Source organism: Patella vulgata, chromosome 1, assembly GCF_932274485.2.
Source record: "Patella vulgata chromosome 1, xgPatVulg1.2, whole genome shotgun sequence".
Classification (NCBI taxonomy): Eukaryota; Metazoa; Mollusca; class Gastropoda; family Patellidae; genus Patella; species Patella vulgata.
The window spans coordinates 71,460,828-71,574,101 of NC_065879.2; the positions used below are offsets into that span (position 1 = coordinate 71,460,828).

General features: G+C 37.4%; 4 protein-coding genes across 10 annotated transcripts; 1 reads left to right on the plus strand and 3 right to left on the minus strand.

Annotated features, from left to right (window-relative positions):
- Positions 1 to 17,646: 17,646 nt before the first annotated feature.
- On the minus strand, positions 17,647 to 39,771 carry LOC130010318 (luciferin 4-monooxygenase-like). Of its 3 annotated transcripts, XM_050541678.2 has the most exons (10): positions 39,637 to 39,771; positions 29,587 to 29,794; positions 28,307 to 28,407; positions 27,927 to 28,138; positions 26,733 to 26,898; positions 25,675 to 25,846; positions 24,354 to 24,451; positions 23,632 to 23,776; positions 22,606 to 22,854; positions 17,647 to 21,126 (listed from the first exon to the last, which is right to left on the minus strand). In XM_050541678.2, exons 1-10 carry the CDS (start codon positions 39,718 to 39,720, stop codon positions 21,002 to 21,004), a joined length of 1,560 nt encoding a protein of 519 aa, XP_050397635.1. In that variant the 5' UTR covers positions 39,721 to 39,771; the 3' UTR covers positions 17,647 to 21,001. The 3 variants fall into 3 exon arrangements, with proteins under 3 accessions (XP_050397635.1, XP_055956710.1, XP_050397710.1); XM_056100735.1 differs by lacking the exon at positions 26,733 to 26,898; XM_050541753.2 differs by lacking the exon at positions 17,647 to 21,126 and having other exon boundaries at positions 22,713 to 23,776.
- Positions 39,629 to 79,555, minus strand: LOC126815811 (uncharacterized). Of its 5 annotated transcripts, none has more exons than XM_050541806.1 (17): positions 79,469 to 79,555; positions 77,112 to 77,324; positions 75,912 to 76,139; positions 73,467 to 73,679; positions 72,188 to 72,415; positions 66,357 to 69,748; positions 65,216 to 65,275; positions 64,634 to 64,730; positions 63,706 to 63,911; positions 62,980 to 63,082; positions 62,115 to 62,326; positions 60,997 to 61,165; positions 60,326 to 60,497; positions 59,050 to 59,147; positions 58,112 to 58,256; positions 56,816 to 57,064; positions 55,114 to 55,407 (listed from the first exon to the last, which is right to left on the minus strand). In XM_050541806.1, exons 8-17 carry the CDS (start codon positions 64,715 to 64,717, stop codon positions 55,289 to 55,291), a joined length of 1,557 nt encoding a protein of 518 aa, XP_050397763.1. In that variant the 5' UTR covers positions 64,718 to 64,730; positions 65,216 to 65,275; positions 66,357 to 69,748; positions 72,188 to 72,415; positions 73,467 to 73,679; positions 75,912 to 76,139; positions 77,112 to 77,324; positions 79,469 to 79,555; the 3' UTR covers positions 55,114 to 55,288. The 5 variants fall into 5 exon arrangements, with proteins under 5 accessions (XP_055956732.1, XP_050397763.1, XP_050397736.1 ...); XM_050541779.1 differs by having other exon boundaries at positions 66,010 to 69,748; XM_056100757.1 differs by lacking the exons at positions 55,114 to 55,407; positions 56,816 to 57,064; positions 58,112 to 58,256; ... (2 more) ...; positions 60,997 to 61,165; positions 62,115 to 62,326 and adding exons at positions 39,629 to 40,364; positions 40,900 to 41,148; positions 41,539 to 41,683; ... (2 more) ...; positions 44,947 to 45,112; positions 45,728 to 45,939 and having other exon boundaries at positions 65,216 to 69,748.
- Positions 79,556 to 84,864: 5,309 nt separating this feature from the next.
- On the plus strand, positions 84,865 to 101,168 carry LOC126815900 (CD82 antigen). Its single transcript, XM_050541992.2, has 8 exons — positions 84,865 to 85,001; positions 89,841 to 89,914; positions 91,024 to 91,242; positions 95,518 to 95,592; positions 96,126 to 96,233; positions 96,645 to 96,821; positions 97,746 to 97,829; positions 99,246 to 101,168. Exons 2-8 carry the CDS (start codon positions 89,852 to 89,854, stop codon positions 99,312 to 99,314), a joined length of 795 nt encoding a protein of 264 aa, XP_050397949.1. The 5' UTR covers positions 84,865 to 85,001; positions 89,841 to 89,851; the 3' UTR covers positions 99,315 to 101,168.
- Positions 101,153 to 112,759, minus strand: LOC126815747 (neural cell adhesion molecule 1). Its single transcript, XM_050541659.1, has 6 exons — positions 112,625 to 112,759; positions 108,051 to 108,377; positions 106,511 to 106,816; positions 105,089 to 105,388; positions 104,005 to 104,265; positions 101,153 to 102,870 (listed from the first exon to the last, which is right to left on the minus strand). The coding sequence occupies exons 1-6, from the start codon at positions 112,686 to 112,688 to the stop codon at positions 102,551 to 102,553; spliced, it is 1,578 nt and encodes a 525-aa protein (XP_050397616.1). The 5' UTR covers positions 112,689 to 112,759; the 3' UTR covers positions 101,153 to 102,550.
- Between the last annotated feature and the right edge of the window lie 515 nt (positions 112,760 to 113,274).

The following is a 113,274-nucleotide window of genomic DNA, read 5'->3' on the forward strand; positions in this document are numbered from 1 at the left end:
TTTAACACCTGATGCCCTTTTTTAGGTAAATTATCTGTATTAAAATTACCTGGTACAGGGCACAACGGGAGTGGCTTAGGAGGGTATGGGATTTTATTTTATTTGTAAACTTTATTATCTCATTAAAAGTACCATACTGAATACTAGCTGCAATTTTTAGCCGTGATAATTCTTATCTACGGCTGCAATTGATATAATTAGGTTCAATTGCAACATTTTCAACACATATCTTCACAGTTTGCATGGGAATAAGTAATTATGTTACAAATAGTGAAGAGTGGAACACTGAAATCATAATCTTATCTCACCGAACAGTTTTCGAGGGACATGACACCGCGTGATTCTGGTTCGGCAGCCATTTTAAACTGAACAGAAATTTCGCATAGCAGTTGGGTTTAATCAAATCATATAATTATACGATTAAGCAGTGGACACATTAGCCGAATCATTCGGCCCTATGAATCGGCGCCAAATTTTATTCGGCCGAATGGGTGGACACACTTGCCGACTGCTTCGCCCGATTCACCAGTCGATTACATCGCCTTTCACGTCACATGATTAAACATCGCGGTGTCTATGTCTTCAAACTATCACGTGACTTCTCGATATGAGTGATGATTGGCTAATGAATTCTACATTCGGCCGAATGCCTCGGCGAAGCGGAAACACCAGGCGAATATAATTCGGCCGAATATATCAAACCTGTTTGATTTGGGCGAATCATTTGGCCGAATAGAAATTCGGCCGAATGACAGTGGACACACTAGGCGAATTTCGACGCCGGTTGATTCGGCTAGTGTGTCCACCGCTTAAGGTTTCACCTTTATTTCAATGGTAATAGGTTTATAATATATGTTAATCTATGCACAGTACAATTTGGGGTCAGTGTTAATGGGCATTAATGGAGTTAAGGGTCACTAACGTTTTTTAGTCAATTGACTACAAAACTTGCTCAAAGGAAGGCCTTAGTACGGTCCACTACTGTGGCTGGGGCAAGACGGAAGACATCAGTAGTGGAACCATTTCTAACTAAACACTAACCTCATTTGTATCATATTAGCGACTATATTATAATGCGATAACATAACAGCTTTAGGCAAACCAGTTGTTCCACTAGAAAATACGTAACAAGCTACAGTCTTCTTAGGGTTAAAGGTCGCCTTCTTCAAACCAATGCCTTCACCAAGGGAGATAACTTTCTCCAGTGAAATACAATTATCAATGTTTGAATCACCGCCTATAACAATAATATCCTGTAAAACACAACAGCCAACAGTAGCAAATAAAAATATAACCACAAGACTATTTTAAAATGTCCATTATTTGTTACAAGTTAATCTTCACAACGCATCACGAAGTATATGATGTGTTTGTACCGACACCATTTAGTAATTAATAGAAACTTACCTTAATAGATTTAATTCTACTTTCTTTTATCGTGTTTAAGAGATTGGGTACTGTTATAACCCACTGTGTATTACACTGTTTAAACTGGTTTATTAACTCTTCTGTAAATAATTCAAATTTAATCCAACGAATACTGCAACTTAAGAATAATATCAGACACACCACAGTGTCACCGTGTTTAATTAAACACCACAGTGTCGCCGTGTTTAATTTGATAACACAGTGTCGCCATGGTTAATTAGATGACACAGTGTCGCCGTGGTTAATTTGATAACACAGTGTCACCGTGGTTAATTAGATAACACGGTGTCACCATGGTTAATTAGATAACACAGTGTCGCCGTGGTTAGATACCAGTGTCGACGTGGTTAATTAGATACCACTGTGTTTTCATGATTTATTACATACCACAGTGTCGACATGGTATAATAGATAGCACAATGTCTACGTGGTAAATCAGATACCATAGAGTCAAAGTGGCAAATAGCATACCACAGTATTGACGTGGTTAAATAGATAATAATGAATGAAATCTTTTCGAATATCGGGTGGCAATGTGAAGAAAACGCTGTAAATTTGGCAGACTAACATTTCAACACCAGAGAAAAACTCATCGGCACAGCCCTCAAAGACAATTGTCCAAGGATTTCGAGTATATTTAGTTTTTTGACTCACCTTTCGTATATTGTGGATTGGATGCTTGCATAATGGCACCAAACAACACCAGTGCGAAGAAAACCACAGCATAATCAATACTGTTTGGTGAACACACACAAACAACATCTCCTTCTTTTACTCCTAAAGATTGTAAACCATTCGACGCTTTTATAATCAGCAATTTTAATTCTTTATATGTCAGACTTCTCCCTGTTTCCAAATCAACCTAGAAAGTACGAACAATAACCTAATATAATAAAACAAACGGAATGAAATGAAATAGGTTGGGGTTTAATGTCCTACTGTTCTGCTCCGACTTGGATAATGAAGACGGGCATACGCCATACAATGTGCTAGGAGGGAAATTTTTCTCGGACAGCGGCATTACGCTCTACAACATGTATTATATCGAATTTCAACTGCCAAGGGCTATTTTACCGATTATCGTTTAGAACTCCAGAAAACAAAGTACGTTTATGTCGAATATCTCTATAAGAAGATCAGAAGCACCTGACGGTTCAGGAGATTAAGATTATTGGTTAGGTAATCAACTTTAGTTTGTGGATTATCAAATAAGCAACCACCGTTTGTTTCCTTTCTTTCCCGTGTAGCTTACGTTTGTCTTCGTTCGTAGTGTGATGCCGTGCCGCTGTTATTCTAGAGGCGCATGTCGGGTTAGTTGGCACCACAAAGATACAAGCTATTCTAGCCGAGACAGCGGCGAGTAGAGGAGCAGAAATAACAAGACGTCTGTTCTCGTTGAAATCTTTACTTCTACTAATCAAATTACAGGCAATTAGTTACGGATCGGTAAGAGCATAGGAATTGAAAGTAACCTACGGATTAGTAGGGGAACATGAAGTACTGTGACACTACAGTAGTAATCCATTATTCGCTCTATGAAGGACATTATGATTTATTTCGATTAAGATTATGTTAAAAAGATTAAATGGTAGTCTGTGTATTTACGAATATTGGTTACATTACTAGTTTACCATGTCGAAAATTAAAAAATCAATCGGCTCTACCAAAAGGACGTACAATTTTCAACGAAAACAATGAAATCTGCAATTTTAATTTTAACCCAGATTCAAAAAGACATACCAGGAAAACACCAACAGTGGCGCCAGTTTGTTTATTTACAGGGGAGGGGGGCGCGAATGGTTAGCATGTGCACGCTGTATCATAAGGTCTGTCATTGAGTCAACTGGCGTGGTTTCGAGTACCCGGTTGTACGTGACAAGGAGTAGGGGGGCCTTCCAGCCTCGTGGGTTTTCTCCGGGTCCCCCGGTTTCCTCCCACTGCTAAAGACCCCTACGCGCAAGCGAATTATTGAAATGAAATTAAAAACCATATGTTAGTCCCGAAATTACCTAGTTTGTGTCGAGTGGACGTTAAACCCCAGCTCTCTCTCTCCCTCTCTCTCTCCAGTGAGAGGCATTTTCCCTCCTAATGCGGCAGTCGGCGTATTAATTTGTTAATTAAACACCAAGCGATTTTCCAATAAATTTTTTAACAGCGGAACTGTCCCTTTAAATTTGCTCAAATCAATTCGCATTTAAAAGGATGGTCTGGTTATCTTAAGTTGTCGATGGTGGTGGAGAGCAGGGCACGGTGCTGCAGTACATATTTTATGTTCATAAAAGTATAATTCAACTGAGGAGTGCATCGCACTACAAAACCAATCGAAGTACGCATGTCAAGTTTCATATCGCTGTTACTTGAATTTACGAACCTTGACCTTTTTACGAAGAGCGTCGCTCCCAAGAACAAAAAGAAAACAATTATGTTGCCTAATTCCTGGCCTAAAATTTTTGTTATCTATTGAAACCATTGGCCTGGATGATTATGTTGGTGGCCTTTGGACACGAGTTTATTTATTTAGAATATATTAGAAATGTAACTCCAAATAGTGATCTCATATTTGGCTCTTGATAATGACGAGTGTCGTAAGTGGACTAGCGTGTGCTCGCTCTTTTTAGACCACGTGATGCTAGAGTCAACAATTTTTTTGTTGTACTTTGTTCTTAAAGTACGCGATTTAGTCCAGTGAATATTTCTTTTAGCATACTTTAGGCAATATTATGTACAAACATGTGTGATCTATTTTTATATCTAACAATATATGATAACCTAGTTTTAAATATATAATATATTCACTATATATATATATATATATATATATATATAGCTACTAACATGCATACATTTACAACTTAAAGATGCATTATCACACTCACCAAGAAGATGAATGTGATTAATCTTGAAAAATCATATTTAAAACAATCTTAAAGACCCCTGCAAACTAGATAAATTGTGAAAGTTGAAACACCAATGAAAATATCAGTTGAAAAACGGTTCAATTCCGTTGAGTATTTACGAAGATATGAGGAATTAAAAATTCCATTGACGTATACTGTGTCCTACATAAGAAACTACGCTATCTTTATATTCCGTGAACCATACTGGTGATCCTGTTTTTAATCTGACTGAACCCAAGTCGGGAGTTTATTTGACACTGGCATTTTGATTTCTTCATTAAATGATAAATAAACAAGTATGAGCGTGGATTGAGCAGTGAGAAATTTTCCGAACAATGCAAATCACGCATCATTACTTTAAGCTCTCCTATTTACTGAACACCCAACCACTGACTGACTTACCTTGTGTAAGGCAATATGCGTGCGCATTCAGTAAACTCATCTAAATGCAAAACTCAATTATTGACAGTTTATCCGATTTGTTTCTAATTTTGCATACGATAAATGTCACTACCAAATTAAAACCATTCGAGACTACTAAGAGCTAAGGGTTGATATATTTTTTTAAATCAAAAAAATTCTAATTAATACTCTTTTGTCGGAAGAGAAAATAATAAAGGAGATTATAGACCATTAAACAAAGAAATTATACAGAATGTTTAAGAGTGTATTTTTCGTGCATGTGTATTCTTTATTTGACACCGATTTAGAGTTCATAAGTGTAGACTAGTTGGTTTGAATTGTCGATTAGATGCGGAATATCCATTTAAAAATCGACTTTGTTCAATGTAATACAGCATGAATGTATTTGGTTTATCAATGTAATGTATGCTCATAGGAAAGACGATATTAGCCAAACGTTTAAAGATACATTCCCGCGTACAATTGTAATTGACAAGGAATATCCTGCTATAAAAATCGACCAAAAGAGGTCATGTTTGTGTCACGTGACTTACCTCCCTCGGTACATATAGCAACCCTTGCGAGGTCGGAGGAGAATTCATTGCATACACAAGACGATGTTGTCTTTAATCGCTAACTGTTTATTACAAATATCGAATCCTAATTAAATTCTCGGATTATCCACTGCCCGCGTCTTTTTCCGTGATTTTTATCTCAGAAAGTGTTGTACGTCTAACTCTTCATAAAGTTTATCAACATGTACACTTAAATTTTTGTCCTGTATACGCTCCATGAGTGTTTTTCAGGGAATCCAGTATTTTTCTAGTAAGATTGGATATCTTTACTTTCCATATATACAAAAATTGCCATAGTTTTATTGGAAACAACCACGCGATAAATACTTTTCTGGGAACCTATCTTTAAAAAGTATTGTGGTCAATGGCTATTGTCTTAATAGTCCCGAAATGACCTAGTTGTGTCGAGTGGACGTTAAACCCCATTTCTCACGCCCTCTATGATCTTAAACGCTACCATCAGCAATAATACTAGAAGAATCGGTACACACGAGATTTAATATAATACTGTTTATATCCCATTTTAAGGTAAACCAAACCCGGGGCGTCATCTGAAAGTTCATAAAAAACACCAGATGCAAACGTTTTAAATTAATTTTAAGAATTAGGTTGCATTATTAAGTCATTAATAAGGTCAGCCACCCGGGGACATGTAATAACACACCTTGACATGTCAACAGCCATAATTACAAACTAGATCTGCATAGCAGATATCAAAGCTTTCATATAAACTTCAAAAGGGGTTATTAGAATCTATGAATCATCAACCACTCTGACGGATGTAGAAAGGAATATATTGTTACTAAATCTGTTGTACTGTTTCTTGTTATGGTAAAGAAAACATGAATACAACTATGAGATTTGTATAGAATTGGCATTAATCAATATATTTATTGTTTAATACTACATGTATATTATAGATACAAAGTGAATTAAATCAACCCAATTACATGTACTTTATATAAGCAATGTTTTTTTATTCATCGTTACTTTGAAATCACATTATTTTCATTGATGATAAAAAGGTTGTATTTGTACCGAATCCAAAAAGTATGTTGTATGACATTGCATTATCTGTACCAATTATTTATTTACAAACCAATATACAATGTTTATTTCTACTCCAATATATTTGTTTCAACCCATGATAGTTTATTCACTCTTCTCACTTAAATACAAGAATAACACACGATTAAATTACTGAAACAAGTAATGCTGGTAGATTATAATTTGATATTGTATACCATTTACTCTCTGTTAGATAAGACGACGTGGTAATCTGTTAGATAAACATACATGGAAGTATATGTTAGATAACTACAATTTATGATATATTTTAAACCAAGGAAGTGGCCTTTCTAAAAATAAAAAAAAATAAAGGAAAATATATTTCATACAATTGTTATACTGTTACTGTTATCGTGAAGAAACATGATTGTTTATTTAATGTTGTTTATGACAAACATGTAATCATGTACATTTTTTAAATAAGAACAATTATGCTACATGTATGAATAACTCTCAAAAATTATGTTTTCATCAATCCAAGTATTTTTTTATTTGTATTACTTGATTTATACTGAATAAAGATTACACAAACATACAAAATGGTGTTGGCTGTGTGACTGAATTCCTCGTTGAGAAGTGGTATCGGGTGTCCCATAGAGAAGAAGCAAACCCTCCTTGTGATACACTTGTGAACATTTTAAAAGACCCATTTCGCTGTGTTCCAGAAAAATCCCCATTATAGCTAGTGCATTACATGGTTGTTGTTGGGGGAAAGGTGGGTCTTTTCTATTGACAATGATTTACTTTTTATAGGCCCACATTGAAATGTGGTCGTATATTGTCGTCGCCCCCCTTTTGCTGTTAATATCCGATTGACTTTAAATTTATACGCAGTGTTTAAGGTCATAAGACGAAGAAGCCTTTGATTTGCTCTGCCCAGGCAACGTTCCTGTGCTCCGATTGCCTTCAAATATGCACAGAATGTACCTTGGGATTCTAGCTATCACATATTAAAAATAGAAGAGTGTTGGATTCCGAGAACGTTCAAAATAAATTCAAAACCCGCCCCCAACAATCAAAGGTTTTTTGCTTAAAAAATTGCCGTATTTTATCGAATTTTTATTGTTCTTGATATCTGAGGATTTTTCTCAATTTAGTATGTGATAAATATCATCGCGGCGCAGCCAACCGCTAGAAATTCCAGAGATTTGGACCACCGGAATGATGCCTCAGCAGTCAAAAAAGGTCAAAATAGGCGATTTCGGTTTCTAGTGTCGATACATCGTTACGGTCATTTTAAAAAATTGTCTTTTAAGGATAATGTGTATAGTACCAGTACCTATCACATACGGAAGAGGCGATAAAATCTCTTTGCATTTGCAATTTCAAAATTAATTAAAACCAATATTAAATTCCGAAAATCGTTTTTTTGCTAAAACTTTTTTTTTTTTAATCGGATCAAAATGGGAGTAAGGCACAGAGTCCGGGGTGGTATTGGGCGTATTGTGTCCAAATTTCATGGTTTTCGGACAATCGGTGCCGGTGTCACGGCGAAATTCCACTTTTTTCCCCTCATGGAAGCCGTAAATTGACTTGAAGCCAGGGTCCTTGAAGTTGTACAGCTGCACCCGGTGACCGATATTTATTTAACGGGGAATAAGTGATAATTCATATTATAGCAGTAAATAATTAAAATATTTCATAGGGATTATAATAATATCTATATCTTGTCTGGGTACAGGGTTAAAACCAATATTAAATTCCGAAAATCGTTTTTTTGCTAAAACTCTTTTTTTTCAATGGGATCAAAATGGGGGTAAGGCACAGAGTCCGGGGTGGTAATGGGCGTATTGTGTCCAAATTTCATGGTTTTCGGACAATCGGTGCCGGTGTCACGGCGAAATTCCACTTTTTTCCCCTCATGGAAGCCGTAAATTGACTTGGAAAAAAAACGACGAAAGGCAGGTGACAAGAACAAACGACTTGAACGAATGCAGGTATCACCTTGAAATTTTCAGGGTACCTAGGTACCAACGTGAAAAGTTGCTCGCCGGAATTTAGTACTCATGGTACCTTTGGTTCCAGCGTAGCGCATGCGCGAAGTCAAATCCAGCTAAACTCGAAAACAACCTTGTCGGCACGGAAAACATCAAAGGAGAAATTCGAATAAAAAATGATACAATGATTTCACACAACAGGCCAGCTATTAGCCTCTCGATTGACAAGAGTTTCATCGCCCTCCATTCATTATAACCAATGTCATCGTGCCCTAAAGAATCAACAAATCAGCTTGCTTATCTCTGCTTACCCTAGGCAAAAAATGCTCATCTTTGAACTCAATCATGACATTGACCTAGTGAACGCCTACACCAAGTTTGAACATTCTAGCTTAATTAGAAGGAGAGTTCTTGTGTTCCAAAGTCCCGGCCCTTCAAATTGCTTCTATTTTTCATTTTCAATTCAAAATGGTGACCATCACGTGACCGCAATCAAAATTCTGATCCGATAGATTTTTAGGTATTCCTTCCAGAATTCCGAAAATATGACGCCCGAGTCTGTAAGTAAAATAGCAAAAAAGCCTTTTTGATTTTTCACGTTTAAAGATGGTGGCACTTCCGGTTCGATCGACAAACTCCATATTTTGTGTACGAATCAGTAATTACTTGTCTAGTATCGAATTTTTTTTTTAGGTCATTCTGACCTATATTTCGACGATTTTTTTGAAAACTTTGATCCTTAATTTCACCAAGGGGAGATAATTTAGAAAATTTCCAAGGACATCATTGAAGTCGCATTGGCAAGATCTACTAACATTCTAAATTTCACGAAAATCGCACAACTATTAAAGAAGTTGTCAAATTGGTAATAACTTCCGGTTCGAAATGACAGCGACGAATTTTCGAAATGTCAAAATCCGAAATTGCAGATTTGAAGTAAATGTTTCAAGATACTCAAAGAAAAAAGAATTAGTAAAATAGGTCAAATAGTCACAAAGTTACAGCATTGTAGGTCAAATGCATTCCTTCGTAAAATTCGGTGATTTCGGATTCGTAAAACGTTTTGAAAATATATTTAATCAACAGCCACCACCCATTTTTGGGGGGATAGGTAAAAGTTTCAGAACGATCCTATGGTTAGATTCTGAGAAATCCGATTTGTGGACAAAACACAAAAAAAAAATAACAATAATAATCTTAACAGAAACAATAAGCTTTCATATGTAATATGAAAGCTTAATTAGTGATTGGCTATATTTCAGCACTGTTTACCAGATAATAAAATACAAATCCCAGGACCGAGATCCCGTTGAATGGACGTATGCTGTTCAGGAGATATACAACTTACCAGAGCCACATTATCTGGAAATTTATCAAACCATGTAAACATAAATTCCGTAAGAGAAACAACGGGAATTTCTATATCCGTCATTATTGTTGATTAATATCCACGTAATGAAGTCGGGCGTCTCAATATGTCATTCATATTTTGTTTTACTAGTATAAAAGGGTATCACATGACCGATAGATAAGTGGTCACTGATCAGTGTACTTAAGAAGAGAATAATGTTGGTTTGACCCGAATGACCGATTGTTATCAATTTAATTAACATGAAAGGTGCGACATTGGAACAAGGTGTAAAATGTAGGGAATGATCATACGATTCACAACAACTAACTTAAGTATGTAAAAAAATCTGTGAGTAGGCGAACAGCCCTTCCAGATTTCACACAGCTACTAGTTTCGTTCTTATTTGAACTCTTCAGGCTTAAATGAGGATGTGCGGTGGCCCTTTCCAGAATACACGGTAGGAAAGAAATCACCGAAAAAGTCCTTACAGGGCTCACCCCCACAGACGCCCAACCAGGTCGTTTTTACCTACTTCCAAAAATTCACAAATGCCTAGTTCCGGGTAAAGTACCAGGTAGACCCATAATCAGCGGGAACGGTACACCAACAGAACGCATTAGCGCTTTTGTCGATGAGCACATAAAAGAGCTTGTGCCCCACTATCCGAGCTATGTTAAAGACACAACTCACTTTATACAAAAGGTTGAAAACTTCGTACCTAGAAGCTCGAATACCTTACTTGTTACTATGGATGTTACGTCCCTATACACTAACATACCGAATAGACAGGGCATACTACATGTTGCCAGGGCAATTAGAAAACATAAACCGGAGTGGAGTATTTCACCTACCTACTTGCTTACTCTTAGAATTCGTTCTACAGAATAATGTGTTCACCTTTAATGATGAAATCTACCATCAAATCTCCGGCACGGCTATGGGCTCCCCCGTAGCTTGTTCATTTGTCATAATTTTTCTAGGAGAATAAGAAGAAATATTACTCAAACAAACGAGTGATAAACCGGACTTAGATTAGCTGAAATCTGTACCACTTAAAACTGCTTGGAAGTTGTTCAGCATCACCACGGGAATCAAGAATGATCACTGCCAGACAATTTGTGCGGTGGGTTACCCCTAACAGAACAGAAACACCCAATATGCCACGCCTCCAAGCTAGTCTAGATTAGCTTAAATCCGTACCGCCTAAAACTGCTTGGAAGTCATTCAGCACCACAGGAATAATGAGTGATCACTGCCAGACAGTTTGTGCGGTGGGCTACCCCTAACGCACATCCCCAAAATGCCAGCCCCGCCCCTCCCCACCTAGGCTAGATTGGCTGAAGCCCGTACCACCTAAAACTGCTTGGAAGTTGTTCAGCACCACAGGAATCATGAATGATCACTGCCAGGCAGTTTGTGCGGTGGGTTACCCCTAACACTAACAGACACGCCAAAAATACCACGCCCCCAACTAGGCTAGTCTAGCTGAAGCCCGTACTACCTAAAACTACCTAAAACCCAAAATACCACGACCCCCCTCCCCCAACTAGGCTAGATTAGTTGAAGTCCGTACGATCTACAATTAATTGGACGTTGTTCGGCAAAACCTCAGGAATTATGGATTACCACTGCCAGACAGATTGTGCGGTAGGGTAACCTTGACGACCGGCCAATTCCCACGCCCCGCAACTAGGCTGGATTAGCTGAAGTCGGTACCACCTAAAACTGGAGGTTATTTAGCGCCACCACAGGAATCAAGAATGACCACTACAAGACAGTTTGTTCGTGGGGTACCAATGATAAAAAGCCCAAAATGTCACGCCCCGCAACAAGGCTACATAAGCTGAAGGATGATGCCACTCTGGGGAAATTTTAATATTCAAGATGGCCGTCATGAGACATTTTCTGGTTATTTACTTTAATTTAGTGGGGTAAAATTCGGGAGAGATTCTCTCGAACCTTGGTATGAAGGTAATTTCTATAAGAATTTGACCCATTGAATCCGACGAGCTTGGATGTTCCTCCTTAAAGTGACTGCTAATTCCAGTAGGAAGCCAAATTCACCATGGGGGCTCATTTTTGAAGGAAACTCATAATTTTCCCTAAAACGGCGTGTAATATATTGAAATATAGGTTTTCGTTGTCAATTACTTCAAATATAAACATAAAAAACATGTTTCGACCAAAAGGTATTCCAATCCGATGATATTCTGTCCCTTGTATTCTTATAAGGACACAAATTATACAGAATCAACCATCGGGCCATCGTGAGTCGAAAGCAAATGTTTATAAAAAGCTAACTGGGGTTTTGTCGAACCTCATGTAAAAGTCTAACTTAAGCTCGCTTGAATCACTGGAATACTTGAATCAGTATAACAGTCTGATTCTTCCGCTTTCATCATTATCATGCAACGGGGGTGAACCTTGTCTTGACAGTTATTAGGCCACTCATACGCGCCGGTAAAGCTGAGGTTGGCAAACATTTTCCATCCCTTCTTCCCCTCTGTTTTTTTTGGTAGAGAGGGTGTCATAGTGAATCATAATGTATGCTTGACAATTCGCTCTATGAATTCGACGAATCAGAAAACTTATAGTTTAAAACATTACTAACATCGTTATGTCTCGCGAAAATTGGCCGCCACTTTGAATATGACCTCAACCTGGAATACCTTTTGGTCGGAATATGTTTTAATGTTTATATCTGAAGTAACTGACACTGAAAACCTATATTTTAATATACTGCACACCTTTGTTAGGGGACGATATGGGTTTCCCTCCAAAATAAGCCTCCATTTTGAATTTGGCCCCCTAGCGGAATTAGCCATCACATTTAGGAGGAATAGCAAAATTCATTGGATTCAGCGGGTCAAATTACGATAGAAACCAGCTTCATACCGAGGTCCGAGAGAATCTGTCCCGACTTTTACCCAACTAAATTAAAGTAAATAACCAGAAAATGTCTCATGTCGGCCATCTTGAATATTTAAATTTTCCGAAGGGTGCCAGGGTGGCATTACCCAGATTCTGAATCTACACAAATTAAAGACATATAATCCACTCAAAACCTACATTTCAATATATTGCACATCTTTTTAGTGAACTTTATGAGTTTCCCTCTAAAATGAGCCTCCATTTTGAATTTGGCCCTCTAGCGGAATTAGCCATCACTTTCAGGAGGAATACCCTAGCTCATTGGATTCAGCGGGTCGAATTATTCTAGAAACATATTCAAACCGAAGTCCGAGAGCAGCTGCAACATATTTTACCCCACTAAATAACCAGAAACCGCCTCATGTCGGCCATCTTGAATATATAAATTTCCCCAATTCTGAATCTACACATATAGAAGATATATAATACACCAATAAACATTAGGTGGGCTATATTTCCATGTCAAGGCTTAAAATGGGGTTTGGCAACTGGACCTTATGGTTCGTATGTCAGTGGTCACTGAGTTGAACCACTACTTATTATTCTTCATACGATTACTTAATCTTTAATAGATATTACATACTCATGAAAATATGTAATACCTAGAATTTTCAATAAGTCTGACCCAGCTGATAAAGCCAGATTTTTGGGAGAGGGCGCTTGGCTATCGTGTCTCTTGGGAGAACCCCACCAAACAAACTCTCTAGCAATGGGCAGTGTGATCCTTGGGGTGCTGAACAATTTCCAAGCAGTTTTAAGTGGTACACACTTCAGCCACTCTAGCCTAATTGCGAGGCGTGTCATTTTGGGCGTGTCTGTTAGGGGTTACCCACCGTACAATCTGTTTGGCTGTGATCATTCATGATTCCTTTGGTGGTGCTGAACAACACCAAAGCAGTAAAAGTGGTACATATTTCAGCTAAACTAGCCTAGTTGCGGGGCGGGGCATTTTGGGCGTTTCTTTCAGGGTACCCCACCGCAATATCTGTCTGGCAGTGGTAGTTCATGATCCCTGTGGTGGTGCTGAACAACTTCCAAGCACTTTTAGGTGGTACGGACTTCAGCTGATCTAGTCTAGTTGGGGGGGGGGGCGTGGTATTTTCGTCGTGTCTGTCGGGGTAACCCACCGCACAAATTGTGGTGATGCTGAACAACTTCCAAGCAGTTTTAAGTGGTTCAGATTTCAGCTAATCTAGCCTAGCTGTGGTCTGGCAATTACATAACTCTGTCGGGGGTACGCCACAACTAGAAATGTCTGTCAGACTGTTTTTGTAATACTTGTAGATGTACGGTACACTGCTGTACCATTTTCATGTGGTATACTTTTGAGCTAACCTAGCTCAAGAATACATACCCAGTATCGAAGCCCTCACAGCCACACCCACCACCAGATACCCGGCAGACTTATATTTTGATGATACCAGATATGCATGCTTTGATACCATATATGCGAAAATTGGTACAATTTTCAGCTAGGTTGACCCCCTGGGCTCCTGCTCTATTAAGTTCACTACAGAATACTCTAGAGAAAGAGTATCCTTTCTAGACACATGGGTAAATTTCAACCAAATTTCCAAAAAGTTACATATCGATTAGTACAACAAACTCACTGACTCACACTCCTATCTTCTATATATACTATTCAAAAAAAGTAGGGGATATTTGATTTTGGGGGCATAATACTAAAATATGCAAATGACTACGAAAAAAGTCACTATAGAACCTAACAGAAGAAACATTTCCAGTTACATGTGACGCCCAAACGCACCAATAGCTACCGCATGGAATGCAGGTGATGCTTGGGATCATCATGGGGGTCCAACCCAAGATTTGCACGACTCTGATTTTGAATGTTACAGTCATTGTGGCATTGAATTCCAGGGTGGAAACATCAGTTTAATTGTTTTAGTGACCAGAAAACAAATTTTGATATGCGTCGGCTTACCCAAAATGAAAGGTTACGTGCCCTTGGCATGCTACAGATCGGCACAACACAGGCGGTTGTGGCGCGGACGATGAATGTTTCTCAGTCTGTCATAAGCAGGCTATGGTCCAGATACCGTGATACACAATCTGTACAGGACAGACCACGCTCAGGTCGACCAAGGGCGACAACTCAAGCCCAGGATCGATTTATCCGTACCTTGGCCTTGAGAAATCGTGTCATCACAGCAAATCAGATCAGCGCTCGTCTTCAAACAGACACTGGTGTGAGAGTGAGTGGCCAGACGATTCGGAATCGACTGCATAGGGGTCACCTTCGCGCCCGACGTCCTCGCGTGATCCCTTGTTTGAGAGATCATCACATTCAGGCAAGACGTCGTTGGTGTAGGGATCGTCAACACTGGGATAATCGACGCTGGAGCAATGTGATGTTTTCAGATGAGTCAAGGTTCACTGTTGATTTTTTGGACAGACGTAGGAGGGTGTGGCGTCGTCGAAACGAGCGCTTCCAAGACGTTAACGTCATCAGACATGATCGATTTGGGGGTGGTTCTGTTATGGTGTGGGGAGGCATCACTGTTGCTGGAAGAACGGCTTTACATGTTGTTGCAGGGCGTGTTACAGGCCAGTACTACCGGGACAACATCTTGGCAGTCCATGTTGTGCCGTTCGCACGAAGTCATGGCCGCCGTTTCATCTCCCAGGATGACAACGCAAGATGTCACAGGGCCAGGATCGTTACAGGTTACCTCCAACAACAGAACATCACCACATTACCTTGGCCAGCACTGAGTCCCGACCTCTCCCCCATCGAGCATGTCTGGGACATGCTTGGACAGAGGTTACGTCAACGTCAACAACGTCCTGCCAATGTCCAAGAACTTGCTGCTGCGTTGCAACAGGAATGGGACAATCTGGACCAAAATGACCTTAGACGTCTCATTAGGAGTATGCCACGTCGGATCAATGCTTGTTTGGCAAACAGAGGAGGATTTACCCGTTACTGACTTGGTTGTGATGCTGTGGTAACTTTGCTGTTTGACCCCGGGTATCATTTTACCCTTATAATGGTCAGTCTGTGCCTTACTTAGTCTAACGATCATTTGGAATAAATCGATGAATGTGAACTTCATTTCATTTTGTCATTTGTTTCTTCGTCAGTTTCATTAGGTGACTTTAATAACACTTAAAAATCAAATATCCCCTACTTTTTTTGAATAGTATATATCGTGCCACCCAGCCCATATCAAGACGAAAGGACCTTTCAGTCAATTTTTACGTCTTAAACGTATCTGTAGCTTAGAAATAGACTATGAAAGACATAGCCAAAATCTTCTCGATTTTTATCTTAATAGAGTCTACCCACACAAAGTAGTGTCGGAAAATATGAACAGGACAAAATCTCTAGCCAGAAAAGACCTGTTAAGCCCGACTACGACTACCATTTTGAAAAAACGAAAGTCGCTGGTTTTTATCACGGATTATAATCCAACAGCTGTTGAAGTTAGCATGCTCATAAAAGAGAAATGGCACTTATTAACCGGATCGGACTTGTGCCGCTCCATCTCAAACATTAGACCAATCACGGCATTTAGGAGGAATCCTAATTTGAAGGGTACGCTTATGAAAGCAAGACTAATCTATCCACCACGGGACCCGCAAATCAGCGGAGTCACGGTTCAAAATTTATTCGAAAAATGTATCAAGAAGGATTGTGATATCTGCCACCAAATTAGACCAAAATAACTACTTCATTAGTGGTAAAACTGGTTATAAATATTCCTGCCGCACGGGCTATAATTATTTAAGTAAAAATATAGTCTACCTATTAACATGCTCCCTCTGCAAAAATATCAATACGTAGGAGAAAGCAAACGTGCCTTTTCAAAACGGATAAAGGAACACTATGCAGATATACTGAGCGCCATGAAAAACGCATCACTTAGTTTTTCGTATAACAAAAAGATCCTGTAAACAGATCTTATTTATTTTGCTTCTTATTGTGAACAATATTCAAATGGGAACACATCAATAACAACACATTTGTACACTTATGGATGTTTAATCTGTAATCAACGGTACAAAGTACGACACAGATGTCAGTAGCGTGTGTGTCCTCCACGGGCTCTTACGCACGCTGTGCAGCAACGTCGCATGGAATTTACCAATGTTTGAAAGAAGGCCTGGGGCAAATTGTTCCATTCTTTTGACAAGAGCAGCTTCTAAAGCAGCAATGGTGTGCATCTGTGGTCTCTGATACAGACGGCGTCCAATCTCATCCCAGATATGTTCTATTGGTGTCATGTCCGGAGACATGGCTGGCCAGTCCAAGACATTGATGTTGTTAGCAGCCAGATAGTCCATACTTCCTGTTGGAAGTGCTGAAGTTGTGGGTGCGCTCGAAACATCGGAACAACAATTAGTTGCAAGACATCATCACGGTAGGCTACAGCATTAACGCGATCCCTGCAAATGTGTAGGGTGGTCCGGTGATGAAATGTGAAGCCTCCCCACACCATTACACTTCCCCCACCCCATCGATTCGTTTCGAAGACGCAGCAGTCTGCAAGACGTTCCCCAAGACGTTTCCGCACACGTTGACGGCACACAATGCTGCACGTGAATATTGGGTTTTTCATGTGCATCTCGTGCATTTTTTTTTGTGCACACGGGCCGATATTTTTTGCGTTTGGGAGTATTGTGTGAAACAATAGTTCATAGTATTGCATAATATTATACATACAAAACCACCTAGTAATAAAATATTTGGGAAAAAAAGTGATGCGTTTTCCATGGCGCTCAGTATATTAGACACAGCAGGCCAAAGCCGGTTTCTTTACACTTCAACTTAGATAAACATACGAGTAGGAATGTTATGATTAAAATAATAGAGCTCTTTAAGACTGACCCAGATAACGGCAAAAACGATGCCGTAAGGAAAGCCAATGAATTCAAATGGATTCACACTTTAAGAACATTCGCACCGGATGGCATTAACGAAAAGATGTAGTCCCGAGGGGTCCCCCACTTTATTGTTAACTTAAGTATGACTATTGTTGTGATAGAATACATAACTCTTATTTATTAAAAAGATATTTTAATACTGGTTAACATATTTACAGGTACATATGAACATCATTTGGTTGGGTACGTTAACGTATCGTCTAGCTATAGCTGCTTCTCCTCGGCCTCACAGGACCACTCTGCCCGGTGTCGAGGGCAGACCCTCTCCCGAGGTCCGGGAGGCCTCTCAGCCTCTACGGGCCTCTCTTGTCCCTCCTCTGTACTTTTTCGACCTGCTTGTAAACTAGGCTTTTTATATCGGTTAAGGCACGCCACAGTTAATACCATTAGTAATCAGAACAATGAAAAGTAATTATTAAGATTCACACATCTTAGCTCAAGACAAAAGGTGTCAATACGTGATAAGCCTAAATCTTATATCATATAGACACTCCGAGTATACATGTTTGACAAACCCATTACATCTTACATAATACTATGTCAACACCCCACACCTGATATAGATTAAATCTTACAATTAATCTGTCACTTAATATATGTCCAAAATGAGTTACAAATAAAATATGAATTCAGAATACAATATTAAAATTTAGATCCCAAATGATATTGTATTACATTCCTCCCTGAACCACAATTTTAAAATAGTGGAATATATAAAATAATATATGAAACGATTTTAAAACAATAAAAGATTAAAGCACAATACAATAATTGAAGTATCCAAAAGCAGATATTGTCAATGGTAAAAAAATGTTCAGTAGTCTACGGAGTAACGCCGTGGTAAATATAGTGTCGCAAAAGTTATATACAAGAAGCACAACATCGAAACTAAAAAATTCACAAATGTATAAGAGTCACTGGTCACAGTATGTGTAAGTCCTAGATCAGTATATTCTATGAATAAAGGCACATCGACGTGGGAACACAGTACGCGGAAAAATCGTCACACAAATGAATGTCATATAAATGATAAATGAAATACACGAACATAATCACATTCACACGCGATCCAAATTAGGGAATCCACCATTTAAACATATATTTTCTACCATGTATGCATCACCATGTATGCACCTATTCTCCTTTATGTCAGCATAATTATATTTTCCACCATGTATGCATCACCATGGATGCATATTCTTCTTTATGTCGGCATAATTATATTTTCCACCATGTATGCATCACCATGTATGCATATATTCTTCATCATGTCAGCATATATTTCGTATGCTCTGCTTTGTCGAGGTATGGTGAATGGATAATTTCTCCATTCTCAAGCTCACTGCGGCTTGTGGCTTTTAGCCGTCACCATCTTCTTCAACACTCTATACTCGGTATCGTCACCTTCTTTGTTTATTTATTGGCCGCTATTATTCTTGTCGGTTAGTCTTTTTCCTTTCCATACCGCCTGGCCAACGGTGCTTAATGACATGTCGTGTCATGAGAAATATTTTAACTGCCATTCGTGCCCAAGTTTTATCATCTGCTTATTATATCATGGAGTGAACTCAATTAACTTTTAATCAAATTAGTAAGTGGAACAGACTTGATAGATAATGATCTATTTTAAAATATTTACATGAGAATTTTAAATTAGATATTTTGGAAAGAACCTATCAAAATTAACAGTGGTTTTATCTCTATATTTTCTTTTAAACAAAACACAAAACAATACATCACATTCGCTCTTAATTCCGAGCAAGACCCTCGCTGAGGTGAAACAAATTCCGCCTTATAGGAATTTCAATCGATGCAAGTTTGCTTAAACTGAACACGCACACGTAACTTGAACTGGAAAAACAAATAAAAATTGTTATTTTCATCTTTGTTAGAAAATGCCGCGCCTTTCAAATGTAGAACGTCTATGCTTGTCAGTCTGTGGTTACTGTTGCAAGAGCCTTGAATTGTTCACGCCAGACAATAATAAATCTTAGAATGAGAGTGCTTCAAACTGGAACTATTGCCGACCGCCCAAGGGCGGGAGCGACATGTGTGACGTCACTCCAGGAAGATCAAGCAATATGATTACGTCATCTTAGAAACAGATTTGTCACTGCAACCTCCACAAGTAGAGAGATGTTTGGTGGAAGGGTAACTGCACAAACTGTTCGAAATCGCTTGCAGGCTGTTGGTCTTCGAGCTCGGAGGCCCTATAATGGACCAATATTGACACCTCTTCATCGCCGTAACCGACTTGTGTGGGCCACAAGACACATAAGATTTACTCAAAGACAGTGGAATTCGGATGTCTTTAGTGACGAATCACGATTCACTTTGAGATTTGCCGATGGCAGGGTCCGAGTGTACCGCAGGCGAACTGGGTCGACGTGTTCGTCAGCAAGTGAATCCACCACTGACGTTGCAGGACCTTCAACATGCTCTTGCTGAGCAGTGGCGACGTCTTCCTCGGGTAGTGTTTACTAATGTTCTGAGATACATGAGAAGACGTTGTGTGGCAGTACGAGACGCTAGAGGAGGCCACAACCGTTACTAAACACTGTATTCCGATTGTTCTCCAAGTCTGTGAATTTCATTTTGGGGGGTACTGTGACATCACGAACGTTATCAATGTAAAGGACTTTCGGCGACACGTATTCTTGCTTTCTGCTGATGTCAACATAACACTAAAATAGTTGCCTTAAACCAAATATTAAAAATCTAGTCCCCAAAATCCCGAGTGTCAAGTTTTTAATTTGGCTGAGTATACTATGTCAACACCCCACACCTGATATAGATTAAATCTTACAATTAATCTGTCACTTAATATATGTCCAAAATGAGTTACAAATAAAATATGAATTCAGAATACAATATTAAAATTTAGATCCCAAATGATATTGTATTACATTATGGTGTTTAATGAACTTAGGAACAGAAGATGTGACCAATGATGATACAAAATGAGTGACAAGAGGTACAGTATGCCCGGAATGCTAAGTTTCCTCTTGAACTCTGTCTATCACCTTCCATAAAAGATAGCAAGCGGTTTTGAAGCTTTAATTATTAAATCTATGTCTACATTATGTAATCTTTTTCATATTTTTTTTATAACCTTAAATGTAATTATAATATACATGTATATCTAAACATTACACTCCAAGAAATGTATATATGTTTGTAACTCACTACCTATACATGTGTCCACCACTGTTTATTGTAAACATAAGATTAAACTATTTTATATGTTTGGAGAGAACTTATATAGGCATTTGCCTGTTGTTCAATCCATTCCAGTTTATTGAATAAAATATTGTTTAAACTAATCACCTTCCATGTTAAAGTGCAACTTAAGAATTGGGGTTCTAGGGTCTCCTATCCCAGCCACACACCACTAGCATCCCAAATCTTCCGCACCTTTGATGTTGAACAAAACCCACCTAGCCCCCGGACAAATAAGGATAATATTATGTGTATTTTAATTTTTAATTTAACAAACTTATTAAATCATAATTTGCTACGTATTGTTCTATTCCTTAAAACACGTCTTAAAATCTTTCCACTAGCACTCTTGGGAATTTCTTCTAGAAACTCAATACCACCTCTAAGTCTCTTGTGAAATGCTGCATTTTCTAGAAAAGAACAAGATAATAATACAAATGTCTGACAGCAGCTCAGTCGTCCGTATTGTTTATAAATAGTTGAAGCCACGGTGGCTAAGTCGGTAAGTCGGTAAGAAGCTGCCTCGCTAGCCTGGAGGTCGCATATTCGATCTCTGCATTGGGCGAGACAGTTGACAGTGTTGCAGGATGAAGGGTCTGACAAGGACAGCTGTCTAATCGTTCAGATGGGACGAACCGAGGTTTGCATGCACGCAAAAGATCCATTGGCAGTTTGAATTCGTGCCACTGCCTGGGCAAAATTTCCGTCATAGCAAACTAGCCTATGCCCGTCGTAATAGCCCAGTCGAAGCAGAACAGTAGGACGATAAACTCCATTTCATTTCATTTTTATTTCATCTCACTTTATAAATAGTGCCGCCATTTTAATGTTTTGAAATGAATTACTATAGAATCCCAGCTGAGTAAATTTCACAAAGTATCTGAAAGATTACAAGTGCTGCCTACAGTTCCATAAATAATCAATGACTTTGACTTTCGGTATGGTTTATAATCTTGACGAGTTCTAGAAAATGCTTGTGAACACCGGCCTGTTGAGCGATTACAGGGGTTAGGGGTAATACGAAATGAGAATAAATGATGCTATCAGGTCTATCCCTGTGGGTAGACGAATAGAAGTTTATGAAATTTCAAAACAAATTTTACAAATGAAATGGGGTTTAACGTCGTATTTTTCTGGGGAGCCACGGTGGCTAAGCGGGTAAAACACTGACTCGGTAGTCTGAAGGTGCCACGTTCGCTCCCGGTGTTGGCCGAGAAAATTCATCGGGATATTCCGGCATGGTTTTCCTTTGTCAGTGGTGCAGGACGCAGGGTCCGACAAGGACAGCTGTCTAGTCGTTCGGATGGGACGAAAAGCAGAGGTCCAGTGCGCACGTAAAAGATCCCTTGATAGTTGGAATTCGATATAAGAGTAGGCCGTAGCGCCGCTGTCCGGGCAAAATTTCACCCTCATGGGACACTGTATGGCAGTCGGAGCAGTACAGTAGGACGTTATACCCCATTTCATTTCATTTTTTACGCCCGTCTTCATGAGCCCAGTCGGAGCAGGACAGTAGGACGTTATACCCATTTCATTGCCTATTTTTCTACATCGACAGTGCTTATAAAGACAGACATACAGCATGTGGGCAATTTTGCCCAGAGTGTGGCGCTACGGCGTACTCAATTTTCGAATTTCAACTATCAAGGGTCCTTTTTCGTGCACGCCAGTGTGTACACGAGACTTCGGCGTTTATCCCATCCGTAGTACTAGACACTGAATGGACTGATAAAAAGGCGTTGGACCAACAGCGGCGATGATCCGCCATTACTGATATCATATTAATTCTTATCATCGTCCAAATACTTTGCTGGTGATATATATCAAAAAAGAAAAATGTTATTTTAGCACAGAATCTAAAAAATGTGGGTGTATAAAACTATCCATACCTTGGACATAGTTATGAATATCACTAGAAGTTACTTTTGAATGATTTTTAAGAACCACAAAGGCTTTCGGGAGTTCTCCAGCCTCGTCATCTGGTACACCAATAACACCTACGTCAGCAATAGCGGGGTGTTTTAGTAGTAAAGCCTCTAATTCTGCTGGCGCCACCTGGTGACCTTTATATTTAATCAATTCTTTAAATCTGTCAACTATATACAGAAAACCATCTTCGTCTAGATGACCTACATCACCTGTAAAATACAAAGATAGGTTTGCCATGTAAGGTATATACGTCCACGGCAACGGTATCACCTTGGTCATGATAAACTCGACAAGGAAATCATCTAATAAAGTCTTTTTATAGTATGTGATAAATACTCAACAGAATATCGGTCATATTACATTTATGGCCTTATGTGAAGGCTTCCCAGATATAATCCCACTGTTATATAGTTATTGCCTATTTAATTGTCTTTTCTTCAGGGGTGGAGGGAGTTGTGAGGCGTAGGGCTTCCTGTTAACAGCTTATAGTTTTGTTATCTTTGGTTCAAATCGTAGAAAATATAATCTTATGGTGATGGACAATAATAATCATATGTTGTCAGGCAACGCCCCTCCCATATCCCTAACTTCAAGACGACAAATACCAACACAATTTTCAGGTCTGCTATGAATATATAAATAAAGGAGACCAGATTCGATGTGGGCATATCAAACACGTCCTCAATCACATGTATTAAGCTGTATTGTACGCACGTTTATAGAAATGAGCATTTCTCTAGAATGTTGAATTTCCTTCGCAATGTACAGTACGATGTCTAGAATACAACTAAGACACACATTCCTAAAACAACTAAGACACTACATATCTTTAAATGCTCACGGAAGAAACTGCGCTCTCTCGGTCATTAAGGAATTGTGAGCGAGATCGAGGGTGGGTCCCGGTTGACACGGACAACGTTAATATATGGTCATAAGTTTTAATTAGTCCTATAAAATGGGTCTTGCTATGCACATGCAGTTCTAACCCGTTTTAACCCATCCATCACGTCCAATCATGGCCGATGTTGCTTCCGGTTCGTTCAAATATCCCATCATAACTTGCGGTCCTCGGATATAAACTTCGCCATCTTCGTTTACACCAAGAGTTTTACCAGTATCTGTATCAATTATCTGAAGACAAAAATACAATAGTAGTATCTTATTTAATAATCTACGATTTAATACCAATATAGACAATCTATATAGAGAGAAATGGGGTTTAACGTCCATTCGACACAAACTAGGTCATTTCGGGACTAACATGGTTCAATTCAACGAGGTTGTACAAGCGGGCAATCAAAAAACGCTACTTGACTCAATGACAGACCTCGTGATCCAATGCGGACGCGTTATGCATTCGGCCACCAAAGCCCCTTAGCCAGCAATTAAAGGGTGCATTCCGGGGGCCGTTAAAAAAAGTGGACTCTTTTTTTTATTCACATATATTAAGAAATATACCTATTTAATTATTTAAATATAGCAAAATTAAGTTCATAGCAATCGGTGAAAAATGATTTTAAAACAATAAAGATGGTGGCGGTATAGATAAAAACTCAAATTGATTGTCATAACTCAAGATAGGATTAATCGAATACATGTATGATTATTTAGGTAAGACTACGGTATGTGTATAGTCTGGAAGTCTATATTTGCCTTTTAGTCTGGAATATTGTCTTAAACCTCGAAAAATACATTAGTACCCTAATACCTTTGTCTGTATGCCTGCGAAATTTCTGCCTACAGACCCTTCTTTGTGATGTGTTTCTGTATTTATATTTGTATTTAAACACTCGGACAATCCATAGGCTGTAATAAATTAACAATACATTTAATACTCATCGAGCCTGAACCTGAAAATTACCAATAAATAACCTAATTGTTTCTCCAAATTTCATGATTGTCGAATGTAGTGTGTTTAGATATAGCCCCCAACCACCCCCTTACCCACTTTTTGCATGGCCATTGTCGTTGAATTGTTTTGGTCTAGAAGCGAAGATGAGTTTGGGTGTACGTAATTTTGCCAGATTTTGATTACTATTAAGAATTTTGAGGCGGAAGGATATGGAAGTAAACAGACGTGAATTTGGGGAAGTAAGGGCATGGATTTAACACTGAAGTTAATGATAACCTATTGTGGGCGCTGACTCGCGAACCAGAAGGATATCCTGGGTTTGATCTCGGTGTTGGCATAGACAATTCCTTGGGTTGTCTAACACGGTTGGTTTCCTTTGTCTGTAGTGAAGGACGGTGGGTCTGCCAAGGAACAGTGCCAAGTTGTTCGGATAGGAGGAAAAACCGAGGTCCTTGGTACGCCAACGCCGATAACAATTGGAATTTAAAATAAAGACTTGGATGTAGCACCGCTAATCGAGCAAAATTTCATAACACATTGCAAGGTGTGTGCCCGTCTTTATTAACCCGGGTGGTACAGAAAAGTAGGACGTTAAAACCTATTTCATTTCATTTTGAAGTTAATGGAGAGAGAGGATTTCGAGTTTCAGTTAATATCAATGGGCTCAATTTGAAATCGCGTGAAAAGGGAGGTAACTCTGCTCGATTCGTAACTTGGTAGATAAGTCTCGATACTCCGGGGTGTTTATCTAAATGGGAGCTGGGTGGCTCAGTGAGTGGGACGTTCGATCGTTATCATGGAGATACCGTGTTCGATCCCTGCGTTGGCCGAGAAAATTCATCTGGATTTTACGGCGTGTACCACTAACAAGGGACAACGTATAGTCTTTCGGAAGGGACGAAAAACCGGGATACCGTGGAAACATTGGCGTGAACGTAAAACTCCCTTGGCAGTTGGAATGCGATAGAACAGTAGGCCATCACTCTATGTCCTGGCAAAATACAACCATAACACATAGTATGACCAATGCCTATCTCCATTAGTCTAGTCAGAGGAGAACAGTAGAACGTTAAACCCAATTTCATTTCATTTCATTTATTTAAATGATCGAGACTAGTAACTCACAGTAGGGCTATTACGTTTGATATCCCCTCCCAGTCACAGCGAGCGACCCTACCTTGAGATATGAAGTCAATCTGTAATATATCTCTGACCTTCAACTCTATGTCTTTACTTAAAGGGGCAGCTCCACACATGACCTTTCTAACACACGTCAGGTCATACTTTTTAACTTCTGGTGATTTAGCTACTAACACCATTACCGGTGGCACAACATGTATGAGTTTGATCTGAAACAAACAAATAAATAAACAGCTGAATATAACTCATATTACACCACTGATTGATGTGAGATATTCGGGTAGGGTTACATTTAGAGACCTGTTAATCAAGAGTAATTGTAGAGATACGAATTATGGCCATAATAATGTTATTGAGTTCTGAATAATAGAAATGATTCTTGTTCGGATGCATTAATAAAATCACTGGGAAATCGTTAAGTGTATTACGAAAAAAACACGAGTCAAACACTGAGTAAGGGGACAGGCTTAAAAGGATATTGTCTTTTTATAAGTATGTGAAAATGTGTCAATTTCATTGCATTTTAGGTATTATTTTGGAAATAAATGTTTAAATTTACGAATCCACTCAATATCCACTCAATAGAGACCTGTTAATCAAGAGTAATTGTAGAGATACGAATTATGGCCATAATAATGTTATTGAGTTCTGAATAATAGAAATGATTCTTGTTCGGATGCATTAATAAAATCACTGGGAAATCGTTAAGTGTATTACGAAAAAAACACGAGTCAAACACTGAGTAAGGGGACAGGCTTAAAAGGATATTGTCTTTTTATAAGTATGTGAAAATGTGTCAATTTCATTGCATTTTAGGTATTATTTTGGAAATAAATGTTTAAATTTACGAATCCACTCAATATCCAAACCATCTAATGGTTTTTATGGTCTTGCCGTGTGAATAAATAATTACATATTAATTTATATAACATCTGAAGCCAGAAGAACTCCAGGCAATGGGCAGGTTTGGCTCTCGCATACTGCTTCATTAACACTGCATTTGCTCAATTGTACTGTTGAACGTTTTCACCTGTTATTAAATATTTTATTCACTAGTTAATTTGCTAAGTATCCGATATTTTATTTGCTAAGCACCTGATATTTTTCAATAGCTGCAAAGTATGGTATTGGTCTAAATTTGGACATGATAACTAGCTTAACACCAAATGTTGTAGCACAACACAAGATGGCGATTAAACCATAGATATGATAAAATGGTAGAAATTCTAGGACATCATCACCCGGTTGTAAATTCATAGCCCTGTAACAATAAAAGGGTTAAATTTTAAAACCACAAATTGAATGATGGAGTTGGATGTTCAATGTTTAATTTCTAATGGTAGAAATTCTAGGTTATCATCACCCGGTTGTAAATTCATCGTTCTGTAACAAAAAAAAATCGCATGACGGAATATGATGTCCAATGTTCAGAATCCATTGCTTAAATACATAATAGTTCGAACTCTTGCCACTGTTTTGGAATCTCATAAATGACTGCTCCTTACGGCTAAAATATGACGCCATTTTGGAAATTTATACCCCCTTTTCAGAGATTGGTGCTCACTCTTTCGTTGGAATTATTGTGTGGTAAATATTTTTACACCTGATGCCCTTTTTTATGTAAATTATCTGTATTAAAATTACCTTGTACAGGACACAACGGGTGTTGCTTAGGAGGGTATGGGATTTTATTTTATTTGTAAACATTATTATCTCATTAAATGTAGAAATGAATTACACCATATACTAGCTGCAATTTTTAGCCGTGATAATTCTTATCTACGGCTGCAATTGATACACTATTTGCGACTTTCAGCATGTAAAATTAGGTTCAATTGCAACATTTTTCAACACATATCTTCACAGTCTGCATGGAAATAAGTAATTATGTTACAAATAGTGAAGAGTGGAACACTGAAATCATAATCTTATCTTACCGAACAGTTTTTCGAATGACATGACATCCCGTGATTCTGGTTCGGCAGCCATTTTAAACTGAACAGAAATTTCGCATAGCAGTTGGGTTTAATCAAATCATATAATTATACGGTAAGGTTTCACCTTTATTTCAATTGGAATAGGTTTATAATATGATAAACTATGTACAGTACAGTTTGGGGTCAGTGTTATTAGACATTAAGGGAGTTATAGGCCAATAACGTTTTTTTTTAGTTTTTAGTCAATTGACTACAAAACTTGCTCAAAGGAAGGCCTTTGTACGGTCCACTACTGTGGCTTGGACAAGACGGTATACATCAGTAGTGAGACCATTTCTAACTAAATACTAACCTCATTTGTACCATATTAGCGACTATATTATAATGCGATAACATAACAGCTTTAGGCAAACCAGTTGTTCCACTAGAAAATACGTAACACGCTACAGTCTTCTTAGGGTTAAAGGTCGCCTTCTTCAGACCCATGCCTTCACCAAGGGAGATAACTTTCTCCAATGAAATAAAATCATCAATGTTTGAATCACCGCCTATAACAATAATATCCTGTAAAACACAACAGCCAACAGTAGCAAATAAAAATATAACCACAAGACCATTTTAAAATGTCCATTATTTGTTACATTGTTGGTCGTTTAAGTTTATCTTCACAACGCATCACCAAGTATATGATGTGTTTGTACCGACACCATTCAATAATTAATAGAAACTCACCTTTATAGATTTAATTCTACTTGCTTTTATCGTGTTTAAGAGACTGGGTACTGTTATAACCCACTGTGTATTACACTGTTTAAACTGGTTTATCAACTCATCTGTAAATAATTCAAATTTCATTCTAAAATCAAAGACTATGGCGACTTCAGCGCAATACAAAACAAGACTAAATTCATTGTCAAAAGATGGCGAGTTAGCAAATAAAATATCGCATAGTGTGTATCGGGCTTACAGGACTCATCCAGTTTCACACGAAACAAAGAAGTACCAGAATGCTCAACCATTTCAATCAAATCCATAAGAATAAATATTTGTGTGAGTATTATATAACATACTTTATTCAAGAGCTAAATCTGACTATTGCAGGTCTTTCCTTAGGCCTGAAATGTTATCTAAATTATTAATTGGACATTAATTAATTTATCCAGACCATAAAGAATTCTCGATGTCATCGCTAGCCTGTGATATTTGGCGAATTGGAATACATTTTTTGAAAAATAATTAAACGTAAAAATGGATAATCTAAACTTTGCTTTTTTATCGTGGTGACTTTAGTAATGATGATCGAAGCTAGACTAAAATTAAAAAGCTAATATCTCGGTTCAGAGAGGAGCAATTTGACTGAAATTTTTAGCGTATTCTATTTATCTATTTTTTAACTATTATAGCGAGAACTGTCAACTCTTTATTTAAGCACCCATAATGCCCCTTTAAACCAAAATATTTCATACGGTCCACGCTACATAACTGGGTCATTTCGGGACAACCATTGTATGTCATGAACCCCTTGAAAACCCAGGTAGATTTACAAACGATTCATGCCATGAAAAATCGTAGTAAGGATCCAACAATCATATTGGTAACAGATCCAAGGTCTTTGAGACAACTTTCGAGCACGTATCGGTAGGTGCAACTATCTGTGATACGTTTTCGAAGAAATGCATACGGTACGTTATGTGGTTTTGGCGACAAGTAACCAAATTCCAAGATATATAAGTGCCGAGAAAACTATGCATATTAACAATTCATTCGTAAAACGAAACAATTCCTTAAACGAGTTAGGTAACCTCCCAAAAAAATCAATATTATGTTTTGAAAAATTTTGTAATAGGTAATTATTTTTACATTAATGTTTGATTTGAAATCTTATCAACATATACCGTGTGAAATCTAGCAAGCAAGGAAGGGAGCACATTCGGGTAAAGTGTCCGTGATGGTGAAACCGTTTTTATTTAATATAATCTAGGGCATAGTTTTGGGAGATTTGCTTGGCTCACCTTTCATATATTGTGGATTGGTTGCTTGCATAATGGCACCAAAGGAAATCAGCGCCCAGAAAACAACAGCATAGTCAATCTTATTTGGTGAATACACACAAACAACATCTCCTTCTTTTACTCCTAAAGATTGTAAACCATTCGATGCTTTAATAATCAGCAATTTTAATTCTTTATACGTCACACTTCTCCCTGTTTCCAAATCAACCTAGAATGTATTAACAATGGCGTAAGCTTTTAAAGCAATAGATTTAACACGCAGTATTACAGGGTGTTCGATTTGAGGAGTTCAGATAAATAACAGATGAAATGAAATGGTGTTTAACCTCCTACTGTTCTCCTCCGACTAGTCTAATGAAGACGGACATGCGCCTTAGAGTGTACTATGAGAGAAATTTGCCCGGACACGAGACCAGGGTTTTTCATCCTAACAAAGTTTTATTGTATTTGTCCTTAAACCTCTGGACCGTTGACTGTTGTATACCTTTGGCCCTCAGACTATTTGACGTCTGATATCCTGGTTCGAATCATTATTTAAATATTGACGGGTACTGTGCTGACTCGTTTAGAATACCTGATATCACTTCACATTTAATGTCATCCGCGTTATTCTATTGCATTATGTCACAGTGATAGATTTCTAGACGTAATAACAGCCATTAAAGATTGGAAGCAGTGACAAGTCACACAACGATTGGAAGTATTTTATACTATTTGCAGCGCAAAAGTGAGGGCAAAATTCATTGCATGACTATTTTTTGTCTACAATGATCTTAACCTCCAAGTTATATTTATAGCTTGGCTCTCGTGAGTTAACAGATTTAACCAGAAGCCCAAGGCTTAAACCTGTTAACGAATGAAGCGTACTATAAATGACTTGTAACATTGACAACTGCTCAATATGCTTATTGTTATTGCACAGAAAACCCACCCAACTTATCTATATGATTTCTACTAAAACTAGTGTAAACCAGCAAAAGTGTGCATTAGCATTGAACATGTCTAGTTATTACGCGGTTAAACACCGCCCAATCTGCTAGAGGGAAAACAATCTGCTTATTCAATGAAAAGAACAAAGGAAGATTTCCCATCCATGTTACAATATCAGATTTTGACCTAGGCTTCATGTACACACATTATTTATAATGCAGTATCATTTAACTATATAATGTCATCGGGATTTTCCGGCGTGGTTTCCCCTTGTCATTTGGTGCAGGACGGAGGGCCTGACCGGGACAGCTGCCTAGTCGCTCGGATAGCGTGCACATAGCACGATGTATGGCGTATTCCCGACTTCGTTAGTCCAGTCGCAGCAAAACAGTAGGACGCTAAACCCCATTTCATTTCAATTAACTAATAATTTAACTACTGAGCTGGTGACTATGTTGGAGGCGTTTCAAACCAGACACCAGCTGTGGCGAGTGTAGTGTGCAAAACGGGTGTGTGTGTGTGGGGGGGCTTGTCTCCCGAAACGAATTATTAAATAAGACGTTCGTATGAATAGCCAGTCTAGTGTGGTATATTTTTATTATTCCAGCACACGTATAATTTGTCAGTTTACTTTAACCAGTATTGTAATTTTTACATTGTGTGGCGCGCTTTTTTACTTCTTCTGTCTTTGGCCACGAAATGGTGTAGCGGTTTGGTAGTATGGGGAATTCTGCTGCAATTATTGCTCAGGACCCACACCCCGGTAATATCTCTGCCACCAGTGATCTATTGGCCGATCACAAGCCGTTTAAAGTAGAGCCTCTTCAGAGGAGAAGGCGGACTAGCTAAAAAGTAGTTGTGCTATGTTCGGCTCTCTCCCTCTTCGAACAAACGGAACAAACCTGTATAAAACTATAAAGTTTTATTATGTATTATAACATATATATAGGTTAATTTTAATGGACTGGGAAAACTCTTTTATACTATTTATAAAGAGGCGAACTGTTCCAGTTCAAGCCGTTCTGTGAACTGTTTTGTGTAATAGCTAAAAGCTATACTGTTCATTAACTGCAAGCAGTTAAAAGCTGTATCTTTTCATGAAACGCAAGCGTTTAATGTTTGTATCTGTTCATTAGATGCAAGCATCTAAAGGCTGTATCTGTTTTTAAACTGGAAGCAGTTTTATGTCTAGGCTCAAAGAGCACTTCTCAAGAACTATAAGTGTATTAACTAAAGCTTCGCTTCGACCCTGGAGACGGATATCCCAGACCGAACAACTGAACCAGGGTAGTAGTGCTTGGTAACACGTTCGCCTGGCCGGTTCGACAGGATGGCGTCGTAACTGAGAATTCATTCCCAGCTCATGCAAAATTATAAACTATACACTCCTTATGTAAACAAAGTATACATTGTGTTACATAATCAGATCATCTGATGTTAAAGACGCTTCCTGCCAACTTGACACCTGTTCGTTATCGACATGCCTGGAGTCCTTGGTCTATGTGATTATGTAATGATTATGTAAACGTTAACTTGCTGGCATGTTTTATTTAAACTTTCTTTGTCTGATTAGCATGTATCGAATGTTAAACTATATATGATACATTAGCCAGATGTCTAATAAGATTCCTTTGTCTGGAATGGTTTATAAACCCAGATTAACAAACGAAAAGGGCAGAGAGGTCCAGGCAGGACATGAGAGCAGTCGGAGGCTAGGCGACGTCTGGTAGTTAACTCCAGGCCACGCTGGTTTGGAGTTAAGACCGGACAACGGCCAACTAATGTAAGCTAGTTATGGAGCCTTTAAGTTTTGTATATAATATGTTAGAAGAAGCCGAGAATAAAAGTATTTTAAGATGTTAAACTAGTCTTGTTATCCAGAACTTGATATAAAGAACCAATACTGTCACATATAAATTGATGCCGTAGACCAGACCAACGTTTTGAAGTCATAACCACTAGGCGATCAAAGAATTATTTCTAAGGTAAGTCTTTTTCTAATCCTACCATGGCCGGTTAATAATGACATTGTGCTATAATGTATTATAATTTAACTGGGAAATCAGCAGTTTATCATCACGCTTTATTAAATATCATGGTGTAGTTACTTAATTTAATATAATTTTCAAGCTAGTAGTGGAACAGTCCTTAACTATTTGTAGGAAAATGACTAAAACAAAATTGTATATATATTGTTTGTTTTACAATAGGTCATGTTGTTTTTAAAAGATTATAAATGATAATTGTTTGTTTTTGAACACATATTTTGGCATTTAAAAGTAGTAGTAACAGGTTAATATCGAAAAGTAAAATGTTTTGTGATTGTTTAACTAGAATTGGGTTAACAGTATCGTAATTTGGAATTTAACCCAATAACATTCACAAAGTATTAACGCGTTTATCTCTAAGGTTTTTTTTGTTGTTGTTTTGTCTATATGTGTCTATTACCCCAAATGTTAATGGGATGCCCCGATATTTACGGGAGAGAATTTTATTTGTGATACCCCTAATGTTAATATGGGATCAGTAAAATTATCTGCGACATATTATGTGATTTCAATGTCGCGCGTGTATGAACACTGTAGTATATATGTATGAACTTTTCAACCAGTATCTTATTACTTTTCAACCAGTGTTTTATTCTTTTGCCATTTGCATTTTTTCTTTTTGTTTATATAACTTTTAATCAGCTTATAGTTATTTTTCGTATTTTTGTTTATATATTAATTAGGGTAGTTACCATCGACTCCATTTATATTTAATTTTGTAATAGTCTTTAAAAGTTATTTCATATAATTCATAACTTTATTCAAAGAAAAGGGAAGGTATGTTACATAATCAGATCATCTGATGTTAAAGACGCTTCCTGCCAACTTGACACCTGTTCGTTATCGACATGCCTGGAGTCCTTGGTCTATGTGATTATGTAATGATTATGTAAACGTTAACTTGCTGGCATGTTTTATTTAAACTTTCTTTGTCTGATTAGCATGTATCGAATGTTAAACTATATATGATACATTAGCCAGATGTCTAATAAGATTCCTTTGTCTGGAATGGTTTATAAACCCAGATTAACAAACGAAAAGGGCAGAGAGGTCCAGGCAGGACATGAGAGCAGTCGGAGGCTAGGCGACGTCTGGTAGTTAACTCCAGGCCACGCTGGTTTGGAGTTAAGACCGGACAACGGCCAACTAATGTAAGCTAGTTATGGAGCCTTTAAGTTTTGTATATAATATGTTAGAAGAAGCCGAGAATAAAAGTATTTTAAGATGTTAAACTAGTCTTGTCATCCAGAACTTGATATAAAGAACCAATACTGTCACAATTGTCAACAATATAAATGCAACATTATTAAAAAGATGGACATAATGTGATTTATGATTAAGTTGATATACAAAAGTATTATTTAGTTACACTTAATAAGTTATAGGATATGCATAAAAATTATAATTGCATGCTATATATTTCAAATTCAGCTATTTACGTAAAGGGGAGATAATAATACCCAATCTATACTAATATTTGTGACTGTCGTTTGTCTGTCTGTCTGTCTGTCTGTTCGGGGTTGGCGGCTACACTAGGTCTGCCCCGAGTCTGAAATTTGGGGTATAGGGGTAGCTCGGACCGGTGAGTAACATAGGCCAGGTGGCGTTACTCTACCACTTCCGGTTTTGGACTTATGACCCCCGAGCGAAGCCGATCTGTTCGGGGTTGGCGGCTACACTAGGTCTGCCCCGAGTCTGAAATTTGGGGTATATGGGTAGCTCGGAACGGGGAGTAACATAGGCCAGGTGGCGTTAGTCTACCACTTCCGGTTTCGGAGTTATGACCCCCGAGCGAAGCCGGTCTGTTCGGGGTTGGCGGCTACACTAGGTCTGCCCCGAGTCTGAAATTTGGGGTATATGGGTAGCTCGGACCGGGGAGTAACATAGGCCAGGTGGCGTTAGTCTACAACTTCCGGTTTCGGAGTTATGACCCCCGAGCGAAGTCAGTCTGTTCGGGGTTGGCTGCTACATCTGCCCCGAGTCTGAAATTTGAGGTATAGGGGTAGCTGGGACCGGGGAGTAACATAGGCCAGGTGGCGTTAGTCTACCACTTCCGGTTTCGGAGTTATGACCCCCGAGCGAAGCCGGTCTGTTCGGGGTTGGCGGCTACACTAGGTCTTCCCCGAGTCTGAAATTTGGGGTATATGGGTAGCTCGGACCGGGGAGTAACATAGGCCAGGTGGCGTTAGTCTACAACTTCCGGTTTCGGAGTTATGACCCCCGAGCGAAGTCAGTCTGTTCGGGGTTGGCTGCTACATCTGCCCCGAGTCTGAAATTTGAGGTATAGGGGTAGCTCGGACCGGGGAGTAACATAGGCCAGGTGGCGTTAGTCTACCTCTTCCGGTTTCGGCGTTATAACCTCCGAGCGAAGCCGGTCTGTTCGGGGTTGGCGGCTACACTAGGTCTGCCCCGTGTCTGAAATTTGGGGTATAGGGGTAGCTCGGACCGGGGAGTAATATAGGCCAGGTGGCGTTAGTCTACCACTTCCGGTTTCGGAGTTATGACCCCCGAGCGAAGTCTGTCTGTTCGGGGTTGGCGGCTACACTAGGTCTACCCCGAGTCTGAAATTTGGGGTATAGGGGTAGCTCGGACCGGGGAGTAATATAGGCCAGGTGGCGTTAGTCTACCACTTCCGGTTTCGGAGTTATGACCCCCGAGCGAAGTCAGGGTTGGCGGCTACGCTAGGTCTGCTCCGAGTCTGAAATTTGGGGTATAGGGGTAGCTCGGACCGGGGAGTAACATAGGCCAGGTGGCGTTTGTCTACCACTTCCGGTTTCGGAGTTATGACCCCCGAGCGAAGCCGGGTATCCTGCTAGTAATATTTATTATGGACTCAGACTAGTAATTATTTGCCCATTGACTTCAATGTTAAATGGGTGTAACATCACAGGCTGTAGCTTTTTGCTCAACATTCCGTTGGTTCCAATCTCTATAGGCACAATGGGGACCCACATTTGGCAATCTCCTCAGCATAAATTTGTAGGGGGTTGATCGTTTAGATTTTTTGCTTCGGGGATTTGAAGTTGACAGGGGTGAAAATCTCACTTCCGATACAATAATTGCTCCGCAGAAAGACATTTTACACACCTATCCCTCCGCTGTAACATCACCAGTATTACCCAAAACTGCTATAAAATTGCAAATTTGATCCCTTTTCTCCTATTCTAGACCAAAAAGTCAACCCAAAAATGCAGGAAAAGGGGAGAAAAAAATTAAGGGAAAAATTGTCTATTTATAACTCGCACTACATTCGTCCATCATGAAATAAGGGGAAATAATTACTAGTCTTAGTCCTTATGGTACATTTGGACACAGATCACTAAAGATTTCCCCATTGACTCCAATGTTAATTCTCGTATCTTAGACCGGCTCTAACTTTTTCCCAAATTTTCGTTGGGTAGAACGCTTTCTACCACAGATGGAGCAACATGTGGCAACCACTTGCCCACTTGAGATACACAAGCTGGAAGTAGAGATAAGTAAACATGCAATTTCAGGCCCTACATTTCAACCTAACCAACCTCTCAACTCTTGTATCCTTCCGCATCAAAATTATGAATATTCACCAAAACCTGGCAGAAAATGTATTTTCAAACCCTTTTCCTCGATTCTACACCAAAAAGTCAACAAAAATCGCCATGCAAAAGGGGGAAAAAGGAAAAGGGAGAGGAAGACTAAAAATAGCTTTGGCCCTTGTTTCGTGGATGACGGCGTAGGAATATTTGGTGATCTGTGTCCATTTCCAACAAAATAGATTATATAATAGGGATATAGTATGCTAAATAACAAGACATAGGTTTCTATTAAATTATAAAATTAAACATAATATATGGCAGATAGCAATATTATTATAAAACTTAGAAAGAGTCTGTCAACATACTATTCACACAGTTATCAAATATCCTTTCCCTCACTATATATAACTACAGTGACCTATATCTAAATATAGCTGTTATTAGTCTCGACTATTTAGGCGTCTACAGACTATAAATAAAACAATACTAACAAAATGAAACTAGCTTTGCCACACTTGCATATACAAATGAAGCCTATCTATAGCTATCTTATATCTAATATGAAACGAGATATCTATATGACAACTTTTTATCTTTCAAACCGTCCTCATGTTCTTCATAAAACAACTGCACAATATCTGCAGTCAACAACAAAACAAATAGTTAATGAGTAAAAAAAGGGGACACGTGTTAATCCTTACAATAAGAGTGATTAAAAGCCTCTGTCTTCCCTTTTCCTACTCTACACCTTGCTGTACTGAGAGTGGAATCTTGGGGTTTCGACGGAGTGTGGTCCAATGCCCCCCCCCCCTCGCGAGTACTAACGATAGAAGCCGTAGTTCTATCCAGTTTGTCGAAAAAAAAATAATTCACACGTTTATTTTAGAAAGTAAACAGTGTTCATCTTTACTTGGGAGCCCTGATGGCCCAGTGAGTGATGAAATGAAATTGGGTTTAACGCCCTACCGTTCTGCTCCGACTGGGCTATTGAAGACAGAATAAATAGACGCTAGAGATTGCCATTCGATTGAGACTTCTGACGTATTTAGCAGAACATACCTGATTAGAAATTACAATAAAACAGGGACGATTGAATATAAATCAGTTTATATGCATTCATAATACATTATTATATGCGTTGGGACCCATTTGAGTCTATTTCTAGGTCCCAAATATTAGCGATTTAGCTCCTTTAACATATCATAAACCAATTCTCAATGAAATGAAGGTGAAACCATGATTTGATTTAACGAAACTGCTATGCGAAATTTTTGTTCAGTTAAAATGTCCGCGTACCAGAATCACGTGATAATTATATCACTCGAAAATACAGAAAAACTGTTCGGTATGATAAGATTAAGATTTATGTGTTCCACTCTTCACTATTTGTAACATAATCACTTATTTCCATGCAAACTGTGATATGTGTTGAAAATTTTGCAACTGAACCTAATTTTACTTACTCAAAGAGTCGAATAATGTATCAATTGCAGCCGTAGATAAGAATTATCTCTGCTAAAAATTGCAGCTAGGCGTTAGTCCGACTTTATTGCCACAGTTGGTGCAGACAAGTAGGATGATAAACCCCATTTCAGGTCATTGCGTTTTTCCTAGTTCCTTATCTTACCTATGTTCAGAATATTATAAATTCATTACTTTAGTTTATCATTAAAGTAGCTAAGTCTCTAACTCAATATCATCCAAAGTCTTACACGTTAAAGGCGCGAATTATTTGTCAATTCAAATCAACATTGATGTTGTGATCTTACCGGCAAAAGGTAGCCTTCTGATATCCAATATTTAAGACAAAATAAACATTTACCTTTGGTACACGAATCGTGTACCATAATGCGTTTCAGCGCCATTTGTAACAAGTGACCAGAAAGAACGAGGCTAGACATATTCCACAACTCCTGTCAAACGGTGACGCCATATGTTATCTGGAGCGCATGAGCAATAGACTGGAACAACCAGATGCTAGAAATTGACATTCGGTTGAGACTCATTTCGTATTTCGCTGGACATAACAGATTTGAAATTAGAGTCAAAACGGAAACAATTCAATGTAAATCAGTTTATAAACAATGAGATTTCGCTGGACATAGCACGGAAACATTATTATATGTGTTGTGACCCATTTGGGTCAATTTCTAGGTCACAAATATTAGCGATTTAGCTCCTTTAAATCTCGTTGCTCAGTCCTTTAATTGGCGGTCACAATCGGTGAAGCCATAATATTGTTTAACGTATATATGGCGGCCGTTGTCTAATTCACCTGAGGGTTGATTATGGGTTTAGCATGTGAATAGATCTCTAAATAGCCTGGAGGCTCAGTGGGGGGGGGGGGGGGTTCCATCTAATGGGCACAAAACCAGACCCAACTTTTCTAGAGTAAAATTTTGCGTAGAATACGATGCCGAGTGGTAATAAGTCCGCCGTTGGGGCGTTTTCGAGATATTCGGGGTCAAAGGTCAAATGGGTTCATTTGCACTGAAAGTGAATGCACAGTCATTCTTATATCATGAAAATAAGCTGAAAATGGTCGAAAGTAATCACACTTTCAATAAAAATGTAAACTTGCTAAATTCACCTTTGTTCTTTATGACCCCAGATGTCAAAAGGTGTCATTTTCCGTTTTAGCACTAGGAAGATTTAAAGTAATAAATTAAAGACCCCCTAAAGATAAATTTTAAATGTTCCTATTATTAATAAGAACAGGTTTCGCTTTAGTTTTTATATTTTACATTGACATTTTATTGCTTTAAATCGTCCTAGTGCAAAAACGGTAACTTTCACCTTTTGACCTCCAGGGTCACTAAGACTAAAGATGAATTTAGCAAGTTTACATTTTTATTGAAAGTGTGATTACTTTCGATCATTTTCAGCTTCTTTTCATAATACAAGAATGACTGCGCATTCACTTTCAGCGCAAATGAACTCATTTGACCCCGAATATCTCGAAAACGCCCCAACGGCGGACTGATTACCACTCGGCATCGTATTCTACGCAAAATTTTACTCTATAAAAGTTGAGTCTGGTTTTGTGCCCATTTGATGCCCCCCCCCCCCCCTCCGCGCTCAGCCTCCGGTCTAAAATAATAATCTATATAACAATTGATTGAAGCCATTTAATACTTGCAATAGGCAAATTTACCCCTTTAGGTATTAACAAGATTTTAAACTGTCTGAAATGAAATAGGGTCTAACGTCCTATATTTCTGCAACAAACGGCATAATGCAGACGTATAAACCTATTGCCACAGAATTACTGCAAAATATGTATGCAATGCATGTATGGTACTGGCCATATAAAATAAGCACTATCATCAATTCAAAAGTTTATTTAGAATTGTAGAAGGTAAACCAGCCCTTTTAAATATACAACCATGAGATAGTCTGTCAGGTTAACAGGACCTAAGTTAACATCTAGTGGATTTTATTTGATAAACATATTATAAAGACATTACCCCCACTTGTTTTAAAAATCTGCCAACAATAATGAGTGTAATCGGCTTTATACCGTATTCAGGTGTTCAAAGTGTCAAGTTACAACTTACCAGAGCCACATTATCTGGAAATTTATCAAACCAAGAAAACATATATTCCGTAAGAGATACAATAGGGACTTGTATTTCCGCCATTTTAACCAACACTTATAAACTGTTATGCTCTCATAAGATTACATGTCCCAGTTACACAGTTAAGCCACGGCAACCTTGACTGCATTTATCATATCCTAAACAAGCAGCCGACCATACTACAAATAGCGAGTCAGCGTCTTCCTCAGCCATTGTGGCTCCCACCGTAGATCAGGCATTTCGGTATCAAATCGGTATTGTATAGAGAGGCATGACAATAGTTTGGCAAACTATGGAGAATTTGTGAAAACACCTTAAATAGTTTGTATATGTATATTATTACCAGAAAATATGTATTAAGTAAATAAACAATAAACAAATAACTGAGCGCATATGTATATATGTATATTATTACCAGTAAATATAAATTACGATATTAATTACATACGTATTAAGTAAATAAACAAGTAACTTAGCGATTTATATTATAATTTTCGGTAATCTTCATTTCTCAAAAACCGAGCAAAGAAAATAAACAATAAATGAGCACAATATATTAATGTTTTGAGTACTAAATATATAATTATCAATTAAATGTTATGATCTGTCTCTCAAAATACGTCTAAGAATTTTCCCGCTAGCACTTTTTGGAATTTGTTCCAGGAATTCAACACCGCCTCTAAGTTTCTTGTGAGGAGCCACTTGTTCTGAAAACAAAAATAGAATTATTTTTAGTAATCAATGCTGCAGAGTCGCTCAACAATACTGACAAAAGGATGTATGTGATTATTTTCATAAAATAATTATGCTCATTCAGTTCCTTTAGTCTTGTATATTATTTGATAGATATCATTCTTCAGATACAAAAATCAGTGGTTGCATCCAATGCTGATTTTACTATTTGAAAGTCATTATACTATTCAAATATTCGATTTAATTTAAATCAATAATATGTAGAGTTTTTTTAATGGTCTTTCCGGTTTCTAGACATTTTAAATCTTTAAGTCCAATTTATCATAATGTTCTTGTGTTGGCGGAGAAAGTTAATCAAGATTTTCCGGCGTGTTCCCCGCTGTCAGTGGTGCAGGACGGAGGGCCTGTCATGGGACAGCGTTGGTCGTTCGCGAGGGACGAAAAACCCGCGGTCGCGTGGATTCATTGGCGTGGATGTAAATTAACCATTGGAAGTTGGCATTCGATATAAGAGTAGGTCGTATTTAGAATTTTAGAAAATACACTTACTGTGAACAAAATCTTGTATTTCTTCGGCAGTTAACTGTACACCCTTCTTCAAAACCACAAAGGCTTTCGGGAGTTCCCCAGCCTCAATATCAGGTACACCAATAACACCTACGTCAGCAATATCGGGGTGTTTTAGTAGTAAAGCTTCTAATTCCGCTGGTGCCACCTGGAAACCTTTATATTTAATCAATTCTTTTATTCTATCAATTATAAATAGATAACCATCTTCGTCTACGTGGCCCACATCACCTGTCAAACATCAAATGCATTTAAATAAATATTGACTTATTATAAGTAACAAAATCATAACGTAGCACGATTAATTTAAAGGTGTCATCCCAGACGTAAATCAGCTTTTCATGGGCAGTTGGCGACCATATCAATATGGCACGAGTCGCCTTTTGGCAGTTCACACGAAGGTAAATGATTCAATTTCGAAGAGATGGAACCCATGTCAAATTACTGGAAAACCGAAGCAGTTTCTAGAAACAAAAAATAAAAACCAGGCCTTATCACGTGTGATTGATATTTATGTGTATTATATAATATTGTTCTTTAGTAAAAGCCACAAACACACAGGATTGAATTGCGAAGAACTGCATATTATTGAAGCCATTTATGATCATGACGTAATATTACCTGTTTTTATCCACCCATCACTATCAATAATAGCTGCTGTTGCGTCTGGTTGATCCAAATATCCCAGCATTATCTGTGGTCCTTGGATACAAACTTCTCCATCTTGATTTACACCAAGTGGTTCTCCTGTCTTTGTATCAATAATCTGAAGAGAAGAAATATAATAAATATAAAATTTCACGCCATTTTAGTTATACGTTAATAATAATGTTCGCGTTCCTACATATGCATATCACCTTCGACAGACTAAACACACTTCCCGGAAGGCGCTGTGGCTCAATGAGCAAGGCACTGGCTTACTAACCACGAGTCCGGGGTTCGAGCCTTGTGAGAAAGTTCTCTCGGATTTTCCAGCCTGCCTCCTCCTGGTCAGAGGTGTAGGACGGATGGACAAGCAAGCCATTCGGATGGGAGGAATCCCATTAAGTCGTTGACACAGGAAATTAGATATAAGAGTAGGTGGTAGCGCCGCGGTCGGTGTCAAGTTTTCTCTCATAGCAAACTGTATTTCGTACGCCCGTCTTCACTACCCCAGTCAGTGCAGAAATATAGAACGTTAAACCCCATTTCATTTCTAGACACACTTCCTACCCCTGACATTGAAAAATATTGAAGTAACCACCCTTGATCAATCTAATTAAAATATATATCTATATTTATACTTTCGATGGCTTACATTACATGTAGATCTAACAAGTTATAGTGGGAGTTCACGTTCTATGACGTCAAGTACCAAGCAAGCGACATTTGACCCGATTACGTCGGTCATTCGATTAACCAATTAGCGACCGCTATGTATTTTTTATCTACTTTTGCTTTGTTTTGATTTCTATTGCCGCTATAATGTCTACCCACACTTCCGCGCAAAAAAGGTCAAACGTTCGATTCAAGCAGAACACGAGTTAAATAACAACGCTTCCAGATCCAAGTGTAGTAAAGACAAGTAAAATCGAAATTTTGAACTATAAAAACGAAACGAAATTGGATCTGTGTTTTAATCAGATTGCACTCTTGATTCTAACCTTGGATATTTTGATTTTCGAGCTAAGCAACCTAACCACACCCACTCAGTAAGTCAATAAAACACTCACAATAATAAATCATGGCTCTATGGTGGTTTATTCCGCAAAATCTTTTGAAAATCTTTGATTGGTGGGGGAGATAAGTTCCGATAGCATTTTGAGTAAACATGTCTTTAGAGTATTTTTTTTAATGACCAATTAAATACACAGAAATAAAATAACATCTAGTTTAATTAGATACTCAATATATTATTACCTTTGTTTTGATTCCCTTTATAGCTTGTCCAACTGAACCGAATTTATGATTCTCTTCTGTGTCTAGATGAGTTACCATACATTCAGACATACCATATCCTTTAACATAATAAAATACTATGATGGTGCATTCCAATTGAATAGAATCTCTATTGTAATAAACACGTGGTAATAAAATATGGTACATTCCAATTAAATAGAATATCTAGTGTAATAAATACAAGGTAATAAAATATAAATTGGATTCAAATTAAGTACTCTATAATTAGCATGGGAAAAAACTTAGTGCATTCAAACTGAAATACATAGAGTTGTTCAAATGTGAAACGTTAACAAGACGATAGATCATAAACGACTGGCTGGTGGTATGACATAATCTCTTTATATGTTAGAGGGTACACGACGGGTCTATGTGATAGCTTAAAACTGGCGGATTTGAATGAATAGAATCAGGCCCGTAGCCAGAGGGGGGCCCCCCGAAAAAATGTTTTGCCCCCCCCCCCCGAAAAAAAATTTGCCGACCATAGCTCTAAAATACCTACTGTAGACAGTGCCGGGTGTGCCCCCCCACCCTAAAAACTTCACTGCCCCTCCGAAGCTAGCAAGTTGGCTACGGGCCTGAATAGAATTAATGTAAATCCCGCTAAAGTTTCAGCAAATTTTCGATCAATGTATCTGTGGGTAAGAACACTATTGATTGTATATGGTTCCATATCTATCATTTATTTTGGAATATTATGTCATTAACCTACGTGTGAAAACATACAATAAAACTGGGCCCACAAAACTGACGCTGATGGCAATCACGGTGACCCAGTGGGCAATTGGCAGGCTGGCTGGGTTCGACCCCGGTGTTTTCTGAGAACACAACAATTGGATTTTCCCGGCGCGGTTTGCCCTCATCAGTGGTGCCAGATAGGAGGCCTGGTAAGAAACAGCTTCTAAGTCATTCGGATGGGATGAAAAAACGTGGTTTCATGTACAACTTGGCGTGCACGTAAAAGAACCCTTGACAGTTGAAATTTGATTTCTGTTCGAGCAAAGCATCACTTCATTTTCACGGTGGGAGCAGAAAAGTAGGACGTTTAACTCCATTTCATTAATGCGTTACTTACCTTGACTAATGTAGTTGACCTTGAAAATATCTTTCACTTGGTCTTCAATAGCCACACTAAGAGGAGCCGCTCCACAGACGACTTTTTTAACACACGTTAGATCATAATTTTTAGTTTCTGGTAATTTTGCTAATAAAACCATTACTGGAGGAACCATGTGCAGTATTTTTATCTGTAAGATAAAGGAATTATTGTTAGTCCCGAAATGATCTAGTTTCTCTCTCTAATGTTAAAAAAATTGGGCGGGGGGGGGGGGGGAGTTGCACTCGGTTCTAATCTCCAGCTAAACCCTACCTTACCTACCCTTAGGAGACCAATATGAAATAGACATTAACATTTAACTTATTCTTTTACGTTTTGGATAAATAGACAATAGCTTACAGAAGTAAACTCCACGTAAGGCGATCCTTTTTAAATTTTCAGAATAAGCTGCTTTATTACACGATAATACTGATTTGAAATATGCTTACTCCATGATTCCCTCTTATTATTATAGACTAGGAACACAAAACTACAATAGATTACCAGAGTTACGTCCCGTGACAGCTACGTCGAAATCTTTAAAATACAGTAATAAAAGACTGCGTTTTGTTAAAATATGGTAACCCATGGAATTGTTATTGATTTCTATACCTGTACGTTTTGAATAAAATATATCATTGATTTTTTTTAATCGTTAAATTTAAGATATATTGCCACGCAACGATACATACAGCCACAGCAACTAAGTCTTTCGATCTGTCCGCAAGTAAAATCTTTAGACAGAATTTCAATAGACCTCTTTGTTTTACTAACTTAAATTAATGCATAATTATAATATTCATACACGTCGTATGGGAAATTTTGTCGTTAGCGCTCTCACAAGGTTCTCTAAAATGAAACAATGGACAAAACTCTAGAATGTAATTAAAGACAAATGTTGAAATCTAATAGACTTCTTCGTCTCAATAAAGTTGCTTCAAGAATCAGTTAAAGTTGTTTTTATTATCGCAATACAATAGCGTAATTAAAGATACCTGATATTTTTGAACAGCTTCCATATATGGCAAAGGGAAGAATCTGGACATTAACACCAATTTCGACCCATACGTTAGAACACTTGCAGTAATAGCAACCAATCCGTATATGTGAAACAGTGGTAAAAATAATAAAACAGAATCTTCTTTATCTAGGTCCAAGGCTCTGCAATAAAAACAAGAATTAAAATGAACTCAGTTTCAAGTAAGATTAAGAAATGTGGTGCTTGAACGATAACACCACATGATTGATCCAAGTAGCTGTCATCCGGACAAATGAATAGGGGTGTACGCCATGTAGTGTACTATGACCTACTATGATTTCGATCTCCAGATATCAAGGGTTCTTCCCCGTTCACGCCAACTGAACGACCAGGTACCACGCCGGAAAATCCTGAGGTTCTTTCTCGGCCATCACCGGGATCGTACCTCAATGTTACCGAGCCAGCCTGGCTCCCGTGATGGATATGGAAACAAACGAATCATCTCCTTTATGTGGAAAGCTATCCGGAACTGTCATTATATTGGTCTAAATATTATTCACTGTTAGAAGTACTAATCCTAACCGTAGTTATGACCATTTCTTATTCAATTCTATTTGTGATAAAATTATATTGTCGGTTCATCAATAAATCGTTTGTGTTAAAAAAAATATGTAAATATTTTAAAGCAAAAAAAACCTTGATTGTAAATAAAGGATTCCAGATTCACATAATGAACAGTCAACCACCGCAAAAGAATGGATGGCATTCCATCATAGGTGTTCTCATTTTGTAAGTACCTTAATTGTGCGAGATTGGCGATTACATTGTAATGTGATAACATAACAGCTTTAGGTAAACCAGTTGTTCCACTAGAAAATATGTAACAAGCTACAGTCTTTTTAGGGTCAAAGGTCGCCTTCTTGAGATCTTTGCCTTCACCAAGGGAGATAACTTTGTCCAGTGATGTACAGTCTTCATATTTGTCTTCACCGCCAATTACTATTATGTCCTGAAAATCAAGCAAATTCAGGTGTAAATTTCTATTAAATTTCAAACTTGTTGCTAAAGGAATAAAGGAGGAACAAACAAAGATTACATTCCTCATTTTGTAACGGCCGTAACTGTACAGTTATATGGAGTATGTGGCGGAGAAGGGGGTCTACCGAGTTACGACATTCCCTACCTGAAGGCGTAAAAAGAAAACTACTAATTCCGGTCAATTAGCGTAAAAGCGGAAACAATTAAATGTCACTTTATACACAGTTTATATGCATGGCGACCCATTTGTGTCAATTTGTAGGTCCCAAATAGACTTTTATGCACATGTAAAGCCCTAATCAACACTCTAAATCATCGGATGGGTTTGACTTTCAACGGATTTTAACACAATTGCCAGTTGATAATTTAATTAATAAAATGGATAATTGAGATTGTGTTTATTATCGTAGCAACGGTAGCAATGACATTTGTGACTACACTGTTCTTCAAATTGCCATAACTCCGCTCTGACTGAAGTAATTTTCAACATATTCCCATTTAATTATCTTTTTTAAAACTATTATAGCGAGATCAGACAGTAATTGTATCTTTAACGTTTTTACTTTCTTTAGTTTTATCAATAAGACTTGGTGACAGAGACTATTTACCTTAATGTTGTTGTTTTTACTTTCTTTAATTTTATCAACCAAACTTGGTACTGTTACTATATACTTGGTTTTACATTTCTCAAACTGGGCTACCAATTCATCTGTACGTTTTTGTTTGTAGAAAAATAAAAGGGAAGGAAAGAAATACATTAATGTAAACACGAGTGGGAATACTCATCCTGGTCTTAGACAGAAGAGAGATTTTAACATTTGAACGCATGCACAACCGAGAGAGAGAGAGAGAGAGAGAGACATTTCGGGACTAACATATGGTTCAACTCTATTCCAGTAACACACAAAAGCTTAGGGGTCTTTAGCGGTGAGTGAAACCGGAGGGCCCGGAGAACACCCAAAGCAAAGTCAGACCTTATGATCTAACGCACGCAATAAACCATCCCCCCCCCCCATAAAAAAAATCAGAATGAGATACATACATATTTATTCATTTACCTTTTGTATAAAGTGGGTTTGTTGCCTGTAAAATAGCACCTAACGACGTCACGGCGAAGAAAACAACAGCATAATCAATATTATTAGTTGAACACATACAAACAACATCTCCTCCTTTTACTCCTATAGATTGTAAACCATTCGATGCTTTTATAACCAGACATTTTAATTCTTTATACGTCACACTTCTCTCTGTGTCTATCTCAATCTTAAAATAAACCAAAATAAATAATGTGGTTATTGCACATGAATGGCGACAATAAGGAGACGTTCCTTAAAGGAGTCAGATTATACGTCGGAATACAAAGAATGATCCATGATTGTCAGCAGCGGGAAGGGGGGTGGGGGGTCAAGACATTTCAGATCTCCATATTAATGCGGTGCCTGCTATGATGTAGGTGACATTTCCGAATATTTCGGGCCTCGGGACCAAACATGAGTCTGAGCAAAGGGGCGGGGGGGGGGGTTGGACTCCCTGAGTCGGTCCTCGGAGACCCAGAACCTGGAGCAATGATAGGCCTTATGATCCAGTGCGCACCCTTTAATTGACCACTCAGTGTAATTAGAATTTCAATTTCGTTTTGTTTATTTATTCAGAAGAGTAACACTTATATGAGATAACTGTATTTCAAATGGCTATAACCCCATCACTATCGGAATTCCCATATACGCTTTTCAACAATTCTCCAAAATGCATAGTTCTATATGCACAGACAATTTGATTTGTAAATCAGCCTAATCCCACTCAAGCACTGCTGTAATGAAAGCAGTTCCAAATTTAACAACCAATGCCTAACTGCGTAACAATGTCATCTGGGTTTAAACAAAGCTCCACTTTGTTACATAACGTTACGTCATGACTCGCGAAATTTTTATGACAATTAACCAGTGTATAGAAGAATATTACAGAAAAATTAATTGTGTGACAAACGAGGCTATCAACACGAATACAATGTAAACAATAGTGTTTGGAGACGAACATACTTTCACCGTTTTTAAAATCTTAAATCACTGTCCAAAGTTTTAGGGAAGACCCCAGATTAAATGAAAGGCTACCATGTTGCTGTACTTGGGATAGATTTGATTAAACGGGAAGAATAGACACACTCCCTCAAAAGCTCAAGTATCATAGTTAATCCAGCAGTGGCCAGAGAGGGATTTCTCGGGCCATTGCGTCTGGAATATGACACCTCGGCTGCTTTTCCCCAATTATCATCTGTACTATAAACGTGCTGATTTCACAGATTCAATTAAAGCAGTATTATTTTAAGATTAGCATTGTCATTGAGACATATATAGTAATAAACATTATCTTTGCTGGCCAAACAATATATTTTTTTTTTGGGGGGGGGGGGTTAGACATAGCTTCAAAGTTTTATTTAAACCTGAAAATGATAAACGATGAACTTACCATGGCAATATTATCTGGAAATTTATCAAACCATGAAAACATATATTCTGTTAAAGAAACAACTGGAATATCTTCATCCGCCATTCTGGGAATATTTCTGAAATAATAAGTGACCTGTTAACTGACTCAAAATTGGATTAAGTGGATTAATGAAAGGGAAAGCTCTGCATGATCCAGTTGTTGTAATTGTTATGGTTACTGCGTCGGTTATGTCTCAACACTGCTTGGGCACAAGTTATGTGGTCGTATGTGGTGTGGCTCGGTAGGTTAGATGCAAGTTCCGTAAGTAGGACGTCCCAGGTTCAATCCCCTTATCGGTCGAGAAAGATTCTTCTGATTTTTAATCGCCCCCACCCCCCTTGTTCGAATTAGACAAAACAAGCCATGTCCCGTGTACACGTTGGCGTGCAATTAAAAGAAGATCGGGCAAAATTTCCCTCGTTACACACTGCACGGTGAATAGCTGAGGTCAGGTCTAAATATTAAGGCCTACTGCTGATTTCGCCAAGGTCGCGAGATGTAAAAAGGGTTAGGGCACGTGACTGTTGATGAGATTGTGGGTTAGGGTTAGCGTAAGAGTTAGGGCTAGGTCTTGGGTTAGAATTAGCCCTGTTTACATCTCGTAACCTTTGACCAAATCTGCAATTGGTCTTAGTATCTAGACCTAACCGTATAGCTGTCTCCATTAACCCGATTGATGCAGAAAAGTAGGACGTTAACCCCATTTAATGTCATTTCATGGGTTATACCAAGAACCAAAACCATTTACTAAAGAACGAAAACAATAAACACAGCTAGTGATGAAAGGTATCGTATTATATATTAGGATAGAGGTTCACACAAAGTTAAATCTTAAAGTGACATTTAATAATATTTTGATCTAGCCTGAATTACCGTTTATGGTCTAGATTTTAACAATGGCGTATAGAAGTTTGATGATGCCGGGGCCACAATACTATGATTGTAAGCAGCTAAGACTCAAAGTATATATAACTGTGAGAAAGAAAGAGATTTTAGATATGTCAAAACAGATAAAATAAACATTTTTAATTCAAATTAAATAGACCAGTCTGTTATAGAACAACGACCATTTCAAATTTCAAAAAACTCAATTTCAATTTCACTTTTTAATCACAGGCACATGGGGGGGGGGGGGATTAAAATTTTGTACTCTTACATTATGTTGTCTAGCATATCACAGTGCCATTATTAGTAGTATGCTAGATAACATAATACAATTAATTTTAATCTCTTCCAGTGCCTGTGTTTTTAATTGGAAATCCTATTGGCATGGATGCACGAGACCATCGCTCCCTCTGGATAAACCCTACAATTACTAGTGTACGTGACAAGGAGTAGGGTCGCCTGTCCAACCTCGTGGGTTTTCTCCGGGTCCTCCGGTTTCCTCCCACTGCTTAAGACCCCCTACGCGCAAGCAAATTCTTGAAATACAATTAAAACCATATGTTAGTCCCGAAATGACCTAGTTTGTGTCGAGTGGACGTTAAACCCCATTTATCTCTCCCTCTCTTACGTGTTTGGTATTAATACAACACTCTATACGCTTTACTGCGTTTATCCTGATTTAGACAGTGACCTTGATTTAGATAATAGTACATCATTAACTTGGAGTACAGCAATTGGAAGGAAGGTCGTTCAAAAAATAAACATTATGGCCTCTTTTTATTGTTTATTGACAGTTCATAATGTTAAAGCTTTAATCTATTGTAAATTCCATACAGTATCCAAAGAAACATGGTTTACCAGTCTTTCGGATGGGACGACAACCCGAGATATCGTGCACCTAACGGCGCGCTGGTGAGAACCTTTGACTGTTGGAATTCGAAATAAGAGTAGGTAGGTTGGTTCTTAAATTTCTAGGGTCATAGACCGTGGGGTGGTTCAAATGAATGTGTTTGCTAGTGTATATTAAATATTGTATTACTTTATTTATAGCTAAGATTTAAAGACACAATTTAGGTAACTTTTTAAACTGTTCATTTCTGTGCGGAGGGGGGTTGGATGGCTGAATGGTTAGCGTGCGCGCGCTGTATCATAAAGTCTGTCATTGAGTCGACTGGCGTGGTTTCGAATCCCCGGTTGTACGTGACAAGGAGTAGGGTCGCCTGTCCAACCTCGTGGGTTTTCTCCGGGTCCTCCGGTTTCCGCCCACTGCTAAAGACCCCTACGCGCAAGCGAATTATTGAAATAAAATTAAACCATATGTTAGTCCCGAAATGACCTAGTTTGTGTCGAGTGGACGTTAAACCCCATTTCTCTCTCTCTCTCTCTCATTTCTGTGCGAAAGCGCAATCATAGGCGTGACATTGATATTGGACTGCGTAGGTACTGAGTGTCGCCGTCTCTCACTATCGTTTTCAAAACATGAATAATGGGCGCAACTAAAATAATATATGAAAGGGGGTTTAACGTCCTATTTTTCTGCACCGACTGGGCTAATGCAGTAGGGTTTATGGCGTACAGTATGCTATGTGGGAATCTTACTAGGACGGCGGCGCTACAGCCTACACATATTTCGAATTCCAACTCTCAATGGCTCTTTCATCTGCACACCAATGTGTTCAGGACCTCGGTTTATCGCCCCACCGAATAACTGGTCGTGCCATGCACCGCTGACAAGAGGATACCGCGCCGAACAATCCCCAGGATCGTTCTCGAACAACATCGCACCAGAAAATCCCTAGGAACGTTTTCGACCAACACCGGGAGCTAACCTGGGACCTCCTGGTTAGCCAGTCAGCACCCTTACTCCCAGCGCAAGTTAACTAAATAATGAAGTGCGAAACCTAGCTTTAAAATTTATAATTAATATCAGTTGTGGGGAACGACGTCACAGAATACAATGCCGTTAAACGATTGGTAAAAATGAAATGGGGTTTAGCGCCCTATTGTTTTGCTCCGACTGGGCTAATGATGACGGACATACGCCATACGGTGTGCTATGAGGGTAATTTTGGCAGGGCTGCGGCACTATGACCTACTATTATATCGAATTCCAACTGCCAAGGGATATTTTACGTGGATGCCATACTTGCATACCACGGTTTTTGTCCAATTCGAACGACTAGAAGCTGTCCTTGGCCCTCTCTTCTGTACCACTGATAAAGGGGAAACCAGGTTGGAAAATCCCGATGAACTTTCTCGGCCAATGCAGGGATCGAACAGCTAGCGAGCCAGCATCTTACCCACTTAGCCACCGTGGCTCCGCACGATTGACTGAATCACCATAGTACTTAAGTTACATTGGTTACGAGTACGCGTAAATTTTAAGATAGTGAATTGAATTTGATAATTCGGGTTGTAAGAGGGCATATATATTTCGGACTATGGTTACATCTTTCAAATACAAGGCGAATTTGATGCTGATCAGCCGGTTAGTTAGGGATTTTTTCGTTTCGATTAGCTGGCAAGCACAGTTTGTATAGTTGTTGTAGAATTGCCCAGTCTACCTTATGTCTATAATAGACTGGGCCAGGTTTAATAGTGGGCTGGTCCAATGCATGTGCATTGAATAAGAGATAAAAGGCCAGTTTGATATTCACATGTCCTCTCTCACTTTTCTATATCCTGTTGCGATTTGAATGGTGCAACCCAGCTGTGTTGGACAAGAAGTGTTGTGGTGATTTAGAAGACAGACATAAGACAGAAATCAGAAGTTGACTTAGATTGATCAGACAGTATCAGACCATTGGTTGATAAGTACCCTTTTATCTATACTCCGATATACTGAAGATAGACTTAGCTGTACAGGGAAAACACCCCTTGACCCATCAAGCCATCACCGGTGAGGTCAATAGATGGGCCTAAACCCAATCTAGAGGTAGATAGAGACCCAATTTTACAATATAGTCTACGATTAACCACAAGGAATGCCCACATCACTAACATAGGGTCATAAGCCCATGTCCATTAACGAGGTCCCCGCATAAAAACATATAACAAAATGCTTTACCAACCTTTACGAAGAATGTAATCCGGAAACCTTATACAGCAGATTTGTTATAGCAGATAAAGTTTATATAGTTTGTACTCCAGATTTACAAATGTAGGCGAAAAATATCTTGAACACTCTCTGTTTCTCTAAAATCTGTATGGTGTCTTAACGAATAAGTATGTCACAGCAAAATAATGTAAATGTGTTTTTGTCCAGCTGGCAGTTCACGTGACATCTGAACCGTGTCGTGTCGTCTGCTGTTCAAGGGAGACTTTGCACTTTTCACCGACCTTCAAATGGCTGTATTTTGTAGGTTAATAAAACTCACAGTGAGTAACATTTATATATTTGTTTCGTTTTCACGGTGCACAAACTCTTAATGTGAACTAGTTTTATCTGTGGTGAGTTGAATATGGTCAATTTGGCTTACAACTCGTCACTGTTGAGTCGGCAGAGTAAACTCCCAAAGTTGTACTGAAAGGTTTTAATGTGCTATTCCATGCTAATCAGTGCAAAACAAAACACAACAATATATGGATTAAACCCCGTTGACTAGTCTACTCGTTGTAGGCTATTGTAAATAATACATTAGGCCTAATTGTAAATCATATATTAAAGATACATTATGAGAGATTAGATAAGGAGCTGGCAGTTAAAATAGTTAAAAACTAGATAATGTAAAGGGAATTTGCTGAAAAATTCAGCACCGAGAATTTCGCGATTGAATTTTTAGCCTAGCCTCGATCATCATTACTAAAGTCGGTACGATAAAACAAAAAACATAGTCTCGATTATCCATTTCATGATTAAATCATGAATGAAAGCTGAGCAGCAAATCGGATCCAAATCCGGTAAACATCGCAGGCTAGCGATGACACCGAGAGTTGATTATGGTCTGGATAAGTTAATTAATTGATTACATGTCTAATTAATAATTTAGATAACATTTCAGGCCCAAAGAAAGACGTACCTGAAATAGGCAGATTTAGCTCTTGAATAATGTATGTTAAAGACGAACTCGAGTCAATCGATGGATATATTCATAGTTCTCCTTATTAAAGGAGGAATATAATCATTTTATTTAAAAAAATAATTTAGTTACTGTGAAACAGTTTTTGACAGGGCACCAGATTATAAATCTACAATTTCATTAGCCAGGTTGGTGCAGAAAAGCTGGATGTTGAACCACGTTTCATTTTATTCTCTTTGTTTACGGTTACGCGACCGACCCATTTTCATCAGAGACAGGGTTCCCGCGGTCCTTGAAAATCCTTGAATATCCTTAAATTTAAAATTTCATTTTCAAGGTCTTGAATATACTTGAAATTTGGCGGAAATAGGAAAATATCCTTGAATTTCAGTTGAGATCCTTAATTTTGTTTCAAATGTCTTCAATTCCTTTTAAATATGAGATTATAACGATAGTTGGTAATGTTTTGGTTATTTTTAAGATGAAAAATTGTAACTTTAGGCTAAAAAATGTCCTTGAAAATCCTTGAATTTGACGTATATTTATCCTTGAATATCCTTGAAAAAATGTTTGACGAAGCCGCGGGAACCCTGAGAGAGAATCCCTGGCATCTAACATCTAAAGTAAAACATTATGAACATACCTAAACTGAGTACCTGTCTGACAAGGAAATCCAAGGCCCCTTAACTCTTTCCTGTCAAAATTATAATCTTCCAAGGAAAACCGGGGGTGTAGCCGAATGGTTTAATGCGTGCGCGTTAGATCATAAGGTTTACCATTGGCGTCGACTCATCGCTTGTAGCCTACGTGATAAGAAGGAGGGTCGCCTGGTGAACCTCGTGGGTTTTCTCCCTGTCCTGCTATGCGCAGGCGAATTATTGACATAAATTTGAACCATATGTTACACGTTAAACCCCATTTCTTACTTGCCCTAAAGAACATTTTTCAATACTGATTTTTGTTACATTTAAATAAGGAAAATGGTACATGACCTTCAGCCCCATAGTAGCTTTAACGGTATATTTCGGCTTAAAGGATATCGGTTACAATAACACATTTTTTGTTTCATAGCGAGCCACGGGGGCTAGGTGAGTATCGCGCTGGCTCAGTAACGGGGCGGGGGAGCAGAGGTCGAATTTCATCCAGACATTGACCCTAAAAAGTTCCTCGAGATATTTTTTGACCGGTTTCAGCTTGTCGGCAGTATAGGTCCTGGTAGGTAAGTTAAATAGTTTTGTCCTTCGGATATGACCCAAACCTCGATGTCCCGGGTACACATTGGCGTACACATAACAGAACCATTATTGGGAGTTTGAAAGGCTACTGTCCGAGAACACCCTTTATGTGGTATGCTCATATTTATTAACTAGGGAAGACACGGAGGCTAAGTGAGTAAGACGCTGGTTCGCTATCAGTGATGCAGGACAGAGGGGCTGACAAGGACATATGTCTAGTCGTTTGAATTGGCGTGCACGTAAAATATCCCTTGGCAGATGGAATTCGATATAAGAGAAGACCATAGTGCCGTTCAGTGGGCACAAATTTCCTCATAGCACACTGCATGGCGTATTCCGGTCTTCATTAGAACGGTTGGACGTTAACCCGCATTTCATTTCATTTTCTATTTATTAACTAGGTTGGGGAGAAAACTAACCCCATTTCATTACCGGTATATGTCGTATTTATATATGTAATAAATTAGTGCATTATCTTACAATTTTCGGGAAAATTTTATTGGCCATCTTTTTAAAAATGATTACAAGAAAATAAACAATAAATGTTGTTTTTTTTTTAATAGTTTTAAGATGAAAGGATTAATGTTAATTCATCGCACGATAATAGTCGGTCGGTGTCAGTTTTCTGGGTTATTGCCCATGTGGGGATAATCACACTACGATAGTACAAAATATAATTCTCAATGAAATGTTATGGCCTGACTTGACTATCTCTCAACATACGTCTAAGAATTTTCCCGCTGGCACTCTTTGGAATTTGGTCCAGGAACTCGACGCCGCCTCTAAGTTTCTTATGAGGAGCCACTTGTTCTGAAATAAATAAAAGTGTTTTTAGTATGAAATAAAGACCAAAGACGGAACACTCCAAAACAAAAAAACTATTATTTTATTTGCTTATTGTACATATATTTAAAAACTGGAGATCTCAAGACAAACCTGAATGCCAAAAATTCCTAGCCCTATATTACACAAGGACGAACCTCGAAGGCGTGGTTGTCAATAGTGTAGGATGGAGAGCCTTGCAAAGAACAGCGTCTTGTCGTTAGGATTGGACGAAAACCCGAGGTCACACGTAGACATCATTGGCGTGCACGAACAAGAACATTTGATAGTTGGAATTCGAAATAAGAGACCGTAACGCCGCTGTCTGGTCAGAATTTTCCTTATAGCACACTGCTTGACGCATGCTCGTCTTCATTAGTCCAATTGGAACAGAAAACCCCATTTTATTTCATTTCGAGAATCATGAAAGTGATCTGCTACATTTCTTTGTTTGTAACCTTTCTCGTCGCCATTCTGTATTGACAGATGAAACTGTTTTAACAAGTATTACGTAGAAATAAGTGGAACCTATCTTTGAAATGCTAAATCATTATTGACGACAGAATTTTTCAAAAACTTTAAATGTTGTGAAAACAATAATTCTAACCATCGCATGGCTGTGGAACATCGCAAAGGCCAGGGGAAGTGTCTAACATTTTAGTGTAGTACCGAAGAGGCGGGCTGGGCGAGTATGCCAACCCTGCCCTCATAAATAGAAAACCAAACGAATCTGTAAATGGTTGACAATGCTTAAATCCGATGAGTTTTCCAACCCGGGTATAGGAGGTGGCAGTGGCTGTGTTCCCTACTTTTTAAAAAAAAGTGACCCGCATCAAGGGCATCATTTTCTTAAGCCCGCAATGAACTCTCTAGGCCATCGGATTGCTGCGATATTAATTCGATCATACCGCATGTGCCATTTAATCGGTTAACGCTAAGATGGAAAATCGAGACTTAACAAGGACAATCGAGACTATGCGTTATTCTTGTCAAAACCTCAAACATTCATAACTTCGACGGACTTCGGCCAGAACAAAGTTATTTGAATGAAATTTTCAATATACATGTATATACATGTATATATACTAATTTTCCATTATCTATTTTTAAACTATTTTATCAAGAACGAACAACTCTTTATCTAAATATCTTATATAATGCATCTTTATAGGAACCTTTTTTTTCGATTTTCAACTTTGTTACAAAATTAAGTCATGCCCCGCCCCCGAAGTTCCATAAGTTTGGTCTGCCTACCCACCTTCGGAGGCCCCAGCACGACCCTGTAGTACAGGAAGCTAAGAACACGTTTAATCCTTATAAAGAGTTCATCTCACCCTCTATTTATTTAAAATATCCAATTGGTCTATTATGAATGTCAGAAAATACATAAACTTACTGTTAATAAAATCTTGTATTTCTTCGGCTGTTAACTGTGCATCTTTCTTCAAAACCACACAGGCTTTCGGGATTTCCCCAGACTCGATATCAGGTACTCCAATTACGCCTGCGTCAGCAATATCGGGGTGTTTTAGCAGTAAAGCCTCTAATTCTGCTGGCGCCACCTGGAAACCTTTATATTTAATCAGTTCTTTTATTCTATCAACTATAAATAGATAACCATCTTCGTCTATGTGGCCAACATCACCTGTCAAAATATCAAATGCGTTTAAATTAACTTTGATTGAAATCAGTTACAACCACTCATAAGACAAACTTGGCATAACATGTATTATGGGCCCCCCCTTGTCTGTGATGCAGGACGAAGGGTCTGACAAGAACAGCTGTTTAGTCCTTCGGATGGCACTAATAAACCGAGGTCCCGTGTACACATTGGCGTGCACGTCTAAGATCCCGTGACAGTTGGAATTAGACATAAGAATAGATCGTAGTGCGGCTGTTCGGGAAACACTTCCCTCATAGCACAATGTATGGTGAATGCCCGTCTTCATTAGCCCAGTTCGGATCAGAACAGTAGGACGTTAAACCCCATTTCATTCTTTGTTTTATGGGCTCAGCCCAGTAAAAAATTCAGTTTTCACCCGCCCATCTCGAATAGGCCCTGTTTTGTCAGTTTCTCCGGAACCTTAGAAGGTTTTGCGGACTTTTTACACGGATGACACTCCCCACTATCTTGCCAATGTACTTTGTTCGAAATTGACCATAAACGCGATTATCTGTTGGCTTTAATTTCCTAAGGTGTGACGAATGAACATTTTCTATTCAGACACAATTATATTGTGTTGTAATGGCGATGTGGCCAACGAGGTAATTTTCAAAAACCTGTGAAAACACTGACTTATTACTGGACCCAACCACTCCGGGTTAAAGTCTTTAAAGGTTAAAGTCACTGGTGGTCGTTTGTGAGATTTTGAGTCCACCGGAAACTATAATATTAATATTGTGAAAGTTGAGTCTGTAAAAGAAAGATTTCGCAGTATTCGGAATCCTTTGCACGGGATAAGGTAAAAACAGCAGAGACCAAAACGGCAATAATATAGGTAAATATCATTAAGTTCATCATAAATAACAAATTCATAATGCCGTTTTGATTTTTTTTTTTTTTTTTTTTTTGTTTTTTGGGGTTTTTTTTTGTTATGCCGTTTTGACTAAAATAATCAATTTAGCGTGGAGTAAGTCTTGAAAAACACAGTATTGGAAAATTCCACCACTTAGAACCATGACGTAATATTACCTGTTTTAAGCCACCCATCACTATCAATAATAGCTGCTGTTGCGTCTGGTTGATCCAAATATCCCAGCATTATCTGTGGTCCTTGGATACAAACTTCTCCATCTTGATTTGCACCAAGTGGTTCTCCTGTCTTTGTATCAATAATCTGAGGAAATATAATAATTTACTAGAGAGATGCTGGCGTTCAAATAATTTGTATAACTCTTAATATATTTTCACACAATTTCATATAATTTTGATGCTATGTGTATGTAATACCTGGGTAAAAAATACACTATCTGAAAGCCTGTGACCTTAGTAACCGAATGTATGGAATGGGGTTTAACGCTGCGTCAACACAACTTTGGTCATTTTCAGAGGTATTAAAAAAGAAAAAAATTATAATAGTCGGCCCACCCCTACCCAACCCTTGTATGCTGCCCAGTGTTGTGTTTCCATGGCAATATAATACGATTTTCTTTACCGACACCTGTCAACCAACATACTCCTCGTCGTGTTCGTTTGATTAGACCTAATCCCACTTAACACTGCTGTAATAGATTAACAACCAATAAGTAACTGTGGACTAATATCATTCGACTTTAAACAGAGCTCCAGATTGGACCAAATATGTTTACATAACGTTACGTGATGACTCACGAAATTTATAACGCCCAATTAACCAGTGCATAACAGAATATTGCAGAAAAACCAATTGTGTGACAAACGAGGCTATCAAACGACTACAATGTAAAAATTACTGTTTGGAGACGAACAATACTTTAACCATTTTTAATACCTTGAATCACTGTCCAAAGTTTTAGGGAAGACCCGAGATTAAACGAAGGGCCGTCATGTTGCTGTACTTGGGATAGATTTGATTAAACGGGTAGAATGGACACACTCTCTTTAAAGCTCGGGCCTTTGCTTGAGGAATCTGGTCAACCAAAAGCTTTTACCTTTGTTTTGATTCCCTTTATAGCTTGTCCAACTGAACCGAATTTATGATTCTCTTCTGTATCTGCATGCGTTACAATGCATTCAGACATACCATATCCTGTAACATATTAAATACAATTTGTATTGTCACCGTAATAAAATGTGGTACATTCAAATTAAATAAACTCTTTGTGTAGGATAAGGCATGAGACTGAGGTTAAGCTGGGGAAAGAAAGACTGAAGAAAATAACCCGAGAAAAAGAAAAACCCGAGGCCAGCAGGCCGAGGTTTTTCTATCGAGGGTTTTTTCTGAAGTCTTTCTTCCCCAGCATAACCGAAGTCGAGGATTTTATCTTACTTTTAAATATCTATGTTTACATGGATGTAAAATGAAAATATCCCAGAATTCCAGTACGAAAAACCTTATATCATGTTTTCTTGGAAGAGTAACCCGTTACAGGTTTAAAGAAAAACTTTCAAAAAAATAACACCAAATTCCCCTGTATATATCCAAAGAATATACCCCAAAGATCAAAGAGATTTACCGTTTCTTTTGAAATTCCGTCCATGTAAACAGAACATTTAAACGTAAATAGAATATTTAACGATATAACTCTACTTTACTACATAACCCTGTCCGTGCATAATTTACCTCATAGCACACTGCATGGCGTATGTCCGTCTTCATTAGCCCAATCGGGGTATAACAGAAGGGCGTTAAAGCCCATTTCATTTCATTTCGTTTTACCACATACACGTAACTCTATTGAACTCAAGTGTACTGTGTACGTAACCTCTTGCACACTTCATAAAATGGGCGCGACGACTTTAAAACATTTTTGTTCAGCTCAAATTGGACAGCAGGCCAATAAAATTCTTATTTAGATATTAATACAAACATTAAAGTTTAGATAATGCCATGGCCTCGATGTCAGCGGATACTAATCAGGTCCTTTGAATCAATAGAAAACTTATGTAGAATAGAAAGGAGATGACATCCGTTAACTAGTTGAACAATTGCATGATTCTTTTTAAAAAAATTCTATATTTAATTATTTAAAACAATTTATATAACAACAGCAAAAATAGTCAACTTTATATATAAACTAGCGGTTGACCAGGCACTGCACAGGCAGATTAAGTTCGGAACTATAATCAGTAGTGATGCACCACCCGGCCTATGTCACTCCCCGGTTCGAGGTGTGCCCTTATATGCAACGTTTCAGTCTCGGGACAGCTCTAGTGGTGCCACCAACCCCGAACAGACAAACAAAAGAAAACCCGACAGTCACATACCTTGACTAATGTAGTTGACCTTGAAAATATCTTTCACTTGTTCTTCGATAGTCCTACTTAGAGGAGCCGCTCCACAGGCAACTACCCTAACACACGTTAAATCATAATTTTTAGTTTCTGGTAATTTAGTTAATAACACCATTACTGGAGGAACCACGTGTATGAATGTTATCTGTAAACCAAATATAAAATGTAATTCCAGACTTGTAGGAGCCGCGGCTGCTCAGTGAATATGGAGCTGAACTGCAAACCTGGGAAGTTCGATCCTAGTGTTGGCCGAGCAAGGTCCTCAGGATTTCGAGGTGTGGTTTCCCCATGTCAGTCGCACAGGACTGGGGGCTGGCAAGGAACAATGTCTAGTAGTTCGGATGGGATGTAACATTGATTTTTATATTCATTAACTTAGAATTGTATCGAGATTCAATTAATGATTAGTTTATCATCGCAATTTCACTAATCTACAAATTGGTTATAGGTCTAAATCACTTACAAACCCGTAAGTACCACTTCGCTCCTTCTTGTCTTAACTACAAACGGTGAAGAAGCCGCGACAAATGGTCCTAATCCCGCTCCGTCGTTACTTCGCTATACGTTAACACCGCGAAGGCAAGGAATGAAAAAGGTGAAGCTATAAGAAGCGACACGAGAAGCTAATCGGCTTCCTTGCTTACCTGATGTTTTTGAATAGCTTCCATAAATGGTAATGGAGAAAACCTGGACATCACAACCAATTTAGCACCATACGTTAGAGCACTTGCAGTAATAGCAACTAATCCGTAAATATGAAAAAATGGTAGAAATACTAAAATAGATTCTTTTGTGTCTACGGTCGACATCGCTCTGTAATAAAAGAAATACAGGAAGACTCAGTCATTAACATTCCGCGTAATTGTTCAGAAAGACAATCTCTGTGTTATTGGTAATCAAGAACCAAATATTAATTTTGTACATCAGGCATCGATCTGAATTGGGTTCTTAACAAACTGGGTCAGTTGCCCACAATTGAAGAAATATTTTACGGAATTAACCAACCACATAAAAACTAAACTTCCGGTTAGGCATGGGCAGTGGAATTTTTTATCTAAAGTCAAGAAAGGGTTGCGCCCTTTGAGAAATAAATCCCCTAATTCATGCATTATTATAAACAAACATGAATCGTGACGACGAATCTTGGTTAATAAAAGCCATAGATATGATCCTTGAAGAGACCAGTTTTAGAATTAAAAAAAACTTTCAGGTGTTGGATGTTGTACAGGCAATGCAATGGCAATTCTTTAATTAAATTCAAAGGCGTGGCTATTTACCTCCCTTGTCATATACGCTCTCTGACCGAAAAAGGTAGAATTCGTACATGGTAACATTAAAGACCGGATAATCTAACCAATAAACTAAATATTCTCAAATGTTGACAACCCATCCAGACTTTTATTCGAGGAATATGTGTTTTAATGATAGGGACTTTACAAGCGCAACTACCATCACCCCTTGTACTCTACCAAAGTATGAAAAGACACTAAAATTACATGTTCCGTTCTAGAAAACAAGATTTTATAAAGTTTCATAAATATATCTTGGATGGTTTCTAGGATGTACATAACCACATTTCTGACATTTTGACCGGTTTATGTGATGTGCACCGGGAATTAAAATTGTATACCAATAACTAAAATTGGATTCCGGATTGGATACCGAACTTTGATTAATTGCCTAAAATGTCGATAGTATTGCATGTAAATAAAAGATTCCAGATTAGGATATTGAATATCTGATAGTATATATTTATAACTACCTTAATTGTACGAGATTAGCAATTATATTGTAATGTGATAATTGAAGAGCTTTAGGTAAACCCGTTGTTCCACTAGAAAATACGTAACATGCTACAGTCTTCTTAGGGTTAAAGGTCGCCTTCTTCAGATCCATGCCTTCATCAAGGGAGATAACTTTCTCCAGTGATTTACAGTTTTCATATTTGTCTCCTCCGCCTATTACTATTATGTCCTGAAAATGAAGCAAAGTGGATAGTGCACGAATGATTCTAAATTTCTATAAACCCGTCGAAACAGAAATTAAAGAGACCTGAATTTCAACATAATTTCCACCCAGGGCGTAAGTTCAAGGGAGCTTAAAGTCGAATAAAAATTGATCATCCAGTGTCTATCGCTACTCATACCTGGACCGTAATATCTTACAATTGTATTTCAATAAACTGCTTGTGTGTAGGTATCATCGGTATCACCAGTGGTCTCATTCCGTTCCACTCCACTAACCCCTAGGTCAGCCATGGCGGAGGGGAGGGGGCACATATTAAAATTATCTGTCCTTGATGATTGTGCTATTTTTATCGACCAATCCAAAATCGTTAAATACATAAAAACTGGCATAAAAACATAGAACGGAATGAGGTCATTGGAGAAACCGAGGATGGTGTGTAGGGGCCTTTAGCAATGGGGGAAATAGGGGGACTGGCAGAAAACCGACGAGGTAAGACTATCAGCTATCAGATCAAGAAAATCGATAAAAGTAGACGAGTTCACAGATGTTTTAAATACCAAGCTCATAACTCGTAGTAGTTTTTTTTACAGTAACGTTATTGTTTTTACTCTCTTTAATTTGATCAGCAAGACTTGATGACAATGGCAGAGGCGTTTTACCTTAATGTTGTTGTTTATACTTTCTTTAATTTTATCAACCAGACTTGGTACTGTTACTATATACTTGGTTTTACATTTCTCAAACTGGGCCACCAATTCATCTGTACGTTTTGGAGAGTAAAACGTAAGACAAGAAATGTATTGATATTATGATTTAAAGGTAAGAGAATAAATGTTTTGATATAATAATTTAAAGGTAAGAAATACATTGTTATAAAAAAAATTATTTAAAGATACGAAATACTTTAAAGGTAAGAAATGTCTTGATTTAAATGATGTTGATTCAGTTCAAACCCTTCCTTTCAAATAACAAACTGAAAATATTATCTGTAGGAATTAATTTTTGTTCTCAAGAATTCTTGGGTGCGATGCCAGTGTTGACCGAGGAAGTTCTTTGGTTTTCCTGCGTCGGAGCCAGGCGGAGGTTCTGGCAAGGAACATGGTCTTGTCGTTTGGACAGGACGAAGACCCAAAGTCCCGTCTACACAGGTGGGCGCGTAAACGACCATGTGCGTTAATTCTAATTCGAAATAAGAGTAGGACGTATATAGCGCCGATATCCGGACAAAACTAAACCCGTTGAAGCATACAAGTTGGCCGCTAAATTCCCTTTTCATTTCATTGCTGTTACAGATAATATTTCCTTCTAAATACATAGTATACATAATGACTAATATTATACATATCGTTTAATACGGCATTCATTAATTTCTTGAGAAATTTACCTTTGTATAAAGTGGGTTTGTTGCCTGTAAAATAGCACCTAACGACGTCACGGCGAAGAAAACAACAGCATAATCAATATTATTAGGTGAACACATACAAACAACATCTCCTTCTTTTACTCCTATAGATTGTAAACCATTCGATGCTTTTATAATCAGACATTTTAATTCTTTATACGTCACACTTCTCTCTGTGTCTAACTCAACCTGTAATTAAGCAAACTATAATTAATGAAATTTCTGGGGCGAAATCAGGACCACATGAGGATGTATGCCTCTAATATACCCCTTCGAATGGGCCTAGTGTACGCGTAAAAGTACACCTGGGAGTTTGAATACGCAAATGAGATCACGTTTTACATTTGTCGCCCTTGGATAATAAATCGGACTCAACGATACGTTTTGGGTTCGCTGTCGCTCCGATATTGATGAGTACTAATGTTTGTAATTCTTTTAGGATAACGTCCACTGGTCTGTACATCAGCAGTATATAGGTACTTTAGTGAGCGAGCTGCACAATTGAAATAAAATCGGTATTTTTAGCTCTTAAAAGTCCCGTATTGTAATTTTAAAAATAAATCTACAACATATAAAAAGGTCGGTGACGCCAGGAGATATTTTCATAAATTTATGTAATTTGATAAGACTTGAAACATAGAACATGAATTTAACGTAGTTCAGATAAAAACTTTTGATGTTATATACGTCTTTATAATTTCACTAATTTGAACAATGCTTTAAAAAATACCAAGCCGATTCGATAATAATATTCCCATGATTCTACTATAAGTGATTTAACAAACGATGGACGACAGCTGGACTGAAGGCAATATACCACCAAATTTCGATGTAAGTGTTGTAACTTCTCTGTGGTTAGATATATTTAGCTTTGCTGTTTTATATCATCAGATAAATACAGGTTAACTTACCATGGCAATATCATCAGCATATTTATCAAACCAAGAAAACATATATTCTGTTAGAGAAACAACGGGAATATCTTCATCTGCCATTCTGGTAATATTTCTGAAATGAAAAGCTACTTTTCAATTAAGGAATGGGTAAGAGTAAAGGTGTGGTTATTTGTCTTCTGGGCGTGTCTGAATAGATTTTAACACATAGCATTGTCAGTCAACGATTATCAGGGTTTTTTTAATAAGTGAATTTCTAGCTTCCAGGGCATGGTCGGAGGCTATGTATACAATAAGACAAGATCCCTCCCGATGATTCGTCCCCGCCCCCGCCCCCCCCTCCCAACACAAAGTTTGAAGAAAACACATGTTAATTTGAACTATCGTTTCATTTACAATCTACAAACTTATCACATATCTGATTGAAAAAACTAAAAACATTAATGTCTTAAAAATCCTTATCTAAGAATTAAATTACAGGATAATTTTTCAAAAAGAATAAAAAAAGATTTATTAATAGAATATAACAATTCATACTATGAATTAATAACACCGAAAATATTTAATAATATAATTATTTTACTGCCAAAATGAAAACACCTGTCATAAACTCTGACTTGTAGACTGTTTACAGGTTTAGACAATCATCAACACTTTTTACTGAAACATAAATATGAGTAAGTAACAAATACCGATTTAATCGCACTATCTTTGGGTGTATTAGTGTATAAAGACGTCGTAAAGCATCGGTCTAAAGTGCAGTATTTAACATCTAAAATCGCCAGTGCCCGGGCAAAAATTCCCCTCTCTAGCATTGCACGCATGAGTATAAAAATGGTCGATGCATGTTAGTTGCAAAAGCGCAGCATTTAACACCTAGAATCTGACGAATAGTAAGGGGGGAAACGCCGGTACCCGGGCAAACGTCTCCTCTCTAGCATTGCACGCGTGACTATAAATTAATGGTACGTGTTAGTTTCAAAATGACCGAAGTATTGTGTTGATTGTACATTAAACTCCATTCATTTCCTTTCATTTCTATTCAGAACGCATCAGGGGAAAATGGATCAGATTTGCAACGTCACCCCACAATTGAAGCTCTACGGTACAACGACAATATCGTCTTACTATTCTCAATTTAGTTTTAAAATATATTCTTTTGAGTTATTCAGCGCCCGATACGCTTGGTTACATCATCATAATAATATATACCCTGATTTAAACATATATATATATAATAAACTACATATGTAACGCTAACTGGTTTCTTCATAGCATATTTTATATATTACTCGCGATTAATAAACCTGACAAAATCTCATTATTTTAATTAATATAAAGCTACAAGAATTAAGCTCTCGAAAATATACTGACCGGAACTGTGTAGTGCTTACCTAGAAGGCGACCTTAATGTTCCAGAAAAAGGTGACCCGGAAAAGTCTTCTAGGCCGTAACTGCATGACTGTCCCGATTATCGCACCAAAAAACAACAAATTAAACTGTGTATCAAAACTTAAGCAAGATATTTTTGTAATATAATAATTTCACTTTACATAATCTATTCTTTTACCTCAATCCGGTTTCCTCCCACTGCTAAAGACCCCTACGCGCAAGCGAATTATGTAAATAAAATTAAACCGTATGTTAGTCCCGAAATGACCTAGTTTGTGTCGAGTGGACGTTAAACCCCATCTCTCTCTCTCTCTCTCTCTCTCTCTCTCTCTCTCTCTCTCTCTTTTACCTCAAACTTCTTTCCCTCTTCTTATTCTTTCCACAGTATAACCTCGGTTAATCTGAATGCTGACCAATTTCACAATTGGCCCAACTGTAGCAGAGCACGAGTTTACGATCTACTATCTCAGGCCTGCTCAAAACCCTTTAAATAACATTCATGTCATATAATTATGCAGGGGTGATATATAATCGTTCACGGACATTAAAATAAATGATCTTAGTCATGCGTGCAGTGTGTAAGAGCATGTTGATATTTATATACAACTGGCGGTAGTTTTTTCTTTAATGTGCATAGAAGTTATATCTCTTATCAACCTGTCATGACATCATCATAGATTGATATAGTTATTCGGTTCATATCAACCGCTGATGACGTTGATGATCGAAATAATACAAAGAACACAGAAATCAATTTTTATTCTTTTGACAATTAGAAACTTTTTATGGTACAGTTTGTAGCATTCATCACCGAAATAGACGGCGTACTTATCGGCATATTTAGATCGGTTATTCAGAATTTTCTTTTCGGCCACATTTCGATTATTTCTCCACATACCCCAAGACTTCTAGTCCAAATAGCCCAAGAGTTCCTTTGTAAAGTATTTTTTGGGGTATAGTCACTTAACACAGTCCGTCAAATCCTTCTCTGAACATACGGAAAAGCCTCAAGGGTCACTATCAGAATTATCGGAAAAGATTCTCGTGATTACTTCGGAAATTTTCGCTATTTGGCGTAAACTATTGAGCAATTATCCAATCGTTGTTGACTTTTAATGGAAGAGTCCATTGAATTTAAGGATTAAAACTATGATGTCGGATATAAACCTTCTCTCCCTCGGATTGATATAAGGGAATATTTGACTTACGAGTGCGAGCACTTGGACAATTTCACTTTCAAATGTGCGTCGAAAAATGATATTTAGTCGCTTACTATTCATTTACTTCTGGTGAAAGCAGTATTTACAATGGTGGTGAGCCTGCGCATTGTCCTGTTCTACTTAACACTAACACGAAAGATCGATTGTAAAACAGATGATGTCAATAAATATACGGCAAAAAGATGTAAACACCATAACATCCCTGAAACAAAGATAATTCTATCCCACTACAATCAACCCAGCTGATAGCATCCAAGGTGGTCACACAACAGTCCTTCAAGGAAATCCCCAAAAGTCATCAATATACGGAAGATATTTTCCAATAGTCATCCAAGAGGAACACACAACCGGAATCCAAAGAGAGCACCCCACACTCACCCAAGGAAATCACACAACTTGCACGAACATAGATCATCAAACAGCCATCCTAGGGGATCTTCTGACAATCATTCATGGATATCACATACTCAGCAACAAATACAGTCAATGAATAGCTACCAAGGAGATCATAGAACTAACATCAAACGAAATCATCCAACATTCACCCAATGAGGTCAAGCAACTTGACATCTCATGACAGTCATTCACGGATATCACAAAGCAAGCAACAAATGTAACCATGCAAAGAGATCATACAACTTCCATCAAAAGAGGTCGCCCAAAGAGGTCACAAAACTAGCATCCAAGCATACCACTCAACTTCAGTCAACCAACCAGATCACACAGCAGTAATAAAAGCAGATCACAAAACTAGAATCAATAAAAATCACCCACCTGTCATCAAAGGAGATATAATAGAGTCTATCAGAACCTTCTTCAAAGTCTTCAGCAGCTTAATATTTTTAATATACCGTCGATACACCCAGGAGGAACATCAACAGACCCCAAAGATAAAGATATTCATGTTCTGAAGTGTCCTGTATCAACTATATTTCTATGACGATTTGTACCAAGCTCCACTTCCATTATAGTCGGCACAAGTCAAGATTTACAAGATTTAAAGCGCGTAATACCGCAACATTACCACACTTTTTATGACAATCGTGTTCATGAATAAACATAATCTCAAAATTACCAAATGGACTGGCAGGCAATGCATGACCTGTTGTTATTAATGAAAGTCATTCACATTTAAGATCGCCCTTGTCTGAGCGACCTTCAACAATTTCAATAATTTGTTCTAATACTTACTTACAAATATTTAGCTTTCCTTATTTATTGTTCAATTGCTTACCATCCCATGCACAACGTCCAATACTTATTTTACAATACTCCTTCCATTTCACGATCCTTCAAGTCATACATTCCTACCAGACATTACTTCCAATGTATTATACTAGTACCTTTCAATATTATCTTCCCACATTTACCTTTCTCTTCTCAATATCTTTGGAATTCAAAGTTATCAGCACTGATTTTCCGTGAACCCAGATGTAACCAAAAAGTTAGAAAATTGTGGAAATAAAACTGAATTTCATGGACAATCGGATTATCGAAATTGGAATACATGTACATGTATATGGAACGCGGAAAACATTTCGGAATACGTGCTGCCAGTAAATGCTGCATTATTTTTTAAAAATCCACGAACTACTACTACCGATGGAAATTGATGAGCCTCGGGAGGCGTCGGTAACGTCGTGAGCCATGTGGGACTATCGGTAGAACATCGCCTCTGGAGAACTGCGAAAAATTTCAATGCTTGCATCCCCGGAGCTTTCCAGATCCACGGGGAAGCTTCGGGACTGCTTCCCTGGTGCTTCCGCGAAAACAGTTTCCTCCGGGGCATTTCTCGCCGAAGTATCAGATGACTTTCGGGAATATTTGAATCGGGGATGCCTCAAATAGAGAGCATTTGCTACATATAGAGTAGATTCAACAAGATTTCCAACATAGAAGAGCTCAGTAGACAGTTTGAAAACAGTATCGGTTTCACTATTATTCAGAATTAAACCTACGTGTCTTGGTTATATTCATGAAACAGTAAATGCAAATTGTTAGTATATATATATCTTACTTTGAGAGCAATTACATGTTTTATCACATTTATCTCCATACCATCCTACTTTACAACCATTATTACAATAACCATCTACCTGTCTACATCCTCCATTATTACAGTTATTAGAACATTGTTGTTGACATGAGTTATCCCAATAACCATCAATACATCCACCATTACAATAACCATCTACCTGTCTACATCCTCCATTATCACAGTTATTAGAACATTGTTGTTGACATGAGTTATCCCAATAACCATCAATACATCCACCATTACAATAACCATCTACCTGTCTACATCCTCCATTATCACAGTTATTAGAACATTGTTGTTGACACGAGTTATCCCAATAACCATCAATACATCCGCCATTACAAATACCATTTGATTTATCACATAACACCATACATGTAGAACACTGCTGTAGACACTGTGTACCAAACCAACGAGCTTTACATGAGGCACAGATACCTGTTGTTGTATTACAAGATTGACAGTTTTCATCAACTCTACAACCTGAAAAAATAATTATTTATTTTGTATGAAAGGGCTATCAATATACGACTTTCTTCTGTATCAGGTATGAGAGAGAGAGAGAGAGAGAGAGAGAGAGAGGGGGGGGGGGGGGTTAGTTTAACGTCCACTCGACACAAACTATGTCATTTCGGGACTAACATATAGTTCAATTTTATTTCAATAATTCGAGGATGGAAGGCGACCGTACTCCTTGTCACGTTAACCATTCGGCCACCCAACTCCCCCAGGCCTTGTACGGTTACTGTACTTCCAAATATCGGTATTTACAATAATGAACGATTTATACGGCTACAATAAAATATAATATAATAAATAATATAATTTATTGTAGCTGTATAAATCTTTAATTAATATTATAGTATATATTATAGTATATAATATATACTATAATACTAATTAAAGAAACAGTTATCAACAACCAGTGAATGTACAATCACCGTTGATTTGGAAGAATAGGAGGACGAATAAGTGTTCTGGCTTTAACTGTATACTGTTGGTAAAAGGGTTCGTTAAAAAGATATGAACCTCGAAAACCATTCTGATGTTTTGCCTAAATCAGAGAGGGTATGTCAATTGGTTTTATTAAATATATGCAACAGTGTTGCGATATATTATAAACAGTAATCAGCACAGATACTCTTTGTGTCAGGGTGAATTAATCTCGGTATACATGTAGCTATAGATCTTGACAACATATAGTCAGAAATAAATGAGTACAAGATGAAATACAAATTTCGCATTTGTGGTTCTTATTCCCCACCTGTTGGGGAGATTGGGCTATACAGATTCAAAAGGAACCATCTATGTCGTTTTCCTGTTTGACACCCCAGCCATTCTCAATATCACAGCCCACTTAGAAAATTGGATAAACTTCACACAATGTAAATATATAACGAACACTGATAAACACTGGCCCCGAGTTCACAAAGCATTTTCAGACTTAAGAATTTACTCAAAATTGTTAGCCATATTTTAACTAAATTATAGCCCTTTATAAAACTTGTGTTGTTTTAAAGGGGAAGGCCAACGATTTTCAATAAGGTTTCCATAAATAATAAATATATATTTAGAAATAATCCCTCCTATAGCATATGCAAAAAATAATTTGCAAGCGAGAAATTAATTTTTATTAATACCGGAAGTGACGTAGTTGGTTCGACACGCTCACTGGTCACTATAGTAAACATACAAGTTTGGAGCAAGTTTAGCGCTGTATTTTGTGGTCGTTTCGCCGTTTGGCAGAAAATCTGATGAAAGGTAATCTTTATTAGGATATTAAGAACAAGAACTTACGGTGTTTTGAAGGTATGATATACAACGCGTTTGTGTAAATTAAGTTTCTAAACTGGACACTGTGACACAATTTAAGCCACATGGCTAATTGTTTACATCAGGTGATAGCTGGCACGTGACAGATATTAACCGAACACAAATTGGCGACCTATTCGACCGATCCAGCTGGCAACCTGTTCGATGGCAACCTATTCAGAATGAGAGCGCACCCCTTTAATATGATTGTGCCAACTTTTACTAATAATATTTCGAAAGCTTATTTAATCAGCTTTCGGAATATATTTAGTTGGATGTCCAGAATTTTGTAAGATAATGCGAAATTACATCTCTATTCTGAGCTAAAGGAATGGATAAATGATAATATATTCTACTTTCATTTGATAGACGTTACGTTGGATTTTATTGGTTGATAAAAATAGATGAGTTTGGGCGACTGTTGAATTTATTCTGAATAGGTTGCCAACGAACAGGTTGCCAGCTGGATCGGTCGAATAGGTCGCTAGCCGAATAGGTCGCTAGCCGAATAGCCGAATAGGTCGCTAGCCGAATAGGTCGCCAATTTGTGTTCGGTTAATATCTGTCACGTGCCAGCTATCACGTGATGTAAACAATTAGCCATGTGGCTTAAATTGTGTCACAGTGTCCAGTTTAGAAACTTTATTTACACAAACGCGTTGTATATTATACCTTCAAAACACCGTAAGTTCTTGTTCTTAATATCCTAATAAAGATTACCTTTCATCAGATTTTCTGCCAAACGGCGAAATGATCACAAAATACAGCGCTAAACTTACTCCAAATTTGTATGTTTACTATAGTGACCAGTGAGCGTGTCGAACCAACTACGTCACTTCCGGTATTAATAAAAATTAATTTATCGCTTACAAATTATTTTTTGCATATGCTATAGGAGGGATTATTTCTAAATATATATTTATTATTTATGGAAACCTTATTGAAAATCGTTGGTCTTCCCCTTTAATGTATCAAATACATCAATAAGAAACTATGTGCAAAGTTTTGTTTTTCTGAATCAAAGATATTTCTCATAAACAGTGATTGAAAGTTGGGTAAATTCTTAACTTGAGTCTGAGAATCCTTTGTGAACTCGGTAACGAAACTCACCTGCGTATATTTCAACTTCACACAAAGTAAGTGTATCGGTAGTATTAATAAACACTGTTCTAGCAGATAAAGATGTAGATGGTTGTTGATTACATCTATCTATAGTATATACATCTTGTACTGTTGGTGGTGTATTTACATAACATGATGTAGCTGATACAAGTCCTTGTCCATTACACTGATTATCAGAACGTAGCCTTATCTCAAACGCTTGTAATCTTTGTTGATCTGAAAATTATAATACATACTTCTTAATTGTGCTTATCGCAGCATATTACACAAATAATAAAGTATACTTCCCATTTGGCATACCTTGGCAGACTCAGTACCCTACATCTAGCCTCAGCTGTATGACGGTAAGTTTTTCTCGGCTACCGGTTTACTTATTAGGAAAACTTGCTGCTTTTAGAAAAAAATTGTAGAGATTTTATTGCAAAATTATCCTTTGTTTAAAGAAAATCTGATCAACTTGAAAGAAAACAAGCTTCAGACATTGAAAGCTTTGTATGATAGTCAAGATTGTGTATTTATTTTGGCATCTTCGTCATGGGAGTTGCCATTTTTAATCAGGGAATTTGAAAGTGGTTCCAATGGCAGAATTCGTCATACTGCCGAGTTAGATTTAGGGCACCGGAGTCTGCCGAGGTTTGCCGATTGGTAATTATACAAATATGTCTACCAAGAAGAGTATGAAATGAATAACGAAATTTACAAAAATAGGGTTTAACATCCATTTTCTCTCCACCAACTGGGCTAAATGAAGACGGACATACGCCACGGAGCGTGCTGTGAGGGAAATATTTCTGTTATTTAGTGTAGCATTGGTTATATTGTATATTTACTGGGGGGGGGGGCGAATGGTTAGCGTGTGCGAGCTGTATCAAAATAATGAAAAGTGACCCCGTGAAAATAAAGCTGTCGGAATGGGCATTGGGTGTTCTATGTTAAGTTGGATGGCCGAATGGTTAGCACGTGTGCGAAGTAACATAAGGTCTGTCATTGAGTCAACTGGCGTGGTTTTGATTCCCCGGTTGTACGTGACAAGGAGTATGGTCGCCTGTCCAACCTCGTGGGTTTTCTCCGGGTCTTCCGGTTTCCTCCCACTGCTAAAGACCCCTACGCGCAAGCGAATTAATGAAATAAAATTAAACCATATGTTAGTCCCGAAATGACCTAGTTTGTGTCGAGTAGACGTTAAGCCCCATTTCTCTCTCTATATATATATATATATATATTTACTGGTGTTTGTGATATATAGTGTTAAATATTGTATACTTACTGTTATTTCTGTTATATATTGTAATGTTGGTGATACTGAAGATGTATTGTAAATCAACACACCACCAACCAGGAGAAACAAGCTGTGTATGAGTACACGATCCTCTATTAAATTCAGCATCAGTATTACCATCTACAGCTCTAGATGATACAGCCGCACGATATGTATAACTCTGGTCGCTTGCTTTATTTAAGGCCACATTTTTAATTTGGGCTGAAATTTTAAAACAAAATTTCTATTATTAATAGCTTGTTGGATTTTTTTAAACAATTTTAAAGGTATGTATATTTAGAAAGGAACGCATTATCTTATGTGTAAAATCCTCACCAGGTGTAACAAAACTCATTAAGACTGTTGTTGATCTTCACTCTAAATTGCCATATAAGCTAATTGACTAATTATTTCTTATAATTACCACCCAGTCTTTGACTGGCGGCATTATGTTATATATTAGCATCCCAATGGTAATGGAGATGAGGATAATGACGACAACAATGGTCAAGACAACGACTGATATTGTGACATCCGGGTTATTAAGCATAGGGTCAGTATTTAAAGTAATTATGTTGGTACTGGTGTTCACTATAACATTATTTAAATGTTTGGTCTTAAACCGACGGCAAACAGTAGCTCAATGTAATTTGTCATTTATTTAAAGTACAGACATATAAATGAAATGGAATGGGGTTTAACGTCCTACTGTTCTGCTCCGACTGGGCTAATAAAGACAGGTATACGCCATACAGTGTGCTATGAGGGAAATGTCGTCAGGGAAGGGCTATGGTCTACTCTTATATCGAATTCCAACTGCTAAGGGATGTTTACGTGCACGTCAATGTGTAACGGGACCTCGGTTTTTCGTCCTTGTCAGCCCCCCCCCCCCCCCCGTCCTGCACCACTGACATGGGGAGATCACGCCGGAAAATCCGGATGAACTATCTCGGCCAATGTAGGTTGTCTTACACTAATCAATATATTAATTTATAGCTCTGAGTTACATTATATCATATCGTAATTTGGCACAAATAATGTGATTGGATCTACCAGGGCGGTTGTTGGTGTAGAAAGGCTTCCTGTCCACGAGCTGTTTACGTCATTTATGTACTTGAGGGTCGAATGGCATTTGCATTAGTGTTGGAGCAGGTTCGATCTAAATTTGGGTTACCCTGTTGACAGTGGAACACAACATGTAGACCTAAACATTTCAACGAGAAATTGTCACGCCACAAAAGAAATCAATTTACAAAGTCCAATGAAGTCGACAATCTAATTTTTGGTACAAATAAAAAAGATCTAGTAACGATGAAAGGTAATCTTTATTAGGATATTAAGAACAAGAACTTACGGTGTTTTGAAGGTATAATATACAACGCGTTTGTGTAAATTAAGTTTCTAAACTGGACACTGTGACACAATTTAAGCCACATGGCTAATTGTTTACATCACGTGATAGCTGGCACGTGACAGATATTAAGGGAACACAAATTGGCGACCTATTCGGCTAGCGACCTATTCGACCGATCCAGCTGGCAACCTGTTCGTTGGCAACCTATTCAGAATGAGAGCGCACCCCTTTAATATGATTGTGCCAACTTTTACTAATAATATTTCGAAAGCTTATTTAATCAGCTTTCGGAATATATTTAGTTGGATGTCCAGAATTTTGTAAGATAATGCGAAATTACATCTCTATTCTGAGCTAAAGGAATGGATAAATGATAATATATTCTACTTTCATTTGATAGACGTTACGTTGGATTTTATTGGTTGATAAAAATAGATGAGTTTGGGCGACTGTTGAATTTATTCTGAATAGGTTGCCAACGAACAGGTTGCCAGCTGGATCGGTCGAATAGGTCGCTAGCCGAATAGGTAGCCAATTTGTATTCGGTTAATATCTGTCACGTGCTAGCTATCACGTGATGTAAACAATTAGCCATGTGGCTTAAATTGTGTCACAGTGTCCAGTTTAGAAACTTTATTTACACAAACGCGTTGTATATTATACCTTCAAAACACCGTAAGTTCTTGTTCTTAATATCCTAATAAAGATTCCCTTTCATCAGATTTTCTGCCAAACGGCGAAATGATCACAAAATACAGCGCTAAACTTACTCCAAATTTGTATGTTTACTATAGTGACCAGTGAGCGTGTCGAACCAACTACGTCACTTCCGGTATTAATAAAAATTAATTTCTCGCTTACAAATTATTTTTTGCATATGCTATAGGAGGGATTATTTCTAAATATATATTTATTATTTATGGAAACCTTATTGAAAATCGTTGGTCTTCCCCTTAATGTATCAAATACATCAATAAGAAACTATGTGCAAAGTTTTGTTTTTCTGAATCAAAGATATTTCTCATAAACAGTGATTGAAAGTTGGGTAAATTCTTAACTTGAGTCTGAGAATCCTTTGTGAACTCGGTAACGAAACTCACCTGTGTATATTTCAACTTCACACAATGTAAGTGTATCGGTAGTATTAATAAACACTGTTCTAGCAGATAAAGATGTAGATGGTTGTTGATTACATCTATCTATAGTATATACATCTTGTACTGTTGGTGGTGTATTTATATAACATGATGTAGCTGATACAAGTCCTTGTCCATTACACTGATTATCAGAACGTAGCCTTATCTCAAACGCTTGTAATCTTTGTTGATCTGAAAATTATAATACATACTTCTTAATTGTGCTTATCGCAGCATATTACACAAATAATAAAGTATACTTCCCATTTGGCATACCTTGGCAGACTCAGTACCCTACATCTAGCCTCAGCTGTATGACGGTAAGTTTTTCTCGGCTACCGGTTTACTTATTAGGAAAACTTGCTGCTTTTAGAAAAAGATTGTAGAGATTTTATTGCAAAGTTATCCTTTGTTTAAAGAAAATCTGATCAACTTGAAAGAAAACAAGCTTCAGACATTGAAAGCTTTGTATGATAGTCAAGATTGTGTATTTATTTTGGCATCTTCGTCATGGGAGTTGCCATTTTTAATCAGGGAATTTGAAAGTGGTTCCAATGGCAGAATTCGTCATACTGCCGAGTTAGATTTAGGGCAACGGAGTCTGCCGAGGTTTGCCGATTGGTAATTATACAAATATGTCTACCAAGAAGAGTATGAAATGAATAACGAAATTTACAAAAATAGGGTTTAACATCCATTTTCTCTTCACCAACTGGGCTAAATGAAGACGGACATACGCCACGAAGCGTGCTGTGAGGGAAATATTTCTGTTATTTAGTGTAGCATTGGTTATATTGTATATTTACTGGGAGGGGGGGGGATGGCCGAATGGTTAGCGTGTGCGAGCTGTATCATAAAGTCTGTCATTGAGTCAACTGGCGTGGTTTTGATTCCCCGGTTGTACGTGACAAGGAGTATGGTCGCCTGTCCAACCTCGTGGGTTTTCTCCGGGTCTTCCGGTTTCCTCCCACTGCTAAAGACCCCTACGCGCAAGCGAATTAATGAAATAAAATTAAACCATATGTTAGTCCCGAAATGACCTAGTTTGTGTCGAGTAGACGTTAAGCTCCATTTCTCTCTCTCTATATATATATATATATATATATATATATATATATATTTACTGGTGTTTGTGATATATAGTGTGATAAATTGTATACTTACTGTTGTTTCTATTATATATTGTAATATTGGTGATTCTGAAGATGTATTGTAAATCAACACACCACCAACCAGGTGAAACAAGCTGTGTATGAGTACACGATCCTCTATTAAATTCAGCATCAGTATTACCATCTACAGCTCTAGATGATACAGCCGCACGATATGTATAACTCTGGTCGGTTGCTTTATTTAAGGCAACATTTTTCATTTGGGCTGAAATTTTAAAAGAAAATTTGTATTATTAATAGCTTGTTGGGTTTTTTTTTTTTTTACAATTTTAAAGGTATGTATATTTAGCAAGGAACGCATTATCTTATGTGTAAAATCCTCACCAGGTGTAACAAAACTCATTAAGACTGTTGTTGATCTTCACTGTAAATTGCCATATAAGCTAATTGACTAATTATTTCTTATAATTACCACCCAGCCTTTGACTGACGGCATCATGTTATATATTAGCATCCCAATGGTAATGGAGATGAGGATAATGACGACAACAATGTTCAAGACAACGACTGATATTGATATTGTTACATCCGGGTTATTAAGCATAGGATCAGTATTAAAAGTAATTATGTTGGTACTGGTGTTCACTATAACATTATTTAAATGTTTGGTCTTAAAAATAGGGCAATCAGTAGCTCAATGTAATTCCTCATTTATTTAAAGTACAGACATATAAATGAAATGAAATGGGGTTTAACGTCCTACTCCGACTGGGCTAATGAAGACGGGTATACGCCATACAGTGTGCTATGAGGAAAATGTCGTCAGGGAAGGGCTGTGGTCTACTCTTATATCGAATTCCAACTGCTAAGGGATGTTTTACGTGCACGTCAATGTGTAACGGGACCTCGGTTTTTCGTCCTTGTCAGCCCCCCCCCCCGTCCTGCACCACTGACATGGGGAGATCACGCCGGAAAATCCGGATGAACTATCTCGGCCAATGCAGGTTGTCTTACACTAATCAATATATTAATTTATAGCTCTGAGTTACATTATATCATGTCGTAATTTGGCACAAATATTGTGATTCGATCTACCAGGGCGGTTGTTGGTGTAGAAAGGATTCCTGTCCACGAGCTGTTTACGTCATTTATGTACTTGAGGGTCGAATGGCATTTGCATTAGTGTTGGAGCAGGTTCGATCTAAATTTGGGTTACCCTGTTGACAGTGGAACACAACATGTAGACCTAAACATTTCAACGAGAAATTGTCACGCCACAAAAGAAATCAATTTACAAAGTCCAATGAAGTCGACAATCTAATTTTTGGTACAAATAAAAAAGATCTAGTAACGATTATTTAAACTTAACAGTGTTATTTCGTTGATCCGGAGCCCGGAAGACGTAGCAGATAAGGGGATTGCAAAGAAGATATACCCCACCCCCACCCTTTATCTTCTGAATGAATTATTTACTATAACGTAAACATTACATGTAAGCGATTTCACCGCCAACCCACCATAAAGTAAGTTAGCAACATTTATTTATTTAATAAGAATATAATAAATAAATAAACTTGTGCTACATGTTTCAATAAACCAATCACATATACACAGATGATGGCCTCAATCGAAAACAGAATTACCGAATATAAATCTATCTTTTAAGCGAGAATTTCGTATTTTCTAAGAAAGTCAAAACATAATTATTTCCCACACTTAAAATTCATTGACACCGGAAATAAAAACACAATTACCTCCCTTGTTTTCCTATTCCCTCAGTGGAATAGCTATCTTCAAACGTTTGAATTTGAAGTTAAAAATGATATTTTTGCCAATTTTTCAACTGGCAATAGTGAATTATAGGATTAATAGGATTATTCTTTAACAAGGTAGGACTGTTTGTAGATACCATCTATTTTAAGGCTTTATTTTAATACATTTTAAAAATATAACTTAAAAATATGAAATTGCAACTTTAACCACATTGTACGTTATAAATTCCAAAGGTTAATCAAAGACAATTTTGGACATAAGATGAAAACACGCATGAATCTTAATGGGGCGTTCTATAATGTGATTCCGGCGTGGTTCCCCCTTGTCAGTGATGCAGGACGGAGGGCCTGACAAGGGCAGCTAGTTGGAATTCGATATAAAAGTAGGCGATAGTGCCACTGCCCGGGCAAAATTTTTCTCATAGCACACTGTATGGTGTATGCCCGTCTTCATTAGCCCAGCATAGGAGCAGAACAGTGGGACGTTAAACCCCATTTCATTTCATTTCCTTAATGTGAATATATCGAAATCAAGAGCTTGTCAACTAGTATCGTGTATTGATACACGTAAACTTTTAAATAATTTAAAATAAGGTATATAATATACGACAACGCAGGATTTAAGTTATAAACATACCTTTTATCTGCAATACTTGAAATAATAAAATAACAACACACAGGCTAGTCATGGACACCATTTTACCAGCTAGGCCTATGTTCAAGTGAATAATGTTGTATCAAGCTTCAATAGTCATGTAACTGTTGAATTATTGTATGCAGGCATACAACAAAAACTTGTTAGCTAGGTAGAAAAGGGAAGTTATGTATTCGTATAATGGGAACATGAGTGACAATTTGGCAAGGTGTGTCAGATATTCTTAACAATTAACAAATATGGATATTGTTAGTCGAGAATTACTCAATAAAATACAGTCGAAGCTTGGCATTTCTCCAAAGAACAACATTATAGGATTCTAATTGAACGTTATAATGAGACTTCAGTACGAATCCAATCATTTAAAAGAAGATGCATTTAATATGGGGCAAACTTTTAAGATAATATTATGTTTGTTTTTCGTTTAAAACATTATCTATGTTTCCACATTTCAGTCAACCTAACTCTTAGGAAAGCCAAAATAAAGATATTTCAGAAATGTGAGGTTTGGTTTCTTTCTATGACTGAGAATGCGCTGTGAATATGATGACAGCGACTACCCTCGTGCCAGCGTCACCCAATACGACAAGCTTACAATATTACCTATGGTCAATATAATTATTTATGATTTGATATTTGTTTTTTTCATTTATTTCTACAATATGTATCTAGATTGTCTTGTCCTTGTATTGTCTCGTCGGTCGTGTTTTGCGTTGGGTGCACTCAGACTCGTAACTAAGGGGGGGGGGGGGCACAAAATTTCGTCCTCCCCCCCCCCCCCCCCCGTGAAAAATTATCGCCCATCGTAAAAACAACATTGGTAGTTGATATGGGATTCTCATTGTTTCCACTCATACGGATTTTGAGGTTTTCTGGTCAGATGTTCTTCAAATGAGACCACCACCGCCCAAAGCACGATAATTGGGGAGAAACGCGTCAGGTGCGGGTAATAGTGAAGGTTCGTCTGCATCATCGTTCTCGATTGATGAGGCTGTCCAGAGTGCAGGAAATAGCGTTTCCGGCAGTCCAATTTTGAAAACATTTTCTATATACATTGTCCGTCAATTTTACAGCACCCCTGAGAACACTTCCCGCTCCCCTCGTTGCTCTGAGCTACTTACGGCCCTGGATGCGCTTTTCCTGAAATTCCTTTTATGGTAATTACACTTGTGCTCGCAGTTACCAGAAATTAAATGAAATGGAGTTTAACACCCTACTGGCACATTTATCACCACCGGACTTGTTAAATTTAATTTTAGCTGAACTACCTCTTTAAATTATTGATACATTGCGAAGAGTACAAAATGATGCATCCCGCCTTATTAGTATACTACTTTTAATGTTTATGGCATAGCTTTTAAGATTTATTATTTACTTATAAATATTTTAATAATATTGATGTTAAATATCTATCCTTACATGCCCTCAAGAAATATTTAAAGTTCATCTGACAACATCTTTTAAATCTATAAAACCCTTCTTCATGTATAGAAAGGTCTTTTTCTTATCAAGCTCCAAAGCTTTGGAATAAACTCCCACTTGCTGTTAGAAACAGTCCCGTAGTTGAATAGTTAAAACAAATCTCTTATGGCTCATTTATTTTTAGAAAACGAATGAGAGTTAACTAAGTTAAAGCTTTTATCTGATGTTGTGTTTAGCCTTTTTTATACAATTATATCACATATGTTTTAGAGCTTCAGCGCGGTTGGCACTGATATTCAAACCTAACAAACTGAGCCGCCTGAAATACAAAATGAAATGAAATGAAATGGGGTTTAACGTCCTACTGTTCTGCTCCTAAACTGGGCTAATGAAGACGGGCATACGCCATACAGTGTGCTATGAGGGAAATTTTGCCCGGGGCAGCGGCGCTACGGCCTACTCTTATATCGAATTCCAACTGCCAAGGGATCTTTTACGTGCACGCCAATATGTACACGGGACCTCGGTTTTTCGTCCCATCCGAACGACTAGATAGCTGTCCTTGTCAGGCCCTCCGTCCTGCATCACTGACAAGGGGAAACCCACGCCGGAAAATCTGGATGAACTTTCTCGGCCAATGCAGGGATCGAACACCCGACCTCCAGGCTAGCGAGCCAGCGTCTTACCCACTTAGCCACGTGATCCCCCCGCCTGAAATACAAGGAAGACATAGTACATGCTTGATTAAAATCCATCCATCTAAAATACATTTATTGCGAATCTAGAGTATGACGAAAGAGTGAAAATCGGGGTACAGTTAGGTAAACAAGTCATTTGACATCCGTTAATTATGCTAACGATTCAGTTTTCTCAATCATTAACAGTGATTTAGCTCTACGACATAGGTCCCTGCACTTAGAATCTATGCTTGGAAATGACAAAAGAATCATTTACTTGTAATTGTGTTCTCTTCATGGGAGGAAATATAGCAATAATAACCCCGCAACATTCGGATATTACTAATTATGCATTAAATGTTACATAATATTCAGAAAGTTTAATCTCACAGCTGCTAATGCTGCTAATAGGTGTGCCAATATTTCAAAAAGTGCTGATTAGGGGCTTTGTGTGGCTGTTACTCTAACGTTAAAGGACAATATTGGTGCCAGTCAGTATCACATAGGTGATAGAGCTGGTTAAACACGTTCCAAATATAATTTTAACACAGAGATCGTTGCTACGATAGCTGAGTAATACAGGTTTCCTGAATCGGAAGTGACGAACGCCAAAGGAAAGCACGAGTCATACCTCTATATCTCTATATAACTGACTGATGTGACGAGTGATAACAGATACACGGCCGAATTTCTGCTCACTAATAATTCCTTCCAAGACCAAAAGTTGTTATACGGGACTGTAAGAGGATACCTGACAATTCAATAAAGTAATTGAATGTCATTAGATAAGAGAACACGAGAAAAATAGAAATAGTCCGTACATTCCCTTGTTTATATGCATTCTATACCTTATAAAAACATGGTAATGCACGGACTTTTTCTGTTTTTCTTTCGTGTTTTCTTATCCAGTGGCAGTCAATTCTTTTTATGAATGGTCAGATATCCTCTCACAGTCTCACACAACAACTTTTGGTCTTGGAAGGAATTATTAGTGAGCAGAAATTCGTCCATGTATCTGTTATCACTCGTCACTTCAGTCAGATATATAGAGGGGTGCCTCGTGTTTTCCTTTGGCGTTCGTCACTTCCGATTCAGGAAACCTGTATTACTCAGCTATCGTAGCAACGATCTCTGTGTTAAAATTATATTTGGAACGTGTTTAATTAGTTCTATCACATATGTGATAATGACTGACACCAATATTTCCTTTAAGTTGATTAAGGGCCTAATTCTGTAGGAGATATTGTGTTATTCTGTTTACAGATGTCTTAATTTCATATACAAAACTTAAGATGAGAATATTGTCAGATAAAAGAGACAGAAAGAAAATTGAGGTTTAACGCCCACCCGACACAAACTAGGGGGAGGGGGCGGAGGAAACCCACGAGGTTGGACAGGCGACCTTATTCACGTTCCATTGGGGAATCGAAACCACGCCACATGACTCAATGACAGACCTTGTTGTTTTGGAAAGTAACATTTCATGGGCTAACTGACATCAAGTTCTTTGATACATCAATTTGTTGTCAGCAATAATGATAAACAAACAATGCCACGGAAGCAAAAGGCACAATGTTTTAATAACTACGACTTTTCAGATATCATGTCAGGGTTTGACAGCCGTAAAAAAACTGGAAATTTCTTTACTCTACATTAGACCGCTCGCCCAGAAAGACATATTAAAGTCTCATGAAGGAAACAGAATGCCTTTAATAATGAATATTTCTACTCTTGTTATTACTCCTAGGCAACAGGAAATATTAGAAATAATATAAACAAAAATACAGATGATTAAAATTGTGACTGATCCCCCACAAGTCCAGAGATTTTTTATTGTCAATTCCACTTATCCATAATTTTTTCAACTGTTTTATAAAATCATTTTTAAATGATTTCTTTAAATAGATTTGTAGAATATATATATATATATATATATATATATATTACATATCTTTCATTGTCAGTCGCTATTGACAAACAACGCTCTTTTCGGATCATGTCAGTGATTAGTTGGACCGAAACTTTGTGATCTCACATTCCTTATTAAGGCGTATACATCTTTTGCTATCTGGATCCATATAAAATTAAAATCCTGATATGTAACATTGGCTGGGCATTACATCACTCGGTCAACCACCCCACGAACTATAGACTGTTATTAATAGCTATCAAATAATTACTAATAATTGACTGGGATTAATAATAACTGTAGGGGAAACATTCATTAGCATCGTATTTCATTGGTTGAACGTCCTACCGTTCTTCACCGACTGGGCTAAGGAAAATGAGATAGGCGCTGACTCAGTAACTTGACAGTTTCGGGTATGGTTCCAGTGTTGAGCGAAAAAGTTCTTAATGAATTTCCGGCGTCCCCCCACACCCACACCCACTTCCCAACAGATGTCAGTAGTGAAAGATAGTGTGTGTGGGGGGGGGGGGTGTAAGAAACAACGGGAAGAAAACCAATTGCCGCGTGCACACAAAAGAATCCTTAGCAGGAAATTATGCGAGTCGGTCGCATAATGCCGCTATCTGGGCAAAATTTACACCATAGCACACTGCGCGCCAACCTAGATATATGAATTACCATGTTTGTCTCAAAATATTATATATATTGACGACGAGAGATTAAAGATACATTATGGGAGATTAGATAATGAGCTGGCAGTTCTCTCTATAATATTTAAAAATGAGATAATGTAAAGAGAATATCAAGAAAACTTTATTTTAAAATCACTGTAAACCACGAATGTCATTGTTACCGCTGTCGCTATATATAACAAAGTCTCGATTATCCACGTTTGCGTTTAATCATAAAGGAGCGTTGAACAGCAGACCAGATTCAAATCCAATGAAAATCGCACATATAACATGGCATTGAGAGTTGAGTATGGTCTTTTCATGTTAATAAATGTCTAATTAATAGATTTGGGTCTATGTATTGGGTCTATGCAGATTTGGGTCTTGCATAATGCATGTTTAAGCCCCCGTGTGAGCGTGCGTTTAATGAAAGAAAGATATACCATGTTAAGTTCCGAATGGGCCTTAATACGTTGAATATACGTTACCGCCCCCCCCCCCCCCACACACACACCCTAACCCTTTCCAAGGAATACGACGTCTATATATATACTCTCTTTATTTACACTCCCTTATGTAGGTAATTATAAACAAATATCGTATTCCGATACAAACTGTAAAATCAATATAACCATTATCCAATCAACGGCTCGCTAGCATGCAACTCCTGGGGAGTGTATGTGGAGACGCACGCGCAGTATTTTGTATATGAAGTGTGCGCAGTATAGAGGTTCCCCAACTGTGTCGCTTTTCACCGAAGTATATATATCAATATAAATGACCACACCTTTATTTCTGTGGACACGTACTTAAACGGTTGTAAATATTCCAGAGAGGTAAGTACTCGTATTATTTTTTGATTACCCGCTTTCTCTTTCTGGATAAAATTTTAATGATAAATTCTAGGATTTATTTTTTTAAGTATGACGCAGATGCTCATGATTAACGAATTCAAATGGGGTATATTAATGAAAGGAATGGGATTTTTATGATGTCAATTTGGAACTTTTACATGGATATACGTTTTTTGGCATGTATATACTTGGGTCACGTGTATCATGATAGGGTGGGGATTATTTCCCCGGCTTAGACGTTTCACTGAAATCGTTTTGTCCCATCCAAATGTCTTGGGGGGAAGATGGGATTCACACTGTGTATGGCGATCCATTACTTAAATGCTTCTTCTTAAAGGGTGAATGGTACACCAGGATCCCGACCAGCTTTGGCTTCGAAAATCCAAGTTTAAACTATCTCTCCCATTATCTGTGATTAGTAGCGTGTATCGTTCGAGAACACTCGGTACCACTTATTTATTTCAGAAGTTCACGTGGCTAAAAATACCTGGTGTAATTCTGATTTAATTTATGTTTTAAATAAGTGTCACAGAATCTGGCTAGTAATATCTCGTGGGTACCGCGGTGGATCAGTGAGTGAGGCACTGGCTGTCACAACCAGGAGGGTTAGATCCCGGTTTTGGCCGAGAAAGTTCACAGAATGTTCAAGCGTGGTTTCCCCCTTGTCATTGGTGGAGGACGGTTGACATTTCGGATGGGACGAAAAAAAACGAGGCAAAATTTACCTCATAGCACACTGCATTGTGTATTCACGGAGTTAATTAGTCCGGTCGGTGGAGGAAAGCGGCACGTTAAACCCCATTACATTCATCCATTTATGCACTTTCTGGTATTATCAGATTTCAGTATCTATAACTCGAGTATTCCCGTACGTGTAAATACGGCTTATTTAAAGGAGCTAAATCGCTAATATTTTGGACCTAGAAATTGGCACAAATGGGTCGCACCATATATAATAATGTAATATGAATTTATATAAACTGTTTTACATTCAATCGTGTGCGTTTTACTGTGAATTGTCACCAGTTATGTTCGGCGAAATACGCCAGAAGTCTAAACTGCAAGTCAGTTTCTAGCGTCTGGTTATTCCAGTCAACGCCGATATTATTTATTGCGCATGCTCTCCAAATAAGAATATGGTATCACCGTTTGACATGACTTGTGGAATATGTCTAGCCTCATTCTTTGAGCACCTTGTTACAAATGGCGCTAATACACGATTCGTGTACCAATGTTAAAATGTTTATTTTGTCTTAAATATTGGATATCAGAAGCCCATCATTTCCAGGTAAGATCACAACACCAATGCTGATTTAAATTGCAAAAACATTCGTGTTTTCAATGTCGAAGATTTTGGATGATATTGAGTTACGGACTTAGCTACTTTAAGTCTAGCTCACAACATGCCATACGTGTTACTATTGGCAGTCTACGGAGGAATTTTAGTAAACTAGGCTTAACCTGACCTTCATTTAGAATAAGTTCTTGGATAAGTTAAGTGTGATGCAATATTCAAACAGTTGTTTGTTTCATACAACATTGAATCTAAAACCCGTATATCGAAATTTATCAGTTAATTTTAAATGAAAAACACGTTTATTTCTGTAAATTATATAGGGATATCATACGGATAGTTAACATATAGCTCAGTTTGTCTTGAGTAGGTTTTAGATCAATCTGAAATGGTGTCGTGAATATTTAATGATTAAATTATCTTAATTATATATCTATACATGTCTGATTAATGAATCATTGTAAATAATACCGTAGTACAGCCTTTCTACGTCACACACTATCACTACTAATCTAGATTACACTGGATTGCACTACAAATACGCTAAAATAAAAATGACGCCATTTTCCCTAACGGAAAACAACTAAAATTATTGTTTAAAGGTGCAGTAGGTAAGATTAGGTAAAGAGCTGGCAGTTATCGCTATAATAGTTAGAAAATTGATAATGAAAACAGAAAATGCTGAAAATTTCAGCCAAATTGCTTCACTCTGAACCAAGATATTAACGATTCAATTTTCGGCTAACCTCGATCATCATTACTGACGTTGGTTCTATAATGAACAAAGTCTGGATTATCCATTTTTACATTAAACTATACATCATAAAATGTATTTAAATCTACTAAAGATCGCAGGTCAACGATGGCATCGAGAGTTGATTATGGCCTGGGTCAGTTAATTAATGTCTAATTAATAATTTAGATAACATTTTCAGGCCAGATTTAGCTCTTGAATAATGCCTCTTTAAGTTAGGGAGAGGGATAATCTCTACTCAACACAAAGTGGGCCATTTCGGGACTAACAAGGAAATTGAAGAATTTAGAGATAACCCACGAGGTTAGACAAGCAGGTCTAGTTCTTGTCACAAGTAGGAGCGAAACCTGATTATGATCTTTAACGCACTTGTTAGCCCACTAGTCGTTCGGGTGGAACTAAATCCTAGGTCCAGTTCGAATCATTTTTATTCACCCCTCTCGCTCTCTAGAACCAAATTAAAAGCTTGCTAACCGCCGCTATTCAAACCCCACACCAATTTCAATTTTCAACACACAAAATAAACAAATTTGACCGATTAAATAAAACAAAATATCGTCATTTTTAAGACTGGGGGAATTCATATTGAATTATATGGTAGTATTGATGACGTCACTAAGGCATTGTTTAATTAATAACGGGGGAGCTCGATTTTTTTTTTATCCTAGTGATGTCTTTTGTTACAATATTGAAACAAAAGGGCAGACTCATTTATAAAATTGTGATTCTGTTCTCCTTTAATCGCGCTTACAAAGTTATACGTCATTTAAGATAAATAACATTATTTGAAAACAAAACAAAAATACTAGTATTATAATTTTTAGGTTTTTGTTTTTGTTATAGTTAATAGAATGGAATATCACACCTCGTTATTGAAATATGATATTGTTGAATAAATATAATATTAAGCTAAATAATAAGTAATTGTATTCTTTAATATATACAGTTTATTTATGCACTAATCGATAAGGCAACAATACAGATCTTAGTAGCTCAGTAATTTGTAATAGAACAGAGATCTTTATAAGCTGCCAATATTGTTTAACTCCTAGAATTGAGGTTAATGATTTTGATACGAACTGTGAGTCAGCTTGTAGTTCAGTGAGTTGAAATCCAGACTTCCCTTGATTTATAGAAATGTAATCAAATCAACCCTTTGGATTTTATTATGGGGTTTAGTGTCTTACTTTTCTGCACCAACTGGGCTAATGACGGCGGGCATAAGGGAAATCTTGCCCGAACGACTATACGTTGTCCCTTGTCAGGCCTTCTATCCTACACCATAGAATGTAATGAAATCAACCCCCTGGATTTTTATAAACGCCTGTGGGACTAACAAGGACAGTCTGGCAACAAATCGAGCTACACCCTGGATTTACCATTAATCAAAAAAAGCTCGTACTTTAACTTAGGGCATTAAGGGAAGAGGGGTCCCAACACACATTTGCCATTGCCTGAATTACCATGGCTCGCCATACTTTTCAAAATTACAAATGACCCGGTTCACGAAAAGTTCTTCTGGTGAAATATGTTAAAAATCCAAACAGAACGACTGGATATAACGTAAATATGTTACGTAAATTAGCTCGGGTGATCTGATCAAAGACTTTGTTATTTAAAAATAATGTGAGAAATTGTTCAATTCATATAAATAAACATTATTTTCAATCTAAATGTGAATTTGTTTAATTTTATAAAAAAAAAAACCCACCTCTTATTTTATGGTTTATCATTGAATTACATATAATGGGGCACTAAAATCTTTTAATCGCTTTGGACTTCTATAGGTCTTAATCCGGCCCTGCGCGTAATAGAAATTTGACTGTTGGTCGGTAACGCCGCTGTCTAGGCAAAATTCTCGTTTCCCGTATTGCACACGTTAGTCTCAAAATAACCTAGGTAAAATGACGACACTAGACGTTAAATCCATTTCATTTCCAAAATCAACGGACTTTTCAGAAGTTAATATCTCCATATCTGCAAGTATTTCTAAACATGATTCCATTTCGTACAAAGTTCACTTTCCAAAGACGTCTGTAATGAGAATATATCAGATGTTATCAAGCCAAGAGATAACAATAAAAGATGGCGAATATTTATACATTATACAGAAAGGGCTTGGTATATTAAAGGTCTATAGTTTTTTTTATAAGATAATGCATAACGAGTTTTATATTTTTGTACATTAGAAGCTAAAATAGATCAAGAAATAGATGAAAGAAAACTCCCATGAAGAATAGAGAATAGAGAAGAATAGAAAAAAATAGATCTTACACGGTGGAATAAAAACGAATGTGGTTTATCCGGGTCATCCTGAGACTAACATGGTTTTTTGGGGGGGTTTTTTGGCTGTTACTATATTTTATCACAAACCGGCGGTGTCCGAGTCTACCTTATATAAGTCACTTAAAGTCAGTTACAGTGCACAAGTTGAGAAGAAGACGGTTTTTCTTCAAATTCAAAACTTTCGGCACGCCTTCCCTAGCTGTCAAGCCCACATACCTCAGCGGCCACAAATTACAGAAACATGATTTGAATCTCGGTCCACGACTACCAGAGTTAGCTTCCCTAACACTCATCCACGTTAAACACAAGAAGCGTCCGTTACGGAATCTGGGGACTAAAGAATAATTCAAATCGGTGACTTTTTATACGGAAAAAAAACGAAATCAATTTTAAAAAGTTGATTATATTTGTGATGTCTACAGTAAGGATTAGGATTACCGAAAGAGTTTTTCTATATTTCTGTAAATCTGTTTGTGCTGTTTTTCAGGATTTTTAAAAATGTGTCCGTCTTTAAAGAGTTTTCTCAAGTTCAGCATTGTAGCTGTTAATGTTTCAATACTGGTAAGATTTTACATAATAACACCAAATATAACAATACTGGTATGGTAAGATTTTACATAATAACACGAAATGAACCAATACTGGTAAGAATTTACATAATAACACGAAATATACCAATATTGGTAAGATTTTACATAATATCGCGAGATATACCAATATTGGTAAGATTTTACATAATATCACGAAATATACCAATATTGGTATGATTTTACATAATAACACGAAATATACCAATATTGGTATGATTATTACCTAATAACGAAATTTAAAACACGGGATTACGCAAACTGTTCCATATTATACACTGCATCATAATCTCGAGATACATAAGTGGGGTAATCCCATCTGTTTGAATTTACACGACCATGAACATTCATTTTTATTCGCAATCGATGACTGTAACGATAGGTCATACAATATGAGTTAACAAAGTCAAACAAAACTGTTACAAATCATAACTTGGTTTGTTTACTGGTGCAGGCTAAAGTGGTACTTTTATTACCTTTATGCCTGTGTTATTTAGGTCAACAGTAAATACGATATATCTTTGCTTCGTGTCTGCTTTAAACCGTTTCATTAATTATTAAAAACAATTCAAAAAGTAGTTTCACAATAATATCTGAACTGTATACAGTATTCCACCCTTACTGTAATTAGCTGCTGATCAGTTTGATTAATACCGTATTCGACCGAATAAATCCACACCCTTTGTTTTATCGCATGAAAAGGACCTTTTCCAGGTTTCTGTTGAGCTAAGAATTACATCTGGCTTTACCCTCTATATACAGTGCGGTTATTCGAATGACAAAATGTCTTTTAAATATGGAGCTCGTCGACGTTTATTCGTGCTCATGATCATACCTTGGCAATTTTCTGGACATATCGATAAGAACCACCCAATGGAAGCGACAGATTATATGTTGTGCTTTATTTGTAACCATGCAGCTGTGCATTCAAAGCTTAGTTTCGAATCTTGCAGGAAAGCGTAAGAGATAATAACTATGAAACTGGGCGTGTTTCAAGACAACTTCCAACCGAGAGAATTAAGAACCTACTGAAAATCTCAAATTCTTTAATTCAATATACCTTCTCCTTTTTTTTTTTTACAGATTATTGGTTTAGTGTCCTTAGGAACGGGAATATGGGTAGTTGTCGACGAACAAAGTTTTTTCAAGACTTACTCCAACATCATCGACCTTTCCGTAGTGGATAAAGATTTTATTAAAGAAGGTGCCATTGTTCTACTATCTGCGGGCACGGCTACAGCACTGTTTGCGTTGATAGGAATAGCAGCAGCTCGCTCAAACTCCGTTTTTTTGCTAGGTTTTGTAAGTATAAATTTTCATTTTGTCTTGGCCCGGGGGGGGGGGGGTGGGGGCGGTGGCTAAGTGGGGAAGACGCTGGCTCGCTAGCCTGGAGGTCGGATGTTCTATCCCTACATTGGCCGAGAAAGTTCATCCATATTTTCCGGCGTGGTTCCCCCTTGTCAGTAATGCAGGATGGAGGGCCTGACATGGACAGCTGTCTAGTCGTTCGGATGAAACGAAAAACCGAGGTCCCGTATACACATTGACATGCACGTAAAAGATCCCTTAACAGTTGGAATTCGATATAAGAGTAGGCGGTAGTGTCGCTGTCCGGGCAAAATTTCCCTCATAGCACACTGTATGGCGTATGCCCGTATTCATTAGCTCATTTCGGAGCAGAACAGTAGTACGTTAAACCCCATTTCATTTCATTTTCGTCTTGGCCGGTTCTTAAAACACTTCTCGTTCTGAGTCCACATTTTAACCTCAGTGTGCGACTAATAGATCTAATGCGATCAAGGTTTGGATTTATTTGACATTATGAGGATGGAAGAAACCACTGTTTTGACTTAAAAGCAAAGAAAGTCCTTACTTGGTCACAATTGGAATGTGAAATAATTAGTGTACTCTGTCATTTTCATAATATTGCTTATATTGTATCATATACCCCACAATTTTATTAAGAAGCTGATAAATACAAAATATTTTTAACCTCTAAAAAAAACAACTTTAATTCTGTACAGAAAACCAGACAAACTGAACAAGATGAACCACTAGGAAACATACACTGCACGACATCCACCACTTGTATTTAGATTCCTGTTTCAAACTATTCATACAACGATCGAACGCATTAAATTTTCGTTCATTTATGGCGTGTGGTTTGGTTTAAAGTATCCGTAATTTATTGGAAATTTTAAATTGACTTATTGTTATATTTATTAACAGTACGCGTTGATACACTTAATATTATATTCTTCAGGGAACAATGGGCTACTCGGAAACCTAGTTAATATTATGGGTATCATTTTGATTGTGTAATAACGTGTGCCATTCTAATCTCGGCGAGTGTTATTATTGTTCTATCGGGTCGATAATTGGCCTCTAATATCCGATTGATTCTTTTTTACGCTTCGTAAACGAAAGCCGTGTGATTGCCATAAATGACAACCTCGTCTTTTCCCACGAGTAACGGATCACTTCAGCCAAAGGCCACGCTAATAATGTAACAATTAATAATTCACCTGAGCTATTTGTTTGATGTGCTCCCAATTTTTCCCATGAGAAATCGGATCACTAATTAATACAAATATACATGTGATTAATAATATGATCTACCTCCATTTGTTACCTTGGCTTTAGTCTCCAGGCAGTCACTCTGTACTCGAACACGAACAAGCTTAAAGCTTCTATCCATGTGCATGCGGGATTCGCCATGTTGGACAGAATGTATACATGAATTAGCGTATTGATAAAGCTGTGGCCTCACATGCATAGACCCTTGCGGGGTTTTTTCCCTTTATCAGAGAGTCGGTATCTATTATTTTAAGCAAGCGATCAATTCTTTAAGAAAATAAAAGACATTTATTTCGGCAACAACGAAATATAGTCGGGTAAGTGTGGTGGCTGATAAGACATTTCTTTCGGCAACAACGAAATATAGTCGGATTAGTGTGGTGGCTGATAGGTATCGCGTCTTGATGTCGTGATGTCGGGTTGATTCCCAATCAGCCACCACAAGTAAGGATATTTAACACAACACAATCACTGATTTTATTATATTAGCACGACGTTTCGACAAGAGAGAGAGAGAGAGAGAGAGAGAGAGGGAGAGAGAGATGGGGTTTATCGTCCACTCGACACAAACTAGGTCATTTCGGGACTAACACATGGCTTAATTTTATTTTCAATAATTCGCTTGCGCGTAGGGGTCTTTAGCAGTGGGAAGTAACCGGAGGACCAGTAGAAAACCCATGAGGTTGGACAGGCGACTCTACTCCTTGTCATGTACAACCGGAAAATCGAAACCACGCCATCTCACTCAATAACAGACCTTCTGATACAGCGCGCACGTGCTTTATATAAGTTAGTGTAGATTACCGTCAATTGGACCAGGCTTTGAAATGCACACGTTTCTTAGGGCTTTTGCAGAATTGAAGGACATTTTAGTGTAGCCATTGTTTCAATTTGGTGCGAACTGAAACGATACGACGTTTATTTCTTATAGTCCATCTTCATTAGCCCGCTCGGAGTAGAACAGTAGGACGTTAAACCCCATTTCATTTCATTATTTCTTATAATGCTAATACATATAACACGCAAAGCCATATTTAGCGGTTCTATTTACATAACCATTAAAGATACATTATGGGAGATTAGTAAAATAGCTGGCAATTCTCACTATAATAGTTAAAAACTAGATAACGTAAAGGCAATTTGCTGAAAATTTCAGTCAAATTGATCCTCTATGAACCGATATTTTAGCTATTGAATATTGGGGCTAGCCTCGATCATCATTACTAAAGTCGGTAGGATAAAAAAACATAGTCTCGATCATCCATTTTCTGATTTAATTATAAATGGAGGTCGAACAGCAAATCGGAACGTAATCCAATAAACATCGCAGGCTAGCGATGCCATCGAGAGTTGATTATGGTCTGGATAAGTTAGTTAATGTCTAATTAATAATTTAGATAACATTTCAGGCCTAATGAAAGATTTGCAATAGGAAGATTTAGCTCTTGCATAATGTATGTTTAATATATTACAGTGAAAATCAATATCTTTACGGGCAACTTTTTAGGATTTCTTTCCTATTAAAAGCCTTAGAAGTGCCGCTATCACGACTAGCAGGCAATTTACAGAAGTTTGAATGGGCGGCTGACAGTTCTGCATGTTTGAAAACATATTTGTCATATCCAATTGTTGACATTTATTATTGATTTGTTGGTGAAATCTGTAATAATGTTCAGTAAAGCGGGTCTTTTTTCTGGCTTCCAATGTTTTATAAATTATTATTTAGACATGTATGCACATGACAAGCCTATAATCAACTCTCTAGATCTGTGGTTCTCAACCTTTTTTTGCCAACGGCACACCTGGCTAAATATATATTTATATGAAAAATATTTGAATTTTGCAAAATAAAAAACATGGCAAGTCATGGACGGCATACAACCGTAGACACAGACTAATCATAGACACATAGAATGATTCAAACTAATACTTGACAATCAGCTATTTCAGAACTTCGAGCACTCATAACTTCGCACAGAATAAAGTAATTTGACTGAAATGTTTAATTACATTCATGTTTCATTATCTATTTTTGAACTATAATAGCAAAAACGACCAGGTGTTTATGTATCTTACAAATTCGGTATGGAGTTACAATAGGTGAATGAAGATAGTAATTAATGAAATGAATATCATAAATAATGGTGTTCTATAGACCACTCTGTTATTAATTATATATAGCTAATGCCTATATCAAATACAAACCGTTCTAATTATAACATTTAACATGACGTCAAAAGCCTCGCTTGTCATCAAAAGTCTCGCAAAATCGATGATTATCGTTTAAAGGAAAGGAAATGAGGTTTAACGTGCTATTTTTCTCGACCAACCGTGCAGCTGTAGACAGGTATACGCTATACAGTGTGCTGTGGGGAAAATTTTGCCTTGACAAGGTGCTATGGTACACTTTTACTGTAGGGCGTGAGGGGAGCGGGGCTTTAAAGGAAAATTAAATGAAATGACGATTTATCGTACTACTGTTCTGCTCCGACTGTGCTATTAGGCCTACTCTTATGTCGAATTCCAACTGCCAAGAGATCTTTTACGTGCACGCCAATATGCACACGGGACCTCGGTTTTTCGTCCATTCCAAACGACTAGATAGCTATTCTTGACAGGCCCTTCGTCCTGCACCACTGACAAGGAGATACCACGCCGGAAAATCCGATGAACTACTGTCTTTCAATTTGGACTGTTCGCGTATTTCACCAACACAGTGGATTAGAAATAACAATAAAATATAAAAAAAATTAATGTTATAATGCTATGATCGATGTATATTGTAGTATGTTGTAATGCTATGATTAGTGTATATTGCAGCGTGTTGTAATGCTATAAATGATGTTCATTTCAATATGTTATAATGCCATGATTGATGTTGTACATTTCAATATGTTATATTACTATGTGTGTTTCTATATTTCAGTATACACTAATGCTGTGTATGTTGTTGTATATGTCAATATGTTATAATGCTGTGTATGTTTTTGTATATTTCAGTATGTTATACTGCTATGTATGTTGATTGGTATTGAAGTTGCTGCCGTTACACTTGGTATTATATTTAAAGAAAGGGTAGGTGGATGATAAACTATGAAAACATGATTATAATTATAAACATTATAACATCTGAAGACGATCAAATTATGAGCAGACAGCTAGCTTATGAACTGATGTTGATCAGAATGAAGAAATAAAAGTGGTTGAATTCTTAACCGGACGCATTTTTATTTGTTTTTATGTATTTATCTACCGTAAACATAGAAGTACTTGTACTGTACCATCTCTATAACAATATAATAATTTTCTCCGCAGAATAATGATTTATTTGTGTATACTAAAAAATTGTGTTAAATTACTGGAACTATTTAATTTGGTAAAAATAAAATGTCGAGTTGATAAAATTTTATGTGATTTTCGTTGGACGTGGAAATTTGTCCATATTGTAGATAACTTTGAGGGATCCATATTTTTTGTAACGAGATATATTAGAGAATTATCTTGGTTCTGTATATCTCCCATTTTAATTAGCCATACCAGAGTGTATGAGCTACCAAGTTCTACTAACAACAGAAACAAAATAATTATAATTTCCATTTATGTTATAGTGGGAAACAAAACTGGATGCTGACGTTTTGCAGAAAATTGAATTGTATTATGATGGATCCGATACAGACGGGACGTTTTCAGCTTCATTAAACCTCTTACAACAACAAGTAAGTCAAAATAGACTTAAGCTGTGTTCACACTGAAATTTAGTTCGGCAAATTTCTCAATCTGAACAGATCGGTTTTCAAATAAGAATGCTTTTGGTAATTTGTCTTATCAATAATTATCAATATTGTGAACAGCCCATCGACCAGTTGGATAAGAAAGTGGAAATAATTAAAAGGATTATAAAGAATGAAGAAGCGGTTCGTCTGATCATTGTATGCGTTCCGTATTGAACAATACAGAATAAAAAGAAAATGGTGGTGCACCATTTTAAAAAAAGTTGTGTGCTCCCGGCTTACTCACAAAATCACCCATTCCCGTCGTTAGTAACTCCAGCATATCACTGGTATTATAGCTGCACATTGTAATATTCGATGTTCTTTAATACGCCTTCGAATTATTCTAACCCACAGGAGAAATGTTGTGGATGGAGAAATGGTACAGACTTTACTCTAAATAATAGTAAATGGAATAAAACAATGGAGGATGGTTCGGTGGTAAAAGTTCCTGCTACATGTTGTTTTAAAGATGATCTCAGAAAAATAGACTGTATGATGAATCCAAATAAAAACAACTCTTACTTTGAAACGGTGAGGATTTGTTTCACAGTTTAAGATTTTTTAAATATGCACGACACACATACTCTTTCGGGCAGTTCTCGCTATAATAGTTTTTAAAAAATACATAGTGAAAAGGGAATATGTCAAAAATTTCAGTCAAATTACTTCATTCTGAGCAGAGTTATCGTCGTTTGCAGAACAGTGTAGTCGCGAATGTCATTGCTACTGTTGTTAATTAACAATGTCTCGATTAACCATTTTTAAATTTATTCATTAACCACCAGTTGTATTGAAACCTGTTGAAAATCAAAACCACCCGAAGTTCTTGAGAGTTGATTATGGGCCTGATATGTAAATAAATGTCTAATTAATGATCTATATAACAATTGAGCTCAAACGAAAGATCTGCATTTGGCATTTTAGCTCTTGAATAATGCATCTATAAGGTTTAAGGTATTGACGGAAATGGCTGACTTTTTCGTTCATGATGTTTGTTAGATCTATGATTTATACAAATTATATAATGATTAGATTCGGTCACCCAGTCGAGCCTCTCCGGAAATCGATTTTTATACTTTAGAACACGTGTCTGGATTATCTTTTCTCTATTTATTTTCGATGAAATATCATTGACATAATTTCGTATATTTGTTTAGTAGTTCTTAATAAAAGTGGGTTGGGCTACTTCTTTGAAAGATACAAACAAGGACTCTGTCCAATAGAAATATGTAGTGTGGGCGTTTATTATTTCTTAATCATAGGTTTAAAAATCCGACTAATTCAGTTACGGTAAAATCCCTAATAAGAAATAGAGAGAAAAACATGTTTTAAGTTTTCCAAGCTAAAATAAAACATTGGAGAATAATTTCCATTTTAGATATTAATTAGATATGGATTTTGATAAATATGTGTTGATGTATATATATTTTTTAAATGTATTATTATTTTTTATAGGGTTGTAAAACAAGAATAGAACAATTGTTTATCAATTACCAGGGAATAGTAATTGGTCTGGGTGTATGTATTTTAACTTTTGAGGTAAGTATTCAAGAGTTGTCTTCCCTTTTCGACAGCTTTACACTATTTCTGAAGAGAGAGAGAGAGAGAGAGAGAGAGCGAGATGTCCACTCGCCACAAACTAATAGGGCATTTCAGGACTAACATATGGTTCAGTTTTATTTCAGTGGGGAAGTCTTTAGCAGTGGGGTGGGGGGGGGGAACCGAAGGACCCAGGAAAAATCCACGAGGTTGGACAGCAGGGAATCGAAACCATGCCATTTTACTTAATAATAGACCTTATGATGCAACGCGAACGCGTTAACCATTCGACCACCCAACCCCCTCGCTATTTCTGTAGGAACGACAAGTAGTGTTACATAAAGAACGATTGGCTCTACGCAAGGTTTTAATCACCCGGTTACAAATTATATATTTTTAAATTACCCGTATATCAAGCCAAAATATACATAAAATATAGTTTAACACAAGTAAACAATTTCACATTGAAATATATTTAAAAATTTACCTTATATGTATGTAAACAATTAAATGTCATACCATTTTGATTTGTTGAAAAACTTTTCATCCAAATAAATGCCATCGTGAGAGCTAGACTAAGTAATGGTAATGATACTTCCCAAAGTTTACACAATTTATAGTTCGGAACTCCTTAATATAGACAGCAAGGAACATCGATACTCAAGGAGTTTGCCCGTCACGGTGGCTGGCATATCCAATTTGTAAAATGCACTTCTATGCTTTATGATACGTCGCTACAAAGATTAACTACCCGGTGACTAGTTTGATGATTTCGACATTGCTCTTAGTCATCAATAGGTAGCTGTAACAAAAATAATAAAATAACCTAAAGATCATCTTGAATAAAAGGCTTGATTTCGCTTTAATCCCGTACGTATTATCAAGTCCTCCACGTAATATACTGCATATTACAACACTAATTTCGATTGGCTACTGACCCAGGTTGGGGATGGGGTTTGATATCAGTTACCTCCGTCATCGCGAATACCATGTCTCGCGCTTTCCAGTTAAAATGTCCACCTGTGATAATCGAGTTTCAAAGTTCAAGGTTCCGTCAATGTCATGATTTCCGTGGAGGTCGCCATGTTTGATTTGAGTATGTTTGTTTCAAAAATCTTTGATTCTACGCTTTCGTTCACGTATCTACGAAAAAGGGAGATAACCTAGCTATAAGTTCGAGTCTAGATGTTGTAAAATCGTGGTCGTTGCTTTGGGGGCATGTCTAAAGATCGGATAATGGCGGTAGAGCGATTATGGCCTATGAATTGGTGGCCCGTACAGAAACTACTGGACCTGTGGTTGAGGCATAACTCTTTAGAAAAGATTGGTTTGTAGGTGGCGTAATCGCACACAGGGTAAAATCGCTGCCCATATCAAAATTGTCATCATAATAAAACAGAGCTTTATTTGTTTCAGATGTTAATGGTGGTTTTTTCAATATGTCTTCTAACCCACACCGTCTCCAGTAAATACGATATGAGTTAAAAATGGAACTTCCCAGGGATCTTTGTAATTGCAAGAATATTTCTAAACATCCAGGATGTCTATATTTAAAGAATATTTCTGAACAGCCAGAATATCTGTAATTCACAGAACACTTTTAAACAGCCTTCTAAACAGCCAGGATATCTCTAATTTAAAGAGTAGCCTTCTAAATTTCTCTAAATTAGACATATCCATACGGTTTACATTAGAAAACTTGACCAAACAGTGTGAATTACTCTAACTAACACATACTAAAATTATTCATATACTTATTACAGATAAACCTTTTAATACCTGATGCCATTTCTATTTCAAGAGTTTATTCATTGCTGTTTTGAAAATTTATAATTTTTAAAATTAGATATTTTCAAATTTTCATTTTTATGAAACAATTTTGTTGTCGTTTCTAATTGTGTAATGTTTTCACTGTGAGGTATCAGATAGCTTTTAATTTTTAAAAAAATGGTCAAATCGGGAAAAGGAACTTTAGAAACGTATCTGGAGAAACATATACTGTCAGTATGATTAAGGACAGGTATTGAAATTGGCACCTGTAGCAGTGTCTATATAATCATATCTTAAGGCTTGTCATAATATGGCATAACGTTAAGGTCCCGAATTCTCTATGGATATCCTGTTGTATCTGGGTAACCTCGCTTTAAGATCTCGCTCACTAGTATCAACGAATACCCAGTGGTATCTGGGTAACATCGCGTTAAGATCTTGCTCACTATTATCAATGATACCCTTTAGTATCCTGGCAACCTCAAGTTAATGCCTCGCTCACTAGTAGCAATGGATAGTATGCAGTATTTGGGTATCTCTCGTTAAGATCTCGCTCCCTATAGTAACAACGGATACCCTGTATTAGTATCACTACTCGGCAACCTATCGTTAAGATATTCGTCACTAGTATCAACCGATAGCCTAAATTATCTTGATACCCTGAACATAGACCTTGCTCACGGATCTCGCACTCTAGTATCAACGGGTGCGCTGTGGGTGGTATCTGGGTAACCTCCCGTTAAGATCACGCTCACTAGTATCAACCGATAGCCTGCAGTATCTGGGTGACTCGCGTCAAGATCTCGCTCTGTGGTATACGGGTAACCTCCCGTTAAGAAATCGCTCACTAGTATCAACCAATAGCCTGTAGTATCTGGGTATCTCGCGTTAAGATCTCGCTCACTAGTATCAAATGATACGCTGTGGTATCTGGGTAACCTCCCGCTAAGATCTCATTCACTAGTATCAACGGATACCCTGTGGTATACGGATAACCTCCCATTAAGGTATCACTCTCAAATATCAGTGTATACGCTGTGGGTGGTATCTATGGGTAACCTCCCGTTTAGATCTCGTTCACTAGTATCAACCGATAGCCTACAGTATCTGGGTGCCTCGCGTTAAGATTTCACTCACTAGTATTAACCCTGTAGGGCTTTTAGATGGGCTAGGCCTGTTCCCCAATCCTATTCCGATATCCTGAATAAAAATATTGTTTTAAAAAAAGAAACGGATACCCTGTGGTATCTGGGTACCTCGCGTTAAGATCTTGGTCACTGGTATCAACGGATACCCTGTGGTATACGGTTAACCCCGTTTAGGAAACCCATGTCACAATTACTGGTTATTGCATGATAAAGTCTAGTATATAGAATCCACGCCAAGACGTCGCACAGTAATAAACAATAATTGTATTCCATTGAATTGTTACCTATGTATTTCCCTTTCAATTATTAAATACATTGAAAGAATTTATCAGACACCCGTTTTCAGATCTCGCGCCCACTGGGGTTTTCTATTATATGAAATGTTGTAAATAAAAAATAAAACAATTGTAGACTATAAAAACATATTGTTTATTTATTACATCGGCTTATATGGTTAGAAAAATACTGTACGTACCAAATCGTAAGGCAGCGAAAGACAATGTGCAGACAATGGTAAGTGAACATTCTAAAATGAAACCCAATAATGAAGTAGCATTAGGCCTACGCTACCGTAAACCTTCTAAGGTCGACGTTTGATTCGACATCAATTACGTAATTTATTTTGGTTCTTTGTTTCACATAGAATCAATTTTTGACATTTTACAAGAGTAACGGTAGGCCACATATAGTATGCAATACAGTACTCCATCTGTAAATCTAATACTAATGAAAACAAATTATGAAAAATAAAATTACATATTTATACTAATAATAAACATTCGGAAGACAATAAAAAAAAACGTCAAGCAACGGAATATATCAATCACCTGCTATAAGTATAAACTAGTAACGTAAACAAATGAGAAATAGACACGTAACCGATCAGGGTTCACAAGAAACCTAAAGGCAAGAAAAGAGGTTAGTTTGACTCGGTGCTCCGTTTAAATCGGTAACTTGCAGTTACAAAATAAGCCTTGGAGTACAATGGTAGGATTACATGATATAGATATAATGATTCAACACAGTACTAAAATAATAAGTAAATTTTGAAAAAAAATGCACAAGAAGCACGATCCCAATTCAACGATTTATTATACTAAATAACCAATTGGACGGTTATTATATGTGGGACCCAAAAAGATATGCAATTTACATGTACAAAGACCCAAGGTAAACCATGTACCAGCCCGAATGAGACCAATCTTTACCTTTACCGTTACTTGTCTTTATTAATTTATAGGTAAGGGGGGGGGGGGTCTAACTGCTTAACGCGAATGCGTTGGATCAGAAGGTCTGTCATTGAGTCAAGTGGTGTGGTTTCGATTCCCAGCTTGTACATGACCAGGAATAGAGTCGCCTGTCCAACCTCGTGGGTTTTCTCCGGGTCCTCCAATTTCCCCCACTCCTAAAGACCCCCACGCGCAAGCGAATTATTGAAATATTGAATCATATGTTAGTCCCGAAATGACACAGTTTGTGTCGAGTGGACGTTCAACCCGATCCTCCCCCCACCCCTCTCTCTATTAAATTATACCCTACTTTCGTTTCGGTTTCCTGTTCCTGTTTATACTAACAATACTACAGAAAGGTCAAAACTAGTCTAACAACATCTTTATGAAGTCGTATTCAGTTGACCCGACATGACCTCTAATCCAGTCAAACAGGAGATGTTTAGGCTTGGGTGAAAATGGTTCAAAAATAATCTAGTATCTAAAGATAAACTTCAAAAGGAAAGGGGAATTAATAAAGAAGCTGATAAATCTTCGTCCAAATAGAAATGGGAACGTACAAAATATCTATATTTTATATGATTGGTTTGTAAGATACCAAGAAGACATGTGATCGAACACCAATAGAATTCTCAACGTACACTTTATAATAACCATTGTCTTCAACTGTAAAGTCTTCTATGGTTAGTGTCGATGACAACAGCGTATCAGTTTGTTTAATAGAGAAATCAGTTAGTGGTTTCTCTATTCCAGTAGAATACAGACGATACCATTTAAATGTAGGTAGGGGGTACGCTATAACATGTATAGTTAACACAGCCGTCTTATCATCGCCAACAATAACTGGAACCCCTTTACCGTTTGTGGTTTGGTTTTGGTCAATTCTTGGAAGACCTGTCAAGAAAAAAAAGTTTGAACATTTTGGAGATACGAGAGCAAGAAAAGTTTAACACCTCTAAAGTAGAAGCTGAAACGTCCTACTTTTCTGCAGCGAATGAGCTTATTGCCTAGACAGCAGCGCTACACCCTACTGTGGTTTGGTTTTGATCAATTATTGGAAGATTTGTATTGAAAGGGGAAACCAAACAAGTTTAAATACTTTGGAGAGAACAGTTTAATATCTATAAAAATTCAAATTAAAAATAAATATAACCCCACACAGAAGCTATGTCATGGCAGCAGGTTGACCAATTTTGAAAAGTATGCCTTCAAGGAATTTAACCTCTGTCATGTTCACAAGCTTCATAAAGTCGTTTAAAAGTCGTATCCTCCATCGTGTACGCAATGTTTTAGGAAAAATGGGGCGGTGAACAACTCCGGAATGCTGAATGTCGATAAGATTCGTCCGCCCATGGCAACAATATGAAGAAGTCCGCTTAGCACTATTATGCTCTATCGCGCTCACAAGGTTTTCAGAAAGGGGGCATAGCTCTGGTAGGGAAGGTCGCGGGGCGTTCAATATCGTCAAAGGGGCATAACACTGCAAAAGAAGGCTGTGATACAAGGGTTCGTCCTTTCGTGAGATAAATTTGAAAAGAATCCGTTGAAAACTATATTGATGGGTTCGTTCTCTAACGACCTAAATCCGTTAAAAACTATAGCCTCTATCGTGTTCACAAGGTTTTCGGGAAAGGGAGTAAAAGATCAAAACGAAGAGAATGACGACATAATTCGCCTACACTAAAGTGTGTGTGTGGGGGGGGGGGGTTAAAAAAAACCATGTAACATCGGGTTTGTGGTGACCTTAAAGGTCAACTCAACTCATCTGGTAATGTACAGCTCTTACAACTCAAATGGTTTCCACAATCTTTCCAGGATTGATACTGCTTGTTTTGTACGATACATCGGATCTCGGGGTTCTAATCCGATCAATATACATGTTACTAACGCTCCGACCAGGACACAGAGGACAAAACAGTCGAAAAATATAACAGAATAAAATGTTGGTATCATGCAAAATATACTGTCTGGGCTAAGGGACTTTAATTTCCTTATTTTCGACCTTCGAACAATATAATCCTAACTTACATCGCACATATACAGAGATGGTTTTGGTGCTGGGCTGCCCAACACCATTATCAGCCGTACATGTATAATCATCTGCATGTCCACATGTTGCAATGGGTATGAACAACTTCGAACCAGTTGTTGGGAGTTGACTTTCCTTTGATCTGGACCAGGAAATACTCGAATCTGGAACACTGTCCACGGAACAGAACAAAGTAACACTAGATCCCTCGTCGATTTCGTTAGGGGCGTCAGATTTAAGATATTCGATCTTTGGTGGATCTGAAATTAGTTATAAGATGCAAAATCATTATTCCCAGAACATTATCACCAATTAGCATACCCAATCTAAATCAAATATAGCCGAACAACGGTTATTATTAATACCTCATTTCGTTTTAACGTCTAAATTTATCATACCACAGGAAGGATTGATCGAACCTATATCTGTGGTTTCTTTTGTGTAACTGATAAAAGGCAAGTCTCAATTTCTGTTATATGTCATTGCAATTGCAAGTCGTCGTTGCTAAGGAAAATAGTCTCCTTTAATTGGCCTGAATCGGCAGTTCACTAAGAAACGCGTCTGAAATGCCAATCATTATGGAAAATTCCGAAAATCAGATTTCTGCTCACTCGATCCGGTCTAAGATAAAAGTGCATAAACTGGTGCAATTAATACAGAAATCCGAGATAACTAGTACTTCCATAGACTGCACGCCTGTCTAAATCCCAGCTATTAAATAAAACAAAAACTCTTAAAAACTCTGGCCTGCAAAGCGTTTACAATTAAGCCGCTCTGTCAACATTTTGGAATTGAAATGGGAAAGGGTCCACTATTACCTAATAAACATAGCTCATTTTTACACATTATAATCCAGCCGTCTTTCTATTAAAATCGTTCGATCTGCTATTCTGAGTTTTATGTTCTCATAATTCCCCGCCAATAACAACCGCAGCCCAGACATATTTTAATAGTCAACTGATGAAGTGATCTGAACTCCAGCTTCAAGGAAAGTGAAATACCAAAATCAGAGTACATATAGAGCACATCTTCAAAAATAAAATAAACAAAAGGGGCACGTGATTGAATCAGTTTGAAACTTACAGTAGACTGTTAGTGTCAGTTCTCTATATTTGTGTAGTCCTGGACGTTGAGATTGACGTGCTTCACACTTGTATACACCGCTTCTCTCTCTGTTAACCCTTTTCATACTTAATATTGCAATATCAGAATTACTTCTGTGTCTGTGATAATTGTAATAATAGCTATATGGAGAGTCATGATGCCATATAAAGGTACAAGGTGGATAACAGCCATCAGATGAGTAACATGTTATGTTAACGTCCTGGCCTTCAATAACTGTTTCATTATCTGTCGTGCTAAATACGATATTTCTGGCGACATCTTCAAAATATAAACAAACAAGGCGGTTATTTAATAGGGAAGCATTCTCCAATACAGAGTATATAATACTGGCCATAGTTTATATCATTTTCTATTACGTTAAATGAACACCTCATCTTCCTGAAACGTCAACGTCAAGCCCTATTAAATTCGGGTGACTCAGTGTATCGCTAACCCGGAGGTCCCGTGTTCGATCTCGGTGCAGGACAGAGGACCAGACAAGGGACAGCGTATAGACGTTGAGATGGGACGAAAAAAAAAATAACGAGTCCCGTGTAGACATTGGCGGGCACGTGAAAGATCTCTATTTAAGAGCAGGCCGTAGCCCTTCTGTCCTGGCATATTTTCCCTCATGGACAGTCTTCATTAGCCCAGTCGTAGCAGAACAGTAGGAAGTGAAACCCCATTTCATTCTATTAAGTTAAAAAATCCCATCTTTCTAAGTCAAACCTTTCTGATTTGTATCCGATAACACCGACGCCATGACACTACCTAACCTAAAACTTGTGTTATGATATTCCAAATAAATCTCTGAATAAAATTTCTTTCCGGTCCTAGAAGTCTTTTAATATAAATAATAACAAAGATACACTAGGTAAGATTTAGATAAAGAGTTGACAGTTCTTGCTATAAAAGTTCATAATAGATAATGAGAAATGAATATATTGAAATTTCAATTATTTTATTCTGAGCGAAGTTATGAGTGTTTGAAGTCTTAACAAGATAGTCCCGTTTGTTGAGTACCGTTGCTTGATTATCCACGTTATCAATAAATTTTAAATGGTTAGAGAGTTGATTATGGGGTTTATCATGTGAATAAATGTCTAAATAATAAGTTATATATAACATTTAGTTCTTGCATAATGCATCTTTAAGAAATGTGATAAGGTTCTTCCTTATGGCCTTATCTGTTTAGTGTCCTGTTATTAGCGTTCGAAACCCCAAATCCCACATAGTTTCTCACAAGCCGCGTTCACAAGCTTTAAAAATGTGAAAATGTGATTTAAAAGATCATTTCAAAACAAGTTCTACAAAAAAGGGTGTCGTTGCCGTATTTCCCGACAGTCGCTATAGACGCAAGGCTGTTGGTAATCATTTGGTAAAAATGAAATTTATACTTACAATAAACCTTTAACTTGATCTCCGCCGTGACCGACGTTCCGCTAAAATTGGGGTGTACTGCTTGACAAATTATAGCGGAACCGTTAATATCTCTACTAATATTAACTAATGACAGTGAACCATTAGATGATAACAGTTGGTTTTTATTAACAGATGACGGTTCACTTGTGTTAATAGTCTTATTATACAACCGTATGTTACACTGTGGCTCACAGTCAGCATTACAGGTCAGAGTGGAATCTTCACCTTCTGTAAAACCCAACCCATCTCGTGTGTTGTAACGAAATCTCACATTTTCAGGTCCATCTGGAAAACAGAGTGATTACAACATTTTGCACAATAGTGGACAAACAAACTAAGTGTGTATTGGTGTCTAAATTGTATCGGGATAACAACAAAATATTCAATATAATCCTTTGTTGACAACTATTCATATTGTTCTATACACCCATCAAAGCATGGCTTCTATACGTGTGTACGAATCTTTATAAACTGTTAGATTATATTGTTACTGCATACATGTTTGAAATGGGGCCTTGAAAAATATGCCGATATATGTGTCAAATGATTAATCCGCTCCATTTGTAACACAAGAGGTCACGACCTGCATACGTGGCCTACTTGGACGTTGTCCGTGAAATTCTTCTAAGAATGTAAAGAGGTAAAAGAAACTTTAGGAGAGGGGTGGGGGTGCAGAATGAATACTTTTTATGGAAAGTTTTTTTTCTGAAAGATGAAGTAAGACAAAAGCGATGCGAGGTGTCTTCTACCAATATTTTAAATATTAATATGGTATACCACAAAACACCAGTTTCAGTAGAATATGAAGAGAAAATATATTTCTCTATATGCCATAATTTTGAGGACATGATCTAATATACAAATCATTTGCGAAACGAAACAACAAACATACACAAATGTTAGAATGACCATGGCACTTTGTGACCCCTAGTCATAAATAAAAGAGCGTAAAGCTTCAACTCAATATTGCCCAGAGTCCTCGACATTACAAACCCAAATTACTGGTTCATTGGGCTCCTGTTATCCAACATTTCGGACACGGTACACTACATGGTTTCACTCAATGGTGTACTTTCGAGCTCAATTTGTAATGAGGCGTCTTGATCAATGGTGCTAAACGTCAGTTCGAAAGTGAAATGACACACCGTACTTACCAGGGGCAGAGTGCTATTTGTCCCATAATACACCAAGTTAGAAGTTTCAAATAATGAACGGACTTATTGCCCAACGAATTAGTCAAAAACACCCGATTGGCCGAAATGTAATGTGTCCGTTCATTATGTGAGACAATATGTGGGTTTAGACTTCAACCATTCAGGTAGCGCAAGTACATCGAACTGGCAAGGAATATGAAATCTATTTTATTACCTTCGGAACGATGATGGGTTCAATAAGTATCGAATCAACGGGTGAATACTGGACCGATATGCGACGTGGGCGCGGTTCTTGTGGAGGGTGGGGAGTTGTCGGTAATGGCAGCAACAACAACCTGGTTGATACAGAACAATTCATTACTTACAGTAGACAGGAAGGTAGACAGGGTAAACTGTATTGCTGGATTGTTTACAGGCCCACTTTCCCTCATCGTCAGCCTGTATATTAGTTAAAGTCAGGTACAGAGATGAGGTATCGTTATTGATACAACCACAATTATATCTTGAATATCTTGAACGTCTGGACGAACACTCATTAATCTTAACTGTACAAATGGAAAGGGTGTCAGATCTACGACTTCTGAATTTTATAAACACAACATTTTCTGGATTTTGTTGTCCTCGTATGTCACACACCCACGTAAATGTTTCACCTCGAATAGCATACGGTTGCTGCGATGTGAGAAACTGTCCTGAAATAGATAAAAATGAACTTTGTTCAAACAGGCATTGAGCTTTGTGCTTGCTATAAGCTTCGGGTTTTCTAACCGCGTGCCCTTTGAACTGACAATAAAACGGGTGGCGAGTTAACGTGCACATAAAAGTACCGTTAAAAGAAAGGTTCACCCAAGCTGCTAAACACAATATTAAAAAAGATTTATGTTTTGAAAATTACAAAATTATTTAATTTTAATTTTAATTTTATTGTTTTATCGAATAAGACAGTATTCACAATGTCTTTTCATCTGTTAGAGAATATCTAGTTGTTAATTGCAATTCCACATTATTTTGTCAAAAACCATAGTAATTCCAAAAATAAGAACACCACCAACAAGATAATTCAGATGTTGGAATTCTTAAAGATAAATTATGGGAGATTAGAGCTGGCAGCCCTCACTATAATAGTTAAAAAGTAGCTAATGTAAAGGGAATTTGCTGAAAATTTCAGTCAAATTGATCCACTCTGAACCAAGAATTTAGCGATTGAACTTTAGGCCTAGTCTCGATCATCATAACTAAAGTCGGTACGATAAGACATAGTCTCGATTATGCATTTTTTTATTTAATCATCAATGGGCGTTGAGCAGCAGATCGGATTCTAATCCAGTAAATATCGTAGGCTAGCGATGACATCGAAAGTTGATTATGGTCTGGATAAGTTAATTAATGTCTAATTAATAATTTAGATAACATTTCAGACCTAAAGAAAGACCTGCAATAGCCAGATTTAGCTCTTATATCTTTGTTGAATTTGGAGGAGAAATATATCAGCAAGTGGTAGGTATCCCCATAGGCACCAACTGCACACCTTTGCTTGCTGATTTGTGTGTGTGTGGGGGGGGGGGGTGCGAATGGTTGGCGGGTGCGTGTTGTATCATAAGGTCTGTCATCGAGTCAACTGGTTTTCTCCGGGTCCCCCGGTTTCCTCCCACTGCTAAAGACCCCTACGCAAGCGAATTATCGAAATAAAATTGAACCATATGTTAGTCCCGAAATGACCTAGTTTGTGTCGAGTGGACGTTAAGCTCTCTCTCTCTCTCTCTCTCTCTCTCTCTCTCACGAAGCCGGTTATATACAGGCACTCGCAAAAACAAATAGACGATTAGTCAGATGTTTTAATTTCACTTATCGATATAATCGATGAATTTCTATCACTGAATAATCCTAAATTTAGTGATTATGTAGAAATCATAACACTGTTCAGCATATGCATTTTGCATACGGAAAGTCCATTGGCTAATTACGCTATTTTACCGAGATTACGTCTAAAGGTTTGGATGCAGCTATGGTGGGTGTGGCGCCAGACACGGTAAGCTTACTCTTCCGGACACCTGTTACCACTTTACTTTGAACATGATGAACAATCCAGTTTGCCTATACCGTTTTTTAGGAATTTTGTCTAATGGTTTGGATTGTTCGTACTTGGTTTTATTTTATTTTTATCACTACACTGGACAACAGTCAAATCTACGATTAATAGTTACGTCAACAAACGGTTGATGAATGTATGTGCAGCTTTTGGGTGTTTAAATCAGACCGACAAAATGGAAAGTGACCTATTTTAAAATTTCCAACCAAATTCAAAAACCAGCAGAAAGGCACAGTGCAATTCTTTTGTTGGGTAACTTAAGTTCAGCGACAAGGCTGTGTTTTCCGACCATTTCGATAACGATGCGGGGACTTGCGTTGTGAATTGTTGGGACTATACTAGTTTTTAAAAGAGTTTAAATCCAGATGCCATTCCAAACACGGTCAGCATTAGTAACAGAATAAAAAGTTGGAATCGTTAATTGGCAGTCGGATAAATCGTCTTGAGCAGTGCACTTTTCTGGTAAAAGAACTTGATCTGGACTAGATGGCGTAATACGTAATGCATTATGAGTGACACATTGGGATACAATGTCAGCTCTCACTACCAATTTGTTTCATATTGAATCATGATTAAATGCAATTTGTTTCATATTGAATCATAATACATTTAATCATGATTCAATATGAAACAAATTGGTAGTGAGAGCTGACATTGTATCCAAATGTCAGAATTATATGTATTAGTGTATTTTCCATAGACTGTCTTGTTTACATGAACATTTTCTTTAATCGTTTTTATTCAAAAATAGGCGGAAATACCGCAATGTTTACCGGAACATTATATCGGTATGTAATGGTTTGATTTCTACCACTATATACACAATTATCCCGTATTCTATAGTATTCCATGCAGTAATAAAACACTTCGTGTTTTATAAACGTTAACATTGTGTTCGATAAAGTACCTTTAGTCTTCGAATTTCAAACGTCCTTAAGTCTCTAACTCAATATCATCAAAAATCTTCGACATTGAAAACACGAATTATTTGTCAATTCAAATCAACATTGGTCTTGTGATCTTACAAGTAAAAGATGGGCTTCTGATATCCAATATTCAAGACAAAATAAAAATTTTACCATTGGTACACGAATCGTGTACCATAATGCGTTTCAGCGCCATTTGGAACAAGGGACTCAAAGAACGGAGCTAGACATATTCCACAAGTCATGTCAAATGGTGACGCTATATTCTTATCTGGATAGCATGCGCAATAAATACCATCGGTGTAGACTGGAAAAACCAGACGCTACAGATTGCCATTCACATGAGACTTCTGGCATATTTCGCCGAACATAATTTATTAGAAATTACATTAAAAATTGAAACGATTGAATGTAAATCAGTTTATGTACATTCATATTACATTATTATATGCATTGCGACCCATTTTTGTCAATTTCTAGGTCCCAAATATTAGCGATTTAGCTCCTTTAAGCTAATGTCAATAAGCAAAGTATCAATTTTAAATACAATTTTTTAAATTTTGAATTTAAACAACTGCGGAAAAATATTAATTCATATCAAAATACAAATGAGGTGTCATTTACGAGATTTGATAATATTAAAAAATAAGTCATCCATGAACTCATTGATGTGAGCAGGATTTCCGTTAGAGGGGTAAACCGACACAGAAAGCTAAATAAAGATGCAGTAAATACTTTTTGACTTATCGATAAATCAGGTGGTAAATTGTAATTTTATAGACTATTGACCTTCAATTGATTGAGGGAAATTCTGCCCGGACAGCGGCGCTAAGGCCTATTTTTATATCGAATTCTAACTATCAAGTGTTGTCTTACGTGCATGCTGTACATTGCAAGGCGGGCCGCCTTCTCAACTGATACAGGGAAACCACGCTGTAAAATCCAGGTGAATTTTGCGACCAATATCGTGGCTCCCATGGAATCGAGCTCTTCGAGTATTCGGCTAACGTCACGTGTTTATATTACATCACGTGTGTTTATAGATACCAGAAATGAGACACAAAATTACTATTTTAAGCAAACCTCTTGTCAGAAATAAGCGAGCTTTCTTCGAAATGCACAGTATGATGTTTAGAATATAAGTCAGTCTTAAATATTGGAGGCGCATCGTTAGGTAACTAATCGTTAATCTGTTAGTAACAACAATGCAAAGTTTCAGTTAAATGCCTGAAAAACTGTGAAACATCGTAAATTCGTTACTCTTGAATTTGCAAAAACTAAAACGCATAAAAATAAAACTAGGCAGTACATATCTTTCATATGTCGGTAACAACTATGCAAATCTTCGAGACAATGGACTTGTTGGTTTTTACAAAGTCACAAACCTTAAAATGTTATGGATGGACAGATGGTCAATGCCACTTTTACGTGCACGCCAATATGTACACGGAACCCGTCCATGTTTCACCCATCCGAAAGACTATACGTTATGCTGCAACATCAAGCAAAATGGCATTGTAAGATAACTCGATTCATAATGTGCATTATGTAAGATTTAGTTCAAGAGCTGACAATGTGAATAATGAAAATTTTAGTCAAATTACTTGATTCTTAGCGAAGTTATGGCTGTTTGGAGAATAGCGGAGTCTCGTTTATCATTGCCACCTTTGTTAATAGTAAATAAAGTCTCTATTATCCAGTTTTTAATTAAATTATTAAATCACGATGTTCTAGAGAGTTGATTATGATCCTGCCATGTTAATAAATGTCATATTAATAATCTATGTAACATTTGAGCTAAAAGAAAGACCTGCAATAGGTACATTTAGCTCTTGAATAAAGCATCTTACTAAAATTTATTTACATTTCGTCAACTGGATTTTAAGCAGAAAAAAACACATAAAAGATAAGTCCTTATACTTACCCCCAGTATACGAGAAATATATGTACAGAAACAAAATCAATGCTGTTGCATGCCATAATGACATTGTGATACGAGTATATACACGCAACACTGGCGTGCTACACAATGATTACATTTACAAAACACTTATCTAAGGTCAAGTATCGTTCTCCAGAAAATAAATGTAATTAATTTTGAATAATATTATAAGTACTTATTAAAGGACCACTATCACACTCCAGAAAATAAGTTTAATAAATTTTGAATAATATTACAAATACGTATTTAAAGGACCACAATCACACTCCATGGAAACAAATGTAATTAATTTTGAATACCTATAGTCTGGAGGCTCAGCGCGGGGGGGGGGGGTGTCCATCAAATGGGCACAAAACCAGACCTAACTTTTCTAGAGTAAAATTTTGCGTAGAATACGATGCCGAGTGGTAATCAGTCCGCCGTTGGGGCGTTTTCGAGATATTCGGGGTCAAAGGTCAATTACTTTGTGATTACTTTCGATCATTTTCAGCTTCTTTTCATAATACAAGAATGACTGCGCATTCACTTTCAGTGCAAATGAACTCATTTGACCTTTGACCCCGAATATCTCGAAAATGCCCCAACGGCGGACTGATTACCACTCGGCATCGTATTCTACGCAAAATTTTACT

Coding starts and splice junctions, on each gene's coding strand:
- LOC126815747 (XM_050541659.1), bottom strand. CDS start 112,688: ATGTCATTATGGCATGCAACAGCATTGATTTTGTTTCTGTACATATAT. Junction 105,389..106,510: donor GATCAAGTTAAAGGTTTATT/GTAAGTATAAAT, acceptor TATATTTTGAAG/ATGTCGCCAGAAATATCGTA. Junction 104,266..105,088: donor ACTGACACTAACAGTCTACT/GTAAGTTTCAAA, acceptor AACTAATTTCAG/ATCCACCAAAGATCGAATAT.
- LOC126815811 (XM_050541772.1), bottom strand. CDS start 64,717: ATGGCAGATGAAGATATTCCCGTTGTTTCTCTAACAGAATATATGTTT. Junction 63,083..63,705: donor ACAAACCCACTTTATACAAA/GGTAAATTTCTC, acceptor TCCAAAACGTAC/AGATGAATTGGTGGCCCAGT. Junction 62,327..62,979: donor GTATAAACAACAACATTAAG/GTAAAACGCCTC, acceptor CTTCATTTTCAG/GACATAATAGTAATAGGCGG.
- LOC130010318 (XM_050541678.2), bottom strand. CDS start 39,720: ATGGCGGAAATACAAGTCCCTATTGTATCTCTTACGGAATATATGTTT. Junction 28,408..29,586: donor CAATCCACAATATATGAAAG/GTGAGCCAAGCA, acceptor AATTATTTACAG/ATGAGTTGATAAACCAGTTT. Junction 22,855..23,631: donor TGATGGATGGGTTAAAACGG/GTTAGAACTGCA, acceptor TGTATTTTACAG/GTGATGTAGGTCATCTAGAC.
- LOC126815900 (XM_050541992.2), top strand. CDS start 89,852: ATGTGTCCGTCTTTAAAGAGTTTTCTCAAGTTCAGCATTGTAGCTGTT. Junction 91,243..95,517: donor CCGTTTTTTTGCTAGGTTTT/GTAAGTATAAAT, acceptor TGTATATTTCAG/TATGTTATACTGCTATGTAT. Junction 95,593..96,125: donor GTATTATATTTAAAGAAAGG/GTAGGTGGATGA, acceptor TTTATGTTATAG/TGGGAAACAAAACTGGATGC.